The sequence below is a fragment of the Cuculus canorus genome, chromosome 4 (assembly GCF_017976375.1).
Source record: "Cuculus canorus isolate bCucCan1 chromosome 4, bCucCan1.pri, whole genome shotgun sequence".
NCBI lineage: Eukaryota > Metazoa > Chordata > Aves > Cuculiformes > Cuculidae > Cuculus > Cuculus canorus.
Window position 1 is genome coordinate 26,502,932 of NC_071404.1, and position 144,179 is coordinate 26,647,110.

At 37.7% G+C, this 144,179-nt stretch overlaps 2 protein-coding genes across 2 annotated transcripts; one reads left to right on the forward strand and one right to left on the reverse strand.

Annotated features, from left to right (window-relative positions):
* The first annotated feature begins 7,436 nt into the window (after positions 1 to 7,436).
* On the forward strand, positions 7,437 to 9,933 carry SHISA3 (shisa family member 3). Its single transcript, XM_054065463.1, has 2 exons — positions 7,437 to 7,783; positions 8,539 to 9,933. Exons 1-2 carry the CDS (start codon positions 7,516 to 7,518, stop codon positions 8,988 to 8,990), a joined length of 720 nt encoding a protein of 239 aa, XP_053921438.1. The 5' UTR covers positions 7,437 to 7,515; the 3' UTR covers positions 8,991 to 9,933.
* Positions 9,934 to 13,851: 3,918 nt separating this feature from the next.
* On the reverse strand, positions 13,852 to 119,234 carry ATP8A1 (ATPase phospholipid transporting 8A1). The gene is given in 42 exon segments (XM_054065279.1): positions 13,852 to 18,351; positions 18,692 to 18,783; positions 23,844 to 23,936; positions 24,331 to 24,419; positions 36,113 to 36,159; positions 36,162 to 36,186; positions 36,188 to 36,220; positions 36,708 to 36,764; positions 40,901 to 40,962; positions 43,979 to 44,057; positions 46,549 to 46,619; positions 46,622 to 46,670; positions 46,803 to 46,836; positions 46,838 to 46,861; positions 46,863 to 46,873; positions 53,631 to 53,741; positions 53,841 to 54,024; positions 56,624 to 56,796; positions 59,653 to 59,717; positions 60,975 to 61,113; positions 62,977 to 63,116; positions 67,156 to 67,240; positions 68,290 to 68,359; positions 71,281 to 71,330; positions 71,505 to 71,587; positions 72,835 to 72,940; positions 75,309 to 75,381; positions 77,279 to 77,323; positions 79,259 to 79,347; positions 81,515 to 81,592; positions 83,540 to 83,667; positions 84,305 to 84,470; positions 85,342 to 85,453; positions 90,288 to 90,415; positions 90,999 to 91,068; positions 92,941 to 93,014; positions 96,608 to 96,648; positions 98,817 to 98,862; positions 103,033 to 103,131; positions 104,530 to 104,629; positions 107,973 to 108,087; positions 119,023 to 119,234. Coding segments are annotated over 42 exon segments (3,483 nt in total). The 5' UTR covers positions 119,072 to 119,234; the 3' UTR covers positions 13,852 to 18,253.
* Positions 119,235 to 144,179: the final 24,945 nt, after the last annotated feature.

The following is a 144,179-nucleotide window of genomic DNA, read 5'->3' on the forward strand; positions in this document are numbered from 1 at the left end:
AAAGAGAACGTACCTCCACTGGTGGTTGAAAATGGTGACCTCGTATCAACAGACGAGGAGAAGGCTGAGGTACTTAACAACTTCTTTGCCTCAGTCTTCACCGAATACCGCTCTCCTCATCCCTCCTGGGTCATGAGACAATAAGATGGCGGCTAGGAGGGTAAACCCCCTCCCACTGTAGAGGAGGATCGGGTCCGTGACCGCCTGAGGAACCTGAATATACGTAATTCTATGGGACCTGATGAGATGCATTTCACAGTCCTGAGGGAACTGGTAGATACGGTTGCCAAGCCTCTCTCCATGATATTTGAAAATTCATGGCAATCAGAAGAAGTCCCTGGTGACTGGAAGAAGGGTAACGTTGTGCCCATTTTTAAAAAGGGTAGAAAAGACAACCCTGGGAACAATCGACCTGTCAGCCTCAGCTCTGTGCCTGTGAAGATCATGGAACAGATCTTCCTAGAAGCTGTGCTAAAGCACATGGAAGATGGGGAGGTGATTAGTGGCAGCCAGCACGGCTTCATCAAGGGAAAATCCTGCCTGACCAACTTAGTGGCTTTCTATGAGGCGGTAACCACAGCAGTGGACACAGGAAAACCAATGGATGTGATCTGTCTGGACTTCTGTAAAGCCTTTGACATGATTCCCCACAACATTCTTCTCTCTAAATTGGAGAGATAAGGATTTGATGGGTGGACTGTTTAGTGGATAAGAAATTGGTTGGATGGTCATATTCAGAGAGTAGTGGTCAATGGCTTGAAGTTCAGATGGAGATCTCTGACAAGTGGTGTCCCTCAGGGGTCTGTACTTGGACCAGTGCCGTTAAATATCCTTATCAATGCTATGGACATTGAGATTGAGTGCACCCTCAGGAAGTTTGCAGATGACACCAAGCTGAGTGGTGCAGTTGCCACACCGGAAGGACAGGATGTCATCCAGAGGTACCTGTACAGACTGGAGAGTTCGCTTGTGTGAATCTCATGAGGTTTAATAAGGCCAAGTGAAAGGTCCTACATCAGGGTCAGGGCAATCCCCGATTTCAGTACAGGATGGTGGATGATGTGATTAAGAGTATCCCTGCAGAGAACAATTTGGGAGTGCTGGTTGATGAGAAGCTTGACATGAGCCGGCAATGTACACTCGCAACCCAGAATGCCATCTGTATCCTGGGCTGCATCAAAAGAAGCGTGGCCAGCAGGTCAAAGGAAGTGATTCTGCCTCTCTATTCCTCTCTTGTGAGACCTCATGTGGAGTATTGTATCCAGTTCTGGAATCCTCGACATGAAAAGGATATGAAACTGTTAGAATAGGTCCAGAGAAGGGCTATGAAGATGATCAGAGGGCTGGAGCACCTCCCATATCAGGATAAGCTGAGAGAGTTGGGGCTGTTCAGCCTGGAGAAAAGAAGGCTCCAAAGAGACCTTATAGCGACCTTCCAGTACCTGAAGGGGTCCTACAAGAAAGCTGGGAAGGGACTGTTTACAAAGGCTTGTAGTGATAGGACTAGGGGCAATGGGTATAAACTGGAGAGGGGAAGATTTAGACTAGACATGAGGAATTTCTTCACTATGTGAGTGGTGAGGCACTGGCACAGGTTGCCCAGGGAAGTTGTGGATGCCCCATCCCTGGAGGTGTTCAAGGCCAGGTTGGATGGGGTTTTGGGCAGCCTGGTCTAGTGGGAGGTATCTCTGCCCATGGTAGGGGGATTGGAACTAGATGATCTTTAAGGTCTCTTCCAACCCAACCTATTCTATGATTCTATGATCTACCTGGACTTGTGCAAAGCATTCGACACTGTCCTGCGAGATATTCTCACTTCCAAATTGTAGAGATGCAGATGTGACGGACAGATCATTCTGTGGATAAGTAATTGGCTGGATGGTTGCACACAAAGACTTGTGGTCAATGGCTCAGTGTCCAAGTGGAGACCAGTGGTGAGTGGTGGTCCTCAAGGGTCGGTATTGGGAACACTGTTGTTTAACATCTTTGTAGCAAACATGGGTAGTGGTATTGAGGGGATCCTCAGCAAGTTTGCCAACGACACCAAGCTGTGTGGCATGGTTGACACACTGGAGGGAAAAGATGCCATCAAGAGCAACTTTGATGGACTTGAGAGGTGGGTCTGCGCAAATGTCATGAAATTCAGCATGGACAAGTGCAAGGTCCTGCACCTGTGTTGGGGCAATCCCAAGCATAAACACACTCTGGGCAGTGAATGGATTGAGAGTAGCCCTGAGGAGAAGGACTTGGGGATATTGGTCAATGAGAAGTTCAACATGAGCTGGCAATGTGTGCTTGCAGCCCTGAAAGGAACTGTATCCTGGGGCTGCATCAAAACAACCGTGACCAGTAAGGTGAAGGAGGTGATTCACTCCCTCTACTCCACTCTCGTAAAACCTCATCTGAAGTACTGCATTCAGTTCTGGAGTCCTCAGCACAGGAAGGACATGGATCTGCTAGAACAAATCCAGAGGAGGCTATGAAGATGACCAGAGGGCTCGAGCACATTCTATATGAGGACAGGCTGAGAGGGTTGGGCTTGTGTAGCCTAGGGAAAAGAAGGCTCTGGGGAGATATTATAGCAGCCTTCCAGTACTTAAAGGGGGCCTACAGGAAAGCTGGGGAAGGTCTTCTTATCAGGAAGTGCAATGACAGGATGAGGGATAACGGTTTTAAGCCAAAATAGAGTAGATTTAGATTAGACATTAGGAAGAAAGCAGAGAGCACCTCTGTGGTTGTATAAAAGAGAGACATCCAGTTACTGCATGCAAAGAAATCTCTTAATCTTTCGATGGTCTCTATAGAGCTCAAGTATAAGACAAGAGTGATCTTCTTAAGGATGTCTTCTTAAGATGAGGGGTGGCTGGGATAACTTGTCTCTTGAACAGGGATGACTGCATTACTGACTTAAAAATAGCTTCTGCTCTTGAATCCTTAGAGGAGAATAATGATTTCTGAAGCCTGAACCTAACTCCACCTAGCAGTGCTACAGATCTCAGATACGGGATCATTACTGTGATACAGGCATATATTTATCAAGACACCAGGAACCCAACATCCTACTTCTTGAGTGAGCCCTGAGGCACTTATAGCGTGACTAATCTCAAGTACTTCAGCAGTCATTAGGCTGAGATAGCCTGACTTCTATATTTTTCTCCAAAAGCTGTAACTGGTTCTCTCAGTGGGTTAGTTGTGCGCAAGTGTAAGTGGTGCTGCTTTTAATAGCTGTCCCATGTAGCCTTACTCCTCAAGTATTCCCAAGAGACTTCAGAAAACACAGTGATATTCCTGACCAGGATGAAAAACAATGCAGCGCTAGTCAAATTCCAGAAATATTTATTCAGAAATAGATTATAAAACATATTAGAAGTCATATACCATATTACAAGCATGAATTTAGAAAGATACCGTAAAATGCTGACTGTCATAGCCTGCAGCTCCCAACCCAAAACAGTCTAGAGTGATCCCTCCCACATAAGAAAGGATGCTGAAAAAAAAAGCAAGGCAAAAGAAAATAAAAGAAAAGCAGCACATTTCCCCTTGATTCAACCAACCAAAACACACTTTGTGGGTTTTAAAGGTCTGCCTTAATTTGCTGACGTGGGCAACCTGTGCAGCCACAGGAGAAATGGAGACACGGTGGGAGCCTCCTCAGGGCATGGGGCTGAAGCTGAGGCACATCCCAGTGCTCCTCCCAGCTGTCCTGGGCTGGGAGATGGATGTGTGTGGCTTGGCAGGTGGCTTTTCCAGCAAGGCAGTTGCAGGAAGGGCTTTATCAACGACCAGCCAAGAAAAAGGATATAGTTTTAGAAAGCAGTGTACAGGGTTTTATTCAAAACAGTCCTTACGTGCTTAATGAAGTAAGTCACGTTGCTAAAGGATTTTCAATTTAGATGGCATTTTGGTTTTTTTTTTCATTTTTAAAGGGAAATCTGCTTGCACCAGGTTGGTTTTAGAAGCTGGTAACTCTTTTTAGCCTTTATATTCTCTGAAATTCAAGACAATATCTAATGAAGATCCAGGGTGAAATGACTAGTCCTGATGGTTACCTCAAGCAAGACGTGAGCTGAGACTACCATTACCCTAGTCCAGACAGACATGTGCAATTATTTAGGAATGTTTGGAAGGTGCACTCCAGGCTTGGACTCTAGCAGCCGAGCCAAAGTCCCAGGGTTTACTAATATCAGTAGTGCCCACCTGAAATGGTAATACAATTATCTGTCTTGCTAGAGCTTCATGGGTCATTGAATGCTTTACACTCTAAAGGAACCCCCAAAGGGTCATAGTGAAAACAGGAAAAAAAAGCCCAGACACAGACAACCAAGCGTAGTAAAAATATTATTAGAAACTATGAATCTGTTTAAGGAGATTTAATATCTGTTTTTACAATAAATTGGTTTGGTAGAAATGAGGTAATTGCTGTAAACAAGGATGGAATGATAGCAGAGGTCATTTAAGAAATATTGTTTGAGCTTGCACTGAAGCAGACGAGGAGTGCTACAATAGGCTCTCTCCCTGGGTTTGTTGTCAGGACAGTAAGAAAAGTCTGGTAAATAATACTACCTTAAACTACCAATGAAATTATCTTCTATGCTTGTTATATGATTAATCTTGCCTTTATTACTTTTAGTACTAAGTTTATAAGCAACAGTAATCAGGGCAATAGCTACAGGGCTTTTAAAACCAGTGGTTTTAATTCAAAATTCACCACACCATATCACTTAGAAGCTGGAAGGCTTCAGCTAAGATAAATAATAAGCAAAGTCAGCAAGGGTACTTTGCAAGAATATTACCCCAAAAAATACAGTCTAAAAGTGATGTACTACTAGCCATGTGATGTCTACAAATTGCAGATGAAGAATGCTCACCAACAGTCTGTATGACATTTTTTCCTGTATTAATTATTTGTCGATTCAGTTTAAGTAGGTAACCTATAAAGAGGCAAATGAATCTGCCAGCATGTCAGGTTTTTTTTTAAGGACGTGGCCACATAGATGCAACCTTTACAAAAGGGGAGCAGAACTAAAGTTTTTGTCTCTCTCTGGGTCAGAATAACTCAACTCATCTCCACTGGAGTCACAACACATTCTGTAAACTGCATCAGTGTTTCAGAGAAAGCAAAAAATAAGCCCAAAGAAGTAAGTTAAGACCTCAGCAGTTCATAGGAAAACTGTTCATGTATCTTCAAACTTTCAAGGCTGGCTCTGTTTACAAGAGCAGTACCGAAATCTGCCTCTGATTTTTATTTGGCACCAGTGAGATAAATCCACTCGAATGACTGAAATACCATTTTTCCACACAAAAATAAACCAACCACGCATGCACTTTCAAGCAAATACTTAAGTAAGTCCTAACAGGTCTTTTTCTTGTAGGATGGGGCAATTTGGGATACAAACAAAGAGAAGGACAATTGTGCCCATTTGATGGAGACCCTTTACAGCTGCCATCAGCTTACACAAGAGGGGAGTAGAGAGCTCTCTGACACAAAGACAAACTTAAACTATCCAAGCACTAAAAAAGCAACACAGGAGAAACAAATCCAGGTCAAACTCTTGCTGATGCCTGTGGATTGGGAGCCCTTCCAGTCATGTCTGTCCTGTTCCCGTCCACCCGCCCCCCCCCCCCCGGCCATGAAGAATATCTCCGCAGTTCCTGTAGTAACTTAATACCTAAAATACATCTATCAGAAATATTTTTTCAGACTTTTTTTTTTTTTTCCCAGAAGCTGGTGAATTAATTAGCAAAATCAACATATGAACTGTGACACATTTACTCAGCAACTTCTAGCAAATGTGGCTTTCCTGCAGATTTGACAGGATCTGTTGTCTCTCTGTCCTCTGCACCTGAGGACAGCTAAATGTACCATGTAGCCTTTCCTGAGCTCCTGCTCCAAGCCTCATCCTGGTCAACAGAGAGATTCCTTTTGACCTTCCTGGAAGCTGGATTACACCTTTAAAAGCAATATGTTTTCAAACATTCCATGGAGGCTATGTTTGCTCTAAAACCACAGTGAAGTAAATGCAAAACTATATTAATATTTAACATTTGCCTATACAAACTAGGAATTCAGAGTCAGGACAGATGGTACAAGTTTAATTCACATCATCATTTCAAAACAAAAATGCAGAAGAGGACAGAGTATCACATCTTCACATTCAAAATCTATTTTCTCTTCTTTAAGGTACATTTTTATTATTTCTATACCTATGCCTGTTAAATAACCAGGAAAAATATTTTACCTTTATACAATTGTTTTATTTGCTTTTCAGTAGTACTGGTTGTATTTAGAGAAATCACAAAGAAAAAAGTGTCAGAGGAAAAAAAAAAAAGCTAGGGGATTAGACAAAAGAAAAGCAAACAGAAATATTGTGCTTGTGGACTGTATTTGGGGTTGGCCAGAAGTCTAAGGTCTTGATAGATGACTCTCGGTGCACAGTTTTATTGCTGGTACACAGCACACTTTGTTCCTTTTGTTTCACTGAACCTGCCAACTTTGGAAATTAGTGACACGGGCATTCAAAATGTTTGACGAGTGGTCAGACTCTGATATACATATTCATACCCCAGTGCTAAATGATAGCGGGAAGTTTCAGATGCAGTAAAAATGATTTTTTTTCATCCAGCTCAACTTTAATATAGCACTAGTTTCGTGAGCTCTTTTACTGTTAAAGCAGGAGTGCCTCTTAGACAGCACACGGGGGACCCATAATTTATAGAAATGTTTCTTTGCTTAAACTAGAAGTATAGATCTGCTCAGTCCATTTAAAATATTTTTTTCCTCTAGAAAAAATGAGTAAGCAGTTCCTTTTGTGGTTTTCCTGATAGTTAGTGACTTGCTATTACTCTTCCAGCAGAAAAAGGATCAGATGCTCCTGTGAACAGACACGTCCATCCTCCTCAGCCCCACACTCGCCCTCTCCCTTCGTAAAAAACACATAAGGAAGAATTTCCTCTCTGTCACTGGCAGAGGTTGCCCAGGGAAGGTGTGGCTGCCCCATCCCTGGAGGTGTTCAGGACCAGGTTGGATGAGGCTTTAGGCAGCCTGGTCTGGTGGGAGGTGTCCTTGCCCGTGTCAGGGGGTTGGAATTGGGTGATCTTTAAGGTCCCTTCCAACCCAAACTATTCTACGATTCTATGCTTCTATGAAAATAAAGGTGATGGGTCCGACGTTCGACTAAAAGAGGCTATAAACCTTCTGGGGACGTACCTCTACGTCTTCGCACACAAAAAGTATCTGCGAAAGGAAACAGGTTAAGAAGCGAAGAGCCCTACTAATAAATCACACGACGTGTTTGGGAACGCTTAACCCCTGAGGCGCGGGGCCGCTCCGCCGGCCGAGGGCCCGCCCTGCCCGGGCAGCGGCGGCGGGGGGCAGCCCAGCACGATGCCCGCAGCGCGCCTCGGCCGAGGGGCCCCGCGGGGCGGGGGCGGCAGGTGACGGCGGCGCCGCGGGGCGCTGCCCCCCCGCCCCGGTCCGGGCGCTGCGGGGCCGCCCCCTGCCTGCCCCGGCGGGCCATGGCGCGGCTGCTGCTGCGCTGCCTCCTGCTGGGGCTGCTGGCCGGCCGCGGGCAGCCCGGCGGCGGCGAGTACTGCCACGGCTGGCTGGACGGGCAGGGCGGCTACCACGAGGGCTTCCAGTGCCCCGAGGGCTTCGACACGGCGGCCGCCACCATCTGCTGCGGCTCCTGCGCGCTGCGCTATTGCTGCGCCGCCGCCGAGGCGCGCCTGGAGCAAGGCGGCTGCGACAACGACCGGGAGCCGCCGGACCCGGGGGTGGCCGCCCGTGAGTGCCCGAGGGCGGGGGGAGGCGCCGGGGATGCGGCGCCCGGGGATGCGGCGCCCGGGGATGCGGCGCCCGGGGATGCGGCGCCCGGGGATGCGGCGCCCGGGGATGCGGCGCCCGGGGATGCGGCGCCCGGGGATGCGCTCGGTGCCGTCCCCTCGCGATGGGAAGCGGCCCCGGGCGCTGCATCCTTCCTAACTGGGAGGCGCAGTCGTGTTTTTTAAGTTTGCGTGTCTGTTGAACTGACTTTGAGTTTCCCGGAGCCGAGACCGGAGCGCACTGTGCGAGGAAGGGGCTGTCGGGTGTCCGCGCGAAAGAAACCCGGCAGCGCACACGGGGACCCGGTTTCCCACCTTCTGCGCTCGTTTTCCACCTTTTGAGTGAAAGCGACTGAACAGCATCTGCAGCGTTTGAGCCGCGGCTGCAGACTGGAGCTGTTGCGTTGGACGAAGGAGGGGGAAAGCGGTGCGATTCTTGCACTAAACCTGACTAGGACTAGTGAACGGGACACGGTGTAGACAGCTTTTACCATTGGTAGCTATTAAAACTGTCAGCAGAAAGAAATTTTGGGTGTATGTATGGGATTTAAACTTTAATTTTGTTCTGATGACAATAATCAGAAGCTCTGTCTTCTGAGCAGCTTCAATGGGACTAAAATGATGTGGGGCTTCAAACTCTCTGGAGTTTATTTCTGTGCAGCAGACCTGTTACTGCAGCAGGCTAACGTGCGTGGCTTTTATTCTTTTTTCTCCCAGAACCAATCTACGTTCCATTCCTCATTGTTGGATCAATATTTATTGCCTTCATTATCGTGGGCTCTCTAGTAGCGGTTTACTGTTGCACATGTTTAAGACCTAAGCAGCCGTCACAGCCAATACGATTTTCCCTGCGGAGCTATCAGACCGAGACTCTTCCCATGATCCTGTCCTCGACAAGCTTCAGGACACCATCGAGGCAGTCCAGCACTGCGACAAGTTCCAGTTCAACCGGCAGCTCAGTTCGCCGGTTCTCCTTTCCCCGGGCAGAGCCAGGGTGCCTTGTGGCATCACCACCTCCACCGTACACATCAGGCTGCTTCCAGACAGCCCATGCAGTCCACCTGACCCAACCGTCGGGATTTCTGGTGTCGCCGCCGTACTTTGGGTATCCTCTCCAGCCAGAGCCTGCTGTGGCTGGGAAGAGCTGCTCTGATTTTAGTCAGAGCTGAAAGGAGTTGTCAAGAAATGACACAGCTTTTGGAAGCACAGGGACTGCTGCTGCTGGGTGTCACGCTGAGATGCTGTGGGGTGGCAGAAGGCAGAACTGTTCCCGTGGGTGAGTTGCCCTTGAAGAGTGCAAGGTCTCATTTCGGATCTCATTTCCCAAATTTGGATCACACAAATGAATCGTAAAACATTCCAAACTTACTTGCTCTAAAAACTGACTACTCTGAGTGTTCAGTCTAATTTGTGCAGAACTTGTTCAGAGACAAGTAGAAAGACCATTTTGGGATAAAGTTACTAATTTAACAGCATTATAAATGATATTTTAACCCCAGATACTATTAACTTGGTTAACAAATGGTGACTGTGTTCCACTGATAATAATCAAACTAGTTCTGTAAAGCAGCAATAACCCTGAGAAGTGAGAGATGAACTGAACTAAAAGGAAGAGTTTTCAGATCCTGAAAACAGCCGACTGCTTCCCACTTCCATGAGCAATGAAAATAAGAGGGAGTATTTTACTATAGATATCAGAATACGTGGGTTTTTAAAACACACATAATATACCTGAACTTACACTGCCTATTTGTGTTAGTAAACTTTAATTACGATAGACAAAACTAGTACTAATTAGGCTAGTTGAAAACATGCCAATCCCAAGCAGCCAAATAATTGTCTGTGAGAAAAGGAGAATGTATTCAGCGATATCGCCAACAACTTCTCTGCATAACATTCTAAAAATGGCATTACATTAAAGCATTCTTCAGAAGAAAGTATTTATTGTTGCCTTTTTGCTCAACAACATGTTTAAGTTGGACATAGAGTTCTATTTGTAAAATTAGCCATGTATAAAATGTAAAGACAACCTTGTAATTTAAAACGTATTTACAGCGTTGACAGCACTAATTATTTAGTAGTCACACCCACAAAAAGTTATCAATAAACTATGTGGTTGAAGTGTTGTGTCATCTGTATGTTTGTGTACAGACAGTATTTGATGAGCCAGTTTTCATTTTGATGGTGTAACTATATTTTATTTGCTGTTAAAAGTAGTCAATTCTGCTTTTGTAAATGACCTACACCTTAAGCCGCACCTGTTATGCAGATTCAATCTAATACACAGTTCTGAACATATAGCGAGCTAGTAAATCAGTTAATGCCTTTTATATGCAACTGTGGTAAAAAAGTGATAAAAACTACACTAATTAGTTGAGTATCTTAATTTAAAATATCCCACCTTAGGAATAAATTTTGTTTGCCCTTCTACATTCCTTCCTCTGAGTAAACCAACAAACCGAATGGAAGAAAAAAACCTTCATCTGAACCAAACACATTCAGCAAGCAAATGGAAAATACGCCAGAAAAAATGCAGTCATTACAGGGCTTCTCTGTATACTCATTTTGTGAACAAATGAAGTCATTTTCTGTGTCAGAATCCGCAATATTAGAGGTTGAACTGTGTTGTTTTATCAGCCCTAAACTCCATGTGTACAGGATCTGTTGAAGTACATTCTAGCTGACCTGTTTTACAAGTGCTACCAGATTGATACATGTTAAAATTACAGCACTTGTATTTTGAATTACAGAATACTTTGGGTTTTAGAAAAGCTTCGCTGATTCTCCCTCAAGAGTTGAATATTTTCTTTTCTTAGCAAAAATCTAACAATCATTATCTTAGCTTTTATGAAAAAAATATTTTGAAATAACTCAACTTTTTTATTGCATAATTAACATTATAATCCAATAGATATTACCGCTGGAAATGTGGTTTCTAAGCAGAAAGACCATGTAAGTTGAATACAGTGATGTTTTAATTAATAGGTTTTAGCTTGAATATGGTTATTTTTACAAACTGAAATAACGACACACAGTAGTGTATAGTTTATAAAAATCTTAGAAGGTAGATTCTGAGTACTTGGGAAATTACCAGAAAGGTAAGTGTTTTGGCTAGCAATTTTTAGGAAACGATATTCAAGGAAGGGGGCAGGTAAATTTTTGCCTACCTTTGATAATGTTTCACTGCATGTTTTTAACAGGTAAGAAATATGGGACTTTTCATAAAGTAACTTCTCTGAAAAATCATTTAATACTGCAACAGATATCAGCACTGTTGGTTGGAAGCACCCTGTCAGATCTGCTCATCATTCCTGTGCACAGTATACACAAATAGTAAAATAACTAAACTGTAATTTTTACAAATGTAAGTCTTCAATTAGTAGAAATCTTTCTTTTATGTAGGAAACCAAGGCAACACAGATCCTTCTGGAAGCAGACATTTGATCAATTCTAGTTGACAAGGTGCAATTTTATGTTTCTCTAGAGAGTGATTAGTCGTCAGAGCCTCTGACACCAGTGGTGGGTAGCTAAAATTCAGTGGTTTTCTCTGATAGGCTGTGCACCAAGAAGCCACAAGTTGAACTTGATTGTTGCCTACCAAGAGTTGTCAGCATACACCGAACAGGCCGGGCTCCTTCACTGTAAGGGTCTCAATGGGCTCTACAGTTAGATTTATTGATATTCAAATGCAGGAATGGATTTTTGCTACACTTGCATACAGATTTTACTAATTATTCAGTCTTAAGTAGAGGCTGTGCAATTTACAATGTCACATGAAACGCAGCCTAGCAGAGAAGATCCCTCTGAGATCTGATTCCTTTCCTCCCCTAACGCTGCATAAGGGGTTTAAACCTCATAAAATGCTTGAAGAACGTGACACACAGGCATCATTTCACGGAATTAGACATACAGAAGTCTGTAAGTTTATAGAGCTCTAAGCACTTCACAGATTGGCGAGTGTAACAAATCATGCAGACGGGGGTCTAAGGCTGGGAAAGATCAGGTGTAGTTAAAATAGCTGTACTGGGTTACCTGTGTTATGCACCATCTGCAGCTAGACAAGAATCTATAAGTTTAGAAAATTCTGTAAATTATTGTTCACGTAGTTACAGTGGCAGTGAGCCAACCTGAAGGTTGCTGGACAGACTACAAGCTTGCAGAACGAAGTGCTTGTTGCCTGTGCCAGTACTGCCCAACCCAGATGGGAATCGGGGCGCAGGTGAGAATGCTGAATTTCTTTCCTAGTGAAAAGGACCTATTGGCACTAGATGATCCTGTAAATTATAGAAAATAGTAATTTTTCCAAAACTTGCAGACAGAACACAAATGGCATCTGATACACAGTTTTAATGACTTATGAAACAGTTCAAAGGGCTGGATGTATGCTTGAACTAAAAGAAATTGCTTGCTCTCTGAAGTAGTATTTACACAGTACTTGCTTTAATGCTTATTTTTTAAACACAGTAGGTTTCACTATTTCTTTGTAATACTAGAGTTAGTTGTATCGTCACTCATTTTACTAAAGTGACAGCAATCTAAAATCCAAATGAAACAAAAATCACTGCAGATTGATTGCTGTCATTCACACACAGTATACACAAAATGCTTTGATTGCTATTAACTGGTAATGGCACGTCTGAAATCCAGGCTGCCTGTGGGCAAAGAATAATAGTGACGCGAATTAGCTGTTTGTTTTGTATTTCTGCATTTTGAGTTTCTTAAGTGTGTATCTCCAAAATGAATCAAAACTCCTTGGTGCTACGAAAAACACTAACTGTACTTGCAAGAAGGATTTTATTTGAAATTAGGTAAGTGGTACAGTATATAGCTGTGTAAACTCATGGATTATTTGTAATGCTCATCCTGCTGGAATGAAAAGAATGACAATTTCAAAATTATTTTGTCACTACTGTTCAGTTACAGCTTGACAGTAACATTACGGAGGTGAGTAAATTTTTGGTGCTGTTTTTCTGCATCTTGTGATGTGTTCTGTGGACTTGATACTCTGAACAAAGCTTCTGCTATGAGGGGGCTGCTGCTGCTCCACAATACTCACATATAGTTTTTCATTCGCAATTACAATGAGGCTGTAATTCCATTATATGCTGTCTTCATTAGCAAAGGCAGAGGAAGAAATGCCTTTCTGTTCTTTTTATTCTTTCCATCTATGACTTTTGAATTCATGGGACTATCATGTGAAACAAGTTACTGAAATGATTGAGCTTAAAAATAACATTTGCCATGAGAAAGGAGGGAAAGGATTTGAAAGGGAGCCTGGATCATTATAAACTGGATTATATCCTGAGTAATTTCAATGGCTGCCATCATAATAGAGGCGGTGACATAACATCAGGTAGAATCTCCTTAAACCAGCTCTACGAATAAAGACTGGGTATCACAAAACTAACAGTGTGAAAGATGCATCTATTACCAAGCCTGCCTTGACAGAATAAAAAAACCCTACAAAATAAAATAATTGTCTAGTGTATATAAGGAATCAGTCACCTATCTAAAACCAAAATTCAGTTTAGGCTTAGATAAATTGATTTTTATTCAGTAGGTGGGCTCTGTTAGGAGAAACAGAAACCTGCTACTATCATAGCCAAAGGATACAGTATTTATCACTGTTGTCTAAAAAAAGAACATAGTTTCCCAATTACCATTCTTGTACTGCATACTACTCTTTCAAAATATAGTATCACCCTTACTAAGGACTTGTCACGCTCAGTCTTTTTTTTTGGGGAGGAGGGTAAATGTAGGTGTTGGATTTTTATTTTTATAACTCTTTCTGGACTTCCCATGAAAACTGAAAAAGACATCTCAAGTTAGGTATGTAAAAAAAAAAATAAACAATTTTTTGCTGTTTCAGTTTACCTTAATAACATAAGTGTTCTTTGGTATTTGTGAAATGCTCTTTCTGATATGTTCCATTGTAAAGAATTCAAATCCAAGTAGGATATAGATTTGCCCTTGAAAATAGTCCCTAGCATGTGCAGCCAATTAATTCAACAAACTTCTTCATTTAATGGCAAAGTTTATTCATTTTTTTTAACAATTAAAAGACAAACCATTTAAAATTTGCAGTTCAAAACATGCACATTCACAAAATGCCAAATGACATGTAACACTGCGTAGAACTGAAATGTGTTACTAAAAGAGAATAACTATAAAACACAGTGCATTTAACATCCAGTTAAAACTAAACCTGAGAAACTACCATAAACACTGAGTCAAAGTCTTCATTCATGCAGCTTCATAATTTTCACAACAGTTTCAGCAGTAATGGCTTAGTGGAGCTGTAAAACCTCACTTTACCTCGAATGCAAATTTTGCTATTACAGACTGACCGCTTTCATACATATCAAACACTGAAAACCCATAATGAAAAATTAAGTTGAAGTAGAAAACCAATATTAATGCATTTATGGCTTATATTCTACAACAAAGAAACACCATAAAATATGACTTAAAACCCAAACTTGTTCTGGTCACAGCTTTGCAATTACAAATCACTCTCTATGTGGAAATGCTTCACTTAAGTTAAAGGACCAACCCTCCAAAGTGCCAAACCTTGCACATCATTAGTCAGATGAGTAGTCCTTATACTTACAAACAGTCCAGTGGAAGCCTATGTGACTAAAGGTTTTGTGAGTAAAGGAACCAGGTTTGGAATGCTAAAATATTCCTTTGTTTAATAAAGTTCTGTTGGTGAACAGCAAGGAAACTGGGGGAGCGAGGGCAGCCGGGGGGAAGGAGAAATTCATTCATTGAATTTTGCTACCAGTGAAAACATCCAGTCCCAAGTTGAATTGACAAACTTATTTGCTTACATAGCACTAACTTCTTGATATATTATGAGCAGACTTTTAACGAAGGCATTAAAAAACAGGGAACAGCAACCACCATGCATTGCCCCAGAACGCTTAAGAAATACTGCCTCATGCAGACAGAATGATAAATACATCAGAATTACAAGTGCTTTTACACAATATGTAAGAAAAAAAGGGAAATAAAATCTTCTCTCCTTAAATTTAACATGTATTCCAAATTACTTATGGTTCAAGATGAGTTTAAATGTAATGGAAGAAGTCTAGATGTACCTAGTCTGCATCTTTGTAACACCATGAATTTTATGGATGCATATGGACATATAGGAATCTTCAGCTATCTCTTAAGTGTTTCAAAATATTTTATTTATCATTTCATACAAATAGAATGATGACTATAAATCTGTTGAAACTGCTTTGCAAAAGTAAGTGTAAAATTAGGAAATGGCAAGAAAAAATCCAAATCCAAATTATCAATGGATTTGTTAAAATTTGTTTCTTGTTGCTTATTCTTGTGAATCATTTATATATATATTTAAAAATAATCAACCAACAGTATTTATATAAGATATCTGATTTCTAAGTGGCGCTAGTTCAACTTTTTGATGGAAATTTTTAATACAACTTGTATTTGTTATGCAGTGCACATGAAACAGATGGAAAACCCCTTGTGAATTCTATGTTTAATACAGATTTGAATTATCAAACATTAACAAAAGAGGCATTGTTATGGGCATTATTTTTAAATAAATATCTGCACAATCCCCTTATTTTAACAAAGATATGATGTACTAGCAGGATGGTAATAGATTATATTACTGCGTACTCAACATGAAAATAAAGTGCATATTGTATACTTGACCTGATTTAAAAATGGGCACACATAGCTAAGATGTTCTTATATTTTTAAATGGCATTTTATGAGCAGTCAAAAACCAGTTAGAATTGCCATTGTCTTCTTCACTATTTCCAAGAAGCAGTATCTTCCAACCACTAATTACCAGACAATAAACAACATCTAGTATGTAGATAAAGTAGAGAGCCAGGCGAAAAACCTATCACAAGTAATAAAAATGAAAAATGCACTTTGTGAAACACTACTTCAAATTCTGTAAAGATGCAAGGATGAAATGCTGTGATAAGACTATCTGAAAACCCCTAAATAACGTCATAAATTTAGGATCTTAGTGTTGTTTCAGTTGCTTTCTTTCTTTTTACAATAGTTAAATTGAGGATATATTTTGTTATTTCCCACAAACTGTATTATAATGGTGAGACAGAATTTTATTTCATAGTAAGAATAAGAGATCATGTAAATATCTTTGTAAATATTTTAGAATGTATTGCAGTCCTCACATCCCTTCCTCACATCCTTTGCTGCAATATCAGCAATTAAACAAGTTAGAACAGAAAAAACTCAATAACAACAAAAAATTTACCCATAAAGCGAATATGTATGGATTGAGTAATTTTATAGGAGTTAAGTACACTGAAAGATTATAAAGGAGCAACAGTGTCATGGTTAATTTCAGAAATGTTTTGAAGTTGGTCATTGTCCTTTAGATGACAGAAAATAGGGATCCCCATTTTAGGAAAGGGGCATGCCCCCAAATTTTTTCCTGCCTTAGGTCAAGTGATTTGGCCCTCCCATATTGATCCATCTATTTATCTATGCCTGAAATGGCTTTTCTGAAGGCAGTTCTTGTCTGCATGACTGACTGGCAGTACTGTTTCTAGTGGGATACGTTCCCTTTGTCCCTGTGTCTTCTGTTTGCTGTTTAAAGATCACTCAGGGAAAGTGAGAGGAAGACATTACATAACATGCATGTGAAATGCAGACTGCTTTCCCATTGATACGCCTTCCTAAATATGTACTTTCATACAGGGTCTTTTGTTGGGCTTTCTACACATATTTCTAAATTTCTCTTAGAATTGAGCATAAGAAACTTGGATAGTGCAATAAAGTTATGTGCTAAGTGTTTAGTCAGATGAAAGGCAAGGAGGGAAAGTCAGCCTTTAGTAAGTTTATGACTGATAAAGGATGGCAGAAGAAAGATTAGATTGGATGTCTTTCTACTTCTAAGTTGGAAATGGGTGATTCTTAATTTAACAGATCATTGGGGGTGTCATTGTTCTGCTTCTTCATCTAGTTGATCCCCATTCAAAGGAAAAAAAGATAAGTTTCTATGAAATGCACAGAATTTTAATTAAAACCAACTGCTACTAAAAATATATTTAAAATGTAATGATGGTGGCTCTTAAACTCAGAATTAATCATGGACTAAAAAGCTACAAGATTGAACTAAATTCTGAAGTTAAAAGTAGCTTTTCTTTGTTTGAAAATTGATGTTTGTTGGGTGGTAAGTTGAGAAATACCAAGTATAAGTACTTAAAAAATTTATAACAATGTTCTCATTTAACACTTTCCTCCCTTTCCTCATTAAATCAGATGTGTATCTCTTTCTGCAGTCACTTCCTCTCCATTTTTAATTAAAGATGAGAGTACATATGTATTCTGCACAACCAGCAAGTTGTAGGCTGCTGCAATGTATTTCACACCTTTATAGGAAGTGGCTTTAGTGCAAATAAAACAGTACATACCACAGACTAGCAAAGGGCATGCTTTGCTCTCTATTTCAATGTATACATTTCAAATAATTTTAGTATAAAAAATTGAAAATTTAATTTTAAAAAATAAGTTAAAACAAACTTTCTTTTGAACTTACAGTGAAAGCAGATACAACTAAACACTGCAAAAATAATTAAAGTTTGCTAAAGGGAAGTAAGGCAGAGTAATTGTTAAAAAACAAACAAAATCAAATGTGGATTGAATTTTACAAGGTGGCAGCCATTTTCAACATATGTAATACTAAATGAGAATACAGAAAAAGCTTGTATAAGGCCAAAGGTTCGAAGACTTGCAATTTTGAAAGCAAATACTGTAAGAGCCACTCAAATTAGACTCTTTTGCCTCAAGTGTGGAGACTCAAGCATGCAGTTCTGCAATCAGGACTGGAGTTAACTTCCTTTCAAATTGTGTCTAACAACAGAAAACATTTATGGAACTTCTTTGGCAAACATTTTTAGGTTAGTTTGACACAAACATCTATAAATATCTTGACTCAAAATCTTTCTCAAAGAAGGAGAATTAACTCCATTATGATACTATTTTTTTCAGCACTTGTTGAAATCAAAGGCTTTTTATCAACTGTATTTAAATATACTAACACTCAAAAACCTTCACAGATGCTAATGGTCTGTCAATGTAAAGTATGTTTAGCTATCTGACCATTGCCTTTTGAGTATATGACCAGTATTGATTCAGCTTCATTGTAAAATAAGCAAGCTGGCAAGATACAAGGTAAATTCCAATCTGTTTACAAAGGCTAAGCAAATACCTGTTAAAAAATTTGGAGATGGTGTGTTACAGTATAGTTGCACAGTGCTCATGTCTACTGAATACACAAATCCAAACTTTATGGAACAAGACCATCATAGATCTACAAATCTCTGATAACTGGGCCATGGTCGTACCTCCCAGCAAAGATCTAGCAGTCTGTCTCACAAAAGTAACTGCTAAGGACTAAATATTGAGCTGTGTTCCTTCACCATTCCTCAGGCCTTTGTTTGGTGGTATCATAAGCTCTTATTACTTCAGACTGGGAAACTATTCCATTTTCATCTTGAGAGAAGGCATAGCCATCTGCAGATATAAAACAAAACAGAAATCAACTGAGTTTTGATCACAATTTTTTGTTAAAGCTGTGATAAAACCAAAAAAGGTCAATAGGAGAGAACAAACTTCCTTTCAGCAATAAGTAGGTAGAAAAAACATGCCATTTCTTACATAATTTTGCAGTTATAAAATAGCAGAAAGACACCATGTGGTATCTTATGAAGAGAAGCCTACCAACAGGCAAAGAACGTGGTCTACTGAGTTTATATGATACTACATCTTTACTATAAACAAATGCAGTGAAAGGTAGAGTTTTACTTCTATGCTATTAACAGTTACTAATTTTTAGTTGTCAGTGAACACTTACGAAGCAAGTTTTGCTGCAGAGAGTCAGAGCGATACAAGTTCACATGGTTCTTCTTAAAAACATTCTTCAGTAATTGGGCTCTTTCAGTTAAGCTAGAAAGAAAGTGCACACGTGTGAAAATACTTACTAATTACAGTATCTCTTTGAGACTGTTAATTGGGAATTAATTATTAAATGAGAAGTGTCCATTGTCCTTTCTCTTTTTTTAATTGTGTCTGGACTAATTTTTAAGACGATGACTAAAGCGTTTATAAGGGCAGATTATGAAGTCCAGATCCCTTGTAATGTTTATACTTGTCACAGTACAGGCAAAACATATGTTCGAAGCAGTATTTTGTGCTGACAACACAAATAAATGAAAAATACTGTGAACATTTGAGCACGACCTCTTTAGAAACATGTGATATAAAGGGAAAGCACTGGCTCCCTTGATGTAGTATGGCCTGATTAGTGCCAGGTTGAATTACAGTCTCTTTTTCTTACATAAGAAAGTGCTCTTGGCCTCTACTGACACCCTACCCCAGAGGGATGCGAAAAGAAGATGGAGGGAAAGTCACATCTATGGCCATAAGATGTGCATACAGAAATGTACTCCTTTCATTAAAGTGTTCTAGCAAGATGTATTCCCTGTGAAACTCCAGAAGGTGTTTTCCTGGAGATCATACCCAAATAATGGGTATTACTATTACTACTAGAGATTGGTCACTTTAGCCCATGTCCTTCATTCTCAGCAGTACTGTCTGTTATGTTATGCATTTATTATGCTTTAATGTGATCCAAGTGACTCTCCATTTCAGCCTAACTAGAAAACAGTTTTTAAACCAAGACTCAAGAACCATCTGAATGCTCCAAACTGTAATAGATGGAGTACTGAAGGTATCAGGTTTCCTGACCACGCATCTTTCCTACACTTAAAGTTCTATCAAATAGGACCCAACCTTACTAAGTAAGTAACAGATGGACTAGCCATAGCTCAGAAAGCTTCTGAAATCTGACGATTCTGATAACATACTAAAAGATATGCAAGGGACTATATCACAAAAAAAAAAAAAAAAACACACAAACTCTTCAATTCCTCCAAATTTGATATTCACTGTGAATAAGAGCTTGTGTTTCAGAGAAATACCAACTTATCATTTAAAAATTTCCAATGCTGAAAAATCTATCCTCTGTCCTGAAGAACTGGTCTAAATGTTAGTTCACTTAAAAAAAGTATGCAATGCTTGTTCTGAGTATATAGTGATTTGATTTTATTATAGTTTTGCTAGATTATCAAAATTGTCTCTTGTGTAAGGATGTGCTAAGTATAGCAGATTTCATATACGTACAGTAATGAGTTTTGATCAGTCAAATTACTTTTTAATATTATTGTCAATTAGCTCATCAAGCTTACCTTCCCAGGCTACCCAACAGACTAAGTGGTGCAAGGAATGGAACTAGACTGCTTCCCTTACTAGATTAGTGTTAAAATCGTTAAATTAGAAATGCTCATTCTTTCTTCGGTGAGTATACAATTCTTTTATAAGAAGCTGAATCACTGTCTCCATGATTGAGCAAGACTGATAGTCTACCTCCACTTTCTGTTCCTCTCCAATCTGGTGGTTAAAGCAGACATCAGGAATTGAGAGCTTGGCCCTCACAAGTTGGAAGAGGGAGATAAATCTTTTATTCCCACTCCTACAGAGGAATGTTAACTGCAAAATGTACATGGTAATGGGATATGCAGTGGAAACTGCTTCTTTGGACATGTTTTGAATGAAAAGATGGAATGAGATTTACTTGAAAAAAAGGAATTAGGTACCAATTCTGGGAAAGCAGTTGGTATCTGCTAACTGAACCAAGAATGCAGAGATTGGAGTACTAAGACAAGTTACTCAGCGTTTTATAAGCTAGCTCTTGGGGGACATTTTTCTTTGTTTGTTTAATAATTTTTGTGTTCTAACTGCTCCTTTAGGCTGTGCAGGACCCTTGTATTTTAGTTCAGAGCTACAAATGGTTGAAGTGACAAGACTAATAAAAAAATAGGGACTAAGGTTTAAACCACAAGGATACACACGTGAATAAATAAATATCTTAATTTAAGATGGAAGGTCAAAAGTTTAAGATACTCATGCTGTATCTTCTTTGCAATGCATCTGAGAAACCCTTCTAATGTGAGTTGAAATCAGTAAACGTCTATGAGATTTTATTTTCTTGACAGGTATTATTTTCTAATAAAAAACTACTTTATTAAAAACATAGCAGGCCTATTCTAGCATTTTTGGTACTATTATTTTTCCTTGGTTGTGTTCTAGAATGAAATATTCAGATTGCTTGAATGCTAAGCACTGAAATACTGCCTTAAGTTTAACAAGAACATGAAGCATGCACATTTCTTAGTTTATATATAATGAAGTTCCCACTGCACAGATCTGATTGCTGATACAGAAAACACAAATAAGTAGGCAATACATTTTGGAAAGGAAGAGTGCTTCCAGCTATTCAGGTATTAAATTCAGCTCTATAGTACGCTTGAGGAAATACCATGGACTCTCTATTATGGATCACTCTGCTGCCATTCAAAAGCATATTTAAAAACCATGAAGTCAAGAAAACATTGTTTCATAATTAATCAATGACAATTCACAGTAATGAAATGCCTAGGCTCATTATGTGTACCGATATGCGTAAGTAGAATATTAGCTGTTTTTGAACATGAAATGTATACATTTACAGGCAATTAATCTCATTTATAGGAAAAAAATTCCTACTTTATATATTCCTGACAAAACCCTTAGCTGATCTAAAAATAATTTCCAAGTGAACTGAATGAAAAACAATGATTATATGAAGCAGCATTTGCAGATGTTTCTCTAAGTTAATTTCCAAAGTTTGGTCAGTTACTCATGGTATTGTTAGTATACATAGTATTCAATCCAGTAAAAATATTTTTGCAGTAAGTACTAATACTGTTGTTTCTGATTAAGCATTACATACACGGCATCAGAAAACCTTTTTTTAAGCAATAGTTTATATTCAAAAAGCATCCTTTTACTTCAGTCGTTTCAATTTAAAGTACAAAGGGCTTTGTTGCATTTCAGTTACAACGTCTCTAGTGGTAGAAATAATACATTTTGTGGCACAAATGTATTAAACCACTGAAGCTGCTCTATTATTTATGCTATTCAAGGCACCCTCAAGTCAACAGAATTCTAACATGAAAGCTTACTTTCAGCTGGGAAAGTGACCATCTGAATTTTCCACCTTCTTGCTCAAAATATATTCTTACTTAACTGACAAACATATGTGACAAAACCAATGCTGCCTACAGAAGAACAGAATAAAATATTTTTGGACAGTTTTGTGGAAAAATTCTGATTACACATCCTTGCACACGTTGAAACAGCAAGATACAACAGGAATCCTCTTCCTGAGCCTTCAATGGTAACAATTTAAAAACTTTGTCAAATCAGCACGGGAAAAATCCAAGGTATGACACATTTTAAGACTACATTAGGATGTCTTACTTATAAAGCTTATGCTAAGATACAGTAAAGATCTCTGAAGTACAATGTTTTAAATCATTTCAATGCAAATGTCAATGTTTAACCTAATTAAAAAAAAAAATATCTGAAAGTGCAAATTCAAAATTTAAGTAGAAAACCCCCATCCTAAGATTGTTTGATAGGAAGATATCAAAAGGTAGAGCCTCATCTTAGTGATGAAGGAAAAGTATGCTTAATTTCATCAACTAGGAGATTTTGCAGTACTTCCAGTATGAAGCTGCTGCCACACAGAGAGCATATAGAGCCTGATGAGAGAAACCATGAACATATGTGCTCCTATGTAGCCCATCATACTAGGCTATGTGTTCCACAGGTGGTGGGATGAGCTTCCAGTACTCGCTGCACTTCCACTGGGATTTGTCTATGGTACAAGGGAAGACGAACTCCACTACAGATAAATTAATCTTCTGAAAATAATTTCTAGGATGAGAAAGGAACAGTAGGAGCAAACAGTCACATGAGCTGAGTATCCAACTCATTAGAAACAGTGGTCACCATCTCAGTATCCAAGTAATTTAACCTCAACCTGATATATCTTAGTAAGCTAATTCCTACAGAACTGGATAAGGGATACAGTTAAGAAGAAAGGGAACTTAATTATGAACAAATTGTGCTTCCTGAAAATTGAACCTACAACAAAAGAAGAGGATGTTTGTGTTTTTTTTCTGGTCTCTTTCCATGCATACCTTGGTAGGAAAAAAGTCTTCTTGGCTAAGCCCTTTGCCATGAAGATAATAAAAAACAAGCAGTCCAAAGGAAAGAAAGAAGAGGAAAATGAGGTATCAACAGTTTCGGCTCATGAAAATGGAAAGAAATCTCTAGCTCAGCCAAATGGCATTAATTAATTGGAAGGGGGTGAAAGCATGGCCTTTGTCATGTCATACTCCTGTTCAGCAAGGGCTTGCTACAAGGTGAGACAGGGTTAAAAAAAATCTTAAGTATTTCAGTGAGTGCAAACCTTTATGCTGAATTTACGCATAAAAATTGTCCAGTTGTTCAATTTTATTTTCCCATTGCCTGACTCATGAAGAAAGATGTAATAAGGGAATTCTTGTGGAGCCTTAAGTAGAAATAATTTCTTACCTCATATAGGTTAGTCAAATTTGTTTGCTGCAGAATGGCATTAGATACAAAGCCAGTTTGTTCTATTCAATTTCAGCAAGTCCTAGACAGATTTTGCTGTTTTCCCCTATGCTACCAAGCAGGTTTTAAAAAATATTTTTTTTTTTTTTACTATGCTTAGGCCTAATTTGTAGCTATAATAGTGAATGGTGCAGGTTTAAACTTACTTTGCATTAATTGTTAACAGTCAAAAGCAACAGAATTAAAATCATATCTCAAGTTTGTTCTATACATAATAACTAGAGACATAAAAGTCAGCTACAAAGAAACACACCAGTTAGATGTAGGTTTTTACCACAGGCTTTAAGTAAATGAAAAAACATAGGGGCTCAGTATGTTTTTCAAGGCTCAAGAGACTTGAAAACCTCTTTACAGATGCCTTTTGTTTGTATGGGTTTGTAAAAATTTGATACAAGTATAAGGCTGGAAAATATTTAATGTTTTTTTGTTTTTGAAAGACAACGATCTACAGAGTTTTACAGTACCTCTTGCCGTGCACAATTGCCCCAGGATCCTCAGACTTTGCTTCCGACTCCTGAACTTCATCTACCAGTGTCTTAAAAGTAGCTCTCTTTACTCTGTATGTAATATAAAACACTGCCAGATTTAGTCTTCTTGAGAGTAAAAGAACAGATTGTTTTAACACTTACATAAACATTCAACTTACAAGTCTATTTTCCAAGATGACTTAAAATTTTTACAAAAAGAAATATTATAAAGCAAGTCTAAATAATATATTGTATCAGCTCTTCTTGCAAATTAGAAACAAATATTTATAGAAGAGACATTACAATTATTGAAACATTTAAAATACTAATAACTCTTATAATAAAGTTTGTCAGAAACAAGGTAAAAAATAATTTTATACAGTCATCAGAGCTAATTTTAATTTGCTTCTCTTATACTAGTAATTAGAACACACATTTAAAAGTCAGCACTTTCTCCGGTAAAACTCAGTATTTCTGTACTCACACTTTGTATACTACATCAAAAAGTAAAGCTGTCGCAGGAATACATAGAAGTCCCATCCAAAACACTCCAGAGCTGAACATCATAGCTGCCTGGAGAGTCAAAAAAAAAGCACACAATGTGATGATTTTATGTCAAGAAGTAGGAAAAACCCCCTAGAAATACCAATTACTTCACTGAGGATATCAAAAAGCAAACTTAAATGAACTATTCTAGGCTTTCTAATATGCAATATACTTTAACTCCTTTCTAAAATCCCCCGAAATCCAGTAGATAAATAAGCACTACTTAATGTTAAGAAGCTGGGAGAAAGATCACACTGCTTAGCTCTTTGAGAGAGGGGGAATCTTTGGATCAAAGTTATCTCCAACGTAACTTGCTCTACCACAGTTCCCACACTGCCACAGAATTCTACACTACTAACTGCTTAAAATGAGAACTAAGAAAACAACTAACAACAAAATTATAGAAGTATGCAACATATTGTTAAATGAAGATCTAACATATTAACACATGATGAAATATGTACAAACCAGATAACTGCTTTAGCTGTGTTTGCTTTTTTATACATTGCTTTATATTAACACATAGGACTTTCTTCTGTTCATAACTTAGGTTTGTAAACATAATAAAAACTAAAACACACTAAAAAGCCAAAACAAAAACCATAATGTATGGATATTAAAGGAAAAAAAACCACCTTTACTCTACCCTTGTAATTTATTCCCAAGTGTCTACAACAATAATATTACAGATGCAAGGACTATGATAAATACGTAATGAAGCACACTACTGAAAGATTGTTTTGCAATCAGTATTAAAAACACCTTAGTAACATGATTAGATTGCAGAGATTGAAAGTAACATTCCTACACAATGATAACATTTCAAATCCTTTGCTTCATTACTTGGAGACGAATTCCCTTCACGTTAAACCTCAGTATGTAACGAAAATAATTAAGCTGAAATTTTACTAATGTTAACTAATGGACAAATGCAGGTAGCTTGCACAGGAGCTGAAGTCTAATTTCTGAATGTGCATACATCATCAAGATTTTTAAAATTAGACTTGATATGTTCGCGTGTAAAAAGAAAATTGATTATTTTCAGAAAAAAAAAAATCTCTTTCTCATAAAAGTAAAAAGCCTTTTAACTTTGCTTTTCTATCCAAATTCCTACTGACACTGATTCTTCTGAAAACATTAGAAGGTATTTTAATAAAAAATTTGGTAGACTTTCCACAGCTATGTTTAAAGGACATAGATATTGCCCTGAGACGCTAGTTTCTGCCAACAGCTGTCAGCAAAGGTGTAAACACTGAGCAGTGACAGGTTCAAACTAAAACAATTCACATCATCAGTGGTGGAAAAAAAAAAAAGAAAATTTTGTATCAAGAAGAATTGTATTAGAAATCTATGAGCATAGTCACTTTATAAGCATACTTGATGAAACACTCATTTCCTAAACCAGCAGCTAATAGAAAATGTCTATTGAAACTACATTTTGCTGCAAACTTTTTTATAATTAAGTTGCCATTAGAGAGACAAAGTTTCTTAAAAATAAGAAAAAGCATAAAAAAATACAAGTTGAAGTAATTATGACTCTTACTTCCCTATTATTAACAACATTTTTTTCATTTCTAAGAACCATAGTAAAGAGCTGTCCTTCCGTTAGCCACCTGTATTAAATGTTTGCTGGTGAAACAGCAAAAGTGATAATGTAGGTCTTAGGATGTTAATTCTGACCATTGTAATGCTAACTATGAATGAAGGAACAACTGGCGCCTACTATTCAGTCCATCCAGCCTTTGGCTTTACAAATGAACAACATGAATTGAGGAAAAAAAAAAGTTTTTCTGCGTCATATTTGAAAGCCTGTCAGATTTTTTTTCTTTTACAGAGTTAATCCAAACCTGAAAGATTTAAAGCCGACATTCGCATTAAAGACAGAGGGCCTCTTTGTACTTTTTGGACGAAGGGGGAAAAAATAAAATCCCACAGAGGTATTTCCTTCCTTTCTGTACAAGAAAGCTCCCCTCTCACTCTGTAGAAAACATTTTTGTCTCTAACTTTTCACATCTCTCTACACATAGGCAGGTCATCTGGGAAATGGCAAACCAATCCTTTTCAGACAATGGCACTAACAGGAGCAGCCTGTTCTGAGGACGGACTCTGGCTGCCTCTGTTCGTGGTTTACAAATTGTTCCTAATGTGAGAGATTTGTGGTCTATGCCAAGTTTTCCCCCTTTAGGCCTTGTGAAACCAAATGGAATCTGCCACAAAAGTGGCTCCCAGGGGAATTCAGAAGTAATCCAAATTGAGAGCTGGGAAGCCTAGTTTATTGTAGGACTCGCAAGTCCTGCAGGGGGGAAAAATAGTTTGTCATCTGTGGAGCTCTTGCTCAATATTAAGACTTTCTAAAGTGAATTAACATTGCTTATTAAGTGCATTGTACAGATTTTTATATCACTTCCTTTTTTTTTTTTTTTAAAAAGAAAAAAAAAAATGCTTAGAAGAAAAGAAACTCCACTTTTTATTGGCTTAGTGGCAGATCAGAAATCCTGGCTGCCAAAACAAACAGAGGGACACTTCCTTTTTCCTTACTATGAAATGACCTACCAAAACATTGAGCTCAGATTTTATAAAGCCTTCTGAAAGTAAAGATAGAAAGATGAAATGAACGATAAATTTCTTGCTGCAGAAAAGCTCCTGCAAACCACTTTCAATTTATCTGTTTCAGGTATCATCCAGGTACGTGTCGTCTCCTTAAAAAACTACAGAACTACTAAAATAACACCTTCTCAACACCATCAAACCAGCTTCAGTTTCTCCTCTCAACAACCTACAGAGACAACTTTATTGATTTTAATCATCTGCACGTGTTTGCCTTCATGCACATACTTACCATTGTAATATTAAAACATATTTGCATTTAACTGAAGTTCCAACAAGTGATTTCTTGTAATGCCTCTAGTCTTTCTTTGATATTTAGAATTGAAAAAAGTCTCATAGGTCCTGTTTATAAAGAACTAAGTAGGAACTCTGCTTATAAGGTATATTAAAAGAAGCGTACCTCCATTTTCTCCAAATACATTCAAAAGAAAACAAGGCCTTTCTGATATACAACAGACAGTGAGATGTACTGAAACAGAGGGAACACCAGGCAGTCAGGAAGCAGATAACTGTGGATATCTGCAGGCAGACTCTAGGAGCTCTTACTTGAACAGATCTCCTATCAGGTGAGAAAAATGAGGAAGGATACACTAAGGAATACGTTATCACTTTTCCCAAGCTCCTCTCACTTTTTTCAGCTAAAGATACTACTAGCCCATTGGGCATGCAGGGTGGAATGCATCCCACAGAGGCGTAGTTAAGATTCTGGTCTTAATTATATAAAGGCAAATAATATTACAAAAAATAAAACCATATCTACAAAAGCTCACAAACACAGACATGTACTATAAATCCTACAAGCTTCAAAAAGTACCTCTGTGGAGACAGAGTATAAAAACATGAAAGAAGCCAGACAGAGCAATGCGAAGAATTAACTTAGATTTAGGTCTCCTCCTACAGATGTGTCCTTAGTTCAGTCCCTTGTTTCAATGAATACCTTAACATTCTAAGTATTCGTTGGAACACACATCTTGCCTTTTCCTAAAAAAACAAGCCAGCACATCCTTTTCTGATCCAGTGAATACCTGATTATTCTACACAAAGCAGAACAGCAGAAGACAGTTTTCTGTTCAATCACCCTTTCAGCAGAAAGCACTACCCTGAAAGTTGCAAACCACAAATAAAAGAATCCAATAAAAATAAATAGAAAACACTGGCTTTTGGGTAACATTCTTTTAGGGTGAATGTTCTAGTATTTAACTGTTGGATAATGGGGTATTTTAAAAAACACAGGTAATAAGGGTCTAACTGTGGGAGACAGTTCAGGTTTGTGAATCATCAGATTAGCACTTACCTCTAACCACGGTAAGGCACCTGAGCCCAGAAAGCGATGAAATGCAAGACTGCACCTTATTACATGTTCTTGTGACTAGCTTAGGGTAGTTGCTCATTTTCAGTTTGTGAATTGAGTTCACAGGCATTTAATTCCTTCCTTGCATTTTATGAAAGCCTAGATTAGTTCAATATGTATTTCACATTTGGAAAAACCCCCAAGACAAACCAGCAATAACTCATGGTGCCAGGAATAGCTCTTATGAAGAGAAAGTTTCAGTTGCTATCTGCGTTGAATCTAGAGTTTCAAAGATAAAAAGCAAGAAAAGAGTAAAGAAAAAAAGTCACAATAAATAGGAGTAGCTGGAAATCTCCTCCAAAAGCTGGAGAGGAGAATGACATACAAACAAAAAAAGCCTACCCAAGAATAAGGAAGAGAAATAGGTTCTGTTAACAAAAGTTTGCTAACAAGGCTGTGCTACAGGTTGAATTAACTTACTGAAAAATAACCTTTAGAAATTAAAATGAATTAGTCACTTGGATGTGAAACTAGACAAGCCATAAAATATTGGCAAGGTGAGATTAATCATGCTTGTAAACAGAAAATATTAGTTATTCTGCAAGGAAAGGCTACACTGTCCTCTTTCACCTCAGAGCAAAAGATGCACAGGGAACCTGTCTGAGTTGATTCAAAGATGACATAAGAAATAGTATCTTGCAATGGAGATGTAAAGCCATAATGTGTGGATGAGTTCTCATACTTCTACAGAAGCTGTTGCCGTGATAGGGGCTGTCTGCACTGTAATAGTCGAAACAGGAAGTACAGGAAACATTTGAGTTCTACTATAATCTGTAAAGAAATGAAGTAATTCCTCACTATTGCACATCAGAAGAGAAAGTTGCTACAAGAGAAATGTGGCAGCTGAATATCATTAATCTTTTATGTGTCGTTGTATGCATAACTACAATGGGAATGCATCCCCAATTTGATTCATAAATTTTTTAACAGAAAAAAACCAGTAACTTGCTTATAAAGGAGATTGGCAATAATATGCTGAGGGAAAGAATTTGGTTAAATGCTGATACTGTGAAAGACTATCCAATAAAAATGAAAAAATTAGAACAGTAATACTGTCAAGACAAACCATCACAAGATGCAACGCTAAATTTAGTAGTTCAAAGATAAGCTCTGCTGTTTCTGTTTATATATATGCAGTGAAAGAACAAGAATAGGAACAGAACTATTGAATATTGAATAGGATCTTTGAAGTATATCTGGGAGTAGCAGACTCTGGCTAACATCTATCTAGAACTAGACTAAGTACAGTTAAACAATCAAGGTTTGAGGACTCAAAATGCAAACTACCCAACAGAAATCAAATGGGAAAAAAAGCCCAAATCCTTATGAAAATATTTTGGACTCTTGAAGCGAAAGACTAAAAGCAAACTTTATATTCAAAGAACTGAATAAGCTAAAATATATTAGTATTAGAATGGCCACATAATTTTAGACTCTTAGGTGAGGACAGATGACTATAATAAATATGTGTTATAGGATGAATTCTGATTAACTTTAAAAAAAAATCTTCAAAACATCACCAAGTTATTTTATGAAGTAATAACTTTCTCCACAAATGTACAATGAAACACATTATTTCTCTAAATAAGAAGTTCACATAAGTACTGAGGGCATGATAGGCACCGATGATTGCTTTGTAAAGACTTGCAGATCTGTAAAAGATAAGCTGGGAAAAAACTTGGAGGGTGATGAAAATGCGCTAAAAATGTGAGGAAATGCCCATAGGGGCCTTTTGCTGAGAATGGGCTGGAAAGGATTTTGGACTATAAAGGAAGTTCCTAGTTTTTGTTCTTGAATTATTTCAGTGTTCTTGAAAATGGTTTCAAATGTGCTCTGTAAATAGGCAATAGTCCCTTGTCAAAAATTTCCTGCACTAATGACTCCCTCCAAAATGAAGACCCAGAATTTTGGCTAGTGTTTTATTTTTTGTTTAAGGAATACTACTGTTTTTCACAAAGATAAAATTCTGTAAAATACATACTTGTTCCTTAACTTCAGTTTCCGTCAGTAGTTTTATAGATCCCCTGGGTCAGGCAGAGCAGAAACAGATGGTGCTCTGGAGAACTTTACAGTGCATTATCTTCAGTACCATAATAAATTAAAAAGTTCTGCAGATACTGAACTTCTGCTTCTAATCTCAATGTCATACTCCTTATTCCAGTAAGTGTGATAATTTTAAGCTAACTTATTAATCAGGTAGGTGTACAGCAAAGGCCTAACAACTAGAGGACGCAACAGTAACAAAGCCAAAAGAATCAGGAACTGTACTAGTATGAAACACACAACAGGTTGGTTTATTTTCCTCCTCTCCAGTCTGTTTTTCAACTAAAATCACAACAATATTTATTCAAGAAAGAGATAACTATAGCAGCTTAGAAATATATCTATTTCATAATTTAAATTATAAACCTAAATAATTTAGTTTATTTGCTTTTTTTTTTTTTAAAGTGGCATTAGAAAGAAAAGTAGCCTTTTGAATTCCAAGGATGGAAGCATTAATGGAAAAGTTTGAGCAGCTTTATAGTCTACTGACACATGAATGGTAGCTACTCTTACTAGGGTGATGTAAGTTACAGAAACTTTATTAGTTAAGGCAATTATTGCAAGAGAACCACATAGATATAAAAACATACAACAATTTAATCACAGCATCATTTCTTTCTTTCAAGTGGGTATAATGCAGGGACAATGGGAAACTCCTGGTAATTCACTAGATCACAAATTCAAACTGCATTTTTTTCAGCATGACAGAACAATTTTCTGTGTACTGGAGAGTCTCAAAGAAAAAATCTACAAAGTAAATAAAATCAAATATGAAGAGGCTTGGCATTTACTTTCTGACATTTATGTAAATTACATGTGATTTAAACTGAGAAAATAATATAATTTGTTAAAAAAAGATTGAAATTTCTTCACATTACTTCACTTAATGTCTTTGTTAATTAATGTTACCCATAAAAGAAGAGTATCAACTTCAGTTTGATCAATACAGTATAGAAAGAGATCCATGTAGTTGATTTACTCAGGTCTGCAATGAAAACCTTCTTGTCTATTGAGCAACTTTTTTGAAATTAAACGGAGCTTGTTTCATGTAATTGGTCAAAAAAGCTGTCCAGTGGAACTGAACTACTTCTCCATAACAGTGTTAAATCTAACAAAAAAAAAAAAAAAAAAGAGAAAAATGCCTACAAAGAACTATTTTGAATTTTTTCTTTCCTATGCATCTGTAATTGGAAGCACAATCTTTACAGGTAAAATATTTTAAGAAAATAACCTGTAAAGCTGGTTGTTCAGATGCTTCCATACTAGACAGTACTGCTAGACAACTACTGCAGACAAAGCATTGTACTGTAATAACTGTTGTGAGATTGCAAGGTTGTTATAAAATCACTGAAAACTTTGAAATGTTTTCCACATTTCTTTCTCATACACTGTGCATCAAGTTCCCTCCAACAGAAATCAAGTTTCGCTACTACTACCACAATTCTCATACTAGAAAAGGTATTTTAACACTTTGGTATAAGCAAATAAATCTTGACGTTCCAGTATTTTAGGATCTGTGTCTAAGACTAGAAGAACATAGCCCCTAATTCCTAGAATAAACTCAAGAAGAAAAATTTTTAAATGAATGAGTCTAAAGTACAAGCAAAGATAGTACAATGATAAACTATGACTTCAGCTTAATGAATGATAAAATTTTGAAGTCTCGTTTCAAACTGTTACAAGACTCATAACCTACAATTAATCTGCCACAGTACCTGAACTGCCCATGGATATTACATAATTAACTACTTTGGTCATCGCCCCTTTTTTTATCACACATCCTTGTTCAATTTTACAGCCTATTTTTAAATTTTCTTCTGCTTCATAAATCCCATTGCTTTCTCTTACATTTTTTGTCTATTTTTCCTTCTAGCCTGTGTCTGCAGAAAGACCATGGCAAACGGACAGTCTTCATCTGAACATCATCAATCACGGAAAATTAATAAAGTTTTCTTCACTAAGGACTTTTTAAAAAAAAAACTGGAATAGAAACTGTTTTAAGGTTATAATCACGGGTTTCTTGTTTAAACATTGATTCTAAGGTTTCATCAGAATTCTACTAAAGAAACATGTTTCAGCTACTATCACCCAGATGCCTGTTACCAGTTTCTAACATATATCAGCTATGTAACTGCCAGTTATTCATATCGAGAGAACACTTCTGCCAGGCTACCTCTGTTATGGAAGCCAGAAGTCACCTTTCAACTCTTCTGGTGCACTATCTATTTAGCAGCCTAGTTATCACTATTAATAGGACTTGAGAGTACCGTAACATGGAGAGCCATCTTGTTCCCACACTGTGAGGAACAGGATGGTACAACTGGGATGAGTTGGTCTGGCGTGGGAGTAGAAGTCTCGAAGGACCAGAAAACAAAGATCTTAACGCCAGAAGTGCCTCAGCATTCTAGATCAACAGCACATTTTGTATCAAAGGGGTCTTCGGCTTTTTTTTGGGGAAAATTCAGAGTAGGGGAAAGTGGGGAAAAGAGAGGGAAACAAAAATACATTTGATTATAGTATTAGGAACATGTCAAAGAAGGGGGGGAAGTGGCCTAGACAATGAAGAAAACAGCTGGCACTCTGTCAGAAGGTCATCATTTTTCATTTCACTATATTTTCTTTTAGAGCACACTATTTAGAGCACAGTCTTTCCCTCTGTATAACTAACCTACAGCAACACATAGGTAAAAGCCAACTTTAATTATATTCTCTAAAAGTGGAATGATACACAAAATGGTGGAAACAAAATTAGTGTAAAAAGTGGGGAAAACTTGCAAAAACGTGAGATAATTTTTTCTTTGTTCAATAAGTTATTGGGTGATGCTTTGATACTAACAAATGAACACAAAGCAAGAATGAGCTAACATTGGGCTGCTAGTTTCAGTACTCCAACCGAGTGTATTTGCAGCACGAAAAGACTCTTCTTCTACTACAACTCTATTTTTTTTCTTGAGTCATTATCTTGTATTCTCAATTTAAACATATTCATCAGAACTGTATAGGTATTCGATAGGAATAGATGAAAAAAACAGTTTTCAAAACATTTAGATGAAACCTTTCCCCTGCAGCCAATGAATGAGTTTTCCATCAGCTCCATATGCCTTTTCTCTCCCCTTCAAGAGCATTAGTAGTTTATTTTCTTGGAACAGAACCAGCAATAAGGAGCAAGAACTCTTGTATTTTTATGATAGAAGTTAGACTGAATCTTTACTAGGGTGCTTCAGTAGTGTCTAAAAGAAGTCATTAAACAGACATAACTGTAGAAGAAAGATATCATTACTTAGTCAGGAATGAATGGTTGGATGAATATTGTGTCTAGAATACTGTCTGGTAAGACTATAAACTTACTAAGGTAGAACTTCTGTCAGCTCTCAGGAGCTGAAAGAGAATACATTTAAACTTTATAAGGATTGTAGTTGGTAAAATCACCTTCTAAACCTACAGTTTATTAAAAAGTGGGACTTTTTAATTAACGTATTTGGAAGAAAAAACCCTGAAAATCCCCTTTAGCATAGCTGACAAATCAAGTGAAGGCAAAACAGACAAAACCTTACTGAAACAGAGGTCAGCTTTTGATTTGTTAATTTAATTTCTGCCAACTATAACTGCATGAAACTTTCAAGTCTGATCCACACATTTGAAGAAATCAGACAAGCAGTATTTGCACAAGCAATCAGAGATGTCCATATGGATTTGTTTTTATCACACCATACAGTTAAAATTGTGAATCTTTTAGTTCGGAAACTCATGAAAGGTCTGGATTTGCTTCAGAGAAACTCAGTAAATTCTGCCCTGCTAGAGAACACCTAGTCAGAGAGGTGGCTTCCAGGAAAGCGTACAAAAATCCTGCTTCCAACTTAAGCTGCAGTATTTGTCAACAGGACTGTTAGCAACATAGAGTACAGAGCTTTTAAAATAAGCTCTTACCGTCTATGAGAAGTTTAGGAGACTTTATTCTACTATTACAGATTTCTAACTATATACTTAGAAGGAAAACAAAACAAACCCCAAGCCAACCTCACTCAACAATGTCCCTCCAAAGAACTGCATGCATGCACACACATCTAAAGACACTATATACACATATAGGCATAAGCAAACACACTAACAAAATAAGAATATCCATTTCAAGTACACATACAGTTTTATCACAACAAATAAATGAATTTAGGTTCATAAGTCAGGACTACCTTTGGAGTCATGTGGAATTTAAAACACCAAGAATATTTTAGATGAAAGCTACACCTCTTAACAGCAACCGTTTTTCCAAGTTTGTAGGAATTATATTTGTCTTCAAAACATCCTTTGCCCAAAATAACTTTAGACACTGAACATAGTACTAAGTAAAATATTCAACTATTTCAACAGCGGTCACCTTTATGTCATACAAGTACAACAAACCCCGCTGCTTTCACTGTGCTTATTACCATAAAAGTTCTTCTGTCTTAAAGAACAATTAATAAAATTTTTGCAAAATCTCTAAACTACAAATTCCCAAACCGCTCTATTTCTTCTAGGAAATACAGTGTCTGTGAAGAAAAATGCTGTATGACAGCTTCAATTATTTTAATTTAGAATAGCGTACATAATGAATTCAGAGTAGTGGTGACAACATGGTCATGCATAAAACCTACATATTTACATGGTAAGAGGTTACAGTAGAGTGGAAAACCAACAAGAAATTGTATAACTTCTGATTTTTTTTCCTTAGGTGTCCAGTACTTAATTCCTCATGTTTTCCATTAAGATGCAGCAGTTAAACAAAGGTCTACATACTATTTTCTGCTAACTGCTTATACGTAGGAGGTAAAATTTGTAGGTCTGAAAAACCACCAGGTGAGGAAGAGGTACACATCTGAATTTCCCACTTCCTGCAGGAGTTTTTAAATTGCTGAATTATAACACAGTTAAAGGTACTCACTCTTACTGGTATAAGGCTTGATTTAACTGAATATGCTTTGAGAATCATTAGAACAGATATTCTCAGTTTCTGATTCCCACTGAGACTGCACACTGAACTTCTCAGATCAGGAGGTACTGGCCATGCCCAGAAACACACACTAGTGGCTGGGAAATTCATACTAAACTTCAGATGTTTCTGGACTGAAGTCCCAATTACCTCAGCACAGGCAGCAATTAAGCATCTTCTATGGATTCAATCCTTTTTGCAATATTCAGAGCACTTTTACACAAATGGGATGATAAATAAAAGAGAAACCAGTAATTACTGCCAAAAGGTTAAAGATACAGTACAAAAGTGCATTCCAAGCAGCACAATAATAGAAAAGGAAATGTGTGCATGGCAAGCAGCTGCTCATGCGATGTTAGGGGACCTCAAATTTTCTGAGGCATTTTACAGTTTCAAATATTTAGCAAATCTGTAAAATTGAAGATGAAAAAAAAAGCCTTAACGAATGCACTACTTCTGTTACCTCATTATAAAAAAAAATCAGCCAAATAAGCACTCTAATTCTGAGTTATGAATTTGGTAAGATTTCTCTTTAGGAAATTAAAACTTACTAAAGAACTGCAAAGTAGCTTATCTTGTCTATTTTTCCTCATGAGACTGTATAATCACAACCTGTTAGTTGAGCTCCATTTTCACAAGAGTAAAAATTCATTCTGTTCTAAATAAACACAGCTACCACCTTGAAGGTATAAACAAAGCAACTCTCTTACGCCCCCCTACTTAGCAGAAGGATCTAATAAAGATCATTACCTCTCCTGACATATCAGGTGCCATAGGAATCACTGGCCACAAAGAGAGTAGATTCCAAAAAACACTACCCAAAGTTGCAATGCTGCCCCAACTAGCTATATGGCTGAACTGTCAAACAAAAAAAGAAAACAGAACAATCATCACAGCTGTATTATGACATAAAAAAGATCTTTGCTACTTAGTATTTACAATGCAATTCTGATATATTGGATGAAATTTTTGTGCTTTGTAATAATTTAACTCTGCCACTTCAGTTAGCTATTTCATAAGGAAAGGTAATACTTTCAGCAGCAATATTACTGTGTTCTAAGCCAATTTAAGCTCAATTACAACCAGTTCAATTACAATCAAAGTAATCTGATTTTCCTTTTAAAGATAAAGCCTATCCCACTGTTCTCCTTTTCAATGTGAAGGCATTATTTGTTGTATGTGAATATTCCATTTTTTCCACGCAGTAAACTATAGTTTAGTTTGATACTGCAGGGCATGCTTACAAACTATATATAAGGCATAATATAATAAATAAGAAAAAAACAATTATTCATGCATCATACTTTACAGAACATTTGAAAATATGGTAAAGACATTTGCTTACCAAAGTCCAATACGAAGTCTCTAATCCAGCCTTCAAACACACAGTTAGAACCACAAACTTAAAGAGAGAGAGAAAGGGAGAGAGAAAAAGAGATGGGTGATTCTTACTTAAACACAGGAATCTTACTTAGCATAACAGAAATTGATTAGTTTTGTTGAATTTTCCCAGGAGAACAGAAGAAAAAGTTTATGATTTTCATACTTCATGTTTACTTGCACAAATAAAATATGGGAAAGGATAATCAGTCTCTTCAATTTAAATGTGATTTCCTTAGTAACAGTCAACAAATTATGATGAGTGTCAATACACCTAGCTGTGCAACAGGATCCAAACCAAAGTTAGTAAAGAAGGTGGCTGTTATTTCTATGGACCTGCAGAAGATACAGAGGTGCCCTTCCACTTTAATAGAATCTGCTCCCTCAAATGTAGGACTCTCAGCACTCTTCCCTCTCACCTTTACTCCGATCTTTACTCTTTTTATGGAGCAGTCTCTGACAACATAATGTTCTCATCCTGTAGGACATAGTCCAGTTTTGAGATGAGCAGCAGTGGAAAGCTTATAATCCCACAGCAAGGACTAGCTGATTCAGGAAAATAGTTCATCTTCCTTTGAAATTCACACAAGTTTTCGGTTTAGTGAAGAAACAGTTACTAAATTTTGTAACTTAGGCGTGAACACATACCTCAAGTTTTGCTCTATTTGCAATCTGAAGAACATGAGGGTGAAAAACTGAGTCACAAAGACCAAGCTCCAACTGTCACAGCTATAGTTTAAACCCAAGTTTGTTGGCCAGGTTGGCAGCAATGATATAAGTGAGTTTGTTGTGGTCTAGTTTGAGTAGGAGTCTCAGAAACTAAGAAGAAATTAACTTCAATCGGAAGCTGAAAATAACTGGTTAAATACATTAGACAAGTCTTTCACTATGTCTGGTGCACAGAAGGATACAAATCCTGCCAGAAAGCTTTCATCCAAGTTATAAGTTTATGCTTTTAATTCTGGAATCTCCTATTTCAGCTACTGCTGCATTAAGAACCAAAAAAAAAAAAAAAAGAATTACAGTGCAACAATTTCATTATCTAAAACGTGTGAAATCTAATTAGAAGAAAATGAAGGACCCTTATGAGTGTTACAATTTACTTAGTCTATCCACTTCTGGTGCCATATTTGGACAAATGAAAAACTGAATTATGGCAAAACCCCCCATTTCACATCTGGTACATTTGTTTGCTACTTTTGAGTCAGTCGTAAGAAGAGAAAACATCCCTCTTTAGGATCAGATCAAGAATTCTCACTGCATAGACAAAATACATACATAAAACAAACACTGCAGGTCTCTATAAAAGGAGACAGACTATGTTATTATATACCTTCCTTGCATCTTAACTGATTTCCCTAACAAAGTTGCCAGTTATGCAACAGCAGCTTACTGAACAATTGGGTTTTATTTCTCCCTCCACCTCTTGATACCAACTAACAAAAGCTCACTGAATCCTACCCAGGAAACCAGAAATCAAACCCAGTATTCTGTATAAATCACTAAGCTTTTTTAAAAGACCTCTCAAGAATGGTCATACAAATATTTTCATGGCACTCCACTACTATTTGAAAATTACGTTTGAAGAAATAATTCTAGGACAAGATATGAATCACTGCACATTTCCTAACTTTTTGTGAATCCAGAGAAACTGTATTAATTTCTGAATCCCTTTGCTACTGATTTTTGCCTAAGTGATGAAGGCAGACTTCCCCAAAACAGATTAAAAGCAGTGGGAAGAATGAGAAGTACCTTAGCCTTATATTTTTGATATATCAACACAAATGACTGACAATGTCAATCTTTAGAAAATCTTCAACCCCCTTGCCCCCACGACTTTGAAAGTCTTCCAAATCTTTCCTGAGCCCCTGAGTCTCCATGAATTCCTGTGTAAGATCAGGAACACATCAATTTGCAACCCCTGTTGTCCCTCAGATTTTCAATCTGAAGTAAGGGAAAGTGGAGAATCTGGAAAAACAAAGGAAGAACCAGATAGTCAGGACTTAAAAAGGTGGAAAAATGTTTACTTGGGAAATTCTTGGTCCTTCTGTAGATTAGTATCAAGCAATTAGCCTGTCAAAATTGGTGAAATTTCAGCTCTCCCAGCTGAAAACTGGTTGCAGAAGTTGACAGAAACAATTGCATTGTAACCTCTGTTTTATCATGTATGGATACAGCTTGTCAAAGAGTAATGAGTAGCTCCAAGTTACTATATGGAAAGTATCAGACAAACTACTTTCTGAAGGCGCTGGAAAATGTTGCTGCAAACCTGAAAATGTAGGCTTTGATGTTTATAAGTCAGCAGATGTCACAAATAATCTGCAATACTGTAAGATTTCAAGACTTATCCACCAACGATTGGGTGACAATCTTAACTTTTTGAACACTCAGTTCCACAGGACCTAGTGTAATCCAGTAAATTCTTACTACAGCACATGGAACTTGTCTTCTCCTGATGCCAAGCTTGGCTTTTAGAAGGAAGTGTAGAGCACAATGACGGGGTAGGATGAAGTTCTGAGATCACTTCAGAAACAAACTTCAGCTTTGATTGCAGCAGCATGTTGAATAATTGAGTTCAATAAGTTTACAGTGCTAACTGATGGCCAACACAAAGGATACTTTTAGTGCAATCAGAAAAGGAGATGCTACCAGAAAACTTGGCTTAGGTGCTTGAATAGGTAAAGTTATGGAACTCACATATACACCATACATACAATCCATAAACTAAACACCAGCCGAACTGAGCAAGGTTGCAACGCTGAAGTACAGCAAACAATGAAACATTTGGTAGATAGCGTGAAAACCAGCACAGAGAATCTCTCTCCAGGAAGAAACCGTTTCACTTAGGAAACAGGTGGTTCTGGTAGATATCCTTTTAAGGTATTTGTCAGTATTGGGGAAAGCAGTGACATTTCAGATGAACAACTGACTTCTAAACACTGCTTGGTGTTATCAGATCATAATACAAATAGACCTGTGTCAGTCGAACTACTTCTGTCAGGACTGAGCTATGGACAATGACTATGACCTTACATCTAATTTTAATAAGACTTGCATAGAAAACACCCAGGATACTCCATCCATTCCTAATGGAGATTGGGTCATCATATGATTGACTGCATGATCATATGCAACTACATGCTATGTTGGCTTTCTGAATAAGGAAAGGGAAGTGTAGAGCAATAAACTTTTAAGCTTTTTTTGTGTGAACAAACAAGCTTTCAATGTGCCTGAAAGAACCATTTTCAAGTCCATGTACAGACTGCCAGAAGAAACATTTTAACTGCCACCACAATAGAAACACACAGAGTGGGCTGTGGTCACTCGGCCCTTTATGGTTTTCAAACCCTTTCTGGCTAGCTGGCCAGAAAACATTATTCAAAATGTACTCTTATACATAGGGGATGTTGACAGTAGCCATATTCTGAAAGGACTACAATGTATTCTTGAATAATTTCCTTTCATTTCAGTTATGATATTTCCCTGTTCCCTGAGGAATTTGATTTTGCTGTGAATTTGCACTTGTGTACAGCCCCTCTATTTTGATGGGAGAATTAATTTCTTTTTTCTATCTGCCAACAATAGGAAGCTGACAAATTAATTGAACTCTTAATGTTGAAGAACAGAGGAGAGTAAACACAAGTCTAATTTTGCTTCTAAGAGAGATCTTGGAAAACCCTCATCTATAGGGTAACATTGATACATAGCAAGAGAAAAATAGGTGTTTAGCTTCATTATTTTATTTTGAAAGACAAAAGATTAAAAGTAAGAACCCAGTAGTGACTAAATATCACAAGAGTAACAGAAGTTTACTGTTAGATGTGGGTCAGGTGTCATTTTGGCAGTTTGGGATTTCTCCACTTGGCATTACAATTCCCAGTATCTAAAAACCAGACAGTTTCTGGTAAAGGACAGATGTACCTTCTGCATCTTTAGTAAACTGTTTTGTTTTAAAAACTGGAATAAGAATGCAAAATGCACTTCAAAGCTATCAAAGACTTACTCGAGTGCCATTTCTTATTCTTTAAGGTATTACACAATGAATCAAGTCTTCTATGTAGAGAATTATAACTAATAATGAAATAACATCTCCCTAAGAGTTAAAGATAGAGACAAAATAGACAGCTGACAGAGCACCAGACAGCTGTTGCAACTTACAGTGTATACAGTGTTTCCCAGGAGAAGGTAATCTGAAGTTTTACCATTGCTGAATACGGTACCTGGAGAAATAAACAATGATCACAATGAAAACATTTAAATATCCACAACAGCCATATATATATATATGAATGTGTGTGTGTATACGTATGTATGTGTTTTTATATATAGTACTGTGCATGTAGTAAGGAAGGATAAAAGTACAAGACAACCTCTGCCCCTCCATAAATACCAAGACAGCATAAGGAAGGATGTTTTAAAAAAGCTGTGTTGGGTGAAATAGAAGAACAAAGGTGTTGGGATTTTTTTTAGGGGTGCGGATGGTTTAAAAATCCTCTTGACTGGGCTGGCCAGGGGAATGTGACAAGCTGATAAAAATGGTCCGTGGTTGAAAACACTATTTTTCTACTGTCCTCAGCTGGCATACAGTATATTAAATGCTGCTAACTAAGTATGTTTTCGTATTTTTGGCGAGTGTTTTTCCAGCCTTCATATCAGCTTTACAAATGCTTGAAATCAAATTCATTCTAGCGGCGCATGAAGAGTAGTCCTTTCTAAAAACTTTTCAGAACCTCTGAGGCCAGTTCATTTCAGGAAAAAAAAAAGATTCTATTTATTGATGTTCTGGAAGAGAGAGCAGGTGAAAGTTGACACAAAAATTTAGAATAAAAATGCTTGCAAATAGTCTTCTTTAACATAGCCCTCTCCCATTACAAGATGGGAGTCTTACAATGGCTACCTCCTTAGCTCTAGTGATATTGGCTGCATTCCTGCCACTTCATGGATGTAGCTTCCCCCCTACCCGTGCAGACTTAGCACACCACAAAGGACTACAAGAGCTCTGGAAATCGGCAAACAAAAAGTTGAGGTCATGGCCTCACTTAAAGGTTACACAAAAGAGAGCAGTTGGTGGGTTTATTTGTACATGTAAGTTTGGGTTCTGCTGTCTACTGTACATGACAGTACATGGAATGCAAAGACTCTAGTTTTGTGCACTCTACAATGGTTAGGTTCCATGGAGGAAATTCTGACAAACAATTCTTACAATCTACACCTATTCTCTGATCATTTATTTCTTTGTAGACTCTACTGCAATGCATGCTGTTTGAAATTTTCCACTTAGAGACAAGTAATAGGTGAAACAAGCGACTAAAGGACTAAAAGGTAAAAGTAAAGACTAAAAGGTAAAGAGAAGAAAAATGCTCAAAGAAAAGGATGACTGTGTACACTGGGAGATTTTCATGAATCTTTGAAATCTGATTGTCAAAGTTCTAGTAAACATCTGCTCAAACACATACTCTGCTGCTCAACAATATATACCTAGCAGTAGAGAACATAATGAGGACAAAACAGAAAACAGACAGGCAGGCTGCCATATCTACTCCTATCAGCCAGAGTACTGGGACTTCAGTGCTCTTATGCACAAAGCTGAGCTCTCTCTCATTCTTTCCATCCCTCTTTCATGCTTCAGGATCCTCGTGCATCTCATCTTAGCTAAGAGAATAACAGAATCGTTTAGGTTGGAAAAGATCCTTAAGATCATCAAGTGCAACCTTTAACCTCACACTGCCAAGTCCACCACTAAACCATATCCCTAACAGAAAAAGAAGGTGGAGACTGAGACCTGTTGTCAAAAGGTCCTCTTTCTTTTGAATTTCTCTGGCACGCATCAGCTTCTCCCTAGGAAACTACTGGCATTATTTCCCTTTCCTCTTTACATACACGGCCATCAGAGATTCAATTAACAGCAGCTCCAATTCTGCACGCATTTCCTCTTCATGCAGAACTCTGTGCACCAGCTGTACCCATAGTAGGTACTAGTTATACTGCCTAACATGTACACAATCCCTAGGTCCCAACTCTGTTCCCCTTGCCAGCTTGGCTTTTCCTGGGCATGAAAGAGGGAGAAAGAAAGCAATTTGTTCAGATTTATAGAGGTCACTTGCTAGCATCTCAGTTCTAGCCCAGGGGCTGCAAGCCAAAGACACTTGCACTACAGTGCTTTCACAAGTGCTTGCGCAAGTGTCTCAGCTTTGCCATTCACACATGAACTCCTTTCTGCATCTCACATATATTCATTAAATATTTCTCCATCATATAATGAATGCAGAAATTTCTCTTATAGACTGAAGATTTTTATTTTGATTTGAGGTTCTGTTTTTAGAGAATGCATTGACATTTTGTGACCTCTTTCCTCCTGGGCTGTCTAAACTTTTCCAATGCAAACTGCTGCCACTGAACTCGCATCCAGTGGCCTTTCAGAAGTTTTCCGCTTAACCTTTAGGCACAAGCAGCTATGACTGTCTCACTATCTAGTCCCAACAGTTCCAAAACATCTGTGAGAATATTCCTGTCTCCTATGCCAGGGCAGATTGCCTGGCTGAATCAGAGAAACTGAGAAGACTATTAAATTTACAGAAAACTACACACTTTTTTTTTTTTCTCCCCACAGAGTGGAAGCAGTGCTTTCCACTACCCCTGTGAGAGCTCCCCACTACACAAAGCTTGCTACAAACTGGAAGCAGTGCTTTCAGGTTTCCTCTAATTAATACAGCTTTCCTCCTAACTGTCCTGTTTCCTTCTACAACTCAGGTGCATGATCTAGAAGAGTGACAGGACTGAGTTGTCCAAGACATCCCGGTTTCCTCTGTCACAACCCTACTCGTATAGATGTAAACTAGATTAGCATGGACATACTAGGTTAGTATGTCCTTGAAGTAACAAGAGAGAAGGTATACACATCAACAATGAAAGCTCACAAGATTTAAGAGTGAATGCAAGGGACAGCAGTGATTTAGGATCTTGTAGGTATTTATCATGGTAGTGTATTATATTAAAAAAAAAATCACAATTACATAGCAAATCTCTTCTTCTCTACCTTATTTTAGGCATATGTACACAATATTACTCTTTTAAACAAAATATTTTAATATACTGCATGCTCTAGTTCTAGAAATTGTATCTTGAAATTTAATCATACAAGCCTGTTAGCATTTATAAAACTTTCCTAAGAAAAAACAAGGTATTTAGATATTCATACATTTCAACATTTATATTTTTATATTTCGTAATACTTACCATGCTGAAGGGCTTTTAGTGGAAACCAAAACAGAATGAATGAGTGGAAGAGGCCATTTAAACAATGAACCCAGAAAACCTAAGGGAAAAACAGAAAATCCATGAGAACCACTTGCAATAAACTAGCTCTGTGAACTCTGACCTTTCTTTTTATCTGTGTGTTAGATTCACGAAATGTGTTTCTGTCAGGCCACCACTGTGAAGTAAATATAACTGACAGGCACCTTTCTGCCCTCTTAGCTCTTCATGGGTCATTTGTTTATTTTTATGTTTTGAAAAAAAAGCGTGTATTATCATCTCTTTTAATTTCAAATCAGAAAGGGAAATTAAAATGTATACACATGGGAATATTATCAGAAACATTAAACTAAACCAGACAACTGTAACAATTGCTACATTCTAAGCAGGGAACTAAAAGGACTCTAGCTTTTACAATTTAACATTTTATGTAATAAGAAATTTGGATAGAAGAACAAAACATGAATTTTCTATATTTACCTACCTAAATATTTCCACATACAAAGGAAATTAAAAAAGGACAAAGTAACTATCTTCCTTGGACTTCTCCTTACATGCTCTATATTCCTGAACTGCATAGCTTCATCATATTAAATTTCCTCTAATATATTTGCTAATGTAATTAAAATTTTACTTTCAAACTTTATTGGCATTTGTAAAATATTCCTCCTAAAAAAAAGCTGCTATTAAGTTTTAAGGATAAAACAACCTACTGATGCTTACTATAATATACCGTAAAGACATAAGAAGACTTAATAAAAATATGTAACTCATCTGCTTCAGGATAGCAATCATGCTTATACACTAACACGCTTTTGACAATCATAGCCTTTATTGCAACTAGCTGATAGGAGTGTTAGGGTATTCGAACAATTGAAATTAAGTTGCCTGCCTCACAATCTTTTCCACAATGACTCAAAGTCTTTTGTTAGATTATACAAACTATGCTAGGTTGTATGATCCAATTTACACATACATTTGAAACTTGTGCTACTCATTAACCTTTGTCTCTCCTTCTTGCTATGTCATTACAGAAGTTTTTATTTGACAGAAAGCACAGGTGGATGCAAGAAAATTAGTTCTACTTTTCCATTTTCCTGACAATTCTTATTGTCACATGCTAATCCTTTACCTCTGTCATGACCTCATAACCTTTGACCCCTTTTTACCATAACAAATATCTGCATCAACATTCAAGGCAGTATGTTTCCAAATCTTTAACACCAACTATTCAACCTTATATAGATGGGAATTTTGCAGCTAGGAAGTTTTGTAGACATTTACTCATAGCAAGTCTTGTATGGGAATAGCCACAGCATTTCCAATGAAGTCAACAATGCACCTATGCAATAATAAAAAATATTATATGCTTATTTAAAAGAGAAAAATCCAACAGTGGTAACTCCCAACTTACATTATTATTAAAAGTATCACAAGACAAAAGTGTCTGTAGTAATGGACCAGGAAAAGTTAGATATTTTTAAACCTTTCACAGTGACACAAGTAACTATTCTCCCTAGTTTCCTTACAACTTTTAGGGTTTTTTTTTTTGTGAGTGAAGGGATAAAGTATGAAGAAGGAGAAAAATCTCATATGCTTCAGTGAACAGGGACAGTTCAGACAAATAATTCTATTATAGATAGGGTTACTCCATTTTTACACACAAGTAGCACGGATATATCAGAGTGAAGTGTGCTGCATCAGCTCCGCACACCTACTACAGATCATCCCATGTAGGCACTATTAATTCAATGACAGATTGAAAATGTACCCAAGTTTCATCATACAATGACATTGCTTGAAATGTCCTAATTATATTTAGAAAAATCAAATAAAATCAAAGGAACTCTTGCAAAACATCATGTCATTCATGAAACTGCAGATCAGGAAAAAGTTTCATTTAGTTTTTTTTTAGAGAATACTTATGGGACAAATCTGAAGAAATTATGTATAATTTATATACTAAAGAGTCCTACATTCTCTTCACTACTTCTTGTGCTAGTCTCTCCAAGGTGAATGTCATCCATATGTCCCACGAAAAGTAGCTTCAGATTCCTTTTCATCCACCCTAACACATTCCTAATCGTCTCTAAGTATTTTTTTCCAAAACTCAAAATTAAACCATAAAATCACAACTCCAAATTGACAAAGAATAGTAACAAGTCCCTCCCTCTACAAATCTAATGACAGTTTTATTGTCCTCTGCAACACTTCTTCACAGGCTTCAGTAATCCATTTCCATATCACAGTACAAATACATACAGCCGAGCGACAGAGAGGTCTAATCACTTCTGCCTACAGAAGACAGCTTTATTAACAGCAGCGAAAAAAAAAAAATCAAGGCTGAAAAAACCCGAAATGCTTGCTGTCCACTTCTGTATTTGCTAAAAATAGAAAAATATGGTTTGCACCACCCACAGACAAGTGGACAACTGGAAATAGCAGTAGTAAACATTCACTCAATTTTTAATAAGCAGCATAGAACAAAAGGGATAACTATACAGAATTCCTATAATTTTCTGCTTTAATTATATTTGATTTTTTAAATCTACCTTAGTATTAAAGTCCAGTGCATTTTGGGAAGTCTTGTATAACTCAGGATATTTCAGCATATTTTCTTTCGGCAGGATCTCTCAAATATTCCAAGAGTTAGTGGAGGCATTGCTGTAAACATCTAGGAAGGTGGATTTTAAAAAAAAAAAACACATTGCAAAATCTCAGAGTTGGAGACTGCTGAGAGATTGCTTACTCTAGAAATTTTCAAGATCATGGTTTTAAAAATAACTGAAAACAGAAATTGTCTTACCACATTGTAAAGACCTATACACCATCTTTCAAAAGAATTGTCCAGAAAAGCCATTGACAAGCAAACCAGATCTGAAAAGAAGGAGAATGGTTTATTACTCAAATGTCTGGCAAAGTATGATAGATTTTGCTCAGCTTCACAAAAGGGGTATCCCTATTACACATTAACAAAAGAATTGAACATGTTTCTGTCTTAAACCTACATGGAAAAAAAACCGAACCCAAAACCCAGCTTACATACAAAAACAGATAATAGGTAATCTAGTCAAATTGTGAGCATTCCATCTAATATGAGAATATTTCAAGGAGATAGCTATTTTCAGAAGAAAAGTCAAGTATTAAGTATTTAATAGTGATTTAAGCTCATTGCATTTGTATCATGCTTAATTCTTAATGAAATAAAACTTCGAGAAATATCGGCGGGGGGTGGGGTGTGTCAGGAGACGGAACAACAACCTACAGATTAGAAGCAGTCAGCATCTTCTCATCATTAGAATTACAGGATCACAGAATAGCTAGGTTTGGAAGGGACCTTAGAGATCATCTAGTTCCAACCCTCCTGTGATAGGCAGGGACACCTCCCACTAGATCAGGTTGCCCAAGGCAGCAAACTTCCTAACGAACAGAATTCATACAGTAAGCTGTAGTTTGAAACTGAAAACTATACTATTATTCCTTACTCATATATGAAACTCATGAGAGGATGAGCACTAAACCAACTATAACTACTTAGTTACTAAGCACTAGCTCAACTACAGAGTACTTTAAAGAGGTATCTCTTTCATTGCAGAAGTTTTTTCATTTTTTTTCCAAAATTTAATTTGAAAGGCATGACAACACATTTTCTTATGTTTCAATATAGCACGCAGCATGACTGCTTACTTCTATTTCTTCATGTTTATATTAGTTCCATAACAAAGTGGAGAAACAATAGGACTGATGAATCTTCACTAACAAGTTACTCTGAAACAGTATTGCCTATGACAAACATAAGCTGTAATGTGACAGACAGAAGTTAGGATCGCCTAAACAACATGCTACACAGTTCAGGACTCATGTTTTCCAAGTGGGTTTTTTTTTGGTTTTTTTTTTTCATTCTGCTTCATGGACTCTCCTACAGTTCACATTTAATTTGACTTTATTATGGAAGCATGAATTGCTACAATCAATATGTATGTTTATCAACATGTACCCAACCTGCCCTCCAGGTCACCAGATACTATGACCAAGCCCAGATTTTTTTATCACATACTGGAATAGCTGAACATGTTTGTGAATACTTTGAGACAGAAAAAACCCTGAAATTAGCAACTATTAACAGTAAAAATGGGAGGTAAAATTAAGCCAAAATTGCTATTTGTTTGACCAATGAAGAAAAAGTAAATGGATTTTTCTCAGTGGTCCGTTATTGGAACAAGATTGCATACAAAATCATGAATATTAAAGGCTGCAATATAGAGATATAAAACACACTGAATTTTCTGATGTCTCATAATGCTGAATTTCTTTACTTTGATTAGCAGCAAGGAGCACTCTGTTTTCTAACCTCTCAGTCAAGTCACTGAAAAGACAATGGAATTACTTTATGCTAGTTAAATGAAATTTTTATAAGCTCATGTGTATTTCAATTTTTGACTTTTGAAAAAGGAGTGACAATTTAACTGTGAATTTAAAAGAAATTTACTAGCAGCATTTAGTTTCTCAGTAGGTATGAGGGAGGTGTGATGTTCATTATTAAAAAACTGAGTATGCACTCAACATCAGCAAAATTTTTGAATGCTTCACAACTAAGCTAAATGTGTGAACCTAATCCAGAACCTCATAACCACTGTTAGATACAAGTGGTGCTCCTCAACTGCTATGTCTCTTTTCAACCTTCTCATTATACATAGTTCCTACATTCTTTTCCTCCCACCTAGGAAGATATCTCTTGAGATGAGTGAACGGCAGATATTGTGTGATAGATTCCTTAGTTGTTTTTTCTGGTTTGTATCAAATACTGGAGTAGACTTTAGAATTCATAATTTGAAGGCACTTAGGGTGGTGCAAAAGAACAGTTTTAATAGAAAGTATGTGACTCAGTAGTTCAGCTCACCTACATTTGTACATGTATATACATATATGTATACACAGAAATATGTACAAATATTCATACATGTCTATGTATCATTACTGGGAACTTCAGACAGACTTGAACGGAAGTACGATTCTCTAGGAATAACACAAAATAGACCACAAGTAGAGATATACTTGACCCTTCATAACCAAGGAGTATCCGGAAAGAACATTAAATTTCTGTTGTGATTTTTCTAACAGTCAAAATGTTATAAAACTTTAATTTCAAATGAAAGGCCCAAATACATGCACTGAATCTATTCTGCATACTCACTTCTATCAAAGGCTAAGAAACACTTGAAAATATTTTGAAATTACTGTTTTAAAGAAATGCAAGAATTTATGGCAAAATTTCAATTTACAATGAACATCATATATGAAATTATTACCAAGCATCACAGAAATGATATGCATCATTTTATTCCTTTAAAAACATGTATGCTTTCAGTTTTATTTTGCACAGCATTTAAAAAAAAAATCAAGGTAATTAAACTCTAAAAACTACAGTTTTACTGTAGAACTGCAATGAAATCCTTTCAACTATAATCGTAACTTCCTGAAATCTTAACATTTAGTGAGAATTTCTCCCAAAGAAAGCATGCAAGTTACAGGCATGTCACTTAATTTTCAGTGTAATAAGGAACTGGAACAAATCTTGCTCAGAACTCTAGACACAAGCCAAGAAGAAATGAAATTTGTTAGCACTCCTTGGTTCTAAAGTTCATGATGAATCTATTAAAAAATGGCTGGGAAGAGTAAATTTATAATGTAGCTAAAAACAATGCTCTTTTTAGTAGAAACACTACTATTCAGTGGAATATCAGATATATTACTTTAGGAGACAGAGTGTCTTTAATAACTGCGCAGAAAAATGGACTTTCTATTGTTTACAAGAAAGTATTTGAATGTTTGCATTAAGAATACCTATGGCTCAAACTTGATTAGTGTGAACGTGGTGTGGGGGAAGTAGCACAGATAAATACATCCCTCAGCTGAAACTGTAAGAGGGGAAGAAAGTAACGTACCACTTACCCTAACTTCTGAAACTCGGACCCTAAAAAAGTACAGGGTCCGAGTCATACACACAAAAATTTTCCATGGAGCTTATTACAGTATTAATATTGATGGTGACAAGAAACACAGTTTCTTGCTTCACAATGGGAAATTTATTAATGGAAAAGTATGTTTCATTCTGATTATGGTGAACAACGAAGGCAGCTGTACCTGCAAAGTAAGTTTTTAGGACAAGTTGCACGTCATAGTAATTTGTGAGCAGATTCAGCCACTCCTCTCCTAGGTGGCACTTGCTACTCTAACAGCTCAACTTACTAACCAAGCAGCCCTATAGAGAAGAACAGGAGACAAGTGTCCTTCAAAAGTAATTTAGGCTGTATAAGTGAAAAAGTGAAAATTCAGACCATCTTCTATTTCATTTACTACATAATTTCTATTAATAGTTTCGAAAATGAGATGGGCGTCAGTGCAGATCCCTGTATTTCTAGGTTTTCAAACTAGATAATGCAAAAAACCAGGCATGAGCACAATCACTTTCTGTTGCGTTTTAAACTGAACTTGGTGCAGTTTCTCTGTATTACGTATGCCATGGCATACTGAACAACAGCACACAAACTCTATAGCTCAGAAGCAGTGTGAGTATACATAGAAAGCCAGCTCATGTTAGGGGTTATGCAGAATATCAGTCTCAGTATGACTACAGGCATTCATCTCCTGTCAGGCAAAGGAAATCAGGAACAAAAAGGTAAACCTCAGTTATGGACATGAGCAGCATCAAGTGTGTTAACTCAGCAGTGGGATGAAAAAGGCTTGAGGGGAAAATATTTTTCTTTTTTTTTTTTAAAAAAAAAAAGATAACCATTATCTGAAGTTTACAGAATGAAAAAGAAGCTGTTACAGCTCTAATTACCCAGTATAATTGAATTGTTTACATAGTTGTCACTTAAATTGTTACAAACGGCCACGTTTAAGAATCTATGACTGAACTTTGGGTGTGAACTTCATACATTTATTTCTTCTGTTTGTGTCCTGGTCTTTTATTCTTTTAGTTTATTCCTACAAGACATGAGTGCCATATGCAGATCTCAGAAAATATTTTTTTTAAATTTGTAAACTTTCTACTTGACATAAACCAGTTATTTTATGTTAGTCGTAGTTATTACTAAATAGCAGAACAAAAAGTAGGAATAGGAACTTTGTCTCTCTGATGCTGAAGGGAAGATTTGTGTAAGTTCACAAAATGACTAGTTCAAAAAAAGAGTATATGCAGTAATAGCAATCATAGGCCCAAAGTCAATCTGCAAAGGAGTTCTCGATCGCTTGTTCGATGTCAATCCTAACCACCATAATAAGGTAATAACAGTCTCCAGAAAATAAGTACGACACTCTACATACGCTTATCCTGTGTGAGTGTAAGGCTTGGTACAGCCTTAATAATGCTCATTAACAGTCTATTAGAAATTCAAAGTCTTCACTTGCAATTTAGAATGGTTACTTCAGACTATAACCTCTAGGTTATATAAAGGACTAATCTCATACAAAATATGAGGTCCATGTTGGACTCAAATTCCTATTGCGTCAAGACACAGAACAGAAAAAATCAAAAGTTACTGACCACTTCTAATTTCTTATGAACAGGAGCTTAGAAGTTCATAAACAGTCATCAATGTGCAGGAATATTACTACAGACCTTTACTATTTTCTGAACCAAAAAACCAATAGCACTTACTTTGTATCACCCCATAAATGCCTCGGAAAAAGGCTGTATTTTAGATTAAATGGAATCTATTACACTACTTACATTAGTTGTGTGCACACATGAAAAAACATAATATATGTCTATTAAGTAAAGGCAGGTATTTTTAGTTATTGTCAGCTCATAAAAGGAAACTTATTTAAAGCAACTTCCAGACATGCCTTTTATCGTACTATTTTCTAAACTCCAGGACAGAGGAGGTGTGGCCACAAAAGCTTCACAGACATTTTCCTGATGTAGCATTTCTGCATATTAAGCAGCAGCTTACAAATACTCATTGAGCTCTCTGCTCCCACGCCTGATCTGTACAAAAAACTGAAAAGAGAGATTCAAGACTGGCAGTTGTCCTTTCTAGAGACGTTCAATGATGAATTTCTGCCCATTCACTCACAGTACTGACGTGAGCTATTAACACTTGTGAAAGTTTTCTGAGCTGAGCTGGGTACACAGGAATTCAAGTAGAAGTCATTTTGTTTTCCAGAGAAGGTGTACATGCTAAAATGCTGGTATGCATGATATATAAAGGGTCATAACCCATATAAAAATGATCTCTTTGCTCTTCTCTCTGTTCAGGAGGCATACACTACCTCTTCCAGTCTTTTGTATTTTTAGACTATGATCTCTATACCTTGCATTTAACTTGCTTTCATGAAGAATACAAACCATAGTTTTGGTTTGTTATAAATTTAAGTTATAAATTTAACAATTTGTTCATAGGTGACAATGACAAGAAATGAATAAAAATAAGGTAGCATGTTCTGAATCCCAGCTTTGTAGGTTTTATACAAACATGAACTACACATTAATGTTTTTTCAAATACATCAAGAACTACTGCTAATCAGTACTTCTGGAATTTTGATCATTCAATCAGATATTCAGTTACTGAAATGCAGAACCTAAAGTGTGTCATCACTTCTAAAGCAAAAAAAGATCTGTAACGGATTTGCTTTTTTTATAGCTTCCTACTTTACCTTTTTCTAAATAGGCTATAAACTTGCTGCTACTTAGATTCAAATCTATTTACGTTGATAATACAATAGAGATTAAAAAGGGGAAAATTTAGAAAACAAAAAATATGCTAAGAAAAATGCATGTTTTGGCTACAATACTTTACATAAGAAGTGTAAAATATTTGGTTATAAGAAAGCAAATAGCTGTGGAAAGAAAAAGAGGACCAGTAAATGAAGGAGAGGGAGAGAAAAATAAAAAATCCATTTAAAAATACATTTTAAGGTTGCCATGTGGTCAAGAGTATTGTGAAAACTATAGCCACACATGCTGTCTTAACCATACTTGTCAACAAATGTACATTTATTACAACACAATCCTCTCACACTACTCTATTTTTCACAAGACTCTAGTCTCCTTAAAATGCCAGGTGAGAAAACTAGGTCAGCTACTCAGTAAAGTATCTCTGTTCATGAACTAGAACCTAAAGAGGCATGGTTACTCCATCAATAAGCAAAAGGTATGCAATAGCGTAACTAAATATCTATGTAGAAACCCTAAGTATTGTTCTGAAGAGCAACAGCCCTTGAGTTCAACAGTGACCTGAAAAAAAATCTTCAGACTGTGAACTAGACAGTTACTGACACCACCTCCGAGAGTTTAAGCACATACATTTGTGGTAAATTTATGCTACTTGAACTGTATTCCTTAAATACTGTAATGACATTATTGATAAGGAATTTTAGTAAGCTAGCAGTATTACTCAACATAAACATTCAGTACTAAAATTTAGTATGTGTTTTTAAGACAATTGGGTCTTTTAAATTAAAAAAAAGAAAAAATCACTAATATCAACTAGTTAATTAAAAAGCAAGAATCAGTACTAGTGTTTATTGACAGTTTAAATGCTTCCTTAAAATCACATATAATATTAAAAACTTAAATTATAAATTTTTTACTTTCAAGAAGTAACATTTACTGTATTGTAGAATTACCTCGATAATATAAAGGACTATATTCTTGTAGAAACAATACAAGATGCATTTAGCTACTCTGTTATAATTCCAGGCTCCGTGAACCAATAACAAGTTCTTCAAATACTTGAACTGCAAAAATGAACAAACATACAGTCAGAACATGCATTCACCAATATTAATTTAATCTTAAAGAACTTTGTTGTAGCATTTTACAGTGTAATGATTTACCTGAGCAATTGAGTAGTCTGAAGAATTAGCAGCCTGTAGGCCTTCATTGCCACTAATACCAACACCAACATGCGCTGTTTGTATCATACTAACATCATTTGCTCCATCACCAATTGCCAGAGTTACCACCTTAACTTGTTTTTTAACCATTTCTACAACTTCAGATTTTTGAAGTGGTGATACCCTAAGGGGTAACAGAAAGAAAAAGGTTAAATAGAGGACTTTCAAATAAATGTACTTTCAACGCTAAGTCAGTGCTGTGATGCTGTTATTGCCCTTTAGGCTATATGCTAAAAATTCATTTCCAGCAAAATTCTTAGAAACCTTCAATCTGTGGAAGCAAAATGTTAACAGGACTGGAGACACACAGTTGAAATAGCAATAGGCCCCTAAACCAGAGTAACGGAAGAAACAGCAAATGCTGCCACTGCCAGAATTAACTTTGAACAGTAGTAGATTTCAGCATATTTTGTTATTATGCTTTCTGTTTTCCGGTTTAAATACTTAGTTTATAAACAAACAACAAGATATTTAAGACAGATGTCAATGCAAACAGGAACAAAGTAGACTGCTGCTATCTTAGTATAGCCTACATCATTAAATTAGAGAAAGCAGCTTTGAACATTGACCCTTGATCTTCCACTTTGTTTAACTGCTGGTAACTTCTCCCTTAGAATCAGAGAATCACCAGGTTAGAAAAGATCTCTTAGGTCATCGAGCGCAATAATTCCTATCTGCCACTAAACCATGTGCATGAGCACCTCGTCTACCCATCTTTTAAATACCTCCAGGGATGGGGACTCAATCACCTGCCCAGGCAGCCTCTGCCAGTGCCCCATAACCCTTTCTGTGAAAAATTTTTTCTTGATATCCAGTCTGAACCTCCCCTGGTGGAGCTTCAGGCCATTCCCCCTTGTCCTGTCCCCTGTCACTTGGGAGAAGAGGCCAGCTCCCTCCTCTCCACAACCTCCTTTCAGGTAGTTGTAGAGAGCAATAAGTTCTCCCCTCAGCCTCCTCTTCTCCAGGCTAAACAACCCCAGTTCTCTCAGCTGTTCGTCATAAGACTTGCTCTCCAGCCCCCTCACCAGCTTTGTTGCTCTTCTTCAGACACGCTCCAGAGCCTCAACATCCTTCTTGTAGCAAGGGGCCCAGAATGTAGCAAGGGGCCCAGAACTGAATACAGGATTCGAGGCGCGGTCTCACCAGCGCTGTGTACAGGGGCAGAATAACCTCCCTGGACCTGCTGGCCATGCTGTTTCTGATCCAAGTCAAGATGCCATTGGCCTTCTTGGCCATCTGGGCACACTGCTGGCTCATGTTCAGTTGTCTGTCAACCAACACCCCCAGGTCCTTCTCCTCCAGGCAGCTTTCTAGCCACCCTTCCCCTCGTCTGTAGCACTGTATAGTGTTGTTTTGTGCCAAGTGCAGGACCCGGCATTTGGCCTTAAACCTCATGCCATTGGTCACAGCCCATTGGTCCAGCCTGTTCAGATTCCTTTGGAGCCTCCCTAACCTCAAGCAGATCGACATTTCCTCCCAGCTTAGTGTCGTCTGCAAACTTGCTAAGGGTGCATTCAATGCCTTCATCCAGGTCATTGATAAAGACGTTGAACAAGACTGGACCCAGCACTGAGCCCTGCGGAACCCCACTTGAAACTGGCCTCCAGCTGGAGTTAACTCTGTTTACCACTACTCCTTGGGCCCGGCCATCCAGTTTTCAACCCAGGAGAGTATGCGCCTGTCCAGTCCAGAGGCTGGCAGTTTCTGAAGCAGAATGCCGTGAGAAACTGTGTCAAAGGCTTTACTTAAGTCCAAGAAGACTACACCCACAGTCTTTCCCTCATCCAGTAAACAGGTCACCTTGTCATAGAAGGTGAGTCACCTTGTTATTTTCAGGGCTCTTTCAATTATCTCACAACAAGAAAATGCCTGTCCATGGTTAAGAGATGACTCAAAAACTCTACTGATGACACTGTACCTGTTTTGGCAACACCTACCACTCTGTGTGGCTCTGTTGTAGTTTGAGGTAAATTAGAGTTAGTTTTATGACTAATTCAATACTGTAAGTAACTTCATTCTCTGGCCACCAGTATGCAAAAAGGTCAATGCTTATACTTAACCAAGGCCATCTTAAAGAGGGTGGAAAAGGAGCTGCATCTGTGTGGAGAGGCGAATAGGGCAAGTGATCCTAAACTGACCAACAGAGTATTTCAACCCATATATTTCATACTCAGTATAAAACTAAGAGATCACGAAGGTCTCTCTCTCTTCTGTGACACACAGTGAAGACTTCTCCTGTCTGGCTTCTCCTTGTCCTGCATGTGTGTATTCCTGAACCCAGTTCCATGTTCTGAGAGTTCTACTCTGCAAGCTGGAACTCAGTCCTTGTAGAATTTGAGATGAAATAACTGAAAATAATATACAGAACTTAGTGTGCTAGGACTGATGTGTTTCACTGATGTGTGGTATTGATTGAAGGTTAAGATCAGTGTCTCAGTGTTGCTGATACTAACCTTGATGGATAACAAATTATTTTTCTAGGCATATGCAACCTGAATGACTTAGTTTGACAGGTATACTCCATAGCAGACTGCTCTACAGAAATATTTTGCTTGAATGACCGTATTTCGTAACTTCGGCTACTACAATTGTTGAGGTTTTTTTAATATATATTCCATGGTTGGACGACACAGATATATATATATATTTCTGAAATAAAAGTAGCTTCTTAATTTTTATATGTCAATAAAAATACCGTACAGCAAAAATAATGTAAGCCTTACCTGCAACAAATAACAGCTTTACATGACAAAGCCAAATCCAGGAAATACTGTCTCACTCCAAATGTCAAAGCATACTTCAGAGATTTACCATCAATGATGAGAGCAAAATCATTCTCCTTCCTTAAAGCATCACCAAGGGTACTGCAATGATGGCTAAGCGTCTCTCTTGTTCCCTGTTGTAAAAAAAATTTGTGTCCATTATTTTTAATTCCTAGTATTCTTAAGTAATTTTTTTTCCCAGTGTGATCAGAAACACTAGTATTTCCTTTCTTGAGGCAGTTACTTTTTGATTATGATATCAAACAGAGAGTATCAAATGAAAAAAGTACTTCCAACAGCTGTACTATTAGAAAACACAGCTGAAATGGTGTGTGGGATTGCTCTCACAGTCTGCCAAAAAGCATATATGTATAATATGTGGTGGAACTCTAAGTGTTCTTTGAATGTGTAAATGTTTCCTAAAGGATATTATCAAAAAGGTTTTCTACACACCAATGCAAAAGAAAGTTCAAGTACATATAGATACCAGAAGAAACATTTTCTGTCCACTTTTCTGTTCACTCTGCTTCAGCCAATACTAATTTGGGATTGGAAGTGGGGTTTACGGTATTTTTCTTTCAATTCCATAAATAAGGGTATTGTTTCCTATAAAAGAAGATCTCTTATTTCAGCATATTCTTTGTAAACTCAGTTCACAGGCTGAGATACAGTCTAAACAAATATTTATTTTTAGTCTAACTTCCTCTGTCTTGCATGCTAAGGTCATAATAATGACCAAATTGAGGAGGTATGTGTTTTGTTAAATCTATTTTATGTGCCTTAGGGACAGAGGACTCTGCCTGTCCCTAAAAGGATTAGAGCTGAGCTAGCTCCTTTTTTAGAAGCAGCCATTGCTATGCAACATAGTGTATTATTATTGCAACAGCAAGGGCAAGAAGCATCCACTTACTGTCCCTCTTCAGTATTGCAAAAGATATGCAGCCCAAGAGAAGCCAATCTTCCCAACTCCTGTGAATATAGCAACATCTTGATATCGCCAAGACGCTATACTCACACCTTACAAAGCCAAGGTGGAGGGGACTGCCATAGAGCAGCTCTTCTCCAAGATCCTAAACATACAGGTCCCACAACACTAAGATTATTTTTTGTCGAAGTTTCACAGCTGCTCTGTGGGAAAACCAAACCAATCACACCAGGAAAAGGTAAGACACAAGGTAAACATTAATCAAACAGTGAAATGCACACCATCAAACAAGGCAGAAAACTTTATTAATGGAGTCTCTTGTAAAAATATGGGCACAGAGATAGTTTACTATCATTTTTTGAACTACCGCTTGCCTTCGCACTATCCAATTACTGAATTTATCTGCTCCTGAAAACACATGATTTATGTTTTCACCACAGATAATTTGCAAATGATCAGTTTTCATATGCAATTTCAGCTGTCCTATGATATTTGCATCCCCATGTTCTGAATGTACTTTGTGCCTGTAGGGAAAGGATATCTAAATCTCTACACAATATAGCTTCAGTTTGAAATAGGCAGTACAGTACAGCTATTGTATAGATACTACCTTTTATTCTTGAACTCTATTATATATTTATTTTAAAAATATATTGCTTAATATATATTTATTCAACATTTTAATCATCATATTACTAGTGGCTAATGTGCAATGCTTGTTTACTGTGTTTCTACTGGAATCCTTGTTGCAACTAAACAAAAATACCTCACTTTATTTTATCACATATAAAGAAGTATACAAAATACTCAATCTTTTGCACTTCAAATATATTAAACATTGCAGTAGTTGTCAAATACAGAACAGAAGTTGTCAGTTATTTGTTAGTTTTCACTCAGAGATTGGATGAGGAGTGAAAAAACTCCAAAGTTAAGGTCTTGAACAAGGAACCCCTTCCTGTTTTTTGAACAATTGCAATCTTTCTAAAGCTATTCAATGAAATAAATAAGAAAAAGAAAATTGCCTCTCTTCATTAATATTACAGGCTAATTGTGTCAAAAGTTGCTTGCTATATCAACAGGATCTAGTTCTAGACATTAATTAACAGCTTCTGCTTGTTCCATGTTTGCGATTTTATTTCATCTGCAAAAATACGCTGCTAAAAAGAATTTATACTTGAAATTTAGTAATCACTCAAATTCATACTAATGTTGAAAATATGTCATTCTAAATGGGTAAAAAAATTTAAAAAGTACTTATTTAAAAAAGAAAGAGCAGTATACATTTTAATTCACATTACAGTCTACTCTTAGATGCTATTATTGAATCTTTCAGTTAAGGCACCCGCCCTGCCTGTTGCTGCTTCTCATACTTTCTTTTCACTTTTCTGCCCCTTTCTCTGCCTGAGTCCCATCTTCAGCAACCTGACCACAATACAGAGTAAGGTAAACTTCATTTCAGTGTTTTCTCCCAAAGCTTTCTGGCCAGTGAGTTCTCCCAGTGATGAAATTCTTCAGCTTTTCAGTTCATCTAAGGATCCCTTGGAGGGTGGTAACAGGAGTTATGTTTTTTCCCTTCATGGGATTTTTCACTTAATATTGCATTCCTATGTTATCTAAAGAATCTCTTCTGTACAAAGCACTGTACACTAGAAAGTTATTAGTTTTAACCATTACTTGTACTTCAACATCTGATTACAATTTCAGCTGTTTAACCACACAATAACAATTAATTATTGGCAGATATGTATTCTGTAAGAGATGGTAGTAGAAAGGAATTTAGGATTAGTTTGGGGACTGCTAAGTGCTACCAGAAGCATGTGAAGCTCCTGGCTTTGTGCCTACATGGACGGAGTTGTTTCACTATATGAAATTTGTTTGTTCATCATTACAAACTCATTCGTGTAGTAGCTACACTGCTGTTTTGCAAGCCATAGACTAAGTTTCTAGTTATTCAGTAACATTTTGTCACAAAGACCATACAGTCTTACAAGTGTGCAATACTAAAATTAACTGAGAAGATTATACAAAAACAAACAAAAAAGCAAATTGTGCAGGTTTTACTTACATCAAGAGAGCCTTCATTTATAACAATTAGCCCCATGTTCTTCCTCAAAAGTTTACAGGAGTGACCTATTAAAAACATTTTTGTTTTCAAAAATTTGTTCTACAAAATCGATTATAATATAACAAAGCATTTTTTTTTCCTGTAAAAGAACTACAGAAGGATATGAAAATAAGACTCCCACAGCTGAAATAAATGGTAAAAAATTATACTACAATCTATAAAAATAAGACATACAGGTACTAAGTCAGAGCAGTCAGAATTTTCCTTGCTGCAACTTGCGACTGTTGTTCCTTATTCACAGAGGTACTCAGCAGGACAAGAAATAGCTTTACAGGTAGTTACAGAAAACACATCTCCCTTAGCCTTGTAAATTTTCAGAATGCAACTTGCATTTCCTACAAAATTTGCATATATACACGTTGCCATTCTTTTATTCTTTGATGCTTTAAACAGAACGTATGCTGTGTGCTAATGAGGCAGGCTGTGTAGACAAGAATATATCACCATTCTTAATAAAGTTAAAATACTGGTATTACATGCATTGCCTCAAACCTGAAGGTACTAATGAAAACAGCCTTAGACCAACCCTATCGTGTGCATACAGAAAAAAGTTCTAGAAGATTAAAAATAATAATATTTATAAAAAGGATTTCTATGACCAAAATAATGCTTTACTTCAGGCTCATATGTAGCCAGAAGTGTTGATATGCTCATATACAAAGGATATTAAATCTTTAATGTAGCTTTCACGTAACACTATCTAAAAATACAGATTTTTCGCTGTTGAAATCAGATAATTTGTATTTCTCTTTTTCCCTCCTTTACAATAACGGGAAAGAATAAAAGGCAACCTCTGACTGACCGTAAGGCTTATAGCGCTTCAACGCGCAATGTATGTTGCTCTGCTCAAGTTAATATCATGGTCCCTAATAGCCTTCTTGGAAGAAGGAAAAATACAATAGAAAAACTAAGCATAGTTACATTTCCTTAATACTATTTACTCTCACTGTAAAAACCGAAACAATATATTCTTTTTAATTCATTTTAAATGCTACAAAAAAGAAAAATGACTATTTTTTTTCCTCCTCTCTCTGATAACATTAATTTTTCATGCTGATACTGTTCTAACAGAGGAAGAATCCACTATTCCCCATTCTCTCCCTACTAGTGACTGGAAAAATAAGTTCTCAATTAAATTCTGTAGCACCATATAATAATATTTTTTACAAGATACCTTCCCATTCTGAACGCAATTTTACGCTAGCAACTTCTATAATTTCTGAATCTATAACAAAGCTGTCAAATAAATGCAAATATAATACCAATGTTAATGGCAGTCTCTTGTTTGTCCCCGGTAAGTATCCAAATTTTTATGTCTGCTTTCATGAGTGTCTCGATGGTTTCAGGCACTTTGTCTTGTAGTTTATCTTCAATTGCTGTTGCTCCAAGCAGCTGTAGATTCTATTAACACAAAATATTCAGTACACTCAATTTTTTTTTCACTTGAAATTCAGTTTTAATATTTCCAATTCTTTTGTTTAACTTTCTATATTTACAACAAGATTCATGCTCTCTAAATTCATTAATTAGATTTGGAATCAGTTAATAAAGATCTCCCAGTTTATTCCTTAGCTTAGGTTAAATATCTATGTGGCTCGACAAACCACACAGTGTTATCACTAAAACTTCATCCAATTATTCACAGTAGCCCAGTAGCTTGTTCAGCAACAGCTACCTTTTCTTAAGGGGCTCCTCTCTGATTTGAAGACTTAAGGACTGCTATTATTGTCTTCTCTCACTTGTAATCATTTCTCTTCACCTTTTAACAAAAATACCTGTCAATTCATCTTAATCTTAAAACTATGACCTTGGTTATGTTTGGTTTTCCCATGCAGCAAACCTATATGATTTTTTTTTCATGTTTCTGTACCTTTAAAACTAGCTAAAACACTGTTAATGACACCACTATAAACCTAGTAGTGTGCAATCCTGGTTGCAGTATGGCCTATGCACTATGTGCTGAGAAAGCACTTGTGCAGCTAATAAAAAAACTTGTAATGGGAGGAAGGCTGCCATGGCGTTAACAAAGTTGTACAGTTTTAAGACTGCCTTGTGCATGTCTGGATAAACTGCTCATCTATGTAAACTAAAGTCCCACAAATCACTGAAGCTATATACCCTCATTCTTCTTTTTCTTGAATTAAACGGTGCAGGTTTTTGAGGCTCTGAATTCTAAGCAGTTTCATCAATGTAACGTCTCTTACCCTTTCCAATGAAAAAAACCAACAAACCAAGCTCCTCCTAAAAAGTCGAGTATCAAAACTTCAAGCAATATCGGTCTCACGAACTCCTTTTGCTTATACATTCAAGAACCACGGTAGCTTTTTTTTTTTTTTTTTGAGGTAGTGAAGTCTAACAGCATGCTCGGCTACTCCAGCAGCTGCATTGCCAGAAACTTGAGGGAAGTGATTATGGCTGCTCTTTGGGGGGGCTGCCTTTGGGTATTACCTCCATTCTGTGCCTTCAGTACAGGAGAGATTGACAAAGTGGAGCAAGTCCAGCAGAGGATCACAAAAACAATCTGAGGCTTGGAGCACATTGTATTAAGAGTAGCTAAGGAATAAGGACAAGTTTAAAATGGGAAAAAAGTAAGGCTACGGAAGGGATTCCACAGTTGCCTTCTGTTAACTGAAGAGGGCTTGCAAAGAAGCCATCTTCCTCCAAGAGGTGCATGGTAAAAGGGCAAGAAGCAATAGTTGCATTCCGCAGCAACAGAAATCTGGTTCAGAAAAACGGGGGAAAGAATAGTTGACCACTAAAAAAAATAACTGCCTACTGCAGCTGGGAGAATTCCCTCCTCATACATACTCAAAACTTCAGCAAAGTGCTGGGCAAGAAAAATTAGCCCTGCTTTGATAAGGGATTTGTGTCTATGTGACCTTCAGAAGTCTCTTCCAACTTTAAATACTCTATGATTCTAATACCACCATACAACAAAGAAGATGTCGTCTTCCTTGTTTTACATGTTTTTAAGCATAGAGGAACCCTGAAAAAAGGTTTCTCAGTAGTTCAACTCAAAATCAATACTTTCTGGCAAGGTAGCTACTTGCTGCAAAAACTTTGTCACATTAATCTTTCCCTTACTTTAGTATTTGAACTGCAAGGGCTACATGACCCAGCTGTTAGTAGATTGCTAGATTTTTTTCTGTCAAAATTATGGTTCAGATTTCATGGTAGAGAAAGAGAGGATATTAATTAGAAAAAAGACTCCTCGTTGCCACTCCTCCCACCCTGCACCAAAAAACAACAGAAAGCTACACATACTTTTTCAATTAGTTCATAGCTCTCCTCAAGTTTGAGTGCTCTGTTCTGTATAGCTGTAGAAGCACGGTGATAGACATCTAACCACTCTTGATAATCACTTTCTGAAATCTCAGCGACGGCAAAACACAGAGTTCTTAAGCCTAAAGAGAAAGCAGACAGTTACATATGATTCAGTACTCGTTGGTCCCTTCAGTGATATGCCTGCAATGAGTAACTACCAAAGTTGAATTTATTCTATATTTTATGTATGCTTACGCTGATTATCAACTTACTGATGCATGTCTTGAAGAACTTTTTAAAATATAGCTAAAGTAAAAGTGATATAAATAGCAACGTATTCAACAGATTAATTCTTTCAAGGCAGCTGAGTGTTACACAGGTGATGTACTTCAGAGAAAAAAAATAATGAAATTTTACGCAATATATGACTTAGCTTAAACTGTCAACAAAACATGATGCAATCTCAACTTACATTTTCTGAACAGGTATAGTTTTACTGTTCCAAAAATCTAAGACCGAATTATATTACTGAATAAAAATTTTATAAACCTAAATATCACTGTGCTGGAAAGTAATAATCTGCATACTGTGACAACTTCCTTCATCTTCACCACTTCTCAATATCCTTAGTGAATTCACAGCTGAAGTTTGAAATTTACCATCTAGAAGCTGGCTTTGAAACTTCTCAGATTTAGTTTTTCCATCTCACAGATTTTTTCAGCTTTCTAAATGCTTAAAATAAAATCATTGAGTGAGTAAGGTGCAATTGTCACACCAGAAGGACAGGACATCATCCAAAGGGACCTAGACAAGCTGGAGAAGCAGGACCCTGTGAACCTCATGAGGTTCAGCAAGGCCAACTGCAAGGTCCTGCACTTAGGTTGGGGCACTTTGCAGTTTCAGTACAGGCTGGGTTATGATATGATTGAGAGCAGCCCTGCAGAGAAGGACTTGGAAGTGCTGGTTGATGAGAAGCTCCACAGGAGCCAGCAATGTGAGCTTGCAGCCCAGAACGCCAACTGTATCCTGGACTGCATCAAAAGAAGCGTGGCCAACAGGTTGAGGGAGGTGATCGTCCCCATCTCTCTGCTCTCATGAGACCTCACCCGCAGAACCTTCCAACCCAAACCATTCTATGATTCTTCATGTACACACAACATTTGGAGATTTTACTTAACAGTCTTTGAGCTGGTTTTACTTAATAGATTTTTTCCTTCAGCAGAAACTTGAATTGAGCACTACAGCCAGAATCTGAGAGTGCAAGATTAAAAGAAACTTCTATTTTCTGACAAAACATATCTATATTCAATTAAGTGACTAGGTGCGAATTTCCTAACAGTTCGTTTTCATATATTATGAGATGCTTAGATTTACAGAACACGAAATTGGTGTAAGTGCTACATACTGAGAAGAGCATTGCTCTAGCCAAATAATATCTTATGAAGGCAAATCTGCAGGCAGACAGATTTAGGATGACACACAGAACCCGATGTGCTTTTGACCTGTCCTCTAGGAGCCCCTTAACAAAGAAGGGCTAAATACAATCTTCACAGGTTTCTGTTGTCTACAGCTCAGCACCAGCAGCAATTTTGAAATGATTAAGAGGCTGGGCATAAAATAATATACATGTGTCTTGGAGGTAAGAAAGTAGTTCAACATCTTCACAATGAAAACAACATGCAATCCTAATATCTTGACAAGTGAACAGTATTAGGAACTCAGCCTCTCACCATCTAGACGTAAAGAATTAACCTAAGATTAAGAAATCAACTGGGTTTCTTTTTCTTCCCAATGTATAGTAAGGATATGTTAGCAAAGGCCAAAAATAAGTATGAGATGAGGGGGAAGAAAGGAATTTATGACTGACTAATAGAAATATCATTTCCACAATTCTTTCAAAGTGTTTCTTGCAGATGATAGAATGAAGAAAAGAAATCAGGAATATAAGCAAATAAGATTTAAGCATTTGCTTTCTCCTTTTAAATTACAGCCTAATTATTTCTTCTATTTTTAATTTAAAAAAAAAAGATTTGTGGAAAACAAAATATTTTTAAGTCTCTTTCTTAACAGACTGGAACAAAAACACAGGAAAATTACCCACTTTCTGTATTTATCCAAGCAGGCATTAACACTCAAGCTTAAATGTAAGTGCCAGCCATGCTAACCACTTCATTTTTGAACAACACACCAAGAGCATGCAGCAAATGCCAAGGACATACTGTACTGCCACATGAAAGGATACACATGAGAAACTTCACAACGTCATCAGCTGCAATTTAAATCTGATGCAAAAATAAATACAAATTTCTTCAATCGATTCCAGAGAGAGATGTACTTATTTTTTAATTTTTTTAAAGATTGAGTTACACGCTTTTGAACGGTTAGGAACTCACTCTTCTGAAAAATAAATCTTTTCATCTGTTGAAAAGGGTACAAAAAGTACTTGAACAAACTGCTTAAAACTAACACATATGTACAGTAGTTTTAAAGATGGGCACATTTTTTCACATTTTAAGTTGATTCATTTGGTTCAACCTGACTGCTAAGGAAAAAATAATATCAGCTGTACCACCGATTTAATGAGAACAGTAATTACGAACTGGAATGAAATTTTCCGTGCAGTTCACGCAGAAGAGCAGTTTTTTTTTCACTTTTTCTGTAACCAACTATATAGCCTAATAACTCAAATTAACTTCACATCTAAGTAACTTTTTTATGACTGATCCTGGTTAGGCTTTTATGAAACCCCAAACTGGTCAACTGGCTCATACAACTAGATTCATAAGCTCAAAGGGTGCACCTGAAGCTTCATGTTGTGCCATCAATCACACTTTTTTACTTTTAGTTCTGGTTTCTACTTCATTGTATAAGTCATTATAACTTTGATACTCAAAGTCACTTAAGGCTAATGTTTCTTGTGGAGAACTTGACATGGAAAACTAACAGAAGAAACATATCTCGGCTTGTTTCTCCTGTTACTGACAGAATTAAGAGATCGAAGGCACTGATTATAACACTAATGAAAATGCTAAATTGCATTATAAACCAAAAGGGAAAATTAGAGGAGTCGTATGTATAACAGACTGAAAAAGGATCTTTCCTAATAGAAGAATATTTGGCCAGGCACCTGTTTTCAAAAGGTATGGATTTTATTTTAAAAGGAAAATACTTTAATAAAGTTTGCTTTACAGAGTAAATTTAATTCTCAGGACACATTAATGAATTGTAATATTCTAGTAACAGTGTATTAAAAAAACCGAAGAGGTAAAAACATTGCAGTTCAGATTCCCATAGCTATTATAATTCTGTTTCCAACTATTCTCTCACAAATTACCAAAAAAATAAAACGCTGTGATATTTCACATTACAACTCTATAATCCTTTACTAAGATACCAGAAAGGGAAAATAGCACGGAACATCTAGGAAGTGTGCTATAAGAATTTATATGGAAGCAATAACCTTTCTACAGACTGCTCTCCTGCTCACATCTATACTGTGGAATCCACTATTATTAAGGAACTAACTGGCTGTTTATATTGATCCCCTTAATTTCTCAGCCTTTTAAATTTTATTTACTATTCCTACTTCACGAACCATCATGGGGAAGTCCCTCACCTTCAGCAACTGCTTTGTAAGAGTCATTGTTAAAATAGCAGAGATACCAAAACACACCAAACAGAAAGCTAGGGCTCACAATTCCCCTTGTTGTGACTGATGACAGAAATAATATAGCATAAAGCTATCATAAAAGCACTGCAGTAGTCACATCCAAGCATCTTCACTTTGGCTACTTCTTCCTGTGTGCCATGCCTACAGCATTCATCATATGTGGGACATGAAAGTGATAGCAGGAATTAAGATCTTCACAGAACCAAAGGTGCAGTGTGTTTACTGTTTAAAAAAAATATTTTGTTTAAAAGCCTCCATTGTGTACTCTGTGGGTGTTTTTGCTTTTTGTGCTTTTTTTTTTTTGTCGTGTTGTTCTTTGGTTTTTTTAAGCATGAACTTAACACTGAAACTTCCCCGGAAGAGGAATATCTTTTCTAGCAGGCATTACTAAAGCATAATTTTCAAAGGCAGCGTGAATAGGACCTTATAATGACACAAAATTGCAAAAATGGAAAGCGGAGCACTAACTGGATTTCCTATTTAGTTTTATAATAAATAATATCACCTACCTTCTGTAGCAAACTGCTCTAGATGTTTTAAGGTGATTTCTTTGTATTTTGAAGTTTCAGCAAGACGTTCATAAATTACAGTATCCTATAAAACAAGAAGAACTCAGAATAATTTAACAGAAAAATCAGTTTTTTTGTGTAGACAATACAAATCATGTAAGAAAAGTGCAGAAAACTATGCAGCACTACATTAATTTATTTCAGCATCAGAAATGAATAGAAGTAATTTTATTTCAGAAGAAAAAGGACATTCCAAATCCTCACATTCTCTAAATTTACAAATTCTGCTATGACGCAGCTTTTCTCTCCTACAATTTCTGCTGTTATTTCCCTCAATTTTGAAAAGTGCTGCATCTTCCTTTGGCTTGCCATGTGAATTCTTTTGATCTCTTAAAATGCTGTCTTTCTCTTCAATATTAAGCCCACAGAGTAAAATTAGTGTTTCATAACTGCCATTCTCAAGTTTTTGAGGCCAGGTTGATCTACAGAATATTAAAAACAGCTTCTTCTCTCCACTTGAGAAGATACAGAACAGATATTTATATTCAATCAACCATTTTTTTTTTAAACCATTTGGGAACTGGATTTGCATCCCCCTCTCCCTCAAACTTGACTTAAGATACAGAAAAAGAACTAATGAGCAATTCTACCATTCCTAGATACATTATGATTAAAATGTCTTCCTGGAGATACTGTTTTAAGGCAAATTTACTTCTGGCATAACACCAATGCAGGTTAAAATTCCCATCTAGTCACTTATGCTGGACTACTATTCTACCTAGTGATTAATGCTCAGCTACTATGAGCAAGTAGCTCATAGATTAAACCACACGTTCATCCACCTTCTTGGAGTACAGGAAGAAGCAAGCTAGAGGAACCCTAAATGTATTAGTCCAGTTCGAAAAAATGGATGAACAAATCTGTCATACCTTCACAGGCAGTTAGTAATAAAAGACATTCAGTAGTTCATCATACTGAACAGCTACATAGTAAAATGATGTAAATTGAAAAAGGCAGCAACATTCCTTCCTCCACATTTACAGTGTTTTGACTGCAGTTACAACAGATTTTTGCTTTTGTATTTGTATTGGTAGTGTAAGTTTCTTGACACAGTTAAAACAGAACAAAACTTACAGCTCCTTTGCAGTAGAGTCTTAACTTTCCCGATGGTGTGCGAACTATCACTGACATTCTCTTCCTAGCGCTGAAAGAGAAATAAATGCCCTATATAAGGCGGTTCATAAACATAAATATTTACCAACATCTTACCTAAGAATGTCAATAGGTATCTTATACAAGACAAGGGAAAAGAAGTAAGGAGTACCTATTCTGAGTCATATGTTCTCAGATTACTGAAAAGGAAAAACAGTTTCCCTGTCTAATAATTAAAGTGAATGCTGTCTTTATATGCATACTTCTGTAGGCCTTCTTCAGGTAAAAAGAAATTTGAGAATCTTCACCTTCACCTGAATATGGTCTACTCATCACAAAAGAACACCTTAAAGCACAAGAAGAGGTAGTGCATCATGTATCATTTGAGCTTTTTCTTCCTTTCCAGCCAGAGTCTCTTGTACACTGTACTGTACTGTGCTGCAATCCTACTACTGTTAACCTAGAGTTTCATCCATCTATGCAGTTTGTGCACCGATAGTGGATGTTGCTTATGCTTACTGAAACACAGAATAACACACTCAGAATCATGCACATCTTTGCAACTGGTCCAGGTGAAAAGACAGTGCACGCAATCAGCACAGGGATGACAGTAAACACAAGACATTCTGCGCTTCTGTGTCCTTAACTGACAAAGTGTGTTGCTTCCCCGTGCACCACAGATACATACCCTCAGAGCTGGTTTTGGTTTGCAAGAGACAGCTATATTTTTATTGCTTGTTACAGTTCCAGGTGACAGAATACAAGTACGGGCACAACCCTGAACAATCCCTTCCATGACAATATGGGGCGCCCAGAACAGCACAGGCTCTGAACCCCTTAAGCTTGAGGTACTGCAGCAGTTGTGGGATCTGAGCAGAGTATCTACTGGAGGCAATCTAAACTCAGCACAAGTTATCAAGAAACTATTTGTCCACAGAGATTAGCACTGCATTTTATGAATAACTGCCAGCTGATAAAGGATTATCAGTTGCTTTCAGTGTGCTCACCTGCCAGTTAGACTGAGCTACTTCCTTGCTATGAACAAAGCATAATCAGCATATCGAATAAGTCAACTACTCTTTTCAAAGACTCAGCAATGATCACCGTAAAAAGAGAATACCATAAAAGACAACCCTACCAAGCATTCCTACAAGTTTACTTCTGCAGCATAATTCTCTGAAAGACTGTCCTACCAAATGTCAACATTGTACTCTACTTTCAGAAGAGTCTTATCTGGCTTGTACTGAAAAGTGGCAAGGGATTAGTTTGCATTTTTTTCTGGGAAAAACTTGGAACACCTGGAAACTCTTAATTCAATAGCTTAATTGCTACATATTACTTCTCTGAAGTTACATGCTCCTACCCATACAGATGGTGTTATGTTTTGGAGCTAAAATATCTCTTGCTGTGGAACAAGGGTGACCTCTAGTGCTTCCAATAGACCAGTTCCAAGCAAAGCTAAGTACTGCAGAATAAGAACATAAGTTACAAATACGGAATGCTTAATAAAGTTGGGTGATTGGTGTCCACCAAAAAAACTTAAACCTCCAAAGGTTAAGACTATAAAGCAATTATATTTCCTCCATTACGTATAATGCTTAAATTACAATTTGAGGCTGACACAGAAGTTTAAAAAGATCTATACAATCAAGACAAAGATCAAAACCAGAACCAATTTAGGAATCCTTCACTGCTACTCCATCAATTCAGTATAAACTTCTACAGATGTCAAATGATCAGCTATGCAGTTTGTGCTATGTACTTGCCCAAACTCTCTGCAGCAGAAAGTGAAAGAAGTACATACAGAAAAATGAATCCATGCATAAATCAGAAAATTTTCAAGTGTCCTCCACAATATGTAAACCCAACACTAATTGCAAGCAGTCATTAAAAGACATTCAAACACCTAAAAATTACTTTGTCACGTTATTTTTTTTTACGGTGGTGATTTTTATGCTTCATTATTTTTGCTATTATTATAACTATAGGCAATTATTTATCATTTCACCCAACCTATACATCTTCAGCCTGCCTCTCTAGTATTGCCTTGGATTTTTTACTTTTCAATCTTTTTGCTTCTTTAGCTAAGCCCAAAGGAAACATTAATAGAACAGGAAGGAAAACAATGATCACTTTCCACAGGCACAATTACAAGTAATCATTCTATGAAAAAAAGAGCTTCTTCTACATACAAATCCCTTCCCTATCCTGTGCCAAAGTAAGCAATGGGCCTATGTGAACACTTAGAACACAGACAGCATACATGGATGAACTTTAAGCAGATCTACGTAACAAGCGAAACTGCATCCAGATTTCTTATTAGTATCTTTATAATTTCAACGTCTTTGACAGATTATTTTTACTGAAAGCAAAGAATGTGATAAATTCAGTTTCCAAGAAAACTACCTAGCCAGTGCTTTACTGATGCTGATCTGAAGAGAATGGGTTTCAGTCTAGAGTATTTAAACAAGCCATAATTATGCAAGTACATTTAAGGTCAAATGCAAAATTTCATTCTATCAGTCAAGGCAAATGCAAGTTAAGTGTAACATTTACTTGAATCTTACTCCTGCCCCAAATATAAAATTTTTAATAAATTACATGTTGCCAGGGCTTTCAGAAACACAACTAAAAGTTCACGTATTTTCCTATACTGCTTTTCACATAATTTTTTTAACTGCTGGGATAAAGGTTTTTTTCAGTCTTTGTGCAAAAGCAAAAGTGAAAAATATTAGCCAAAAAGAAGGCAACAGGAAAAAATGTCTCTGAAAATATATCATAATAAACCCAAAAGCGTGATCTTAATCATGTACACTACTTTGCCTATAGTATGATCGCATATTACAGAGATAAAAGCCACACAACCTGCATACTTTGCCTGTACAAATACAAATATGCAAATGTTTTTACCTGTAAAAGAAATTCCTAAAGCATTTTCACAAAAAGAAACTATGTGCACAACATGCCTTTTACCTTGTAAATTCCAGGACATTTAGCAGTTCATATCTCTCTTCCTGTCCCAACTGAAGAATTAAAAATAAAAAAGGAGAGAATTAATGCACAAACTCTCAAGCAAAAGAACCAAAACCAATGAAAGATCTCCTCAATAGGGATGTACCACGATGGTGTTGTTCAGAAGTTTTTTAATACAATAAGAGTAAATACAGCAAATCATAACGTTACACCAATATACTTACAGACTCTATGATTACTGAGTCAGGTGTCCTTCCAGTGAATACAAAATGAAGATGCCTGGCTGCTCTGACCAATGCTCCTTCATCTGCAACAAGACAATTTTCCAGATATACCAGAAAACTGTTAGTTTACTCCATGACATAAAGGACACAGTCCAAGTTTTTCTAATTCTGACTTCCTTTTTCCTTTATACATTTTCAAGATTAGATGTAGTGCTGGAACGAACTCTATTTCTCCTGTTAAAACTGATGAAATGAGTTTACAGTTCAGACCAAATAAGCCCCCATGGGAACATGCTTCTCAGCTCAGTAATGAGAACATCCTCTTCAAAGCACCTAAGCAAACATCTTCTGCAGTGGGGCACTGGACAAGGTACATTGCTTTTTGTATAAGTTCTGTTTTAGAAGAGAAAAGCGATAAGTCATTCCTGTAAATAATAGATAATTTCAGTGCCTACATTCAGGAAACATTTCAAGCGGCAACCCAGTCTCCCAAAGGTATCAGTTCTCTCCAAATGGCTCAGCAAGTCAGAACGGAATTTGCTTGCAACATCGAATAAAACATTGCCATGGCCCAGTTAGTTTTATTTATGGCCCTACCTCTGCCCTTGCCTTCCAGTTGTTGAAGGACAGAATTCAGAGAAACAGTCACCTAAAAGCTGGGACAGACAGGGAAGATGAACGTTGGAGGCTCTGAGCTTCATGTCATTTATCCTGTTGTAACTTGTTATAATACATTAGTCCAGCATAGCTAAGCATATTTTAATAATTTTGCCTTGGTTCATCATTTCCTGAATTAAAAATCGTCTATGAACCACAGCAGGCTTGAACCAGACCTTTTGCACTATAATCTTTTCTCGCTTCCTAGCAGAACTTACCACAACTTTTATCCTACAAAAAACATTTCTTTTTCATTCTTTATTACAAACACAGTCTCTGTTCTAAATCAATACCACGGTTACCAAGTACAGAACAGGCTCACAAACAAGGACATCAATTTGTCTCCTAGTTTGATTTCTATTTGCATTTGAGCTGTTCCTTCAGACTTCCACAGCAATCTGATAACACCTTATGACTGCTGGTATAGATAAACACCCTTTGTCCTTACATAATCCACAGGCCATCCATATGTATTTCCTAAAGCAAATGAGAAAAGTCTAAATCCTTTTTCGATAAACTTGATTTTAGCTGACACAGTTTCTCTTTTCTGAGGGATATGTTTCCTTTCTTAATTTTGGAAGACACTTCAAAAACCAATAAACTTTGAATAAAATTTGCTTTTTGGGTTCGTAGAATAATTTACCATATGTTTGCTCAATTATTTGAGTCTCACCTGGGGATGCTGCTTGATATACAATTTTATCACCTTCTCTTTCTGGAACTGCTGTATGACATACTGCCATCATTGTCAAAAACTCACATATTATAGGTGCAGTAGGCTAAAAAATAAAAAGGAGATGTCAGAGCGTGATTAATCATTTGAGCAATAGCTAGCTGTAATGTATAATTACATTATATCGTACGAGGAGCGGCTGAGAGAGCTGGGGTTGTTTAGCCTGGAGAAGAGAAGGCTGAGGGGAGACCTTATTACTCTCTACAACTACCTGAAAGGAGGTTGTGGAGAGGAGGGAGCTGGCCTCTTCTCCCAGGTGACAGGGTACAGGACAAGAGGGAATGGCCTGAAGCTCCGTCAGGGGAGGTTCAGGTTGGATATCAGAAAAAAATTCTTCACAGTAAGAGTCATTGGGTACTGGAACAGGCTGCCCAGGGAGGTGGTCGAGTCGCCTTCCCTGGAGGTGTTTAAGGAACGGGTGGATGAAGTGCTTAGGGACATGGTTTAGGGAGTGTTAGGAATGGTTGGACTCGATGATCCAATGGGTCCTTTCCAACCTTGTGATTCTGTGATTCTGTGATTCTGTGATAATAGACTTAGAAAAATAATAGTCAAGAAAAAAAATTAATGGAAGATTTTTCCTCTCTTCTTTAAAAACTATAAATGACCAAACAAAACAGACATTATCTGTACACTAAATTCCAGCATGCAGAATACCTTCTTGCTGCTATACTTTGATTCAGGCTACACAGATAGCATTTGCTATCTAACAATCAAAAGTAGATAACTAAAACAGAGAATTACTGAAACAGGCAATTTAAGTTGGAACGCCGTATTGGAAGAATTCTACGTTACCCACTGAAGCCTCTTTGGATGCTGAATTTTCTACTAAAAATATTCTCTTTTACGTTACTTTTTTTTAACACTGTACTTGACAACACTTTAAGAACCTGTAGGAAGATGTACCAACTGAACCCCAGAATCATGTGGGAAATGCTGCAAGGTGAGGCAGACAGCTTTTAAAGAAAGACATTTGATGAATGTCTCAGGCACTTCAGTCTACATGGCTGAAAAAAATTTAAATTATTTAGCCAAAGGAGGGGAAAAGAGTGTATACAAGCAGAACAGTCGATTGTTCTTGACAAATACAGGTAAAAACCTTAGCACAGCTGAAATTTGCAAAATGAATGAACTGACCCCTGAATTCTTATTGAGAAGAACCCCCAGTATACCCCCTAAATAAGTTCAAAGCAGCTACCACCTCAACTGAGGGTTTTTTGTAGCATATTAGCAGTTTTTCAGATTAGTAGCAGACTAAGAACATGAACAATGAATTTAACATTACAATTATTCTACAAAATAAAATAAACTCTGAAAACCCAATTTAATTCCATAGTGCAGAAACACTAATGAGAACTGGCTTCTGTCCTGCCCACTGAGCCCCCCAATCCTCTAAGATGCATTCAGAAGGCTGAATTACAGATTCTTTTCCAAAGCAATTCAGAAAACATTTAACATACAGTGGCGCAACCTCTCTTTGAACATGTGCCTGAATTTTTAACTTTAAGATGTATAAAAATGCATTTTTACAGCTTGTATGCACATATTACATATACTTACTACTATGTATCTATCAGAAAACTTTCAAGATTCAACCAAGGATTTTCTAGAAAACAGCAGTAACAGGATGATGCATCTTCCTAGAACTGAAAATGGACTGCACAGGTAACTATAAGAGCTCCCTCTGCTTTAGATATGTTTCAGAGTTGCACTCGCGTTTGTAACAGTTAAGATTGCTTTATCTGTAGGAACAAAACGCTTCAGTGGCTGCCAGTTACCTTGAAGTTATCTCATTGGGAAGACAAAATTTAAGGAAAAGAAGAATTTATTTACATTCTTCTTGTACAAATGACAAACAGACAAGTGGTGATGACAGTACTGTTTCTTAGGCAAATCATAAACTAAGCTATTAACTTTCCATGAAATACATCGCCACTTTGGGGCAAATACCAGCCTCTAGAATGTCTGATTTGTCTCATCATCTGAACTGATGATCTAACTTCATGAATGTACACAAAAATAATGTCTATGGTTAACTCCTGACTCTGGTCTAAGCCTGGGTGCAGAAATACTAAGTCATATCAGGATAGTAAGTTAAGGTGACTAATCCTGAACACTTTGATGGATGTCATGATATCATATGAAGAGAATAACTGACTTTTAAACACTCATAGAATGTAAAACGTTACACTATTATACTTCAGACTCATAACATCTGAATCATGCCACATAAAAAAAAGGCTGGATCTAATTAACAAGTATCAGCAACAATTATAAAAGTATTCAAGAGAGCATGCTTATTTTATGTAAATATGTAATTAATTTATTTTTCTTCAAATAACATCATCTTTTGACTTACTGAAAGCAACAGCTTGAATTCACAAATCAATAGTAATTTTTAATATATAACTTACATGATTGCTTTGGAGATTCTCCAGTAATGATGAGTCACTAAATGTTTTTTCTTCTCCATTTTGTGAACCCTGCCTAGAAATAATTAAGTAGAAAAAAGATCACTAGCTTATTCTTAACAATTCATACACAAATCATTTACAATGCTGTGGTAAGGTCAAAAACATTTTTGTTTTGTAACTGTTACAGTAGTGGCTGCAATCACATAAGGTGAGAAAATGAAGTGAAAAGGTACTTGTTTCACATCCCCAAAGCTAATCTAATTCTAAGAAACCTTGATTTATACAAATACATTTAAATCCAGGGAAGTTTATCTGATACATTCATGTAATGCAGGATGAAGTAAAAAATGAATCTACATTGTAAGACTGTGGCCTCTTGTTTTCTGATCTCTAGAATGAGATTGTTGAAGAGACTCAGAACAAGATATGCCAAAGCAATCACGTTTATTTGAGAAATTAGCAGTTAAAAAATTGTTTTGTAAATGTTTGCAGAAAGGAAAGTTCAGTATTTGTAACAGGTAAACAAATAGAGTTCAGACACCAGGGAAGTCTGCATGGAGAGGGTTTATTTTCTATTACTCATGACCAAAAACAAACCTAGTAAACCAATGGACAAAGAAGACACAGCAACAACAGTGAAATAAGAAGGGACTAAACAAATGAAAGGTGAAGATGGTTCTGAAGATATGAAGTCATACACTAACTGCAGTCTCTCAAATTGCACAAATCTGGCTGAAGCTGAGAGTTCAACAATGTAGATACTTCTACGAAGACTTGTTACTACAGCTGACTGTTGAGTATTAAGACTAGCTACGCTTGAATTTCAGTGAAACAAAAACAGTGCTGAAAAGTTAATGTAGTTGGAAGAAAGCTTTTCTCATATACTTTGGATCTTGCCTAGGCTCACATAATCTTAGAAGATAACGAGCACACTTGGCGATTTAAGTTGAAGGATATACATACATATCAAAAGCATTCTAAAGTTTCTCTATGAAATCCAAAAGCACTACGGTTTAGTCCTGCACTACCATGAAGGAATATAAAACGACAATACCTCCTTCATATAACCACCCAAGGACTACTTTGTCGAAAAAACTACTATTGAAGTGAGAAATTTGAAGCATCTTAATTCACCAAGATCTTTTTTTAAAAGGCAAAGCAAACAGATCTTGAAGTACCAAATGTTAACAACTTCAGATACATTAAATTTGTTTACAGTCTAAAGTTTAAGCTTTGTTTGCTTAAAGCTTTCTGACAGAAAGACTTCAAGATATTTTCCATATTCTTGGCGCTAAAAGAAAGGAAAAATACTTGCAGGTATATGCTGTGTCATACTGGAAAACAATTCTTTCTAATTCAAAAGTTATAAAATTTTAAATATTTGGAGTTCAGTACATTAGTAATTTTAAGACTACAAATGTTACTGTCATAAACAGATTCTCTTAATCGAAATAGATTTATATACCAAATAAATCTTCTTAAGTATCTTATTTCATAAGATATCCATTGCTTACAAAAGGGAAGTACTTTTTTCTCTGAATGACAGTTCAGGTATCAGTTTATCTATGTCTGACGTGTTTATAAAGATTTTCAAGCGTATTAGTCAAAACCAGTCTTATTTTAACTTTTTTTTTCTCTGACAATGGGATGGCCTACACAGAACCAGGTTTACAGGTATCAGATGGGAGCCACCCTTCTCAAAGAGGAACGAGGGTCTTTGCCCAGGAGCTCACAGAGCTCATTGACAGGGCTTTAAACTAGATGTGAAGGGGGAGGGGGATAATACCAGGCTTGCCTATGAACAGCTGTGGGAGGACACACAATGGTTGGAGTGTAAGACTGCCTGTCTGCATCAATTTGAAACTAAAGTAACTTCTGTAAAATATCTCACATTTATAAAAATCTGGCTCACTGTTTTTAAGTTTGAATCTTCTACAAACATCACATACTAAATGACTTTCAGAGCTTACCAATCATCTGAAGGAACATTATAATCCTCAGGCTCAGGGCAATGGCTGCGTAATAGGTAAAGGAAGAATAGAAACAGGGAAAGGAAAAATAATCACAGAGGCTAAAAAACTGGATCACGTATAAAAAGAAGTTAGTTAATGAAATTGAATTACTAAAAAAAAGGTATTTCAACCAAGTATTCTGCCAGTGCCTAGGTAATGATAAAATCCTGCAAAACCACGATGTTTCTCTTCAGGTTTCATAAACCATACATGATTTTTTTTTTTCAATTGAAAGCTTGCCTACTTACTAACTTACAACAGCAGATTTAAAGACATTGGCCCTCTTTACAATTTTTGCTTTACATTTCAGTATATATGCATGGTTGCAGTCTCTCAAGAAAACACAAAGTAGCTTTTAAATTATTTGAAGCCATACTAATGCAGCTTGTCTGGCTGAGGTCACAAAATGCTGATGAACAAACCTTGCCATAGTGCATCAACGAATCTGCCCTGTGATGACACAAGTTTGAATATATCACAATTTATAACACACTAAGTAAGAAGAGCCTTAGAGATGGAACAGTCACTTTTACCCTATTCTGTGTTCCCAACTTTTATTTGCATCAAACTGAAACACAGTGACTCTCCTTGAGCAGCCATGAGAGATGCTGTAATGGCTATTCACTGTAAAGAGGACCTCTACTTTCTCAACAGTGATGCGAACCAGAAAATCAATCTATGTCTTTTCAAAATGGGGTGGGATGGGAGCTGGAAAGTATAGCAAGAAAAAAATCAGGTTTTTTTTTTTTTTTTTTTATGAAGGACATTCACACCTAGATTTCACAAAGTAGAAATTTTAGTTTGTGCTATACCAACTTCAGATCAAGATATATAATGAAACAAATATCAAATGCATATTTAAGTGCCATATCATTACTTTTTCATCTTAAACTGGTATATGAAGAATTAAAAAAGTTACCTCAGAGCAGTTTCTCTAAATCATAAAATTAGCTCCTGTGGTTGAAGTTGAACCAAATATATACAAACACACATATAATTACATACATATTTGAAAGATCAGGGTTAGAACTGTATTATTACAACTGTTAATTCAAAAATCATCAGAATGGTTAGTGCATTAAGGACTGAGGTTCTTTTTCAAACCAGAAAGCCTACATTAGACTCCTGAAAATGGGGAATTTTAAAGGGATCCAAATGATAAAGTCACAAAAGCCAAATCATCACCTGCAGCATAAACCCAACAATTAATTTCATAACCACTGCCTAACCTCTGCCTCATTCTAGAGATGTCTAATTATCTGCTGCTGAAGGCTCTGAGATTAGCACAGGTCCAGCACCTCACATACTGACAAACCATACCAGCATTCACAAGGTAGGTGCTTCTGCTCTATTTGTTGCTCTAATTAATTAGAAGCTTGAGGATTTTACAAGCTCTATTGAAGAAGCTGGCTGAAATTGCTGACAAAGAAATAGCAAAATGCTTTGTTTGCATTTATTTGGAGAGATCTCTTAATAGCCACATTGATATTTGGAGTCATGCTACAGCACTGCAATTCAAATTCTTGTTCATCTCGAATATTATTTAGTGAAAGAGCTGGTGGCTACATAAAGCCTGAAGTATGGACATCAATATAAATTTTTGCCGATACAAGGAAAGACTTCTTTTAGTATAAATATTAAACAGATTGTGTTTACAGAGAGAAAAAAAATGCATACTGAAGTTATGCTACTGGAGTAAGCCTTTTGTATCTAAACTTCACTTTATCCTCTTTGCAAAAAGAGATGTTACGACTGAAGGGAGTCCTTACAAGTAACATTTCAGAGTCACAAACAAATTGACTCCTAGTTGTAGGTATTACCAGGCATAAGTTTATTTTAACTGTAGTCTTAACGCATTGGGAAAAATACACAGGTGGAAGAAAAGAAAGCCACACAGATAAAGAAAAGTATATAAAAAAGGTATATAAAAATACCTACCCATAAGCAACTCCTGCTACAGTACACTTCTTAAACTGCATGACGTTGCATGTCAGGGTACCCGTTTTATCAGAAAATATGTATTTGACCTAAATGAACGATAAAATTTACTATACATTAACATTCAGCAGTTATTTACATATCTACTACCATTGATGACTATCAACACCCTAAATATTTTTACCAGTTCTACAATCTTCACAGAAAAAAAATACAGTATATAAACATGGCACACAGTTCTTCATACTCATTTCCAAACACAGCAATCAATTATGAGATGTTAGGAAGCTTAAGCTTTCTTCAGTGCCCAGTGGTATACTTAATTATTCCTCAGTCTACATATTGCTGAAATGCAAGAAACTAGTGAAGACTGATGGCTTTGCTAGCAAAATATTCCATTTCTGACAGAAAGCAATCAATAAAAGAAAAGTATCTATGTGCATTTGCATCCCCCTCTTTTTGGCATAGCAATATCTTCTTAAAGCCAAAACATTAATAAAAAACAGCAGTCCAGTAAAGCCAAATTGCAGGAATAGAAGAAATACATTCCTAACACCTATTCTAGCTCTCCTATTTCCTTGAAAATCACAAACCCTTCCTTTCTAGAAACTATTAAAGTATTTTAAAAATCGAAGCCAAAATGCATGTATCTGCGACATACTGAGGTTTAGTTCAAGCCTAATCTTAAGATAAAAGTAAATATATGAAGAAATGAAGTAGTAGGTGATGAAACAAAAGCTCGATTGGTCTAAGGTAAACTTCAACTTTAATCCAGTAAAATTTATTTTTCATTAAAAAAATCACAGTATTCTTGATTAGGAATTAATTGTGTTATACATGGAGTAATAAGGTATATATTAGTAATATTTTCTGCATTTCCTAAATTTAGAATCGCATATCCTATTTAAAGATTCTATTTCTGAAGGATTACAGCTTAGCCAAAACAGTAGTTAGAAGAATGCTTCCATCCCAGGTTTATGTCTCCAAAAGGAAAGCAGGAAATGCAGCTAAGAAAACTCAGCCTTTTTTCCAACACCAAAGTTTTGCCTTTCTTAGAACCTAAAGGTTAAAGTGGAGATCCCAAGAAGTCTGACTAGATCTTGGTGGTGAAGGAGAGTTTGATGAAAAACTTAAGAAATGATGACAAGAACTGTCGAAGTCAAAAGAAGAGGAAACGTGTCTGGCAATGTCAATTAGCCAAGAAGTTATGTAAACTCGGACAGAAGGAAAGCAGAGATTTGACACAGTCTCTTCCCCGCTAGGAGAGCTTGCACTCCCCTTTAAGGTCAGGAAAATAATGAATTTTTCTGCTATCTGCACACACTTAAACTCAGTAGGCAAATGCCCTATCATCTACATAGACCATGTTAGAACACGTTAACCTGCAACTACTGTTTTACCAAAAGGCAGACCTCTAATATTAGTCCCTAAGACTAGTTTGCTGCATGGCTAAAATTATGTTATTATTTGTTATTCTTGGAAATCTAAAAACATCTTTTACATTCCTATGCAATAACATAAAGAATTAGTTATGAAAACTTCTAGGCTAGGAAATGCAAGAATATGTATTCTTGTGCATGTAATACAGTTCAATTAAATAATATTTTTTCCAGAGAATATTATCACTGGTGTGACAGAAAGCATAATGTTTAGCACGTTTTTAAAGCAAGACTACAAATACAACTGCCTGAATATAACACATACTGCTTCTGGAAGCACGTCCTGTGTCCTTGGCACACTACTTCCACAAAACGAAGCAAATACAACAAGCGATCTCTTGAAAAGGCTTAACTGATTTTATAGTATTAAAAGAGAATTCTAAACCAAAATGAAGAATTAAGTGCAAATTTCCAGGTCGTAATTGAGCCATGAGCCCTCATTCCATTCACTGCTTCCAGCCTCCAGTGGCAAATGAAGAGGGAGTGTATACAACCACAATGCTTAGAATTCCTCTGATTTTGTAACTTTAATGATACACTTCAGCATTCCGTGATTTCAACAGACACATTCATACATAAAGCAGTGTTTGTTCATGTAATACTGGTTTGAATACTCTACCTCCCACATACTGCAAAGGGTTTTTAAAAATATCTGACAAAATAAAGAGAACAAAAATAAGCAAAGTCTTAAGGAGTCTGTATAATATATAAGATTTTGAAATAATAATTTAGATTGTAAATAATTTAATTATTACATATTTAGATTGTAAAATTATAGAATTTCAATACACAGATATAACCAACAATTTTTTTTTACCTGTCCAAGTTCTTCATTGAGATTGGAAGTACGAGCCATCGCAGCAGTGTCTGTAGGTTCATAGTGCATGTCTATGTCCTGTAGATTTAAAAAGTATGTATATTTAAAAATTAGTCTTCCATCACTTATTACAAAAAATCTAGTACATAAATAGAACAGGTAACTGTAGTAAAAGCAAACCAAATATGAATACAAATTATCTACTTCTATGTATCTACTTGTTATGGACTCAAGATGTGCCAGGGGAAGTCTAGACTGGATATTAGGAAAACCGCCTTTAATGAAGGAATGGTGAAGAATTGGAACAGGCTGCCCAGGGAAGTGGTCCCTGGAGGTGTTCAAAAAATGTGTAGATGTGGTGCTTCAGTACATGATGGTGTCAGACATGTGATGTGTTGGTGGCTGGACTTGATGATCTCAGAGGTCTTTTCCAACCTTAATGATTCTATGATTCTACTTGGGATTCATATTTAAACACAGACACAATCACTTCCCAGAGTCCCAAGAAAAAGATTAATTTCCTCTTTATAGGGGAAAAAAAAATCCACATAAATCTTTGAGATTTTACTCTGATTACCTCCAGTGATCTGTATTATTGAACACCTGTTTTATCTAAGCATCTAAAATTTAACAAGCAGAAATAATAATAGCAACAAGCAGAAATACTACATTGTAACACTGAAGGAGAAGTCAGTCTTATCTATTTATATTGTATGCACAACCAGTCATTTCTTAATAGCAAGGTAAATATAAACCTTGAAAAAAATGTGAAGATAAATTTAAGAGTACACAATAAATGTACGGTACATTGTAAGTGGTGGGCTTTTCTAACAGCCCCCCCCCCCCCCCCCCCCCCCCGGCTAAGTTTATTTTTAAGTACTCTAAAAGATTAAAACATTGTGAAGTACGCAATGCAGTGCAAAAAACTGCAGACAACCAATTTCTCTATACCAATGACATGCACATGCATACAGATAATGTTTAATATAATCTGGGACTCTAGACATTTATTAAGATAAATTTAAGATGACTAATCCCTTATGATGTGAAATGGGAGGGGGTGACAGAAGTTAAAACCCTATTTTGGATTTTTTGTGTAAACAGTTGCCAATGTACACATTCAAAATGGGTAAGTCTTTGTTGAATATTTATTTTAGAATACAGAACATGAAGGAATTTAATTGCACTCTCTTATTTGTCAGCAATTTGTTAGCGTAATAGAAATGAAGCAATCAAAACACTGACTGTTCACAAGATTTAACTTTTAAAATAGAGCAAAAACTTCCCCTGCTACTCCATATACGCTTTTATCTATACCCGCATGACATCTCTCACACACATATCTATTTCACAAATTTGATCAAGGAGTTAGACTAAAGAGATTTAGGAGTAATTTACAGTTGGAAAAAATTGAAAGATGGAAGGCATGCCATTAAAAGCACTTACATGGCTTTAAAGTGTATATTGCATGACCATCCCAAACAGAGTAAACCCTTCTTTCCCCCATTAATTCATTAAGAAAAAAAATTAAAGATGCAAAAATGATTTTATGTATTTTTAAGAGATTATACTAATAGACACTTGCTTTCTACTAAAAATCCCTATTAAACTATGGTGGTGGCGTGAAAAACAGGAAAACACTGAACCCCATCCTCCCACCTGTAACCTATAGGCTACACTTCAAAAGAATATAAACTCGACAAAACTCCACTGTACTGCAAAATGTTTTCTTCTGATCATTTCAAGTGAAACTGATACTTGAATACTAATAATGAGAAAGTAGAAAGCCCACAAAAACATACTCCAAAAAGCAATCTGGTGTAGGTATAAAAACATTAAATAAAACCATTTATCATTACCTTCTCAGTTTCCAATAATAATAAAAAACCAGAATTAAATATTTATATTAAGAAAAATTCTGAAAAAAATGTACACCTAGACAAGCAATCAATCATTTCACTTACTTGTGAACCATTTTATTTTAGAAAGCAATGCATATTGTAAAAAAAATAAAAAAATATTTACCCAATTTATGAAATATGCCTGAATAAATTTAACAACTTCCAGCGTAACCAACAAACTGATTGGAATAAGATTATTGAAGAGAATGATAAAAGTCAAGAAATTCAATCCAAAGTTGCTTGCTCCACCATCTGCCAAAAAAAAAAAGCAACAACAAAAAAATTAATGCCATACTTAAAAGTATGTATACATAGTATATTCAGAGTATTGCATTAACTGCTGATTGTTACCTGCTGATTTATGAAAAGTTCTTTGTCTAAGAAGAAACTTGAGAATTAAGTACAATATCACTTATCACTTGCCTATAAATATGATGTTCATAAGAGTTAAGGATCTTTATAATAAAGTGGAGCTCAAATTTAGAGAACTATCCCTGTACAGTAAAAATTATAAAGCCACAGCATCATTTCCTGGTATAAGAGAGCTTAAAAATTCAGAAAAGTCATGCTTTAAATGTAATCCATAGGTAACAGCCTGCTGACTGTTTACGTCAGTGGAATGCTGATACAGACCTCACTGAACTGCAGAGAGGTAAAAGATGCAGAGGCAAACAACAAAGCTTCCCTTCCTTAGTTTAGGAAGAGCTCAGATGGCACAGCAAGGTAAATTTTATACTTGCTGTGATATACCTAGCCTAATGATTTTATTCAACAACCAGTAAAGAAAGACTGATAAAGACCACGCTGCATAAAGGATGGCAACCATCCCTCTTTCCAGTATGAAAGACGGTTGACCACTAAAATGTTAATATATTATTTTAATTCTTACAATTTAGATCAAGATACCAGTCTCTTCCACTATGCCTTCGATTCCATATAGCTGAACCAATGGAGCAGATCAAAGACATGGCAATAAGGATGCAGAACAGAATCAAAATTTGGATATTTGTAATTCGCTCGACATTAGACATTTTAAGAGGTGGACTTGTTGAATTCTGCAAAAGATAAAACCCAAGAATGGCTACTAAACATTAGAGAAGTTACACGTTTCTTGCTTTTCAAATTACACATTTGCTAAATATTCTCTCAAATACATCATCATCATAAATGGCATAGCTGCTACACTCAAAACAAAAAAAGCACCTTATAAATCAATGAATTAGAGCTTTAGATTTGTGTCAAAAGTAGTTCAAACAACCACACAGAATACTCTTAACAGCAACAGCTCACAGTAAACATTAAAAATTAATGTGCATGTACCTTATCAGTCCTGCAGAAAACAATTGATAGTATAAACAATCAAACATTTTTGAGTAACTGTTTTACAAATCAGAAAAGCAATAAATAAGAGGCATGCATAACCAGTCTGAAAGTATTTCTTCTTTCCTCAACAAATGCATCTCAGTGTTGATAATTCAAACAGCACTTGGAAAAGTAACTTCATAGTCTGAGAATGGTTCTCTTCTCTCCTCATTTTGCAAATACATAAAGTTTCACTTTGGTTTTCTGAACAAGAATGCTTGCTTTTGTACTTGAAAGAAAACCCCACAAGGTGACAATTTTTAGGAGCAGATGAATAGATAAACTATAATGATCCAAACTTGCTAATACATTAGTCTTAAAAATACATGTTATGAAATAGAGTTGAATATGCTTACTAGTGGAAAAATTACTCTGTGGCTACAGGACTTATAACAAGAAATCGGTTTATCTTTACTGGTTTTACTCCACAAGAAATATGCTGTATTATTGATATTTTAAATACTATATTGAATCTAGCTATGTTTCATGAAAGTATCTTCTGTGCTGTATAACAGTATAATATAAGGTAACAAAATAGCTTAGAGAAAAATCTACGTGACAAACCTGCATAAGTTTTGTGTCATGTCCTGTATAGACAACTATTCCATGAACCCACTGAGTATTTCTCAACTGAGCTCCTCGTAGAAGAATCTGATCAGATCCCAGTGGAACAGTACTAGAAGGAAAGAGTTTCATGTTTTAGCCTTAAAACAATCAATGTCAATGAATAAAGGTAAACCAGCAGGTGTTAAAACTTATTAGCTAATTTCTCAATATTTAGATGATTATTGTAAATATGCTAGGAACAATATTTTGGGAGTATTGACAGAAAGAAAACTTGACAGTTTAAACTAAGTCCAAAAATCTAGTTTGCAAAAATATTATGAAAGAGGTCTAGCCGTGAGTTGACAGCTCGCGGATCTATGAAATACCCCTTGTCTTTCCACTGGGCAAGTCAAAAGAGGCCTAGGCACGAGTCGACAGCTTGTGGATCTACTAAATACTCTGTGACTTTTGCCTGGGCAAGTTGATAGCTTGTAGATCTGGGACATGGCTACCCCTTCCTTTTCTCTTCCTCAGCCTTAATTCTTCCCATCCTCTCCTCTTCTTGTAAGGGTCACCACTACAGACAGCACAGACCTGAGTTTTGGATTTCAGTTCTGTGACAAATGTTTAAGTCATGGAGTGGAATGTAAAGCCCGACTACGCTTATTTCTTTGCCTTAAACACTTTGTCTGAAGGCTGGCCATTTGTGTGTTTGTTTTGTGGTGCCTGCAATGAATAGCGGAGGTGATGCAGTTGCACACCTCCCCAAGGATGGAGCTCGGGATATCATCTGAGGGCCTCGTCTGTGTGCTACAAGGGGAGGTGATGCAGTGGTGGGCGCTGCCCCCCTCCCTTCCTCCACTTGCTGGACTGCATGGTCTGGACCCTCCTGAAAGGTAGGGTAGCATGTAGCAAGAGCACCCCAACACATGCTGATGGGGTTGGACGGGCCTTATAAAAGACCTCATAAGGAACCATGTGGGAGAGGGGCTCTCACTCCTATGCTCTCTCTCTCTCTCTTGCCCATCACTTCCATCGGATCAGTCTGGATCACGCAGCCTGGGAGAAGCTGCTGTTGCAACCGTGTGTTGCCGAGGAACTGTTGCTGCCTGTTGATGTGGGAATTTCTTTTCTTTCCTCTCTCCCACTCTTTCTCTGTCTCCCTCCCTTTTCCTTATGATGTGCATGTCGGATCAGATCCAAGTGGCCTGAGTTGCATTCAGGGATCAGAATGAGATCTAAACAGGTTGGGATTTGTTCCTGTAACTTTGGGAAGTTGCACCCCCCTGTCTCAGCTGTGCACCTGAGTATTTTGGTCTGTTTATGTTTGATGGAGCCAGAATAAATATGGCTTTTGATTTTTGTCCTCGGAGTGACCTTGTTGGCCTCTGGATCACTAAGCAGATAAATGAAACCCCCCTAGTCAAGCCTGGAAGCAAGTGTGTGGCTCGTGGGTCTGGGATGTGACATCCTTTGATTTATGATTATGAAGTTTTTGTAAGTGTATGCTGAAACCCAACTACTCCTACAAAATCTGTTTTCCAAAGTGATTTTCAAATTGATTTCTCAACTTAATCCTCTCTTTCACTGAAATAATTAATGAACATTAATGAACATAATTAATGAACATAATTAACTGTTTAAAATTCACAACAATATTTCCTGCACCTTCTTTAAACTGCAAAACCAAATAAATTTTCTTGTAATTCTTTTAGAACAGCAGAGAGCAAATAAGCAACAAAACCTCATAAGATGTAGGAAACATTAAACTGCCTTAAAATACGACAGCTGACTTTATACATATCCAGTAGCTCAGGTTTTTCTTAAAATATAAACCCTAAATTATATAATTACTACTCTCTTCCTGGGACAATAATACCCTACTTTTTTTCACTTTTCTTTCTACAAATACCAGCTAGCAGTTCAGACTTGTCAATAGTGCTGTAGTATTTGGCATTCTTACCTAAATCTATCATCTCTACAGATGTTTTAAACCAACGCGTTATGAAGACTACCAACAAATTGCTTAATGACAACTGCTTCCCCGATATTTAAGCTGTAAAGAGTATGAGGAAGCCATGATATTTAGTAACTTTTCTGGTAGCACAAATAGCATGAGGTCAGTTTCAGTGAGTAAAGGTACTAATTTCTTCTGGCTCATCATGTCTCTTTCTCTCCTCTCATATACAAGCTTTCAAGATTCAAAGATTTCAAGTAAAAGGAAAAAACACATTCTTCCTCCCCAAATGTTAATTTATAGAAACTAGGAAACCACATTTGATCTGGAAAAGTATTTGAGTGCTTTTCCATAAAAAACAAGCTGTCCCTTGGAAAGCAGAAATCAAAACCTTCCACTCTTAATTCTAGCACTCCTTTAACAGTCATGCAAGTTCTAAGACCCTTCCTTTTCACCTTCTGAACTTCCTCTTTGTTTTCCCCTCTTAAACCTGGGAAAAATATGCAGTGAAGTCCTTTCCACTGCAGAATCCATTGATTCTTTTTTTGATCACGACACTGGCTCTCAAATGGATATCCTTCTCCAACTTGGTAAATAAATTTATCCTCAATAGTCTGTATTTGGAAGACAATCTGAAGAGAGCCAGCAGGAGTTGTCTTCAGTAGAACTGCTGCACAGACCAAGGAGTTGAAAACACACAGCAGATCTGCCAGGTATCATGCTTAACACTGTTATGCTATTCTCTAATGAGGTGATGGTGTGATGACTTGACAGAGCTCTCAAGTCTCCATTTCCTGTCCTCAGCCTCCTCAACACTGCTACAACTCATCTGATTCTTCTTGTATGCTACATAACTAATGAATCCTCAGCATTGTATTTGAGTTGTATTTGGTATGCAATGTTCTCAATTGGGAAACAGCCTTTCACCATACTTTTCTGCCAGCGCTGTCCAGAGTATATTAAGAGCTAACAATTTCTAAGACAAATTTGAAAGCTTACATCAAAACACCAAAATGTTTTCTTAGCAAGCACACTTCACTCTTTACTCAAATTTTTCTTAACAATGTCTTAAGGAAAAAATTTAATTTAGGTCTGGACAATCAATATCTGCCCTTGTTTTTAACTTGCTCATTCTTTTTCTCTGAGCCACTGTCTAATCTCAATTTCAAATTTATCCAGGGTTAAGAACTTTTCTCCTTTCTCTAGCTAATTGCCTTCACTGCCTTAAACTAAATGACATGCTTCTTTATATTCATAAGCATAACAAAGAGCTGCACATTTTGGAGTTAACACACTAAAAAGCTGAGAATATCACAAAAACTTTGCCTCTTTTAACCCACAGATTTAGCCAAAAGGCAAAATAATGGTAGTACAGTCCTACTCTTTGAATACTAAGTATCTAAAAGAAAAAAAGAGAATGTTTGGTTTCTTGAGTTGCCCTCCCATGAAGGGAAAACAAAAAAGACTGAAAAGGTCAACCAGATACAACATTTATGGCAATGGGAAAGAATGAAAAAAATGCTTTTCCAGGATACACCATTGCTTTTGCAAAAATGTTAAGATGGTAGAGAATGAAGTGGAAATAACCGCTGGATCTACATAGTCTGGTAAGAAGGTTTTAAAAGGTCTGAATAAATAAATTACAGTTAGATGAACCTCTGCTACCTCTAATATGGGTAGAAAGAGAACTCATCCCTGATGTTTCAGGTTGGAAATAAGTTCAGGATCCAAAAAGAATTACTTACCTGCAATTCTTTTTCACTGAAGGTAAATATTATATTAGAGCCACACTTTTGGAACTCTCCTACTGCACAGGAACTATATTTAATGCTCCAAAACTGAATTTATTACATAACAAACTGCTTGACCAGCAGATGGCGTGCTCCTACAGATTCTTGAGGCATAATGGCCATCAGTGAATTCAATGTTTTTTTTTCTTTATGAGATTTTAAAATTCCATAATTAGATTAAAAAAAAAATGTTTTTCTCTCTAGCCAGGGAGGAAGGACGAATGTGTGGATCTATTATAACTATTACCTTCAGAGAAGAATTACAGGTAAATGTTTTTCTCTTCTTAACGACAAGTACAGTGGAATTATAATACATCCACACTCTTGCGCCTGAAAACTCCCGGAACGCATCTGTAAGAAATCAGTAAATAAAAAGTGGAATATAAAAAAATTTTAATAATTAGTTAATACTATACATATATATTAGTCTAAAATGACAAACATGAATAGTATTGTATATGTATTGTATATGGAGAAATAAATGCCTACCAAATAAAAAAGAAATCATGTAAATCTTTGGGAAATGAAGGACTCAATAATTTTGGATCTGGTTATGAATTTTAGAGTCCTAAAACACTGCATTTGTTTAAACCCATGGAAAACTCCATATATCAGTATTTGGTAAGCACTTAAGTATTTTAAGAATTTTTGATGCATTTCTACAAGTATATACATATTGCAATTACATTAAGGCTATCTATTGTTAGAGAAACATAATTTCAACAGGTTAAGCTAAGAAATGCCTTTCAGCTACCACATTAGAAGAATTTGAGGTATATAGCGATGGACTCAGTTCCACTCCAGACTTAGAAACACAACGAACAACAGTAAAAAAACCCAACAACAAACCCCCACCCAAGAAACTACTTCTACAATAGAAATTTAGCTGGCAAGTAATGAGATGCTTAAGCAGTGAGTTACTAAGTACATATTCCAGAACTACTAGAATCTGATTAGCACACCCTTCTATTATCAATGGCTACTACTTTAGGAAGGTCAACTAGTATAAAAACTCAAGTTATGGACATCAGAAGTATGGTTTTACCCGTCAAGTTTTTTTAAAGAATAAAGTCTAATAAAGAATAAATCAGAAAAGCTTTTTACCTCTCTGCTCTTAACAGAGTAAGACATGCCTTAAATCTTGAGTATTTTAAGAAGGTGCAGCTACCTACTGTTAGATTGAATCTACTGAGACTGTCTTCCCTGGATTTACATACCCATGCCCATCCAGCCTTATGTTTCCAACGAAGTCATAGAGATGTCGGTTTGGGCTCTCACATTCAATTCTGCCTGTAAGTCTCATCAAGCTTTCTATGTCCTTTATATCTGATGTTAGTGGCAAACCCTGTAAACAAAAATAGTTTATAATGACATTAAAACCCACTTTCCAATATACAAATTTACCTACTGTAAATCTGCAAAACCAGAAAACTAGTATCCCCATGGCAACAAAATGGGACTGCTACACTTCATTGTAACACTGCTGGAAAAATTCACCTTGGTATCTTAAAACATTATTATGGAGACAGGGTCACAACCAATCGTATAACTCAGCAAAAATCTCCCTCCTTTGAGACAGTGCAGTCAAAACTGCTATTGCCCACCCTCCCCTCAAGGACAACACTGGCACTATCAGTTGCTTTCTGTAGGGCTTCCCCCTCCCCTTATTGATCTGTCCACTGGAAACAAAACTGATACCCAAACTACACATCTTTCTACCTATTTTCCCACTGAAAAACCCTGAAACAACATGCAAGGTATGGCTTAGGAATAACCATTTGTTCCTTCTCCTTAATTAATCGAATAAAAATTTCATGATGTCAATAACGGAATCTGTCTTCCAAAATGGCCATTAATAGAATAAAATATGCTTTATAAGCAGTAATAAAAAGAATATTAGCAATATCCTCAAAAAAAGAAATTCCTACCTGTCGAATTTTTAAGTTTGTCTCACCATCTAAGTTAGATGTTTCAATGTAGCACATAGCTTGTGGTTCACTATTAAGAAAAAAAAATCCTTAATTTTAAATAATAATGTCAAAATCCATGAACTTTCTGTAATCTTTTAATAGTTATTTATGTAATTTCTTTTTTCCTTATCAAATCTTCAGTACTAGAAATTTACAGCCTATCCGTAAAACCAACAGTATTTTACATTTCCACAAAAGTTTGCCAAAACCTACCTTCTTAGATGGAACACTGCTAAAAATCCTGTACATAGTAGGCTTTCTTTGTTTTCACATGAGATTAAGATACAGGCACAAATACAGTACATTTGTAGTGCCAACTGCTGTAGGCAGCAGTAGTTTAGATGTGAAAGTATATTTGCAAATAAATCCTTTACCAGAAAGGTCTAAATTATGGATAAGAAAAGAGTTTTGAAATATATCAGTCCTTTATTCAATTTAAAAACTTTTTCATAAATTATAAGTTTTGATTTGATGCAGAACATTACTACTTGAATAGTTCATCTATTTGACATATACTGATAAAAGGCTTTTTTGTTTTGAGCGTAACAGCAGTATTCTGCAAAATACTTTTAAGTTTTAAAACATTACAACCATTACAGAAGTGTTAACTAGGAAAACAGAGGTACAGAAGGACAAAATTATTTTCCTACAAGCAGAGTAAACAAGAACACGTCTATCAGGTCAGGATTTCTGAATTCACCCACTCAGTTTCCATTTTCTGGGCATGAGGACAGAACAACTACTATTTATTTCTATGATAGGAATAAGTTTTGATCCTGTAAAGAACAGGATGAATCATCAAAATCTCTTACAACTTAAGAGAATAATTGTTTGCTCTCTACACTACTTTAAAGCTTCTAACATTTTCCTCCTTTTTAACATGAAATTGAATCATCAAGTGTTTTTTAAAAATTTGCTTTCTCAATACAACAATGACTACTGATAAGAGATTCTTATGTGAGTTTTAAAATGTTTGCAGGATAAAGTTCGGTATGTTATTCTAACATTTTTGTAAAGCAAAGCATTAAAATATAATAAATAATCATACTAAATTCTTTTCAGGCTACCATTTTCTTCTTGACAAACTTTTCTAAAAATGTAAATAACTTCTGTTTAGACCATTTGGATGGAATCACCTTTAGAAAACATTACTACAATTCTAGCATTTTTATTAGTTAATAGTAAAAACCAAACAACATTTTTGTGAAGCACTTTTAAAACAGACTAAGGCAGCAAACATGTTTGAAGTGAGACACATGCTTAACTGTAATTACTCTAGCAGAGAGCAGTGACCTCCACAGTAAATAAGCGAGTTAGATCAAGGCAGGCCCACTGATTTGTTAGAGAAAAACAAAGTGCCCTAATAGTGCAGACAAGAGCATAAAGCTGGCGTGTCTAAGAAACATGCATTTTGTCACAACACACAAGAATAGTGCTGCTTTTGTCACTGCATGCAGCAGAGATTGTGCAACATTCAAATCTGTGCAGAGGGTCCTCCACCAGTCCTACCAACATTAAACTATATTCTTTGCTGAAAATATTGGGTTGGTTTAAACACATACAGTCTTAATTCCTCTAAGCAATTAAACACATATTTATCCTGGTGTTTTACTGTGTGTTTATTCAATAACAATTTGTCCAATAAAATTTCATGGGGATATTGTAAAAACAAAGAGGACTTAAATTTTAATTTATTGGAGTGCTATTGTGTATTTACACTTTAATGATCCACACTTTTATCAATCAAACCCTTTCTAATTTTATAAGTGTCTAGGTTTTGGCAAGGAAAAAAAAAAAGAACAGCAAAGCTAAGATTTATCAGCATGGCAGTGTTCTTCATATTTGGTGTATGAGGACCCACGCACTGCACACGTATCCTGTGCAACTCATTTGTTCTAACCTTGATGACAGACTGATGAGATCAGCTGGGAGATGCTCCCCATTGGTCACTTTCACTACTTCCCCTACTGCCACCTACATATCCCAGTTTGAAAATGATTAGAACAGAAAAAGAAGTGATGGGGGGCAGGGGGAACACAAACCAAAACAAACAAACAATAAAGATAAAAAGACAGAGTGAAATTATTATACAAACAATACATGTTAATTAAAAATGTCTGATGACTATTTTTTCAAAATCTATTTTAATCAGGTCAGAAAAAAAAGAGCTAGAATATTTTCATTTTACTTGAGTAGACTGTTTTATTGCAAAGCACCAGTTTTAACCTGCAAAACACACTGATATTGTACAGTGAAAATAAAATGCTGTTATGCTTATTTCACCACTCATTTCACAATTTCAAGTTCTTAGCCAATCCACACATTAATTAGAAATATAAAAGCCACAACAAAAGATTTTCAACCATCTTTTCAGAAAAAAATCAGGTGACCTTTCTATGCAGACACACTGCAAATCACTTTGTATTTTGTTTCAGCTCTGTAAATTTCAACTTACACTGAACTAGCAAGAAACAACTTGAATTAAATCTCAGAGGTTTGTGTCCTTGCACAGTAAGAGATTATAGTTTCCTAAAATAATTAGGATGTTATTCTCCAGAAACTGTTATTGCTGGTAAAAAGAACCAAATATTATTAGTTTGAATTGAAACCAGGCCCACAGGTTCGCATTGCTATTGAAACCTAAAATGTAACCGGGCATCGATAAACACCTGGAAAGCAAAACTGACGAGACTGTTTTCCTGGAGAATGCATGGCCATGTGGAGATGAGAGGCAGAGAAGGAGAGCACATGCCAGCATGCAGGCAGAATTAAAGGTAGTAGTACAGGATTCTCTCCTGGAAAGAGGGCTGCAACAGGACTCTAACCGAGAAGGAAGTTTACGCAGGAAGCAATGTCTGAACAGGGCCCAGAAAAGCAATCGTGATTCAAAAAGTCCTCATTGCAAACTGGATCCTAGAAAAAAACTTGACAGTAAAATTCAAGGCGAGTAATGCTCACAGTTGGGAGAGCGTGTTCGAAAAAGGGCAGTAAAATGAAGTTAAGCAAAGAGGTAACAGTCCTGACAAGTCCAGTAGCAGCCAACTATTATTTCAATCTATCAACATGTGATGTAGGGTTCCTTCAGGAGGGAAAAAGCTCAGATAGATGGCTTTGGAGGCAACTGGTATTTTTCTGTGTGCCAACTACAACTGAAGAACACTATGGTGCAAGTGTCCTCCAAATCCAAAAGGGCAGAATAGTGAAGACACCTACGCAAAGACTCAAATTTAGAAGGTTACTCAGGAAGATTATAGAAAAGTTGCTCTGAGAGGATGTAATCTCTTTCAACTGAGAACACCAAGGTTAGCATGACACAAGCTATAATCAGGCCAATAGAACAAGTGTTCTTTGACGCATGGTGTATTGCCTATGAAGATCTTCGTGGAGAAGCACCAATGAAATTTATAAATGCTTCTCGAAATGCAGAAATAAAAAATTTATCGAGGATCCTCAATACAAAAACATCTGAAGTTACAACAAACATTGATACTGAAGACAGACTGTGGGGAAAATTTACAGTATTATTATGAAGTGTAAAGTAACTGCCAGATAATTATGATAAGTGTTTCAGAAACAGGTACACTTAATTTTGAGATATAATGGAACTTGAAATAAACAGTGTACTAGATTCCACCACCGTTTGTCACAGAAACACATAAGATTCTGGTGTTATTAATTGTATATATGAGTGCATTCATTAACTTCAGTGGGATCAGAGGGTTTATACCTAATACATAATCACACATAATAAAATAAAATTTTCTGCCAGAAAAAAATATGGAAATTGAATTGTAAACATACAGTAATATATCAAATTACAATTGATCATATTTAACCAATCTTAATTTAAAAAAAATAAATCTTAGTTTATATTGTCTATTGACCTGATCAAATAGATGTTGAAAAATGTATATCTTCCACAGATGTGGAATTCTTAAATAAATCTGTCCAAGGAAATGATGATAAACAACCTCTGATTGTCCATGTAAAAACAGTCACAGCATTACATGCTGTCTATATATGTAATTTGTCTTGCTTTCAGTGCTGAAATTATTCATAATATCTAGAGTATAATAAAGTGAATATTCAGATTATAAAGATAGTGCTAAATTTGATGGCATACATCTCATGTTCACTTTTCTCCCTGATTCAGCTATCAAACTGGTGACTATATCCATTATAAACATTTCTTTTCTCTGTAATATATCCATTTAAATTTACTTATAGGATGCAGGTTGTTAGGTACATATCAAAATGCCAAACTGGTTAAATATGGCAGCTGAGGTCAAATTTTTAGAGAGGGAATCAGCCTTTTTTTGTATTACATCCAATAATAAAATAGCATGTAAGTTTTTCATAGGGGTAAATCAAATGCCAGTGTTATTTTAAAACTGTAATTGTCACAGTTTAAAGAAATACTGCCTGAAATGATAAATGCTTAAACGAACAGAAGACTGTACTTCAGAACAGCAGGGTTTTTGTTTATTCCTTATTTCCTTGGAGCAATCACAAACAAATAAATAAATAAATGCAGGGTAGAGAAACCAGCCTCTACACTATAAGCATCAGTGGCATCTCTACCTTGATGAGAGCAGTACAGTGTCAGCAGGTATATACTCTTTGCCTTTTATTATAACTATATCTCCAACATCTACCTGAAAGAAAACTGGGAATTGGTTAATGGTCTCAAACAAAATATGTTATCCCTTTGTTTTAAGCACATTAAATATCTACCTGCCGAATGGTTTTAGAAACTCACAAACTGAATTTGTTAGAAACTCACACACTTGGAGAAGCCTATAGGTCTTCGGTACTCAAAGGTCACTGGAATTCTTTGGAAATGTATTCTTTAATAGGCCTAATCCTGACTTTCCCTATGCAGTTCTTTACTTTTGCTATGTAATGTGAAATATTTTATTGGGAGACTGAAATTCAGTTAAAGAAGAAATTAATGTCTTGTAAGACCGCTGTTCTGTTGCAGCATGCTATATCTCCTATCCCTGCTTCGCCAAAAGTATAAACCAATCTCATCTGAACTTTGCTTCCAAATCACTGTGGATCAAATTTTGTTCAAGTGTTCAGGTATGGAAAACAAAAAAACTAAGGGACTAGACAGGCAGAATAACATTTTGTCATTCAAAATTACCTTTAAAAGACCTTTCCTAACCACTGCATAACAGTCTTCAAAGTTCTCACGGTTTAAGCCACAGAAATTCAGCAAACACAAAAAGTAACTAGTTTCCAGAAAGAACTTTCTTCCTCGACACACCAAACACTACGCAACTGTATAATTTTGCCATAGGTGAATACTCTCAAGTCAGTCATATCATTCATGTTATTTTCCACTGAACTTAAAGACCACCATTTAATGGCAGTTTTGTCTGGCTCATAACATCAGAACTGGCTTGGCTTAAAAGTATGTTTTGAGGGACAAGCATTAACAAACTATAAAAAATGAAACATTATGCATTTCCCATTATATCAGTTAATTCTTATCAATGACAACTATTTGGAGAAATAAAGCAAACATTAAATCTGCATTAAGTGTCACTACCATGAACACACACCTTTTCCCAGTGGACAATCTCCCATGCGCCATTTCGTAGTACTAAAAAAAAAGAAAAAGAAGAAAGACAATTTTACATTTGTACACTCTAACCACAGTATACAGGTATGTATTAGATTCCTTATCAGATGCCATATTTGTTATCTCCCACTTTTCAGATGACACCAGCAACTAACTTTAAAAAGGATGCTCCATCTGCCCTACAGAGGACTAATTCACCACAGTGCAGAAATGCCCATTTCAACATGTCAGTGTCAGACTGTATGCTGCTGTACATGCCTGCAGCCTGAGGTAACAAAAATCATACCTAATGCAGCCTAATCAATCAAAATCTCTACAAAAGGTTTTTTATAGTAGTGGAAATTCAGATAGTTAATTACGTAAGGTTAACTGAGAGACTGATAGTCCTTCAGGAACAGATGGATGAAGGGAAACTCATATACAGAATCTACACATGCATGTGTCAACCAAAGGAGGAGCTAGATCTATAACATACTATGCACATCTCTACTTTTCAGGGTTACAGAACTGCTGAACACATGAAAAAAGTGTACCACACCAACTAAGTTTTTAATTATTGCTTTGACAATAGACCATATTTGACAAAACATTTAAACACTGTTTTGACAGTACACTGTAACTGATGTAGTATTTGTGTGAATCCTCCATTAGCTTAAGAAACTCGTTTCTCAGTGCTAGCAATATTTTATGTATCCTTAATACACTTTCAACTTCCAAGGTGCTCTTTCGCATGCACAGAACATTCAGGAATTTTTGGAACAGTCACCTAGCCTAATGTGAGCAGCTTAATGTGAGGTCACCAACGAGAAGAGGCAGGAAAGGCAGTAAAACAAGTCATTCATTAATTTGAAACTTTGTAAACTCTGAATAAAAAAACCTGAAAAGGTACTTTAACATTCACTGCTACATAAAACCGTTGGTTGCAATCTCAAAACCTATGAATACTTGATGAAAGAATTTTAGATGCCTACGTTACAATTTTGGTTTGTTTTTTTTTTTTTTTTCCTAAATGTATAGTTAAGAGGTTATCTGTTTCTCCAGGCCTGTTCTCTGAACATTTCTGTTCCCAGTGCCTTCAGTCAGCAGATTTGTCTCCCTGTCCTAATCTCTCCATAGCTCCCATTGAACTACATGCTCAGTGGTTTCATGAGGTATCTTACGCCTCTAACCCCCACAAATTTTGCAGTAAACTAAGATTTATGTACAATTAAGGTAGGCCATAAAATTATGTTTTAATATTAGAGACATTTCCAGTGGTTAGCAGTGCAAAACAATTCTGGCTGTCTTTAGTCAATGACTACATCCCTCTCTAAAAACTCTTAAGATTATGTTTGTTATTTATTTAAAAAGGAGTCCATGTAAGATTCTCCTCTTTCCGGTATTACTTCATACTTTCTACAATTAAATTCATATGACCATCATTCCTCCGCTTGTTTACAAAAACAGCATCAGCTCTATCAAAAGAGACCTACGTCAGAACGGGTAATTTGAGAAGTTAAAGAGCAATGAAGTAGGAACTTAAATATGGACCTCCCACCTGACAAGTGTGTATAGGACATACTAAACACTACTAAACTAGGACTACATCTCCCTCACTTTCTGAGCTAAAATAACTCTCTGATTTAATCCTTCTTTTCTTTATTAAAATCTTTAATAAGAAAAAAATACATTCCAAAGTTTTGGTTTGAGTACACTGGCTAAATATCTGGTTGTCTCTAATCAAACCATTACATAGATTTCATATTACGAAAAAAAATACAAAACCAAAAAAAATCTATTCATCTTTATCCATGGTTCCATTTTACGACTTGTCCCTCCAACTGCAGTTTTCAAAAATTATTCAAGATTTGCTGCTTGAAAAAAATTACGATTCCTGTAGTTAGATATGTATAGACTTTTCATCACAATTTTGGCCCACTAAATACAGTAGTTTTTACAGCATCACTTGTGTTAAATGAGTAACTGTTAAAGTTTCTTCAGAACTTCATAAATTTCATTCCATTTTGTGGTGCTAATGTGACTGTAAAATTGTTATTTCAACTGTTTAGATTTCAAATTTTTAAGTTCTCCGTGTAAGCAAATTCACACTCAACTACCTGTCAGCAGTTCAGATTACACTAGTATTCTTTACCAAAAAAAAAAACATAAAAATCAAACCTCTGCAAACCACAATTAAAAATGTCTCTTACCTTGAGTTTGTTTCTTGTTCACTGCACTATCAGCTTTATGCCTTTTCTAAATTAAAAATGCACAGTGGTTAGACACTTCTGTTGACATGATAAAGCTTTCACATTTAAGATCAAACCACATCTCTTACCCTCACCCACTCATCAATTCAATAAATGGATGTAAAAAACATTTTAAAAAGGACTATGGATTACTTGCATAGTTATGATCATAAGGGAGGTGACAACCAGTTCCAGGCTAATGGTCTTGTAATAAAAAGTCCTCTCATGTGGGCATTCGCTATATAAACAAGTTCCTTATATAAGGAAGCAGGGTATTTGTGTGCCATAACTTTGTCCTTTCCTAGAACTCGGAGATTATTCTATCAGAGCAAAGATCCTGGAACCATTCTTCATACAAGTGTCTCATGCAGAGCTGAAGTCAAGCAACAACTGTGTAAACATATGTCTTCACTTACACCTAAGCGCCTGCAGACATCAACAAACAACCAAAAATCAACAAACCTCCCTCCTGCACCCTAACCAGGCTATGCTATCCCTCCCCTCTGTTTTCAACCTTATGACAGAAATCTATTGATGCAGTTAACCACCAGCATTTTCAAGGTATCATCAAACTCATCTTAGTTACAAAAACCTTAGGAGACTACTAGTTTAAACACACTATTTAAAAGTAATGATCTCTGCTCTTCCTGAGCAGGAACGTGATATTGAAAATTAATTAAAACAGAATCAACTGTTTTAAGTAAACTTTTTGAACAGAGATACAGAATTCATGCCTTTGAGGAAATCAGAAGCAACCTTGCAAATTGAAAGAAAAATAAGTCAAGCTACTTAGGAGCTTTATTTCTTACAAAATGCTGGTATAACCTCAAGCTAGCATCTCTTAAAAGGCTACTTTATAACTTCACGAAGACTAGGTTAAGGTATTATTTTTTACTTGATTTTCACAGATTATCATCACATTCTCCTTTCAAAAAGTTGGCTGATTTCACAGATAAATAACCTTTAATTAATGGGAAGGTATAATAACTTGACCAATGAAGGTATGTATAAATTCACAGGGAGAGCCTCCTTCAGCTCTAAAAATAATATTTTAAAGTCAGTTGCTTTCTGAACTATCATGGGTGAAAAACACTGGAAACAACTGATAATCTAGCACTACATGTCACAGATTTTGCTAGCACACACATGCTGTTCATGAGTAATGCCTTCTGTCAATATCTTCTTCTTGGGATTTCACTCCAAAAAAAGAAGCATTTGATTTGTGAGCTGAAAGTATTACTTTGATAAATATATTTACTGCTATGGATATCTTGCTTTAGTATGAGATGAAGATAACTATTCCTGGAGATCTTCAATATCTCACTGTGTAAAGAAACTAAAACAATGAAAATTCAAGGTTAAGGCAAAAAACACACTGAGTATTTTACTATGCAGCAAGCGGTCAGCTTTCTCAGGAAAAGAAGTACAGCTGTCAGAGTCAGCCAGATATTCTTGCACGATATAATTAGTAGGCAACGTTAAATTTCCTACCTGTTTGACTACAAAATCAAAGCAAATTGTTTTGTTTGGACTACAGTCTGTGAAACTCAGCTGTGCAAGTAAGAAATTCATGAAGTAACCATCAGCTAAATTTTTATATATACACACGCACAGCCAAACGTACAGCCTTTAAACCAGCAGCTAAATTCTCCTAATCAGCTCCTTCGTCTCACTGAGTTTCAACTACTTACAGCAGGAAATTAACTATATGCTGAGGCAATGCAAACTTAACAGAAAGAAAAATAGTATTTGAATCGCCTTTAGCTACCTCTGTAGTACATTAAAACATGAACTTTACTGCTTTAGCTAATATATGCAAAAAACCCTAAACCTGTTCCTTGTCTACCCCCTGCCACGCCAAAGCGTACAATTCAAGTTGCAAAGAGCAAATGGTAGAAAAAAAATAACAAAAGAAGAGTGAGTGGATGAAATAACTTTAAAAAGGGTACTTTGTACAGTAGCAGTGGCCTCAATTTTATATTTGCCTAGACACCAATAGATGGTGTAAGTCTGTAAGTGTTAACAGCAGAATGGTTAAAAATATCTGAAAGAACACAGATTGAATTTTATGTTTTTTTTTTTTTTTAAAGGTATTTTGTTTATGTAAAAAGAAAGCAATAAGGACATTTAAGGAGAAGCAGACTATTGGGCAGCAAACAGCAGAAATGCAAAACAGAACAAAAACATTTAACTTAAACATCGTCTCTTACAGGACCACCTAACTCAGGAGGCCAGGAGCTTCATACAACCCAGAGGGACAATATATCTTGCTTACCATCCATTCACAGAGGTACAGCTGTATCAGCAGGAAAGGCAGTATGTGCCGAGCCAGCCACCCCCCACTTCAGAGCTGCTGTGCACCACACCACTCTTCCTCTTGATCATGTTTCTGCACATGCATTACAGCTCTGCTCAAACACAATAAACGTGATGCTCCCAGGAAGCCTACTATTCGTAGGCACAGAAAGACTATAGTACCTGCGCCTTTCCAAAAATCAAGAGAACAGCCTGCAATATCAAAAATCGGGAGCACTGCACCTTTAGTGGACAAAGCACTCAGTGATATTATGTATCTAACTTCTTGTCCTCCACACATCTGCTGAACTAAAAGAGAACAAGAGAGGATGAAGAAATTCTTGGCATCTAGAGCGATTTGGTAAGCCATCAAGACTAATTCCTTAGATAGAGAAGACATCATCTAAAGCTCAGTTATGTTACGCAAATTAGAGAAACAAGTTCCACCATAAACTTAAAGTGAAGAGAAAGCAGGAAGGTACTCAGAATACCCCAGAATCTGTATAAAGTTAAACAGAGCCTGAAATTCCTTCCCCTACCCACAGCTTCTGTCATTACAATATCCTAGCTCTTTTGAAGTTTTCATTCAATTTCAGAAGAAAGCAAAACAATGACTATCACAAATGCTAGCTAGAGAGAGCTAAGCAAAGTTTGGCATAGGTGGGAGTACTTGCGTAACAAGGACAGCGTTCCACATATGTTCTGGGCCATCAGATATCAGCAGATCACACTTAGCACCACGACATGAGCGACTAACAGTAAAGTGCACTGGAGTGGAGCGGAGCGACGGGAAAAAATTAAAAAGGCCTATTGCCCTTGCTGTCTACAAAACTGTGCAAAGTCACAACAACGATACAAAGGATTTTATGCATGTGATTTTTGAAATAAAAACATGTATCAGATGCATGTATCTAGATTTGAAACTGGATTTGACAACTCGAGAAAACCTACTTTTAAAACTTTAAAACCAGCACATTAGTGACATATAATCATTCATCTAACGTGTATTAAACCAAATACAGTATTCTAAATATACAAAAAGTGTGACATTATAATTCCAATAGTAAGTTAAGACACTTTTTAGACAAGTCTAGGAATTATTTAGTCATGAAACAAAAATCCATTTAGCCTCAGTTATGGAGGACAAGTGAAGATGCTTGAGACTATGCAGCTTCTGAGAACCTGAGCTCTTGAGTTCCTGAGGGCTTACCTATTTTTTTTTAAACGCACCTCAAAGAAAGATGTAAAAAATAAAAAGGATCCTTGGAACATTTTTTTTTTTTTTTAATCCTACTTTCTTCATGGACTGGACTAAAGCCACAAGATCTCCCAGTTTTTCTATGAAACGTCATATCTAGTATCTCATTCACAGTTGAGCTTAAACCCAACTCACAAGTATAAATAATGGGACTAAAGGATTCTGCTCCTTCTCATGCAGAAAGAAAAAAAGGATTTTTCTAACCAAATAAATGTTTAAAGGTTATTTGGTTTTAAAATAGATTCCATGTAAGATTAATTCAGTAGCTTCCAATCTTATTTTAGCTGAGCCCTTGCTTGAGAAAATTGGAAATATTCTGGACTTGAGTGGGTTCTGTGGAGTCTTTGGTTCCAGTTCACACTGAGAAGTGTTTGACTAGAAACTATACAATAAACACCAAAGTCACTGTTTACCATGTTCTTGTCAGTTTTATATGTAGTAAACACACTCTCAAATTGTAACACCATATTCTAAAGACTTAATCTTCTGAAGTAGCTTTAGAAGCTTTCAAAAGCATGCAGAAGGCAAGAAGGATTCAACACAAAATTATTCAACAAATTTTTTGTAATGTAATGAATGAAAAATTTTAAAGCTATTTACAAAATATTGCTGGTAAATACTTACAATGTCCTCTATTATCTCCTTCACTGCAGCTACAGCTAAAATAAATAAAAGAGGGACCAATGTTGTGTAACGGCCTGTTGGTGATACATCTGGTATTTGCTATTAAAAATAAAAGAGAGAAAAAAATTGTTAACATTGCTGGTTGAAAACATTTTTAATACAAGAAACAGTACTTTCTGTGCAAATGCAGACAAAGCAACTGGATTTGCTTTCTAGACATGATGCTGATTACTTCCAAGAGAGTCTTATTGTCTTCAATTCAAAAGAAGATGATACAATAAAACAACATCTGCATTTAAAATAGCATAGTGTTCAATGCAATTGCTTTCAGGGGTTTCATTGCCTGCAGAATATTCACCTTTCTTCCCTGTGTTTCTAATTGAATTAAAATATATATTTTTAAACTACAGCTATTTTTTAAAATCTAGATTTTTGTTAGAGCAGGCACAAGTCTCAATAAGCTAGCTCAGGGATACAGTCCTTTACACACATAGGGAATAAAGCCACAGCGGTAGTACAGAAAAGACAGCGTGCCTTCCTCCTAACCAGCATAGTGAGCCACCTGGGATACGGGAGACAGCTTCTACGATACTGGACTCCCCTGCTGTTAATCTTCACCAAGGCTCAGCTTTACTCCTTATCTGCTACACTCCAGGAATAAATGATCATTCCTCCTCAGCTGCAATTCCTACCCCTCAAAAAAGACTACTAGAACATCTCTCTTACACGGAAAGGTTGAGATACCTGACTCTGTTTAGCCTGCAGAAGAGAAGACCGAGAAGGGATCTTATCAGTGCTTATTAATACCTAAAGGGTGGGTGTCAAGAGGATGTGGCCAGACTCTTTTCAACAGAGCCCACTGACAGGAAAAGGAGCAATCAGTACAAACCGGAACCGAGGAAGTTCCACCTGAACATGAGGAAAAACTTTATTGTGAGGGTGATGAACACTGGAACTGACTACCCAGAGAGGCTGTGGAATCTCCTTCTCTGGAGATATTTAAAACCTGTCTGAACATGTTCCTGTGCAACTTGTTGTACATGAACCTGCTTTAGCAGGGAGGTTGGACTTGATGTTCTCCAGAGGTCCCTCCGAACACCTGCCATTCTGTGATTAAAGTTCATAACTTCAGGTTCCCAGACAGCACCCTCCATTAAAAGAAATGCTGACCACAGGTAACATTTTTCTGCTTATGCCAGATACTTTTAAATCGGATTTTCTTGCCACAACATTCTTTTTCGCCTGACAGTACTCCAGCTAGACTTAACCTGTTTTACAGAAAAATCTGTCCATGTATTGTGTTATCTCCAAGGAGTATAAGAAAAACTACAAACCCAAACATTTATCGTAAATATGTTTATACAGTTCAGCTATTCTGCGAGGCTAAGAAGCTCAGAAAGAACCACACAAAACCTCAGCATCTCTGCAAAATACTGTCTATGGTATAAATGCTCCCTCAACAAGTTTCAAACATTAGCATCTTATTGTTGATCTTACCTGAAGTAGTGCAATAAAAAGGAAAAATGCATTAGCAGCTCTTCTGAACTGGGAATAAAGGAACCTTGGCAGGAATGTGATTATGTTGTACTTTGCAGTGCTGAGAAAAAGACAAAAAAAAAAGTGCTATTACTACAATACAAAAAATTCTTCAAATGTATTCCTTTCCTCTCAGTTACACAAGCTTTCAAAAAACCATAATCTTTTGTGATTTCTGTGCCAGCAAAGATTTGTTTTGGCGAAAAGAGAAACTGAAAGACTTCTGCAGAGAGAGTCCTGCAGGCGCCCATGAACCAGCTAACTGTTGTGAAAGCTTCCGTGTTGAGGCAGTAAGTTCCTGTGCCAGCTCTGCCTGCTCTGTGGAAGCAGTTAAGCCCTGCTGCTATTCAATTACAGGCAATGAGGAAAGGGAAGAAAGAGAAGGTTGCAGCTAGGTAGTTGCACCACCATTGAGGGAGAAGGTAAGGCAGGCCCCCAGCCTGCAGCTGTGTGCCCAGAGAGGCACCCTACCTGGCATGCTGGGTGGGCAGCTCTGTACAAAGGCTCCAGTCTGGTCAAAACTCTTGGGGAAAGAAGTATGACAAGCATAACAAGGAGGGTGCTAAAAGAGGACTGAGTCACTGCAGAGCTTCTGCACTGGGTATGACTTCGCATTATTCAATGCAAAAAAATCAACGACAGAATCAACTGAAGTCAAATGGTGTGTTTAAGAAATTATTAAAATTATAAAATTCGATTAAAAGATAAAAATCCCCATACCCTTCACTGAACGGATAGTTCACTTTTTCTAGAAAAACCTGACAAATATTGGATATTAAGTTTTGCTAGGCTGGAAGAACAGAATACAGTTCATCTCAGCATAATGATCTCTGCTAAGCCATCATCATGAAATGTTTGAACGCCCAGGTCTTTGCCAGCCTTACATTTGTTTAAGAATAGACTGCTACCATCTACAGTCCTAAAGCAGCAAAACTGAAAATAATTACGCAAAAACATTAGAGGCTAAAGACTTGGAAGAGCATTTTAACTCCTTCTAATGTTAATAATGTTTAATTTAACATTGCATAAATCAGTCAATTTAAAAGCGAAATGAATATATCCTGCAAAAAGCTCAGCACCATCAAGAAACACAGGGAAAGATAGAAAAGGCAGGTGGCATACACAAACAAAAAGCACTATGAAGTGTCTCAAGCCTACCCCCCTCACCCCCCAGTTATTCTCAATGCCTATGAAATTTCTGCATTTATCTAAGATACCTTCAGAAAAACACGTCTACATGGGACAGGGATATCTTTGCCATTTATTTACTTCGAATTTTAACAACAGAACTGAAGATGTTCTCAGATCTCAATATACATTATTTATAAGTATTCAGTGTATTACTTAAAATTCAACATAAACTAACAAAACTCCCACACCGTAAGTCATTATCAGAGTCCCAAAATCCAAAATCAAAATTCAAAAGTAGGTTCATAACCAACCACAGCATCTTTGCAGCTGGTTGACTGAGAAAGACAGTTTCCAAAGTAAAAACAATGTCATGCTCAGGAGAAATATGTCTACATGGGCATCCAGCTACCACAAATATGTTCAAAGCCAAAAGCTGAACCGGAATTCAGCTGAACTTAAAGCTGAAGAACAAATTCATACTCTAGAGATATGCTGATAGTGCAGCTGCATAGGCAACCCTTTCCCGATCCACAACTTTCTCATCCCATTCTTAAAAATTTGGAAGGTTACAGAATCATATAATGCTTTGCGTTGGAAGGGACCTTAAAGGTCATCTAGTATCAACCTCCCTGCCACGGGCAGGGACACCTCTCATGAAACCAGGCTGCTCAAGGCCCCATCCAGCCTGGCCATGAACACTTGCAGGAAGGAGGAATCCACAACTTCCCCGGGCTCCCTGGTCCAGTGTCTCACCATGCTCACCATGAAGAACTTCTTCCTAATGTCTAATCTAAATCTTCCCCCTTCCTATTTAAAGCCATTCCCCCTCATCCTATCACTACATGCCTTTGTAAAAACTTCCTCCCCAGCTTTCTTGTAGGCCCTCTTCAGGTACTGGGAGGTTGCTATAAGGTCTCCTTGGAGCCTTCTCCAGGCTGAACAACCCCAAATCTCTCAGCCTGTCCTCGCATGAGAGGTGCTCTAGCCCTCTGATCATCTTTGTGGTCCTCCTCTGAACCCATTCCAACAGTTCTATACCCTTCTTATGTTGAGGATTGCAGAACTGGACACAATACTCCAGGTGGGGTCTCACAAGATCAGAATAGAAGGGCAGAATCACCTCCCTTGACCTGCTGCCCATGCTTCTTTTGATGCAGCCCAGGATACGGTTGGCCTTCTGGGCTACGACCACACATTACTGGCTCCTGTAAAGCTTCTCATCAATTAGCACCCCCACGTCCTTCTCTGCAGGGCTGCCCTCAATTACATCATCCCCCACACTGTATTGAAACTGTGGATTGCCCTACTTGGGTGTAGGACCTTTCACTTCGCCTTGTTGGACCTCATGAGGTTCTCACAGACCCACTTCTCCAGCTTGTCCAGGTCCCTCTCGATGACACCCCGCCCTTCTGGTGTGACAACTGCACCACTCAGCTTGTGTCACATGTAAACTTGCTGAGGGAGCACTGGATCTCGCTGCCTGTATAATGAATGAATTATTAAACAGCACTGATTCCATTATGGACCACATCAAGTTGCAACTACCCAACCAATTTCTTAACCCCTGAATAGTCCACTCATCAAATCCATCTCTCTCCAATTTAGAGCGAAGTATGTTGTGGGGAACCATGTCAAAGGCTTTACAGCAATCCAGGTAGATGATACCCACTGCTTTTCCTTTGTCCACTGATGTGATCACATCCTTGCATAGTAAGTCACTAGGTTGGTCAGGCAGGACTGGCCCTTGGTAAAGCCATGCTGGCTGTCTTGAAACACCCCTCTGTCCTCCATGTGCTGTAGCATAGCTTCTAGGAAGATCTGTTCCACGATCTTCCCAGGCATAGAGATGAGGCTGACAGGTCAGTAGTTCTCAGGCTCATCTTTTCTACCCTTTTTAAAAATGGGCACAATGCTACCCTTCTTCCAGTCACCAGGGACTTCTCCTGACTGCCATGACTTTTCAAGTATCATGGAGTGTGGCTTGGCAACCACATCTGCCAATTCCCTCAGGACTCTGGGATGCATCTCATCAGATCCCATAGACTTATATATACTCAGGTTCCTCAGGTGGTCACAAAATATAAATTAATAAATCAATGAAACATCTCTGCTGCTCTCATTGGTCCACTTCACTCCCCTCTCCAGAGTCTGAGACTGCAACTAGTGGTCAGAGGAAATGGCAGAAGTGGAATAATCGTCTTCCCTTCATTTTTTCTACACAACACGCAGAGTTCTGAAATTCAGTACGTAACAACAAAATCACTAGTTAATACCTGACATGGTTATTGCAGAATTTGGTTAGCTGAGGCTGATTGATGAATATAGTTCTCAGTTCCTCTTGATCAGCTAGAGAAGTTTTCTCTGAAATATCATCTGTCTTCTCATATCCTGTAAAAACATAATATGATTTTCCCATATAAATATATTTATATACACAAGATTCTAGGCACTTCATGACAAAAAGACATCTATTGTGAATGTGAACTCAGTGCATTTGCATTTCTCACAATAACAAGTAATGCTCATTTAAAAACAATAGTTTCAGCCTTTTAAATAATTTTAACTAGATCTGAAGAAATAAAGTCATTATGTTTTGTATATATGATAATGAATAATAACTGTAAGATCTCCTGAATTAATGAGTACACTTAAATAGCTTGTGCCACTTCAAGGCAGTACAAATTATGCTCTGCTGATATATTTGAATATAGAAGTGAGTGTACAAAAAGAAGAAAAGATTCATTTTTCCATCTCTCCCAGAGAGCGATCTCGAACTACAAACCTGCAAAACTCAGGAATTACATCAAGGTAAATAACTTAAAAGAAAGACACTAAGAGAAATATTTGAACACCAACATAAGCAAGAAGTTCACGAGTATACCAGTACTACCAGTAATTCTGTGCCACCTGTAATGAATAACAGTTTTCCGACAAATATGCATTACAAACTCAGAAGATCTCTACATTGTACAGAGATCACTCAGCAAACTGGTTTCAAGTTTTGAATGTAAAATTTAACATTGCTCATTGCTGAATTTACAGAAAAGTCAAATATTCAAAAGGATATTTACTACAAGCTTTATACAATACTTTTCATGCTACTTAAATCTGTTCTCCTGCACTGTGCCTGCACTTTCCTCTTTGTACTTCTTTTAAACTACTGTTACATGCACACATCCTATAGTAGTGTTAACAATCAAGAGTTTGCAAAAAACCACACAAATAGGAAAAATACTTCTAAAAACTTAGTGAAAGTTTAACCATTCATCTCAATGGCCGAAAAACAGTTTACCAAGAGGATGTCTGAATGATGACAATAAATTAAAAAAGCAAGTGCGTAATATAGCTACCTTATCAAAATTAGTAATTCTATTTGTTTGCACAAGTTACCTGCTCTCAGAAATACTCACAAAAAACTCATTGCTACAATTAAAACTAAGCAAACACAGGAAACCAATGTAAGCTACCCTACAGTGAGACCAATTATAGTCATCCAGTCCTCAGGAACCCTCCCAGAGCACTATGACCTTTCAAGGATCATAGAGTGGCCTAACAGCGAGACTCGCCAGCTGCTTATGCACTGGAGTGAATCTGGTCAAATCCCATGAACCCATGTAATCCCAGTTAAAGTAGTCCCTAACCTGGTCCTTCTCTGTTGAGGTCAGTCTTTCTTGCTCCAGACTTTCCCTCTTATGTCTGGAACCTGGGGCTCCTGAAGGCTGATCTTGTCAGTAGTGACCACAGTGTAGAAGGCTTTAAGTACTGCATGCTCTTCCATGCACTTTGTCTCCAGGTACTCTGCCCCATTCAGCAATGGGCCCCCATTTTCCACAGTCATCTTTTCCTGCTGTTCCATCTGAAGAACAAGAAAGGTTCCTACGAGTCCCTCACTAGATAAACCCAAGGTGGGCTTCGGCTTTACTAACCCCATTCCTCTATACTCCTCTCTAATCAGCTACCCTGACTTCCAGCTCTCATGTTCCCTCTTCACATGTCAGTTTTGTCAGGGGCTCCTAGTTTATTTATGCAGCTCCAGCACCAGTTTTGCTTGATTTCTTGCTGACTGAAGATGGACCAGGAAGCTGGTCCTTGAGCTGGAAGATGATTCTTGGAAAGCAAGCTGGTTGATGGCATATAATTTCTTTACCTACAATTCTACCAGCTTTCTGCAAGACACTAGCCATACTATTCCCAGAGAAATGACATCAGTATGTTCTTAATTTTGTGTGGCCTTCACTTGAAATACAACCTCTGCACCCATCTCCACCAGTCAGTGAAAGCTGAGCTTTGTGTACATTCTTCTATAAGCTATGAGGAATCTACCAACATGCAACGTAACTTTCATCTGTAAAAGTGAATACCAACGAATTCCTCCCTCTCAAGACTTTTCACTGTTTTGTCTTTCACTCAGCCATTACAATGACGACCAACAGGCCTAAGTGATGCATTCAGGCTGGAGCTTGTAAAGTAAACAAAGGCATGACATAAATCAATCATCAAAAAGTTTTGAAACAATAACAACAAACTGTGTGTACACAGCTGCTCGTTAAACAGGCGCTGTTCATTCTGTATGCCAAATGAGAAAGTTGCACAGGAAAAAAAAAAGATGTTAGAATGCAAATAAATAAATCATAGTGTATCTGCATGCTATAGATAATTCAAATTACACATGAAATATTGAAACTTACAGCTAGCATGTTCTATAAATGCTTACAAACAGGTTACACAAAACTCTTCAGCCCACTGCCCCCCTAGAAAGCCTCTTATCTATTACATATGGAAAATATATTTCATACATAACTTCCCTGAAAGGGCAAGATCCTGTATATTGTGCAAAGACTTGGTATAAACTTGTAATTTCATGCCATTTGCCATGCAGAATTTGCAGACACTATGACTACACAGGAAATCCCCACTACCACATTCATCCACTGCAATTTCTTTACTTTACTTCCTTCCTTCCTACCCGCCCAAAAGGAACACATCCAAAATGCTTCTATTCAAATGAGTATACAAGGTCTGACACAAAAAAAATCCCAAGACTAACCCTGCAGCTCAGGAACCATGAGTGAGTGGGGAGAGACAAAGAGATTATAGAACACATTCTAATCTGTCACAATGAGACAATGCTCAACTCTATCGCTTCACTCTCTATGAGTGGACAGGTGTTCAAATAGAGAGGTTTTCTAACCTTCAGTGGAAAAATGTCAGTGTGTTCTAGTCCACAACGCTTTCTCTGTTAAACAGTTTTTAGCTAATAACAACACTGTGCTTTAGCACCCACCCTACTCACCAGGCCTGGCTCCCTGCAATTTCTGCCTCTTCCCAAAGATCAAATCAGTACCCAAAGGAACCCGTTTTTTGTTGGTAGAAGATGTGAAAGCAAAAATGATGGAGATCCTCAGCAGCCTTTCAGAAAATGATCTGTGGAATTGCTTTGAACGTTGGCAGAATCATATACAGCTGTGTGTCAATTCAGAAGGGAACTATTTTGAAGGTGATCATAGGTGATTTCCTTATTTTGTTAAATTAAAAGAATTACAGGCACAGTGTCATTTTTTTTTTTTGTGTTGGACCTTGTGCATTTCAAGAAGACCCTTCAGAGGAAGGGCAGACAGACTAACAGACTGGACACACCTGAACAGGCACCCACACAATTCTCCTTACCTCAAGGAACCACAAGGGCATACATGGCAGACTAAGCATGCCATTTCCTATCCTTGTCATTACCTCTCCTTGGAGTGACAACCATAACAACTGGGTATGCAAGACATGCAGCACGAAACTCCATAAACATGTACCCCTACGACACAACTGGATATAAGTACATCTTCAAGATGACAAGGTCTTCAGCCAAGCTGCAGGTGTACATCCAATCACATGTTTGTGCCTGACTGAGCCCAATTCCATCACATTGCGAGCACACTTCCATCCCCGCTATAGGATATTTTCTGTCCAGCTCCTCGATGAAGGAGCAAACACGAAATATGGCTCCTGTGACAGCACGTGGGCATTAGCTGGAAGCAATTGTGTCAAAAGTACCAGCCTAGCCTGACTAAGTTCAAGAAACATGGAACGTGCTTGCATATTTGTAGAATGTACTACTTTAATTTTAAAGGATTAATTTGAAAACTCACGTCAGTATAAGCCTTAAATATTGACAATCATACAGTTAAAGCAAATGTCAGCAGACATGAAACACTGTATATTATCTGTGTGCTAGAAAGACTGCTAAGCTATAGACATTTATTTTCATATATTAATATTAAGGCATTTATTTGTTCTTCTTTAATCAAAATGACAGCAAAAAGGTGCTGAGGAGCTTCATAAACATTCACCACCTCCTTCCTACTACTTTGAATTAACTTTTTTCGATTTTCACTTAAAAAGCAATCTTAACTTCTAAGTTCTGAGTCTCAGAAATAACCCTTTAAATCCTGCAGCTTCAGTAAAACCAGTTGTCCTGCCTTAGGTCCATCACAGTGCTCTGAAAACTCTGACAATTTCGTATGTCTCATCATCTCCCTGCCTAAAATTTAGAATACATTCACTTAAGAGTACACAGACTAGAGTGACACACAAAGCTCAGTGTTTGTGTATGTTTGTTTATACAGACTCATAGAATCACTTGGTTGGGAAAGATCTTTGAGGTCATCAAGTCCAACTATACTTGCCCACTACTAAACCATATCTCTAAACGCTTCATCTACTGATCTTTTAAATACCTCCAGGGATCGTGACTCAGCCACACCTCAATGGGTGTCCTGATAACCCTTTCAGTGAAGAAATTTTTCCTTATGTCTAATCTGAACCTCCCCTGGTACAACTTGATGCCTCTTGTCCTATTGCCTGTCACATCAGAGAAGAAAACAACACTCATCTTGCTACAACTTCCTTTCAGGTAACTGTAGACGGTGATAAGGTCTCCCTTCAGCCTCCTCTTCTCTAGGCTAAACAACCTCAGTTCCCTCACTGACGCCTCAGAAGACTTGCTCTTCAGCCCTTTCAGCAGCTTTGTTGCCCTTCTCTGGACGTGCTCCAGGACGTCAATGTCCTTCTTGCAGTGAGGGGCCCACTCACTATTTTTGTATGTATATACATAAAATACTGAAATGCTTATACATAACTGAAGTTATTATGTTGTCTCAACTGGCAAATATGCTTAATTTAAATGACTGAAATGTTTTCTAAGCAACAAGAGGCATAAAATGTTCTTTGAAATACTCTGCTTTTACAAAAGACTATCACTAAAAATATCTAAAAAAATGGACATGGAATATTAATTCAACATTTGACACACAGCTTCTGCATCCTACTCTCCCACAATGCCATTTCTTTAAATATCCATAACACCACTCTGTACAATACCATTACATCTTGGCTGCATTACCTACCCAAGAACTTCAGTCAAGAGTCAGAATACCTGTGTCTCATCTCCATGGTAGCTATGCATCTATCCTGGTCAGCTATTAGATGCCCAATGCCTAGCCAGAAATTTGGCACACCCTCCTTTCCCAGTAGCTGCTGATTTTCAGAACTGCCTGAGGACAAAGAGAACTCTGCGGCACAGCTGCAAGGCAAGCCAAAGCTCAGGCACTGCTTCTGCGCTCTAAGCATGCCAAATGTCTTCAAAGAACACTACATCAACCTGGTCTGTGTGCTGGCCAGACATACCCTACAGCAGTTTGTTTTGTTTTGTTTTTAAAGTCTATGTATTACAGTTTGTAAGTGAAATTTTCCATTAATTTGTCAGCTACAGGACTCCATATTCCTAAGTATCACTTTGAGTGTGACTGGGAGTCTCCCCACATGATGCATTCACTAGAACTGCAACTAAGAGTTATCGATCATATTCCCAAGGTTTGTTTGTATTCTGCATCTTCAGCAAACTATCATAACGCATTTCCAATTCCTGCCACGTCTCGCCCACTCATCTAGCATAAACAGATTTCATCATCAAAAGCTTTATTTAATTATATTCATTCTTTCAAATATGACCTGCTAGAAAATCTTCAATTTGTTTTATTTACATAAGGTGGGTAAAGACTATGACAACAAGTGGCTGGTAATCAAAAGGCCCAAAATAATGTCAGGAACTAAAATTAAACAGCAATACGCTTTTCAACAAGGAAAGATGTTAACCTGTGTGGTAGTTTATACATTCATTTGAAATCTCTACCAATCTGCAGACAAAAAGACAGAAATCAAGACTGCAGTTTTGTCCCACTAGTGCAATACCTAGTGCAATCTGGCACCTAACAGGAAATTACATCCAAGATGTGAAGCATCTCAACGGTTCACCTCTGAATATGAAGTAGGACATCCATTAAACCACACTTGTGAATCTAAGTCTAAGCGCAATACATCACCTGCCTCCCAACTTAAGAGCTACCCTTCAATGAAATGTTAAAAACCAAAACTATGACCTAGAGCTTAACTGCTGACTAACCTAAGAAGAGGTCTCACATATCAGTGCTCAGGTCTACATAAAAGTTTACCACTTTGCCAGAAAGAAGCTACAAAGTGCTGAAACTCTTCCTCCAGAAGAGTCAGGATCCACTGGCATCAAATGAATTTGTATGAAATCAGTCTGTTGATCAAAATAACAGAGACTGGCCTGTTGCAAAAATATTGGTTACAAATAATCACAGAAACAACAAAAGCATACCCATACTTTCACCATAATATCTCCTGGTGAAAGTTGCTACAGTTTTGATGAAGATGTCTTTGAAAAGATGCATTTAACACACAGCAAAAATTAAAAAAGTTTGTCAACCTTCTGTAATCCATTAGAAGGTTCCAAGACAAGAGAAGAATGTTGATCCAAACATTCAGAAAGTTTAAAAATGAAAAAATATAAAAACGAAATACAGAATCCAGACCAGAAGAACATCTGGCGAGGTTGGATTGATGGGCCAAGGTCAACTGTATGAGGTTCAACAAGGCCTAGTGTCCTGCACTTTGGGCACAACAACTCCATGCAATGCTACAGGCTTGGAGATAAATGGCTGGAAAACCATCCAGAGGAAAATGACTTCGGGGTGTTGGCCAGCAGCCAGCTGAACATGAGCCAACAAGGTACCCAGATGACCAAGGCCAACAGCACACTGGCTTGTATCAAAAACTGCGTGGCCAGCAGGAGTAGAGAAATGATCATCCCCTGTATGCAACATTGGCGTGGCCACCCCTCAAACACTGTGTTCAGTTTTGGGCCCTTCACTACAAGGAGGACACTGAGATGCTGAAACATGTCTGGAGAAGGGCAATGAAACTGGTGAGGCTCATGAGGAGCCGCTGAGGGAACTGAGGCTGTTCAGTCTGGAGAAAAGGAGGCTGAGGGGAGATGTTATCAATCTCTACAACTACCTGAAAGGAGGCTGTAGGGATGTGGGTGTTGGTCTCTTCTCCCAAGTAATGGGACAAGAGGAAAAGGCCTCAAGTTGTGTGAGGGGAGGTTTTCTTCCTTGAAAGGGTTATCAAGCATTGGAACAGGCTGTCCAGGGAAGTTGTTGAGTCACCATCCCTGGAGGTATTCAAAAAACGGGTGGATGTGATGCTTAGGGACACGGTTCAGTGGTGCAGTTGGCAGTGTTAAGAGTTAGACTTGATGATCTCAAAGGTCTTTTCCAACCTAAACCTATCCTAAGTTCTGTGATTAAAAAAACACAACACACACACAGACAATAGCAAAGCATCAGTTGTTAGAAAATTCAATTACGAAAAAATACTGTGAAGAATAATAACTGAAGAAACCATTCCACTGTCCTTTAAAAAGAAAGTGTAGTTATTACCGTGCTACAGGTATCAAACCGATGTGCACCTAAGTCACTTCTTGGTTTTTTTTTATCACACTTAAACTATCAGAGATGCATTATTCCAGGGATTAACATTAAAAGCAGCACCTCTTTTTTTTGGCCTAAAGGCCACAGTAATTTCAAGTCACAGCAAATTCTGGCTTGGAAGTCTTTGATAGTACTGTAATCACAAACAGCAGCTTCCATAAGTAGATTCTAAGCATGCCTGGTTATCTTTCATCAGCCATAAAGAACACAAGAACCTGCAGAGGTTTGGAAGAAGGCCACGAAAATAGTTACTTTTTAATCAATTCCTTTCTCTATGCAGGTAGCATGTTGTCTTACAGATGCTGAAACACTTACTATTTTTATTTTGTAATTATTTACAGACTGCAGTGTCAATTATTCTGTGCTGCTGTTGACCAGTTCTTGTGAACAATACCTGCGTGCATTGTTTTGACAGTTCTTATTTAGTTTACTTCATCTGAGCACAACAGTTGATTTTCTTTAACAACAATAAATTACTATTGCTTCATGTCAGAGAGAGCTTAGTTCTGAGATGATGTCAAGACAATCAAGACTGATAAGGTAGCTCACAATCCATAGAAAAGCAGAAACTCGTTTCTGTAGTGACAGGAGAAAGAAAATGAGGTTTACACCAAACCCAAACAACCCAGAACAAAGGAAGTAATATTAAGCTTGTCTATCAGATCCCGAGAAATCTTAGGCTTCTCTTAGGAACGGTCCATGCCATAACAGCACTTATGGAAGCTGCTGTTTGTGATTACAGTACTACCAAAGACTTCCAAAGAACACACAGAGACCCTGCCAGTACAAGAATTTCCTACTCTGCACTGTAGGTAAGACTTCGGTGGAGATCTCAGAAGGCAGCCTTATCACCAGCTTGCAGAGCGCTTGTCTAAGAGACTCCTGTGATGGTAAGAGCTAGGGTTTTACAGTTCCTTTACGTCACTGTCAAATGCTAGGGATGAGAACCATGTGCCACAATTCTGAGGGTCTCTTTTTTAGAATATACTAACATTTACTTACGAAGAACTGTTAAAAAACATCAGCCACAAAGCCCAAGTGTGTGGAGTAGATAAACAGGAATACATTTATCTCAAAAATAAAAAAAAAGGAAGTAAGAGATCCATTGACATTGTTTTCATTGTCAATTACTTGAGTATAAACAAACTGAACTAAATATAAATAAAATGAACTAGTATGCATCACACTAATCTAAGATTATTGTTCTTCAAGAAGTAGTGTACAAATACTATAGTACGAGTCAACAATGCCACTGCTGTGATGATAAACTATGTCACTTTCCAAAACTTGTTTCTTAAAAGGAGTTTCACATCTATTTTCAGTCCTAAAGAAAGTATTTCTGAGAAACTTCTTAAAGCTTGTATTCAATGGTTTTACAGTCATCCAACCTTGAAAACTTCATATAAGTTACCCAAGCTATCTATCTTTTTTTTTCCCTTTTACTACATCTTAGACAATTACCTTTAGGGCCCACCACATTTGTTCATTTAATAATCGTTAAGATACTTGTAATTAAATCATTTTAAAGAGAGCATCAATTTTTGCAATGCATTTGTTCTAATCTTGCAGTGAAAACCAATTGTCTGGAAAAGAATGACTGGAAAAGAACTGAAATTAAGCACTGAAAATTTGGACGTTTAACTAGTTCCATTATATGCATCCACTAATCACTGTGGTTACAGCAGCACGGCTGCTCTGGCTGTAAATGCATTTCAAAAGTGTCCCTGGAAGGATGAACGTTCTTCCTTTCCTCTTAGAAAGATCCATTCTTCTATTTCTTGGCCAGCTAACATTTCCCAGGTAGAGGCAGAGCCAGACCTCCTACAAGCCTGCTTTTGGGAGAGGAAAGCATGTAACATGGGAGAAACAGAAAAGAATAGTCTACTTCCAATCCACCCTTCTGCACACTCCTCCTAGCACAAAAAAAAAAAAAAAAAAAAAAAAAATAATCCTTTGCCTGGAATACGGAAGACACAGCGAGAAAACTTTCTACCTCCCTATATAGCAAAACAAAGCAAAAAAAAAAACCAAACCAAAAATCAACTTGATGTGATGGTCCAGTTGTGAAAACTATCACACAAAGGGCTAAAACCTGCACTCCTGCCCTAGGAAGCACACATCGTTACAGTGACATTGTTGTCATTACCCACAGCAAAAGAAAACCAGAGCTGTTCCAACAGGATCCTGCCTTAGAATCAGAGATTTCTAATTTAATTATTGTTTGTATGCAATAAATATTATACTGAGATAATTTCACTGGGGTGATTCTTTTTACAAAGCAGTCCTTGGCATGTTGCAATCTGAAGGCTAAGCAATGCTAAACCTTCGGCATAAAACATCAGCATGGTCCGGAGGTTTCAGGCACGCTCCCTGCATCACAAAATGTTGATTGAGATGATCAGTGTACACAGACATAGAATGATAGAACAGTTTTGGCTGGAAGAGACCTTAAAGACCATCTAGTTACCACCCACCCCTGCCATGGGCAGGGACACTTCCCACTAGACCAGGCTGCCCAAGGCCCCATCCAGCTTGGCTTTGAACATCTCCAGAGATGGGGCAGCCACAACTTCCCTGGACAACCTGTGCCAGCGCCTCACCACCCTCATCGTGAAAAAATTCCTCCTTATGCCTACTCTAAATCTGTCCCTCTCCAATTTACAGGCATTCCCCCTCGTTCTACCACTACATGTCTTTGTAAACAGTCCCTCCCCAGCTTTCGTGTAGCCCCTTCAGGTACTGGAAGATCTCTATATGGTCTCCTCAGACCCTTTTCTTCTCCAGGCTAAACATCCCCAACTCTCTCAGCCTGTCTTCGTACGGGAGGTGCTCCAGCCCTCTGACCATCCTTGTAGCCTTCCTCTGGACCCGTTCCAACAGTTCCATATCCTTCTTATGTTAAAAACTGAACACAATACTCCAGGTGGGATCTCGAGAGATAGGAATAGAGGGTCAGAATCATCTCCTTTGACCTGCTGGCCACGGTTCTTTTGATGCAGCCCAGGATACAGCCGCCTGGGCTGCGAGCGCACACTGCCGGCTCATGTCGCGCTCATCATTCAGCACCCCCTTCTCCGCAGGGCTGCTCTCAATCACATCACCCCCCATCCTGTATTGACCCCGACCCGGGTGCAGGACCTTGCCTACCCACTCCATACAGAAGAGGCATCCCGAATTATTCCTAGGACAAACACCCTGGGCCAGGGCCGGCTCTCCCCTCCGCCGACGGGGGCCGCCGGGCTGCGCTGCCCGAGCCGCCGGGACGAGGGAAACAGCCGGTCGCTGCGGGAAAACATCGCTGCCATCGCGGCGCGGCAAGCGCTGCTCGGGGCAGGCGCTGCGCGGCCGGAGGCACCAGGACGCCGCCGCCCCAGCCCGGGGGACGAGGCTCGGGGGAGCTGCGGGGGGCGGCGTCGCAGCGGCCGCGGCGACACCGGCTGCCGCCCCCGCTCCCCGACCCTCCGCGCCGGGCGGCACTTACCCTCCGCGCGAGAGCGGATCTCGGACACCGTTTTCTGCACCGCCGGCATCGCCGCCTCGGCGCCCTGCACCTGCCGGCCGCGGCGAGGCCCGGGGCGAGGGTGGCAGGCGCGGGCGGCTCCTCCGGCACCAGGGGGCGGCGAGGGCTCCCGCCCCGCTCGCGCCGCCGCTCCGAACTGACAGCCGGGGCGCCAGCGCTCCGCGATCGCCAGCCCCCTCCGGAACCTACCAACTCCGCCCCCCCCGCGCCTCCCCGCCCCGCCGGCAGTTCCTCCCCCCCCCCCCCGCTATCAGGCTTGTCGGGGGCTGAGCCTGAGCGGGCGCTGCGGGTGTTTGATGTCCCGCTTCTGCAGCAAGAGAGGGGTTTCCGATGTGCCCCCCCCCCCCCCCGCGAATCGAGGGGAATGGAACACGCCGAGCCGTGCGGATAGGGGCGGGCAGGGGAGCCCCGGGGGAGGCGGCGACCCTCAGTCCGCGCACGCTTATCGGGTGGCAGAGCGGTCGAGCGGCGCTTATCTGCCGGGGGAACGCGTTCCGTCCCTTGGCCTCTTAGCGCAGCTTAGCGAGGTGTAAACACAGAGCTGCTCAGCCGCGTTTATCTGCCGGGGGGGGGGAACACTCGTTTTGTCCCTCGGGCTCCGGCGCGGCTTAGCGAGGTGTAAAAACGGAGGGCGCGGTGCGACGCGTTCGTCCGGAGAGCGAATTCGAAACGCCGCTCTAAAGCCCTCGTTCGGGGTAGGGGGGGCTGGCGCCGTTCCCTGTTAGACAGCTTTCAAACTCTCGCCTGGGTTTTTATTTTTAATCTCCTAAATCGGAGTGCGGCGGTTTGACAGCCCTGAGTCAGTGCGAACGCGAGCTCTCCCGCGTGGGCTGCTGCAAAGGAGGTCCCGGGCTGCAGCTGCCTCGGGCTGCAGCAGCGGCGGCGGCGGCAATTCTACTTCTAGACTGTTAACGTGACGCTTGGGTGGCTGCAACAGGCTGAGCGATGTGCCTCTGGCATGTCGCTCCTGTGCCTCGGTAAAACCAGCCACAGCAGAAATGGAATGGGGAAGAAAACAGGAAAGGTGGTAGGATTTGGAGATAGATCTTGGCATAGTTACATTTTGCATCTATTTCAGTCAGGCATAAAGACTGCTGAGAAGATGATGGAAGTTATGGAATAGAATAAAGCTGCTATTGTCCCATGAATTTGAGGATTTGAGGCTGACATATTTAATGAAGGCCAGCATTGTGTCCTCCAGAAAGTACGTAACAGTTCAGATTACGGATGTGGGATAGTTGCTGATTCCTTTACAGACCATACGTAAGTGCTCTGAGAAAATAAGATACATATCGTCCTTCTTAACAGCAACAGAGTCAGTCTGATAAAATTGTATAAATTTAATCTGTGCAAATTGATCAAGCAGTGCTTCATGGAGAAAAGTGAACTAAGAAGTTGTTTTTCTCAAATGCTGAGCTCAGATACCAGAAAAGACGAATGCTTTGCTTCACAGAAGACTGCATTAGGAAATAAATCCAGCTTTTGGTTTTGGTTTTGCTTTTTTTCCCAAGCCATAGGCCAGAAAACCTGCTAGAGACTCCTCTTCAAAAGGGGGTGCTCTTCTGTGTCATAGTATACAGCAATGTCTAGGGCTTGTTTATATTTATGTTTTTGTTGAGTTGGTGGGGTTTTTTTCTGAACCAGAAACAAAGATTGTAGAAAGATCTCTTTGTGCTTTTTTTTACTGGAAAAAAAAGCAAAATGCCTGAAAAGATCATGCACTGCTCATCCAGTTTTAAGAAATACTCAGTGTAGGTCAGTCAGCTGTGGACAGAGGCTTGGCTGATGCAAGTTAATTTCTGTAAGAAACATTCTGTAATGTTTTCTGTTGAGATTCCGTTGAAGGCGTCATTTAGGAGACTGAACATACATATAACCCTCCCAGCATAAATAAGGCCCTTTGTTGAAAAAAGATCGTGTGGATTTTTTTCTTTTGCAATTGGTATTAGTTGCACTAGTGTTAAAAAACTGAAACTCACTGCCAGCTTATATACATGCCAGTCAACATGCATTTTCCCTCAAATCACTGCAAAGATGGTGACAAATAGTATTGTCACTTAAATGCACTTTTACATCCCATTTTATGTCTAAACTTCTTGGCTGTAAGATCCTTAGCAAATGGGTGTTATTTCTGATACCTTTGGGCAACTGGAAATTTACACACTTGAATACAGCGGATACTAAGCAATGCTGCTAAGTGTCATTTAAAATTTTGAGTATTTACTCTGTGAACAAGGCCATTATCTGCATCACGAAATAGCACAGCAACAAAATTAGTAGCTTTGTTCTTGGTATACTTTTTGTACTTTGAGTGATTGTGAATGCTTATTATCCCATTTTTTTTTAAAGAAAAAGCCTTTTTGAATTTCTAGTATGCATAATATTGGAAAAAGAGATAAGGGATAAGCTTCTATCAAATCTTACCATCACATTAGATATTCTTCAGTTTTCCATTTTTTATTCTACAAAGCCTCAGTAGTAAGCTAAATGCATTTAACCATTTAGTCATACAACAGACAGTTCATCCAGATGTCATTCAAATGCAGGAAACTCAATTGTTATGTTTTATAATAGTGCCCATCCACTTGCATTATTACTCCAGGAGAAGCCCAGTATCCAGCTTCCATTTCCATACACCACCATTCTCATTTTGATATAAACAGGTCGGAAAAGGCTTCTGCAGCTTTCAAAGTTGAGAGTATGCTCTATATTTAAGGAATCCAATATTTGTTTCTGGATTGTCGCTTGTTTGGAATGTTCATGGCAGAGCTGCAAACCAGAAGCCAATCAGGTTTCTAGCAAAAGTGTAAATGAAACAGTAAGTCTATATTAAGGTTGTATGTATTAAGTGACACTCAAGGTTGAGCTTCCTAGTTGATTTCAATATTTATTTTGAAATACTTGGAAGCTCTGGTGGAGCCAATAGCAATTTATTAGCATTAACTTGTTAGCAGATGCTACCTTTTGGCACAGAAGAGGGCAGAAACCTCATTTTTCAGATATGTGTAGAAAAATTGCGTATCCACAAAGAAAAACAAGTTATTTCAGATGGAGAAAAAGCCTTGCAATGACAGCTGAAATGTTGTTAGTAGAAGAAAAATTGTGAAAGGCCTTGATTACAAGTCTGTTAGTTTATCAAAAATGTCACATATGCTGCTTCATAGTTTTATGGATCAGACTTAGCTATGATGAGGCAATCATCTCAACAGTTCATCTCTAAAGGCCTTTAGTAGTGTAGAGTACTTAACCCAACTGAAATCTGTTCTTGCAAATGATATAAATGTTTTATTAGAACTTTAAAGGTAGGTGTTTCTGTTATTTATGGTATACCAACTGTCCACTGTAGTAGCCTCCCACAGTAAGAAATGCTTGCTTTGAAATGAATGCATGTATAAACAGGGAAAACAAGGTGTGCAGGCTTGACGTTTTCACAAACTTGACACATAAACATTTAATCTAGATTTTTCCTGTAATGCTGTTAAATGTATATGAAGTGGCGCAATTTTCCTTTGTGATATACTGTCAGAAAACAAGTGGCCAGGTTTCATATGAGACTGGAAGGGAAAATTAATACTGTAACTGCTGCTTCTTTCTAAGAGTTGTCTGGAAAGGATTTCTGATGTATGTCTTTTTCTGCCTTTTAAGATATTGCAGCAACTTGAGAGTGTGCAACTAATCTCAACTCTCATAATATTTCAGCCAATACCTTTGTAGTTTAATATGTAACATACTCCTATAGTGTGGGAAATTTGTAATGAAATGTTGTAAATAACTACATCTAAAATTTAGAAAAGTACAGAGAAGCAACCATTTTAGCTCAGATGAGTCTATAATTTGTCTGTCAGCTAGGAGACTATGGTACTGCTGAAGACTAAACCAGTCCTGTGCTCAAAGAGGCAAAAGCACATTCTTGCTTTCATTATCTTCTTTGACCATCTGAAAAGGTAGCAATTGCAGGCTTTGTGTACTGATTTTGAAGTCCATTGTGTGTATTTCTAAGCATAAACTTCTGCTATGTATTCTGTAAGCAGATCAGATAGAGTGCTTTGAAATTCCATCTTAAGCCATTAATGGCGACAAGATATTTTATTTATGAAATTATATGTTAACTCTTTATTTTCTAATCTTTGAAATCTCTCATCTTAGGTTTGTTTAATTATCTCAGATAAATGCGTGTTCAAAGCTTTTTTAAGTCATTTGACTTTTCTTTGCTGATATTTCAAGTACTCCCAGTGAAATTCCTGACAGTTCCATGTGTGGTTTAACAGAAAGCAACAAATCTTTGGTCTAACCAAATGTGACATCAAATACATCAGCTAGCCTATAGTCTATAAGCCAGCAAAGTCTAGCCAGTGTTCATGTGTATTTACCAATATCTTGCTGCAAGATACAGAGAATTATTTGTCTTCTACTTGCTGTTATTTATGTAAGATGCTTTGCCCTTAACTGTTCTGTACCCCATCCATCTAGCTTAAAAACAGATCACCTGTGGAAACAGGCTATGAAGTTTTCATTATAGAATGTGTTTGATCAAGTCAGTGTGAAGTTATATAGCGTGTGTCTTTTATGATTATGAAAGACAAAACTTCTCCTCCCCTGAGGCAAGACATGCTAATAAAAGAAACATCTAGCACCTGAAGTGAATATTTAGACATACAGAACATACCACAAAACACATCAGGTAATTAAGGCTCTAGGCTGATTTATAGAAATCTACGAAGGCATTCCTGTAAGTTTCTCACTCAGCTGCTGTAGCAGTGCCTGAGTGCATAAACAAAGCATAGGGAAGGAAAACAGCCCAGACAAACAGAAACAAACCAGATCCAGAGTGCAACAAACAGAGGCTATGTGTATGTATCCTTTTCTTTGTAGACTCAGTCCTGCACCTGAACCTGCATGTCCTTTACGCAAATTTCCTGTGTATGTTGTTAGATTCACATTCAGGGCACTGGAGGAAAAAGACTTAGGGATATGGCATAGATGAAAACTCACAGTTGCTTTCAGTCAAGGGCAAGTTCTTTAATGTGTACCCTGTAACACCTTCAATGTGTTGAAGTGTCAGTGGCCCACATCAGACCCACTAATTCCTGAAAAGATAGTCTCATGTGTTAAAAGGAACTGTGGTAGTTGGAAGCTGCCAACTTACAGGTGTTCACAATGGTGCAATGCAGTTATGGTCAGTACAGATACTATTAAATGTGCCATCAGGAACATCCCTTCTGGTCAACAGAAGTGAATGTGTTAATGCTTTTTCAAACCCACCTCATAATCCTTTTCTGAGAAAGTGGACTTCATATAATTTTATTTTTTTTTACATGTGGATGGAAGGGAAGTTATTCTTTATCTTCTCCCCAAATAGGCTTTCCCATAACTCCATTTGAACATAAGAATGGTGGGATGGATGTTGACAGAGAGAGGGGCTATGTGAGAAGAGATCCTTGGGAACTCCTACTGTCTCAATTGTACCATATATTTCTCTAGGAGTAGTCACAGTTGGTTTCCAAATTATTGAGTTTGGAAGCCTTCCTTTATCTTTTGAATGAATTTTAGGGTAACTATATGACATAGCAAGATATGCGTGTTTGGGGATTGCAGATTTATCTGTTCTTTTGCCTTTACAGGAACTGTGCGAAAGTGCGTTACTATATTGTCTTTTGTGCCTGTGCCAAGAGACCTGTTGTGTGACCTTGGATAAACACTTCCTGGCTGCTTCAATTCCATTTGTTTGTGATATGAGGTGTTTTCATGGAAATTTCTCCCTTGTTATTCCTTTGAGTAGTGCCAGCCACACTACAGTGGGATCCTGGCCTCAGTAATAGTGCTAACAACAGTGCTTTTAGCCATATAGGATGTGTTAATACCGTGCAAATCTGGGTTGCAATGATCATCATCTTGGGTTTCCATAGTCTTAAGTAGCAGATATCGGTCCACAGTAGAGACAGTTTCTTACAGGATTGCCAGTACCTCACTGCTGTACCCACAGGACCTCATATACTACAACAAGGTAAACAGGAAGAGCAGTCATAAAAAAGCAGACAGCTAAAGGAGAACGTGAAAGTCCAGGTCTGTATATGACTCAGTTGATAGTCACTCTCAGCTGCAGAAAATATGAGGAGGAAGAGCATTATGCCTGAAAAAAACCTCTGCCAGAAAACAAGGCAAATATTTGAACTCTTGCCAGACTACTTGGCGTTCATAGTGGGTTCAGGGCTATTGTAGTGTTCTGGAAGCAGCCTTTGATGTTTATGAAGCTGTGACAAAAACACAAGCACCCATTGCTCAGCAGACAGAAACTGAAACAGCCATGCTGGTAGTTTCAGTATAGTGTTGTGGCGATCAGATTTATCGCACAAGGGACATGGCACAGGAGCAAGCATTGTTGGCACAGAAAGCACAAGGATCAGGAAAAGTGTAGCCATCCAGATGGCCTCTTTGTGGCTGATCACATGCTTGTGCAAATATTAGATTAAAACCATAGAAGAGAAACAAAATGCAGATATTATTATTGTAGATTGGTTTCTTCTGTAAGGACAAACTGTGTATGAAAATGCTAAAAGAATAATGACAAGTGACATGCAGAAGTCTTAATTATGACCACTTAAGCCTACTGTTCAGTGATTACTTTCACTTTAAGAAATTGGTGCATATTTAAGTTGTATGGCTTTGCACTGATAGTAGTAGTATAATTCACTGCTACTTTCCTTCATTTTATGCTGGCTTTAACACTTTTAATGATGTTAAGATGCTGTAGACATGGAATAACTGGATGGTGAATGAGTCTGCTGAAGTTTAAATATAAAACACCTGCAGATACTTTTCCAATAGCATTGTTAATATGCTCATATCCAATTAGATACATGTTTCTGGGAGAGCAAGGAGTGAGGATAGGGACAACGTCTGTCAAAACAAATGCTTTAAGGTTTCCAGCCAGTCAGTTACAAAAGCACTTAAGAGATTTAAATATCCAGCAATATAGCTACCACCAAGAGCTACAGTAGCAGGAATATTCAATTGATTCTATGATTCTATGATGAACCAAAAATACATTATCAATCTGAAATCCATTCAAAGCATAATAGATTCTGTTAAACAAAGTGATACAGTGAGTCAGCTCCGTATTGTGGAGAGAGTGAGCCAGTTTCAGCCTCTCTGTAGTAATAATGGCAGTACAACAGACAATATCTGTTGTTCTGTGGCGTAGCAGATTTGAGCTTGGAAACAGAGCTCCATGCCTCCTCTCTCTGATTTCATTGCACTCAAATATCACAGTGAGAAAATGCCGTGTATGCGTGGATTCCTATGTTAAATATCAACTAATCATTTAGTTGCGAAACCGCAGAGCCTTTGCAGAGATGCAGGTGATCTACCTGGCCGTCAGAGGAATGACTTATGACATTGCTCAGAACAACTCAAAAATAAAGTCAATTGAAAATGGACGAGTCATGACTCTGAGCACCTGAGCTTGCACATTCTCAGCACAGTCAGCGTTTGACAGCCAAATCTTTGAAGGTTACACCATTCTACAGTTCTATAGGTGAGAAGGCTGAAGCGCTCAACAACTTTTTTGCCTCAGTCTTCACTGACAAGCACTCTGTTCACCCCTCCTGGGTCAATGGACAACAAGGTGGGGACCGTGCGTGTGTGTGTGGTGTGTAAAGCCCCTCACACTGTAGGGGAGGATCAGGTTCATGACTACATGAGGGACATGAACGTATCTAAGTCTATGGGACCTAATGAGATGCATCCCAGAGTCCTGAGGGGATTGGCTGATGTGTTTGCCAAGCCGCTGTCCATGATACTTGAAAAGTCATGACAGTCAGGAGAAGTCCCTGGTGACTGGGAGAAGGGTAACATTGTGCCCATTTCTAAAAAGGGTAGAAAAGATGACTCTAGGAACTACTGACCTGTCAGCCTCATCTCTGTGCCTGGGAAGATCATGAAACAGATCCTCCTAGAAGCTGTGCGAAAGCACATGGTGGACAGAGAGGTGATTCAAGACAGCCAGCATGGCTTCACCAAGGGCCAGTCCTGCCTGACCAACCTAGGAATAAGGAATTGATTGGATGATTGCATCCAGAGAGTAATGGTGAACTTGATGTCCAGATGGAGATCTGTGACAAGCGGTGTCCCTCAGAGGCCCATCCTAGGACCAGTGCTGTTTAATATTTTCATTGATAATATACACAGCAAGATCAAGTGGACTCTCAGCAAGTTTGCAGATGGCACCAAGCTGAAGAATGTAGTTGTCACACCAGGAGGATGGATGTCATTGAGGGAGATCTGAACAAGCTGGACAAGTGGGCCTGTGTGAACCTCATGAAGTTCAGCGAGGCCAAGCGAAAGGTCCTACACGTGAGTCAGGGCAATCCGCGGTTTCAATGCAGGGTGGGAGATGACATGATTGAAAGCAGCTCTGCAGAGAAGGACTTGAGGGTGCTGACTGATGAGAATTTCGACATGAGATGACAATGCGTACTCACAGCCTGGAATGCCAACTGGGCAATCCTGGGCTGCATCAAAAGACGTGTGGCCAGCAGGTTGACGGAAGTGATTCTGCCCCTCTACTCCTCTCTTGTGAGACCTCATCTGGAGTATTGTGTCCAGTTCTGGAATCCTCAGCATAATAAGGTTATGGAGCTGTGGAGTGGGTTCAGGGGAGGACCACGAAGATGATCAGAGGGCTGAGAGAGTTGAGGTAGTTCAGCATGGAGAAGAAAACGGGAGACCTTATAGCAACCTTACAGGTTTTAACACACATGTGAGATACTGCCCAATTTAGACTTTGATCACAGACTACTTTTTCAAAGTTCCTAAAGAAGGTTTGTTTTCTTACTGCTGTTGTGATTATATTTTTTTTGACATTTCCACAACCTTGAGTAAAAAGAAGAGCCCAGAAAGAATTCCTGAACGTGTTGGACATGATAGTCCATTTTGCTGGTGACCTTAGGAGCACAAGGATATCCTGACCAGGTTTTTTTCAGCAGTTTTAAACCTATTACCTTACTGTTTAGTCAGTAAAACAAACTAAAACCCTGCTTCTGACTAAAAAACACAGTGCCAAATAATGTTATGCTATAAATTAGCATTATTCCACAATGATCTGACCTATTGCTTTATTCATTTTCTTTCTTTCCTCTCTAGAGCAAGGCAATGTGGACCAACTGATAAAAGATGAAGGGCAGAAGGGCATTCTCATGTAATCTTTAAAAGAATGTTATTACTAAATAAAGAATATAATTACATACAGGCTATGTTGGATATACATGACATGGTATTTTACTTCCTGATACAGTGAAGTCTGTCTTTAACATTCATTTAGCTCTGCAGTTTCACTGTGAAAAGAGCTATAAGACTACCTAGGCAGAAAGGCAGCCATAACACACTTAAAAAGAAAGATTCTGATATGTTTTGTTGCAGGAGTCTTTGATCAGCTAATGTAAGGAACTAAAGCATCCCCCTTGCAGTTTAGTAGTACCCTTTTGTTCAAACACACTGAATCTAGAGTATATCTACTTGCCCAGAGGTAATATTTACCATTATAGAACAACATTATCTTGGTGTGTCTATCTCTTTGATGGAGTGATCTGTCATGTCTTTTATGTAGGTGATAAATACAGACAAATCTGGGGAATGAGATCATTGCTTGTGTACACGAAGCCTTGCAACACTGGGCTGTTATGAAATATTCTAACCATGTGCATTTATGAAACGGTTTTCTTAAAGAGTGTACTCGGCTAATGATTTGCATGACCTTTAAACAAAATAATGTCCTTGTGCTGGGTTCATTGCAAAATGAAAACATGCAGTGTGGTAGGAGTCTCTGGAAACCTTTGAGAGCTTCTAATATAGATCAAATGAATGTAACATGACAGATGTCTATTCTTCTGTGTTAGGGAGGTGAGAATTCATGTTTTATTTTTGAGATGTTTGAGATGCCAAAACTATCTGTCAGTCTGGGTAATCAACAGTGTAACAAATTATTTAGCTCATCCTCCTCTTCTCCTTTTTTTTTATTTATATATCTTCACACTATAACAATGATTTACTGCATAACTTGTTACATGATTAGTCTGTTAAATCTCTGTATGTATGTCCCCTATTACTATGTTGATGTCTTAATAGGCCAGATTCTCTCCAGATAGATAAAAGCAGTGAAATGAAATGAAATAAAATAAAATAAAATAAGCATTGATTGGCAAGTGGAGTGTTGGAAAGGTGTGCAAGAAGCCAGGTACATATCTTCCAATTGTCCGAAGTAATGCTTGATATCTGACCCGATGACTTGGCAGAAACAACATGATCACAACTCTTACTGAACACTTAGGACAAGCAGCTGTACTTTATGTACCTATTCCCAGGTGCAGCAAGGTATCAACTCTAAATCTGAATTTAGCTGAGTGTGTCAGTTCAACATATGAGACCTTAAAGGTAAAGATGAGCTTAATGTTTCTGCACAGATGGCATCACTCAAGGGTGGAAGCTTAGCAGAGTTCTTGGTTTTGAAGCTGAATGCCAAGCATTATCTGTATCTATGCTTACGATAACTCTTGCCCAGAATGCAGAAACTCTAGCTTTTATAATAGTGTTGGGAATATGTAACACACTTTCTGACCCTCTGCAGACATCCAGCTAAACTTCTGACTGAATATCTGGTATGACATGGACCTATTTTCTTCTGTAGTATGAATATGTAGTTTTTCAGCAGGACCTTCAAAAGTTCTCATGGACATTACTGATCCTCTGGGTCTGCAGAGGCTTTTTACCATAAGCAATGAGCAGTTGAAGTGGAAATGAAAAAAAAAAGTTCTATAAGTGTTCAGTTTCCATTTCTGTTTTAGTTCTCTGGAGATACTGATTTCTATTTAGGCACCATGAGGCTAAACTAATCTTTATCTGAGACGAAAGGATCATAAAATATAGATTACAAAGTGAGATCACCTACTATGACATCAGATGTTTGGAAATTAAAGCAGATTACTAGATTTTGAAATACAGACCATATTCCCTATGGGTGAAGTTTAACTAGTTCATCTAATGTCAGCTGCAAAAACTCCATTAGCTTTAGCAATGCCATTTTTAGTTTTGTGTCTCTTGCCAAGCTGCTTTGATGCATACTAGGATATAAAGACTAGCTTTCTCTAAGCCAAAAAGCCATGGTTTTGTACATTCTTCTAATTCTCAAACATGACCCTGCTGAAAAAGAGGCTGTTCTCAGAAATACTGGCTGTAAACTTAGGTCTGAAGGGATCCCTTCCAGTGACACTTTCTTTTCCCTCCACTGGTCTGGAATAAACTCAATTCAATGTTACTGACTGTAAAGATTGATAGAGCTGAAAGTGATTTGTGCAATGTCTCAATTTTAATTAGCTTAGTTGTGGTTATAAATCCCACTGAGATGGTAATCTCTTTATATTTCAGCAATACCAGGCTCAGTTGCGGTGTGCTTAGAACGCAGAGAACTGAGTGGTCTTGAACTGAATGGATTTCTGTGTAGAGCTGATTTAAGGGTAAAGTATAATTTACCAAAGATAAGTGTGAGAAAGAAAGAAAAGAAAATTAGTTTTTACTAAACTGAATGCTTTTCTGGAAAAGAGGAGGGAGAAAAATAGAGGTGCTGCAACCTCCATGATGGAAGAGCAGCATGTGTCCCACTGACAGTGTCCTCTTGTTTTATTTGCTTGTTTTCTTCATGAGGTTAGAAAGCAGACATGAATTTAGCTCCAGATAATGCCTCTCCTTTCCTGTAGTGATTTCCACAATTGTCTCTTTATGACTAAAATGTAGCTGATAATAGCTTTCTGTAACATTTATAAAATTCTTAGTTTAGAATGAATGAATGAATGATATGGCTCAGTTTTCATTCTTCTGTAGTAAAGGGGTAAATATAGAAAACTAATTAAAACAAGTTTTAAAAATAACAATTTATAAAATTAGGCATAATTTTACCATTATACTGAGCATTTTCTGTATATTTATGGAGAACCACTTTAGTTGTGGAGATGAGTTTACACTAATGATTGGAAATGTTCTATCATAACTCAATGTGCAGTGATCAAACACGAAGTGCGACTGGCTGATAAGTCAAAGCAATGACTCGGCACTCAGCATGTGATCTTTGCCTTACTTTTCTTTCCCAAAGCAAATGCGGCAATGAAAAGAAACCGAATCTTTTCCCTCACACTCAAGGAGAAGAGAGGAACAGAAACCTGCTCAGATTCCTGCTTGCTCCCTCCCCTGGTCTCAGTTCTCTTTGTGAGTGTGGCCAGCAGCTTTGCTGCCAGCACTTTCACCCTTACTGTCTAATGAGAATGGCCCGTTGCCACCTGCAAAGAAAACTGTAGCCTCTGCTACAATCGCCATGTTAGGGTGTCAAATATATTTGGACAGTATGATCACAGGCCACCCATGGAAAGCAAACTTAGATGCAGGCATGAAAGGGAAGCTAAAGGGGAAGCTGAAGAGTCATGTAAATGCACTGCATGGTACCATTGTATCAACTGTGTCAGTCAGTGCAAAGCTCCACTGCTCCACTGCTTTAAGAAGTGTCTGCTTGCCCAAGGCTGAGACAGAGGCTGGGAAGGCTGGATCCCTTTTTTGATGCATGAAGAGTCAAAGGTGACACATACACTAGTTAGATTCTTGTTGGTTGCAAAAGAACATTATCTTTATTTGGCTTTGTGATTAAATCATCCTGGGGATGAGCATGTCGTCATTGAAAAAGGACCTGCTATAAACTGAATTTGGCAGATAATAAAATTCATATTATCAGTTTAAGTCCCTGCCTTTGCATATGTTGTTGAGAGTAAAAGAAGCGGCCATGAGCGTATCCTTACAATCTCTGACCCAAACAACAATTTGAGCATGCTTTTTTCTCTGTAAAATGAGAATTTGATTTTAGTTCTGTGCATGAAAAATCTCTGCTTCCATGGACGACAAATGGCCAGTTGCAACACTGCACCATGTTTGAAAATAATAAAAACTGAAAGGGAAAAATTAAAATAATTAGCTGGCAACAATCATCTTGTAAGGTGTGTTCTATACATGAAGGTGGAACAGAAAAAAAGAAGAAATTATAAGTGATCATTTATGAAACTGAAGTAGGACATTCATTCATAGGGTAAAAGAGAATACTGGGAACCCTGTAAGATGCTGGTAATCACTTTTACAAGAACTAGTATAGGAAACTCATTCATTCCCCATTCCGCAGCACTTATGAGTTATTCAGTTAATGCTGTCTGTGGAGATAAATGTTCCATCCATAGGAGCTCATGCCATGCTGTTTATTAATTTAGTTCAGTGTTTGACAGACATCAAGTTTGCTTTTTGAGAATGCCAGATATTATTGTCATAGTTCCTGTATTTTGCTTCTTATCACTGAATTTACAAGAACTGCCCACATCTGTGTTTCTACTTCAAAGTTTTCTGAAACAAATCAATTAAAAATGGCTTTAAAAATGTTTAAAAAATCTATTGTGGACATTCATTCGGATATCAACAGTTTCTGTCAGTCACAAAATAAAGACAGCTAATCCAGACTCTTTTCCTGCCTTGGAACACTTTCATTAGGTTTTAAACTTTATTTTTGACCCCAGTCTTATGTTGATAGTGCTGTGAATTTAAAATTGATGAGTGTTTATGAATTGGTAAAAATCAATACATTTGATGAACTGTGTGGTGAAGTACTGAATGGATCCTCATTATCCATTTGCATGAAGAAGGTTGGGTTGATTTTAAAGTGCTTGCTGGAGTATCATGCAGTGTCTTATGGTACAGGTTACTGCTACCTTGTGTTTTTTTCTCAGGACTGTGGTCTTCAGTGCTCTCCGCTTCTGCAGGCTTTACATGCTTTTGGCATTCTTTTTAAAACAGTCTATGTATTTTACAGATCACGCATTTCTATTCCTATTTCACCATGAAATGCTTTGTATATTGGTCCAAAGCAACTATTTATATGGTTAAATGAAGACATGACTGCACTGGTGAGTGCCTTTCTGACTAAAATTGTGCCTCCATTACACTGGAAGCAAAAGGGGTGCAGTAAAGAGCTTATATTACACGTTGAAATGGGACATGCCATTTACCTGATGTAATTTTTACTTTTGCAGTCCTTTACCCCTGCAGCAGACAGTTGAGTGGCCAAGGAGCAACTTTAGTATGTTGGGAACTCCTCTGTTGGGAGCATTGCACTCACACTGCCTGTGTGCAGCTGCAGCAGATTGAGCAAATGCCATTTGTCAGCTGCATGCTGGGATCAAGAGTTACCAAGCTGACAGAAAAGCCAGTAGTTTTCCTAAGTACTTGCTTTCTAAGAAAAGTTTAGCCTTTTCTCCTCTCTAGAAACATCTCTCATTCTCAGTGTGTGCTTAATCTGTCATTGTAAAAAGATGTGAGGATTGTTCGACCTGACACAAACCCTGTCTCCGAGCCAGCAAGGTGAGCCGAATGAAAGAGTCCCTGTCAAAAAAATTATCTAATGGCACTGCAGTGGGAATGCAACTGATTATTCTAAAAATATATGGAAGAGCATGTATAACAGGACAGTGGTTGATAATTCTGCTACAGGTTTAACCATGTAAGAGTGTTTAGAATCTAACTGATGATCCACTTGATTAAAGTGAAAAGATAGGATATATGCAACTATCAGTTTTAAGGATCAGGAATGACTACTTCATTAATAGAAGATCAACTCAGTTTCTCCACTATCCTTGTACTGGGCACCTGCAGAGACAGTTTAGCTGAGAAAAGGGGCAAAGTCTGAATCTTCAAAGCAGGATATAAATTGGATTTTGTGTGTTTGTGTATGTACATGCACATGTGGGGACACACACTAAATATAAACCTATATTTCTTTATGAAAACACAGAAGGAGATAACTTCAAGTGATTTCAGGTGCCCAGTTTCCAGATATGTTAATCGTGGGAGGCAAAAACCAGAAAGAAATGTAGCTTCAAATTATCAAGGTATATCAAGATTTATCAAAGGATATTTTGCAAGAATTTCAAAGCAACCATTCTCTGAACTGTATACTCAGCAGAGATACTATGTATGTTTTTCTCTGGAAATTCTTATTTCCTGTGGAGCAGAGGAAGAAAATGATGAATGCCTTAATACAGCAATAGTTTTCCCTGTTGTGTTTATGAGTAAGCCTTGAATTCTCCTCCCAGGTTTTACATCATTATAATTCCACTAGACCTGAATCTTCCTTGCATACTTTGAATTTATGACACCATTTCAGGTTTTTTGGCAATAGTTATTTAAATCCTAATTAATTTTCTTGTCTGTGTTTGTTATTTTCAAAAAGTGAGACATACTAGAAAGAATTGAAAAAGTAAGCATGAAAGTCCTAATATTTGCTAATGGTTTATTTTGTTTAGCCTAACAACTCTCTGCTGTGAAACATGCTGGTGATCTATGTTGGATCTGTCTGGAAAAATTCCGAGTTACCAGTTAGGTGATACATTAAAAAAAAACCCTTAAGAATGCAGGAGTGCAGGACTGCATCGGATCAAGCTTCACTGACGTTATAATTTAGGAAATCTGCATCAAAACTTATTTTCTATAGAAGGACTGAAATATTCTTAGGCTTTTTCCTACTTGGTTATCTTTTCTCTACCAGAAGACCAGCATCTTGCTGAATGTGTGCTTTGTACAGAAATGCATTGCTTCAGTTACCTTTCCTTGTCTTTTCCTTCCATCCCTGAGTGATATTGGGTGCATCGCCTGTATTAAACATTTTTAACAAGATATTTATCATGCATTTTCTAACCTTCACACATTTTATTCATGTGTTTTCTCTTTTTGTTTGTTGTTTGGTGGTTAAGTTTAATTGACTCACCTAATGGAATACTTCCCAAATTATTTCTGCTAGACAAGAATTCATCCAGGTAAGCTTTTAAAAGATAGTGAAGACATCTACTTCTCACTTAATAGTAAAAGATACATTGCTTTCTTCCTTTCTCACTCCAGGCCGTGTGTTCCATTACAAGGAGAGCTCTTATCTTCTTATTTTTAAGAAAACATTTTTTTCTCCTAGAACACAGGAGAAAAGCTGGTCAAATGACTCAGTTGTTTTGCTTGGACTATCGATACTGCTTCCTTTTTGGAGGACGCATTAAAAGTTTACATACCACTGTATATTTTTTTTCTCATAACCTGAAGCCGTTTTATATGGGAACTTTTCTTTCCTTTGGAAAATTATTTTATTTTTCATCAGTTTCTTCTTTCTTGAAATATAGCTACACACTATACAAAATGAGAAGGAAAAGACCCCAAACCTAAGAGACGATGGTAAGTGAAAAATAAAAGCTTCAGCCTAGAAATTCAGGAACCCCCGATAACTTTATTAAATCTCCTGGCTTTGCCTACTCTTTTATGAAGTGAGAAGCTAAGATACTAGGATGACATTAGTCTGTCTCTCAAACATAATGGTAGCAGCCATAACACTGAACATCAATTGTACTTTAAGCCTTTTTTTTAAGCTAGCTACTAATGGCCTGAGTTAAACCAATGTCTAGGAAGGACTATTAATCTCACTGCATCAAGATTAACTGACCAAACTCTGCCCTGAGCAGTTCCAGTTCTAAACATTTGCTGCTTCCTCTTCCCTCCTCCACCACCTGCCCCCAATTTACTGTTCTGTTTCTTATCTTAACATTTGAAAATCTGACATAAGCAGTTATGAATAGAGATGGTAAAAACTATATCTGATATTTTCTCCTCCCCTCCCCTTTTTTAAAAGAAATTGTTTTGCATCCCCATTCTTTAAATGTTTAGCAGGTGATTACTTCATTACCTTGAATTTTGAAAGGGAATAGGATATAATTTAAATTCTGTTATACATTATTATATCAAGGGATATCCCAGTTTATAGTTTAATTGAGTGCTTTGCAGTGTAAAACAAGAAAAGAAAATGTTTTTTTCTAAGTTTTAGAAATCTGATTAAACTAGTTTTGTAATGGCTTATAAGTCATGAGAGGAGAGTAACATTAGACATACTGTTCTATTTTTGGCTGCCTAGTTTCTAAAAATACAAACTCTACTGACAATGTGACAAAGAATTGCAGTTGCATTTTAATGCCATCCTTGAAAATGTGGGTTGTTTTTTTCCCCCTTTTTAGTTAGGAGAGGTCTTGCTACAAAGCACTACTTCCAAAGACAAATGGTAGACATGTATGAAACAGAAGGTGTTCTCTTGGTATTGCTGATGCCCAGAAGAACAGGAAGAAAGCATAAGTAGACATTGTGCACAGCACAAGCTCCTATAAGATTAGAAAAGAAATGTTTCTTTTAATTCCCAACAGTGTCACAGCAGCAGATTCCTGGAGCTTGATTAGCTTGATTAGCCTTTGATTAGCCCTTCATTCTCTAGAGCCTATTTTTTTTTCTAGGGGAATGGTGGAATTTGAATCTGGTATCCAAACATGGAATCATAGAATCATAGAATGGTTTGGGTTGGAAGGGACCTTAAAATCATCTAGTTCCAACCCTCTAGGGTTGGACACCTCCCACTAGACCAGGTTACTCAAGGCCCCACCCAACCTGTCCTTGAACACTTCCAGGGATGGGGCATCCACAGCTTCCCTGGGCAACCTGGCCCAGTGGCTCCTCAACCTCACAATGAAGATTTCTTCCTCTCTCCAATTTAAAGCAATTCACCCCAGTCCTATCACTACATGACTTTGTAAAAAGTCCCTCCCCAGCTTTCCTGTAGGCCTCCTTCAGGTGCTGGAAGGCTGCTATAAAGTATCCCCTTCTCCTCTCCAGGTTAAACTACCCCAACTGTCTCAACCAGTCCAACTCTCTCAGCAGAGGTGCTCCAGCCCTCTGATCATCTTTGTAGTCCTCCTCTGGACCTGTTCCAACAGTTCCATATCCTTCTTATGTTGAGAATTCCAGAACTGGACACAATACTCCAGATGAGGTCTCACAAGAGAGGAATAGAGGGGCAGAATCACCTCCCCTGACCTGCTGGCCATGCTTCTTTTAATGCAGCCCAGGATACGGTTGGCCTTCTGGGCTCTGAGTGTGCATTGCTGGCTCATGTTGAGCTTCTCATCAACCAGCACCCCAAGTCCTTCTCTGCGGGACTGCTCCCAATCATGTCATCCCCCACCCTGTATTGAAAACACGGATTGCCCTGACCGATGTGTAGGACCTTTCACTTGGCCTTGTTGAACCTCATGAGGTTCATACAGGCCCACTTCTCCAGCTTTTTCTATGTCCCATCCTTCTGGTGTGACAACTGCATTATTCAGCTTGGTGTCACCTGCAGACTTGCTGAGGGTGCACTCGATCTCGTTGTCTATATTATCAATTGAAATACTAAAAAGCGCAGACCCCTGAGGGACACCACTTGTCATGGATCTCTATCTGCACATTGAGCGGTTGACCATTACTCTCTGAATGCGACCATCCAAACAATTGCTTGTCCACCAAACAGTCCACCCATCAAATCCACCCCTTTCCAATTTAGAGAGAAGGATGTTGTCGGGGACTGTGTCAAAGGCTTTACAGAAATCCAGATAGATGACATCCACTGATTTTCCTTTGTCCACCGATGTGGTCACTCCCTCACAGAAAGCCACTAGGTTGGTCAGGCAGGACTTGCCCTCGGTGAAGCCATGCTGGCTGTCTTGAATCACCTCTCTGTCCTCCATGTGCTTTAGCATGGCTTCTAGGAGGATCTGTTTCATGGTCTTCGCAGGCACAGGTCAGTAGTTCACAGGGTAGTCTTTTCTACCCGTTTTAGAAATGAGCACAATGTTACCCTTCTCCCAGTCACCAGGGGCTTCTCCTGATTGTCATGGCTTTTCAAATATCATGGAGTGTGCCTTGGCAACCACATTAGCCAGTTCCCTCAGGACTCTGGGATGCATCTCATCAGGTCCCATAGACTTAGACATGTTCATGTCACTCATGTGGTCATGAACCTGATCCTCTGCTACAGTGGGAAGGGCTTTACCCCCTTGGTCCTCATCTTGTTGTCCATTGACCCAGAGGGGTGAGGAGAGTGGTTGTCAGTGAAGACTGAGGCAAAAAAGCTGTTGAGTACCTCAGCCTTCTCCTTGTCTCTTGATACGTGGTCACCATTTTCATCCATCAGCAGAGGTATACTTTCTTTAACCTTCCTTCTCTGGCTGTCATACCCGTAGAAGCCCTTCTTGTTAATCTTTTCTTCCCTTGCCAAGTTCAGCTCTGGCTGTGCCTTGGCCTTCCTGACCCTATCCTTACACAACCTGGCAGTGTCACTATACTCCCCCAAGCTCTGTTTGCAGAACAACAGTGGCCATGTCTCCACTGTGGAGAAAATTTTAATGAATTTGTCGTTTTGGGTTAAATCAGCAAAGGTGGGACTCTCTACATAGAAAATGTATTTGAGCCTTTGTATCCACCTTCCTGATGGAGTGACTACTACTGGTAGAAACTCTGGGGACCAACCCATGACTCTCCTCACTGCAGTCTTTGTCTGATGGGTCCTGCATAGTGAAGGGGGAAAACTAATTTAAACTTCTCTTACTTTAAGTCTTTTCAGTATCCCAGATTCAGCAGCATGGGTAGGGATTTTTTTTTCCTATTCACAGCAATTTTAGTAGTTCTGGTTTGTTTAAGTTGTTCCTTATACCTGAAAGATGGCAAATCTGATGCAGCTGGTTCTCAAGGGGATAATAAATCTCTGTAACAAGGAGAACTAGAAAAACTGGAAGGACGTTTTGGTTTTGTGCCCCTTACTTTTTCTTGAAAAAGCCTTTTCTCTTTCTGTTTGCCTCCTGGTTTTGCTAGAGACCGTGATTTGCCAGGAGCTCTCAGTCACTAAGAGACTGCGGAGTATATAGGTTGGGTTCATAGTGATACCACCCTGTCTTCTGATCCAGCAATAAGACCTATTATATTCAATCTAACAGTTAACTTTCAAGGCAGTAGTATAATTTGTATATTTTTTGCTTTGGTCAATAAGCACAGCTGCTAGAAGTACAGTCTTCTATATTGCTTTAACTTTCTAGAATAGCTGTTCCATTCTAACCACCTGTCATTCTTTCTTGGCATCTCACTCATACTTCCTCCATCTCCCCTTCCCTGAAGAGACTTACATTTAAATATTAAATTAATGTTAAGTGAAGAATAATTGGTGATGTCTAGGAAATTAAATTTTAAATACTGACCTCAGCTATTCCCTCTATGTCAGATATTACCTACATTTCTTGAAGCAGTTCTGTGCCATCTTGCATCATGCACCACTACAGATTACTAGGTTGAATGCATGGCCATTAAAGACAGGGTGATTGGAGAGAGAATAATATCCCTTAGTGGTTTTTTTAATCTGCAAGCTCCTGGACAAACATGACACAAGGACTGTACTCCATTCTGCAGAAAGACACAGACTAATATGGGTTTGTTGTCAAACTTGTGTTACTGTCTGTGGTGTTCTAGCTATCTCTTTTCTCACTATCCACAATCAGCAGGCAACTTCAGGCCTAATATTCTTTGTTTTCAGGCCTAATATTCTTTTGTTTATTTTAATTTGGCTTTGCCTCTTAATCAGTGTACTGATGATGCTTAGTAAAATTTAATGGCTGTTTTTGAAACATTGACAGAAGTAGTTTCATTGTCAACTTAATTCATTAATTATATTCTGCTCACTTGAATTTCAGCAGGTTTATTTGGGCTGCTGATAATATTTGTCATTTACATGGCTAATTCAAATGAGAGTTTTGTGTGATCATTACATGGTAAACCACTTCTCTGCCTCTGCCAAGCATGTAGTGACACACTTCAGAGCAGTACCTTGCTTCTGCTGTGTATCGCTTCAGAGAGGACCATCTTTTCCTGTGTGATTTTGACTTCTGGAAACACTAATGCTCATCATGCATAGAAAGAAACATTACACTGCTTTCTACAAAAAAATCAGCTTTCCCATTTAACTTTTCCATTCCTTTCCAAGAGGCTTTTAGGTCAGGTAACGGTGTTTAAAAAAAGGAAACCTCTCTCTCACCCATGGCTCAAGCAAATGAGCTGTTTGCAGGGAATCTTGTGGAAACAGTGGAGGAAGAAATCTTCCTATAAAACTACAAAACAATTGCAGTCCAAGAATAGCAATGAGCTCTGGGAAGTCCTTTCTTAGTTACCAGAATTGCTTTACTTCCTACACTAGTTTACAGCAAAATTTGTGTATGCCTTATGCTGTCTCGCACCCAAGAAATGTTATCTGTGTAGTTAGAAAGAGTCCTTCCCAGACCAGGGGCAGGGATGGCTAAGTTTCACCCTTAGTAATAAAGTACAGCAAGAGGTTTTAAAATAGCTATATTCCATTAATTAACTATCCATTATATGGAAAGATCTGCAGAATCCTAATAGCAGCTTATCATGGCTCTGTGGTTTCTGATGGGAAAACAAATGCATCATATAAAGGGAATAAAGTGCTTTTCTCTGGTTATCATTCCACTCCAGGCTTTTGTGTTGCAGATTGTCTGGCAGACTCTCAGAATTCTTTCCTCCTGCAGCTTCAGAAAATGATCTTCTCTTCACTGAGGAGAAGCATGCCCATAGCAGAAATGGATTTTATTTGTGATGTTCCTTTGTATTTTTCCATTTTACCACTAACTGATTTTTAGCTTTCAATCTGTTTCATGCATATGAACATAACTTCTGTCAAGACTTGTACAGTGCTCCAGGTAATTGTTGATATGCTCTGAAATCTGTGTCCTATTCGTGTATTCATGTTGCTGTTAAATCTTCCATAAGAACATTAGATCTGAGCCAACCCCTTGGACTGCATTGAGCACATGACAGTGCATTTCAATAATGGAATTCTGGCTGCACACAAGGAGATGAAGGAGTGAATAGAGCAGGTCCTGAAGAGGTTGGTCTAGTGCAACAGTACGTACGCGGTGGTTATTAATATTCCCTAAATGGACTTTCCTGTTTGATTGAATAGAATTCATCTGTTCAGGCTATCATGAAATCTATTATTTGGTGTGGGTTTGGAAGAAAAATATCTAAGCCAACTGCTTCTGACTTTCAGTCCAATCATCTATCTCATGAAAGGGAACAGCAGGCATTTGGATATGAGATATCTGGCTAGTTCACGCTCAGAGAGTGCTTTTCCTCCCTCCTCTAGACCTCCTCCTTGGTAGTTAAGCAGTGGCAGCTCCTTCTCCTGAGGCTGTTCTCCTAGTACAGTGCTGCAGGGGGGCCAGATGGCTTCTTCCTCTTGCCTGGCTAATGTACCACCTTGGAGACACACAGAGTCCCCACCTGCATAAGACCTGAGGTTGGATGCTAGCCTGTGAATTGCAGGAAATTTGACTACAATTCAAATGGATACCACTAAAAATAAGCCTTTTTTTCAATGCAGCTGCAAAGCACATTTCTGTGAAAGCTGGGGAAAAGCACATTGAGTCTGACACCTGATGAAGTGGTTAGTCTCTGCCTGGCATCCTTTATTGGGTGAAGGACATCATGTGTGGAAGATAGCATTGCTGACTGTTTTCCTCACAGTGCCTGAAATACCTGAGAATGAACAGGTTCAGAAATGAACATTTCTGCCTCTCCCTCGCTTCTAGTCCCGCCAGAAAACATGTTTATTTTTTTCAGTTACTTTCTTGAGAGATTTCAGTTGCTTCCTGTGTACGCAGCTTTATGTCTGTGCTTGTGATTCATTGCCTTGCTTACGGGTGTTTAGAGTCTGGAAACCTCCTGTAAAACATGATTTATAAATACAATACATCCTCTCTGTGAGATGGGGAGGAAGAGAGTACTCTAGTGCTTCACTGCCTGCTGCACTGATCGAGTATGAAGGTAGGAAATTAAAAAAGTCTGTCCAAAGAAATCTGTTCCCTAGTGAAGGAGCTTAAAATGGAGGTTTAAAATAAAGAGGAATGATAAATTATATATACACATATGTTTAACAGTAAGGTTAGCAACTGTTTGATTTTAAATCATAGATGCAAAAACAATTCCCCTGTCACTTTTGAGACAGGGAGAGCCGGAGGGACTCAGGATGCTTACACTAGTAGGGATGCCCAGGCTGTTCCTCTCAGCCTTTCTGCCCATTCTAGACCATTAGTTGATGTTTCACTCTGCTTGAAGCATGTAAGCAGAATTTGGCAGCTAAGTGCTGTGAGAAATGAAATGGAGCTGTCCCATGTGAAATGTGGTTTTCTATAACTTTACTGTCATTGGCTTTGGAACCTATCTGCATGGGTTTTTTTTCTGGATATTTTCTATATTTAACTACTCCAAGAACTGCGGATACAATGCTGCCATAGCAAAAACATATTGACTATAACATGGCAGGGTCAATCGACAATATTGAACATTATAAATTCAATGCACAAATCTGACTTTATCACTGGGTGAGATAACAGCTTGTCACTCTGTTCGCAGAGCAGCCATATGATGAGAACAAGATGACTTTCTGCTAACAGCTGAAAGATGGGGTATCTGGTTATCTCTGGCTCCACTAGTGTCTGAAATGACAGAGTGCTCTCTGGTGCAAGACCAAGGCTGTTTTCCTCTCTTTCCCTTTGCCCTCTCTCTCCATTAAATGCAGATTATTTCTGTCTAATTCCAGTACTCTTTCCTCCTCCTCTGCATTAAAGCACCAATATTCCTCAAAAAAGCCTCTTTTTCTAGCTGGGAATAGTATATTTGAGACCAAACCAGAGATCTGAACCTTGCTTTACTCACACTGCTATTCTACTGCAACTTTCAGCATCAGGTGTTTTTTTCCGTAGTCACACAGATCCAGCCACTTGATCAGCTGCAGCACCTCACAAGGATTGAGAAAAGCAATGGCAAGCAGATTCCTGCTTAGTTAATTGAACTGTTTTGGTAACATTGAAAAAGTAGTGCATTCCCCTCCTCCATCAGCTCTGCTTTCTGACACAGCAGAGTATTTTTTCCCTGCAATGCTTCCAACAAAACTCAGCCTGAGGCAGAGAACCTGGCATAGAAAATTTTAGTCCAAATAGTTAGGCAGAGATATAAACAACCAAAATAGGATCTTTCAATGGAAACTCTCAGGCGACTAACAATAGGTCGTATTACCAGCTCTGTCTACTGCTGTCTATATCCACCTTTCCTGTGCACACGGTGTTAACTTGTTGTTAATCACTACTAATAATTTGTTACCTTTCTTGTTTTAAGAAGTTAAGTAAAATTTAATCTCACATAGTATTTGAGAGTTTAGGCTTTTTATGCTGATCGCATTCTGTGCTTTGCACTCTGTAGTAAAACAGTTGCATGTTTATAAGATCATCCTGCAAAATGATCGGGACCATCTAGAGATGACCCGTGAAACCAGCATCATTTTCCAATGACATAAGGGTGACTGCCCCAAAAACAGCTTTCAGAGAGGCCAGGTGACAACAGAAGCCTCAGGAACTTCGCAGTTTCATCCAGCAGCTGGACTGATGCTGGAGTCCTAATGAGAGGATAAGGCAAGGCTTCCCTGTCTGTTGGAGATGGTGGGGAATGCTCTTTTACAGCTGCATCACTTCACCTTTTCTGGGATGCCTGGCCTCTAATGGCTCTGCCTTCTATACCTGTACAAAGAGGGTGAAAGAACCCAAATAGGTTTCAGCTAACACAGAACAGACTTAGCTGAAAGTGTCTCAGATAACCTTCAAGATAGTTTTTTTAACCTTGACTGTAAGAGGCTCTTGGTAACTGATCTGTACAATAGAATGAGTCCTGAGAACATTTCGATATGGAGACAATATTTAGCTGGAAATCTAATGTTATTGTTTCAGTACTGCTTGCTGGAAGAAGATTGGCATTTGTCTTGCTGTTCTTGCTGTATGTGTCCCTTACCACCTATGAACTGCTTAAAGTAACTTTTCAAGCCACACTGACCTAGACTCCTGGAAACTAACCCTCAATGTAATTTGAATGATGCATTCCTGTATCTCCACTAGAATACAGGCACCTTAGCCGTTCCTCTTTCAGATATTTTACAACCAGCAGTAACAATAGAAGAAGGGATGTAAAGACCTTGAAAACTGTTCACATTTTTCCTATTGCTATGGGAACTAAATGTTTGGGTTTTTTTCACACATTGGTACATGCTATTATGCTTTATGATGAAACCCTATTAAGGCACACCTTCTTATAATGAAGAG

What these genes read in the sequence shown, in the direction of transcription:
- SHISA3 (XM_054065463.1), top strand. Translation starts at nt 7,516, where the DNA reads ATGGCGCGGCTGCTGCTGCGCTGCCTCCTGCTGGGGCTGCTGGCCGGC. An exon ending in GGACCCGGGGGTGGCCGCCC is followed by an intron (nt 7,784 to 8,538) that starts GTGAGTGCCCGA and finishes TTTTTCTCCCAG; the next exon opens with AACCAATCTACGTTCCATTC.